Here is a 144179-nt window from a genome sequence, read left to right on the forward strand (position 1 = left end):
GACATAAAGTCTTTGAAGTACTATATAGTTGCAGTAAACTATAGAGGTTAAGGTATTAAAGTTAGACTCTTAGATTATTGTAATGACATGTTTCGTCATTATTAAAAGATTCCTTGTTATGGAGATGGGTTACAAAATAAATTTCAAAATATGATCTCGAATAAGTATGGGACAACAAAGCTAACAAAACTTAGAATTTGAAATTTTGTGTTGAGCTAACGTCATTATAATATGGTGGTAATTTTAATGCTATAGCAGTGTTGCAATAGCGGTTGGTAGGCTGCTATAGCAGGTTGACTGGATCTGAATCTCCTATTTATTTTTAATATTTCTCTTTTCTCATCTTTAATTGTAAAAAAGATAAAGTTTGCTCTAAAGCCCTCCTAGATTTACCTCATGGCATTAGATAAATAGAGAGGTAGGATTCTGCATTTATTGGGTAAAAACCCATGGTTTTTCACCAATTTCATGATAGAATTCACTTTCACATAGCAAGAACTTGCATTCATGCCTTAGTAGCAAATGTTGGGCATTTAGGTAGGCTAATTATAGTTGTGTAATTTAGACCTAGATTAGAAAGCAAAGGTATGATGTAGATTGATGAGATATTGCATGTTTAGGAATTAAGGCATGGTGTTAGGATTAATAAAACTAATAACAACCCAGTTAATTTGATGGGAAAATATAGTTATGTTGTGATATTAAAATTGTTCATGAATTTATATCTTTACATTATTGTTCCTCATCCTTGCATTTTTAATAATGGTGTAGTACCTTAATTTTGGGTTATCCTAATTAAATGTTTACTTTTTAAGGGTGGGAAGTGTTGGTTAATTCAGAAGAATCTATGATAGTAACCAAAGGAATTGAAAAAAAAAATAACGTATCAAAGGTTAGGATGAACAATTGGGAAATGTGGGATACCACCAAATACAATTGTAATTTATAAGGGATGGATTTGATGTAGTTAAAACATTGTTTGTTTATATGTACATGCTAAGTGTTGCCTAGTATTTCTTGTGCCATGCATATCCAAGGAAAGTGAATGATTGTTTGATATTCTAAGTGTTAATCACATGCAATGAACTTATATGTAAAGATTGTTGGTTGTTACAAATATGATTATTATTATATTTATTGTAGTTGTTATTGTTATGATATCTTTCATTATTGTGTGACATACCAATATTTAGAATCTTCATTGGTTGGTATAAGGTTAAAAATCACTTGATGTCGGGCATTTGGTACATCAACAAAAGCTCGTCCCTTATAGGTCTTGGCTAGTAGATGACCATAATACCCTTAGCATGTCAGTAAATTCAAGATTATATGTTTTCTTTGTTATGTTGGTTGCTTGAGTGAATTGGGCATTATTGGTTTTCTTGGTTATATTAGTTCCTTGAGTAAACCGGTCTTTCTTGCTATCTGATATGTTGGTTCCTTATTACCTAGTTGGTTTTATCAAGCTTACTTGTTATTTGATATGTTTGTTCCTTTAGTGAACTAGGCCATTGGTTGGTATAAGGTTAAAAATCACTTGATGTCGGGCATTTGGTACATCAACAAAAGCTCGTCCCTTATAGGTCTTGGCTAGTAGATGACCATAATACCCTTAGCATGTCAGTAAATTCAAGATTATATGTTTTCTTTGTTATGTTGGTTGCTTGAGTGAATTGGGCATTATTGGTTTTCTTGGTTATATTAGTTCCTTGAGTAAACCGGTCTTTCTTGCTATCTGATATGTTGGTTCCTTATTACCTAGTTGGTTTTATCAAGCTTACTTGTTATTTGATATGTTTGTTCCTTTAGTGAACTAGGCTTCTTTAATTATATGATATGTTGGTTCCTTAAATGAACCTGGCATACTTATTACTATGACATCTTGGTCCCTTGAGTGAACCTGGCCTATTTGTTCACTTGTGTATTAGATTCTTCTATGAACTTAGACTTATTATTATGACGATATCCATGGTTTAAAGGGATCCATGCGAGGTTCGGCTTAAGGATACTAAAAGAATAGTTATATTCCATATTGTCTACTTAGTTAGGTTAATGAGACAAGGGGAGGCACATTATTGTAGAGTCACGGTTGTTGTTCGTATTGTGTGCCATGTTGATATTTATTGAATGAATTTTGTATAGTCGGTAGTAAGTGTTGACTTGATCTGCTTCCTATATTACACTTGCTGGATTAAATATAGTAGTGGTAGATAAAGCTTAAGTGTTACAACCAAAGTCTTAATTGGAAATGGTTAAGCATAAATAAACCTCCAGAGTTTGATATTATAGAACTCATAGGTAACTATGGGATTTGATTTGACTTGATGACGTAGTGGGTAGTTGGTGAACAGAATTGAACATAATAATAGGGAAAGCTGCTTAAAATATTAAGGGCAGTAATAACCCAAGGTGTTAAGTATTGTTTAATGAAAACTATATGGCAAAATAACCCTCAAGTGTATGATTATTTTTTGAATATTTATATTATGTTTAAATGATTTAATTCGGATCAACTGATGATGCTTATAGTATTTATTGTTTTGTACTGATACTACTATTTCTATACCTTTTTTGGAGTATAATTCGGTTGTAGGATAAATATGTGTTTCATGCTTGACACGGTAAAGATCTCCACAGGTTCTATTTTTTTTCTATAGTGGAAGTTGTATCTTTTGTTTGTATTATCTCCTAGTATCCTATTTACCTATTTAAACTAGTTTCTTGGAAACTATTTTAGTTATAAATAAATTTTATTAATTGATTGTTACAAATGAAGTATTTTTCTATTTATTATTCACTTCCGCATGTATTTGTAATGGGCGGTAGGTTTTTTATATTTATGTGGATTACAGTAGGTGCCTTCATGATCCGATTAATTGGGTCATGACTGTTGGTATCAGAGACTAGGTTATCATTCTCCCAGTAAAACACAAAATGTTGAATGAAGTCCTATAAATTGGTGTTTTGATATCCACATCTAAGCTTTGTAAAGCTACGAGACATTCTAAGATATGGTTCCTTTTCTTTTTATCCTTTCATCTGGTCTGTGTGCTTTCTTGTATAATTTGAGTCCAATTGGTATGTCTAAATTCCAATACTTATCTTAATAGGGTAAATGAATGTCATTTCACTCAGTTTTAAATAACATAAACATGAGAAAATGGGAACTCGAGAGGGTTCTAATTTGTAATTGGGCATATAGGTTATATAAATGCATGAACAATATCGACTAATGGTTGTCCATGAGGAAAATAAAAGAGACTAAAATGGTATTGTTTAATGATCAAAATTGATGTTTATATTTATATGTATTGGTATTTCTGGAAAGACCACAAATATGTGAACTGTGATTGTTTGAATTTCTATGGAATTCGTGGTTAGTGAAAGGTCATAACTTTTTTTTTTGTTAATTGTTAAAGGAATTATTTTCTATTTTATTAACTTGGAAATTGTATTCTAAATCTAAGCATGATCCAATAATTGGTAAAATGGTAATTGAAATGGTTCATGACTTTGGGAAAACTATTGATTCAAGGCAGTTGAAATTTAGTTGAGGACCTTGGGAAAAAGTGCTATCACTGAATAATAGCAGTATATGTTTTGATAAGAATTTTCTGGATTTGTGATTCTTAATTTGTTTTAATGATGTGATGACAAGTAGTTGTTTATGTAGTTTTTGGTTCGGTCTTGGGAATATATTAAAGGTCATAATATAATTTCATGTTTTAATGTTAGAAATAAGGAAGGGGAATTTATAGAAATAGTAATTTTTTGGGAAGTTGTTGTTGGGTCCACCATAACGTTACTGACCCTCTACGACAATCCCTCTATAGGAAGAATTTTTTTGCTATAACGACATCCATCATTACAGCATGCAAGCCGCTATAAAAGGATGGGCGGGGCAGAACCCCTTCCATATTTTCTCGGGTTTTGTTTTTCATTCCTGGCTTATTTTAATTGTAAAATATGAGAATTAGTGCATTTAACTACAAATATGCCTAACATAGCCATTCAAATCATAGTAGTATGCAAGAATTCTGATTGTAAATGATTGGTAAATTTATCACTTATAACTACCCCCGACTTAAAGCTTTGCTTCTCCTCAAGCAACACTATCTTTTACCATTAGACAATGCGCTTTTATGAGCAAATTAGATGACCCAAATTATCATGTTGACTTAAACTTGATTAATACCATAAATATCTTTTCAAACATGGGCAAGACTATTTTGCACGATACCCCTCAACATAACAGGTAATTTTAAAGGATGCAAAGGACTTCAAAAATCAATCATGAAACAATCACTAATACTCAAGAAATGACTCCTCTTTGATCTCAACTACATTATTCCCCTTTTATCTTATTTATCGGGAGATGAAAAAATCACCCACCTCAACTTGTTTAGAGGCCTCTTCATAAGAAAGAAAATTACATAAGAAGACCTATCAAAATTATAAGAAGAACTAGCACTAGTAATAGCATAACGAAGGGAGGAGGCATTTGGACCATCGCTCCAATATCGTAAATCATCCTCCGTTGATTCTACCTATTCCAAGATATTTTTACACTTTGTTTCAATACTAATATTTTTTGTGCTTCATTCTTCCCTTTTTTTTTTCATAAGTTTGATCAAAATCACAAAAAGCACTAGAAATCAGGTTAGCATAACGGGGTTAGGGGCATTGGGGAAATTGCTTCGATGTACATTTGGACCACCACATAGAGAACAACTATACTCCCTATAAGATTTAGATGGTGTACGCATCTCTCTCCAGGGAGAATATATATAATCTTGCCCAAAGTAGGGTCCACCACAATATGAAAATGGATCATCAAGGTATGACTTCTAACCACCAAACCCAAGTTAATTCCATGATGCCATATTAACAAATGAATAAAAATAAAAACCTATTTAACAAAAAAAACAAATAAAATGACAAATAATTATTTACAAGTTTGAATCAAAGCAAGTAGGCAAAAATTCCAAATCAACTCAATAACACAAATTGTTCCCCAGCAACGGCGAACTTTTTTGATAATGCTTAACTTACACATCAACTTTGAGGGCAAGACAGTTTTTGTCAATATATTTACCCAACTAAGATTTGGGGTTAAATCCATGAGGAACAATGTTAGTGGTGATTGAGTAAGTCCAAAATAATAGTTGCTTACTAAGTTCAAACTTATGATACAAAATGGTTTGGGGGTTTTCAATATTTTCTAGTATGAAAGTAATTCTTGGGCTTCTAAGGGACTAATTCAAAACTAAAAATATTTAGAGTATAATCACATAAAATGGATCTTGAGACTATTTTTCCTAGTGGAAAATTATGAATGGGATCATGATGATTCTGTGCAAATTTGAATCATTGATGATGTTATAGGCTAGGTTTAAGGTCTTTGAGGATAGTTTTTCAACAAAGCTTCAAAGATGTCACTCGTTGACACTTTTGAGTACCTAACCAATGTGTCAATTAAAACCATCTAATACCTCAATAGGGTATCCCTGTTTCTAGGTTGATACCCATGGTATAATCCACCTCCTAATCACCCATATGTCTAAGATAATGAAAAATTGGCAAGACATACCCATAAATTATCTACTATTACTTTGGTTCCCACAACCCTCTTTCAAGCATGAGGTGGGATCCCAAATTACACCCAAAACACTCTTTCAAGGATGGTTTGAGCTTTCAAGAGCCAGGGATTTTCATCCATCAAACCCATTTGGGTATTTGGGGCTTTCACCTAAAATTCCTAACCAATTTACTCAAACAATAGTAGAACCCATTCCACAAACTAGTAAATGCACAAACAAATCAAATCCCACACATATTTACACTCTAATCTAGCATAATCTTAAGAGGTAGATCTAGCACATCATATGGATAATGAAAAAAAATACTAAGATGTCCATCAAAGTTGTTCATAAGAAAATAGAGAGGATAAAATACACTTTAGACTTAAATGAATTTTAAGTAGAAAATACCAAATCTACACTTTAAATCTTCTCTAATTTAATCTTGTCTCAAATTAGTATAAATTTAAGCTACAAGCTCCAAAAATTATAGAAACCTTAAACTAAAGATGGGAGGTAGGGTTGTAGAGTGATGGATTTAATTCCTTGAATATAAGGGTTTTGAGACTTAAATAAGATTTGGGCTCGTCAAGCCAAATGACATTTTTTCCCCAAGGTCATTTTCTTCTCTCATGCGACCAAGAAGGCTCAATTGCGATAGCATCTACTAAGATTTCTAAGAATGGATCGCGATCGCTATTTGTTGACTAACTTTACTAAACGCGATCGTGACCCTAAGCCTACAATCAGGGTAGCTGAGTGCCAGATCCTGCTGTTTCTTTAGCTTGTCCAGCTCTTATACTTCTATTCCTATTTTGATCTTTTTTAGCTTAAGGTTGCCTCTTTTCTTCTCAGTATAAGTATAACTTTAAAATATGGGAATTAGTGTATTTAACCATAAATATGTCTCAATTATACATTAAAATCATAATATTGCGCATGAATGTTGATTGGGAATGAGTGGTAAATTTACTACCATGCGCTTTTATTCCGAAATTAGATGACCCAAATGATCATGATGACTTCAACTTCATTACTACCATAAATATTTCTTCAAACATGGGCTAGACTATTTTTATGACACCCCTCAACATAACACTTAATTTTCAAGAATGTAGAAGAATTCAAAAAGCAATCATGAAACAATCACTAATAGTCAAGAAATGAATCCTCTTTGACCTCAACTACATTATATCCCTTTTACCTCACTTATCGGGAGATGAAAACTTCACCCACCTTAATTTTTTTACATGCCTCTTCACAAGAAAGAAAATTCCACGTATCAGGTTATCAAATATGCAACAAGGAATTTAAGTATGAAACTCTCTCTCTCTCTCTCTCCCTCAAGAACTCTTGATGTTAACAAGTACCATGCCATAGGGTTGACCCTATTTTCAATCGTCACTACAATGAATACATTTGGTTGGAGATCTCAAAGGGCTTTTTGAGCTTGTAATGTAGGTTTGGGGTAGGGTAGGATATTATTTGGGAACAAAGTGACTATACCCTCCTTGAACATCTGCATTATACTTTTTCATCCAACTTGTGACCATGGGCCACTTCTTTTGTTTTCACTCTTTAAGAATGTTCCTACTTTAACTACCTTGGTTCACCTATTATTTGGAAAGCAACTTTATTTAACCTTTTTGCCTTCTGCATTTCATGTTTTTCTTTCCTTTCTTGGGTCCCTTCTTTGTCCTATTAATTTGTTCTAAAAATTTATATCCTAGGATCTAATTTACATTCTCATTTCCCGAAGTTACCTTTTCCAATCTTAACCACCCCAAACTTAGGCTTTTAGCCTCAATTTGCATTTTTAAGTCCAAGAAGGATAGGGTGCAAAAGAGGAAAAAGAATTTAAAGGGTCATGGCTTGAAATGTGTTTGCCAAAGAAAGGTCCAATGGCTCAAATTGGGTGACTAGGAGTAACATCTATGTACGGGTAGGATTTTTAGGCTAAAGTGGACTTTCAATGTTGCAAAGATGGCCTAAGATCATATCCCCAACCAAATAAAATCAAAATTAGGCTTGAGAGACTAATGGAGAAAATTCTAGATGGTAAAAGTACCCATGATAATTAGAAAAATAAGCCCACCACACATTACATACAAACTCGTCAAGGAGGTTCAATTGCCCCTCTCGCTAGAGTCAAAAATTAAGTATCTACTGATGTACTAGCTTTCTGTTAGCACATTTAAGGGTTTTAACTTAGAATAATTGTAGGTTCTTAAGTAACTATTGTTTTTTTTTATTGTTTTCTCTTTTTTACTGCAGCAAAGTCAAGATACAAGAAAACCAATGACAATAGAGCAAATAGACATCAAAGTATAGTGGACAACTTGTCTGATAAATCATCAGCTATATGATAAGTCATCAAAGTCATTGTCATCCTAAGGTAGTGTATGAGAGCCAGACTTTGAAAGTGATGATATCTGCTGATAAGCCATTAACATTAAGATAAGACGTCAGGATTACTATCAGCCTTAGGCAGTGTTAAGAAGCTGAGTTGAAGAAGAGATGACATTCCATGATAAGCCATCAGATCTTTGATAAGCCGTCAGACTCATCATCAGCTGAAGATAGCAGTATATCAAATACAGAGAGGAGTTGACGACATATCTAATAAACCGTGAAACCCCTAATAATTCATCACATGTTGTCGTCACCTGTGTGAGAAAAAGTTGTATCGTATGATTTGCTTCCAAAATTAGTCTAAGTATTTCAGACAAAGTTGAAGGTTTTCTAGGGCATCTTGAACTTCAAGACATTAATCCATTTTCTCTATAGTTTTTGGGGTCTTCACATCAGGAACTTATTCCAAAGACTACTTTACTTCTCTTTGGGCTCTAAACTTGGATTTCAATTTTCAATTCTTTGATTTAGTTATGGGATATTCTTCTTGAATTTGGGAAAAGAATCAATTTCTGACTACATCTTTTGTAAGTTTAATCACTTTGAATTATGAATTCAGTTATTGTTATCGCTTTCTCTTTCATGTGTAACTAAAGCCCACAACTAGGGTTGTGGGATATATGATTACTCTCGTATTGTGTTAATAGTTGGTTAGGGTTCGAGTGATTATGGGAACATCTTGATAATTCTTTTGTATTAATTATTTTTTATTGGTTGCAAATAATAGATCTCGTCTTATGTTGATTTGCTTAAACTGAGAGATAAACTAAAGGTAGTCAATTATCAATGAGGATATGGTAAGGTTAAGTTCCAATCTAATGATTAATGTTGTTACAAGATTGATCAACTCAAAATAAAATTAGTGTGAATAGGAAATTCCTACGTTCGGGAGAATTAGGGAACTCAACATCTAGGTAGGTTGCGAAATACATAGATGAACTGACGATACTGATAATTTGGTGTTTTCCATTGTCACGAGAACCCAATACTACAACTATTATTCAATGGAGGATTACTAATCATAGTGATCACAACTCTAGTTTCTCTATATTATTGATTTGAAATATTGCAGTTTAAGCTTTTAGTTCTACGGAAAATTGAATTGTTAATAACTTTTGTTCAATCATTAACCCCGCCCCCCCCATTTTATATTTTTTGTCTCATTTTTTTGAATTTAAATTGTAGCTATAGTTTAAAATTAGTTTAATTTCCACTCACATTATTCCTCATGGATTCGACCGCGACTCTAAAGTTGGGTAATTATACTGACGACGACCGCCTTTCACTAAATTGGCGTGTAAGTTGAGCGTTATCAAAAATGGCACCATTTCCAAGGAACAATTTGGCATATTGAGTTGGTTTGGAAGTTTATCTTACTTGCTTGAATTCGAACTTGTAAATATTTGTTTTTAGTTTTATTTTATTTCTTGTGTTAGCTAGAATTTTATTTTAGTTTACTTATTACTATGGCATCGTGGAATGAACATGAGTTTGGTGGTTGGAAATCTTATCTTGATGATCCATGTTCATATTGTGTCACGAACCGAATTGGGGCCCTGGCCATGGGAACATTCCCAAACCATGAAGGCCCGAGATGCCCTCTGTCTATCTATCTGGTAATCATGCACATAATTCACATGATAAAAGATAATGCGGAAAGAGAAATCCAATACAAAAACATGGTCAATCTGAATGTGATCATAGTACTAAAAACTGAAATCAAACATATATCTGAATAATAATGTCTGACTCAGCCTGGGAAATCTCTACTATGAACTAATCAAAGTTGTCTGAAAGATGGGACAAGGCCCCCAGTAGACCAAAACCTCACTAATAGTAGTAATATGAAATAATCAGGTCTTGTGAATCATAGAAGGCTCACCACTTCAAACTCCGATCTATGATCTAGAATCGCTACAATTTATCTGGACCCCTAGACTGTGCCTCAGAACCTGGAAGGAAGGAGGGGTCAGCACAATTGTACTGGCACGCAAAGCAATCTAAAATAGAGTAATTGAACATATATATATTTAATACGTGAGAGAAAAATTTCATCAATCATTATGCATAAAACATTTTCTGAAAACACATAGGCATCTTCTGAAAATATGTAACCTATCTGTAAATCTCAAACTCTGATCTGTGTATTTCTTAGTTAGGTGGTATCCCCTACAAGTCTAATATTCCACGGGTGATATGGAATCTGCCATTGACTTGGAGGGGAAGCCTCCAACCCGAGTGTGCTGCAAGGGTTGGTGTTCCTGAATCTGATACGCCACACGACACTTAAGTCAGCTTATAATAATATACCCAGGTCGGTAAACCATGGTTTTAGGCAAAGAGTTATCTGAACTCATGCCTTCTTCGGGGAACCACCTATGCTTTGTTTATGCCCTATTTTAGCCTTTTTTGAACATGCATCATTGTAAAGTTCTAAAACATGCAAATCTGATAAAGTCTGATTTCTGCATTCATCTGGGTGTGTTATAGAATTTTCTGAGTTTGGTATCGTCATACAAAGACTTGCAAGTCATGATTTTTGAGCCATAATACATTAAGATAAATCTTTCATTTAAAGCAAAGCTTAGACCACCCAAAAACATGCAACTGATATAGAAGATTTCGTGTTCCGAAACTCAAGTCAAGATCATGCAAAAACATCATCAAACATATGGTGGTATAGTGCCTTTAGAAAATCATACACTCTTTTATTACATATATTATGAACATTAAACATTCATGCTAAATTCCCTCTTTAGTGATTTAAAACCACCTTTAAGTCATAACAAGAGTTCAAGTATTTCATATTGTGCTTATCAAGAATGCATTGCAAAACAATTCATATGCTATGAAAAATCTGAAAATTCATAATAAGAGGGAATTCACCAAATCTCATGCTCTCAATAAGAATTCATTCTTTAATACATGTTTTCATACGTACATATTCTAAAATCACTTTGGGGAAGGTCAAAAGACCAAAACAATGATGTTAAAACATCTAATACATAAATAGATACATAGTTTCAAAAACCCCATTCTAAAACATGATTTTTCTATGACCATGAGAATTTAGGAAAACCCTGCGTACCTCTATTTGGAAAAATAATAGGTGCTTCTTGAAGCCTGTGGATTGGGGATTCCAAATCTCTAATAGATTTTGAAAACCATGATTGAATCTTGATTTATTTGGGTTTTTGGTTTGAAACCCTTGGGAGTGTTCTTGAGAAATTTCAGATGAATTTGGATGTATTTCAGAGAATTGGGGACTGAATTTCGTGTTTATGGCTGAATAAGGGTGGGAAAAGGAACATTTTTCCCCAAAAAAGGAGTGTTTAAGTCACTTCAAACCATTACATAGGCGCCGCATATGATATCGCCTACGTTTACATAGGCGCCGCCTATGCTATCACCTATGTTTACATAGGCGCCGCCTATGAAATGGCCTATGTTTATATAGGCGCCGCCTATGCTATCGTCTATGTTTACATAGGTGCCATCTATGCTATTGCCTATGTTTACATAGGCGCCGCATATGATATCGCATATGCTTTCAAGTGGCCATGTGCGATTGGTTAGGCGATGGATACTACTTTGAAAGACCATAACTTCTTACTCAAGTACCGGATTTTAGCAAAATTGGTATCGTTGAAAAGATAAATTTAAAACCTATCATTTTACACATAGTAGGCTCTCTAATTTGACATATACAAAAAGTCATGATCGATAGAAATTGACACAAATTATACTGTCCACTTAAACTTAATCGATCAAAGTAGTTTTCAACTCGTCCTTGAGTCAAAAGACCTCTATGGTCTAAATTTAAGCTTCAATAGATTCACATACTACATAAATAATTAACATGCCATATTGGCATAGGATTTATGGCTTCGGGATTATCAACACATCGGAATCATGGTCTATATTGTAGCCCAAAATGTGGGGCCTTACATTATCCCCCTTAGGATCATTCATCCCCGAATGATGATGCGGGATACAGACAGACATGATTTCAAGCATAATAAGGACTAGGAAAGATAATATAGGAATAGTACCTTCTGTCTCATCATCCATCGAAGAAAAAAATTAGGATATCTAATTCTCATGTCATCTTCTGACTCCCAAGTTGCTTCTTCAACTCTTTGATTCCTCCACAATACCTTCACTCAGGCTATCTCTTTGCTCCTCAACTTTCCAACTTGGTGATCTAAAATTTCAACGAGCTCTTCTTCGTTAGACAAGGAATCTGTCACTTTGATATCCTTTACTGGCAATACTAAAGAATGATCTCCAATGTATTTCTTGAACATGGATACATGGAATACCGGATGAACGGAACCTAAACTTACAGGCAATTCTAGCTCATAAGCAACTGCACCAATCTTTCTCAGAATCTGATATGGCCCTATATAGTGAGGGCTCAATTTACCCTTTTTTCCAAAACACATAACTCCTTTCATAGGAGAAACCTTGAGAAACACCCAATCACCAACTTCAAACTCTAATTCTCTTCTCTGAACATCGGCATAGGACTTCTGATGACTCTGAGCAGTCTTGAGTTGTTCTCTAATGATCTTTACTTTCTCCATCGCCTGATGAATAAGATCAGGCCCATACAACTGAGTCTCACCCACTTCATACCATCCTATCAGAGACCTACATCTCCTCCCATACAAAGCCTCAAAAAGAGCCATCTTGATTCTGGCATGGTAACTATTATTATAAGCAAATTCAATCGGTGGCAGGTGATCTACCCAACTACCTTTGAAATTAATGACACATGCCCTCAACATATCCTTGAGGGTCTGAATGGTGTGCTCAGCTTGCCCATCCATCTGAGGGTGGAAAGTTGTGCTCTAATTCACTTGTATACCTAAACCCTTCTGAAAAGATCTCCAAAATTGAGATGAAAACTGCGTACCTCTATCAGATATAATGGACACTGGTGCCCCATGCAACCGAACTATCTCCTTAATGTAAATCTTAGCATAAGCCTCTCCTGAATAATTAGTCCTCGCAGGCAAAAAGTGGGCTAACTTTGTCAATCGATCTGCAATCACCCATATAGAATCATACTGGTTTTAGGATCTTAGAAGTCCTATAATGAAGTCCATGTTTATTATTTCTCACTTCTATAAAGGCAGGGCTATCTCTTGGGAAGTACTACCTGGCCTCATGTGTTCTACCTTCACTTGTTGACAGTTCAAACACTTGGACACAAAATCAGCTACATCACATTTCATGTTATTACACCAATACAAGGTTTTCAGATCATGGTACATCTTAGTAGATCCTGGGTGAACGACATACCTCGAAGTGTGCACCTAATCAAGGATTCTTTCCCGCAGTCTATCAACATTCGGAATGCACAACCTACCCTGAAATCTCAAAATACCATCACCACTAATTTCAAATGACATAACCTTTTGTTGACCTACATCTTTCTTGATTTCCATCAAGATGGGATTTTCAACCTGCTTCTCCTTAACTTCAGCACAAAGGGATGACTTAGCTAACTCATGAACAATCACCCCTCAATCTTCGAAATCTAAGATTCGCACTCCCAGATTTGTAAGGTGGTGAATATCCTTCATCATCTCTTTCTTTCCTTCTTCTACATGAGAATGGCTGTCTATAAACAACTTGCTGAGGTCGTCGGCTACAACGTTTGCCTTGCCTTAATGGTAATGCATTTTTGTATCATAGTCTTTTAGAAGTTCCATCCAGCGCCTCTACCTGAGGTTCAATTCTTTCAGTGAGAAAACATACTGCAGACCCTTGTGGTCAGTGAAGATATCAACATGAACACCGTACAAGTAGTGCCGCCAAATCTTAAGTGCAAACACCATAGCCGCTAAATCTAAATCATGGGTGGGGTAGTTTCGCTCATTCACCTTCAACTGCCTTGATGCATAAGCCACTACCTTACCATGATGCATCAACAAACAACCAAGTCCCACACGGAATGCATCACAGTATACCACAAAGCCATCTATACCCTCGGGAAGGGTTAAAACAGGAGTAGTGGTTAGTTTGTCTTTCAACTTCTCAAAACTATTTTCATACAAATCAGACTATACAAACTTTACCTTTTTCTGAGCCAATTTAGTGAGTGGAGAAGCTATGGAAGAAAAACTCTCTACGAACCTTTTGTAATACCCCGCCAAACCAAAGAAGCTCCGAATATCGATTGGAGTTGTGGGTCTAGGCCATTTTCTCACTGCTTCAACTTTCTGGGGATCCACTCTTATCTCGTCACTGGACACAATATGACCCAAGAAGGCAATAGCATCTAACCAGAATTCACACTTAGAAAATTTGGCATACAGTTGATGATCCTTAAGGGTCTGAAGAATAATTTAGAGGTGATTGACGTTATCCTCTTTACTCTTAGAATAGATCAGGATATCATTAATAAATACAATGATGAACAAGTCAAGAAACTGATGGAATACTCTATTCATATGATCCATAAAGGCTGCAGGGGCGTTAGTCAACCCGAAGGACATGACTAGAAATTTGTAGTGACTATATCAGGTTCAGAAGGCTGTCTTAGTTATGTCTGACTCCCTAACTTTCAACTGATGATAACCCAAATGAAGGTCTATTTTTGAAAAACACTTAGCTCCCTAAAGCTAGTCAAAAAGGTCGTCAATCCTAGGAAGAGGATATTTACTTTTAATCTTGACCTTATTCAGCTGACAGTAGTCTATACACATATGAAGGGAACTATCTTTCTTTCACACGAATAGTACAGGCAAGACCCAAGGAGATACACTAGGGCATATAAAACCCTTATCTAGGAGATCTGCTAAATGTTCTTTCAACTCTTTTAGTTCTGCAGGAGCCATTCTATATGGCGAAATAGAAATAGGATGAGCGTCTGGCAACACATCAATACCAAACTCAATCTCCCTATTAGGTGGTATTCCTGGGAGATCATTTGGAAAGACTTCTCAAAATTCTTTTACTACAGGAATAGATTAAATAGAAAGACTCTCAGCATTGGAGTCCTTAACTCGGATAAGGTGGTACAAGCAACCTTTAGATATGAGTTTGTGGGCTTTGAGATAGGATATAAAGTTCCCTCTGGTGCTAAAGAATGTCCTTCCCACTCTATCTTTATTTCATTCGGGAAAGAAAATGTGACACTTCGAGTCCTAAAATCTAATGTGGCATAGCATGAATGGAGCCAAACCATTCCCAAGATAGTATCAAAAGTAGCCATATCTAACTCTATGAGATCTGCTAACGTATCCCAGCTACCAACAGTCACAACACAACCCCTGTACACCCTCCTAGCAATAATAAAATCCCCCACCCAGGTGGAAACAGCAACGGGTTTAGAAATCACACTAGGCTCAAACCCGAAACCAACAGCCACATAAGGGGTCACATAGGATAAAGTAGACCCTGGATCAAGTAACACATAAACATCACAGGAAAAGATTTGTAACATACCAATAACAATATCTAGGAAAGATTTCACCTCATGCCAGTTAGTCAAAGCATATAACCGGTTGCTACTGTTCCCAGCAGCTGATGTGGCTCCCTTTTGAGGCGGGGGTGGTGCCGAAGAATTTGCCTAAGACTTTGCACCACTAACATTTTTTTCTAGCAGATGGACATTCCCTTTGAAAGCGACCCAGCTAACCACATGAATAACATACTAACAATCTCGGCTAACACATTCCCAGATAATTTTTACCACAAGTCTCACACCATGGAAAAGTACAATGCTACTGAGCCACACTACCCTATGACCGAGTATGCTGAGCTCTGGTTCCATGGTTATCTGAAAACTCTGATATCATTTGTCTTCTGGTGGTCGGGGTACTGGAACGCTGGCAGTAGACTACGCATTACCCCAATTCTTTTTTTTTCTTCTATTTATTTCCCCACTTACCGCCCTGAGGCTGACTATGACTCCGATCGGCTGATCTGGCTCTTTTCGCTTATCTTTCCACCTCTCTAGCTTCAGAGATCTTTTTCTTTTTCTATTCTACCTGCTGCATATGAATGGTCATCCTAGCAAAGTCTAAGTCCTTATTCAACATTGGCCCCTAGAACTCAAGCACCAGGTTATCAGAAAGGCCGGATGCAAATTTCCTTATTCGGGCTCTCATATTACTAGTCAACTTTGGTGCATAGCGGGCTAGTTTATTAAACTTCCAAGTGTACTCCTGGACACTAATACTACCCTACTTCAGATTCATAAACTCTTTTGCTTTAGCCTCCCTCAAATACAGAGAAAAGAATCCATTAGGAAAGCTTCCACAAATTTGCCCCAAACTGTGGGCTCAGCACTCTTACCTTTTGCATCCTCCCAGTCGGTATACCACTGATTCATAACATCGTTAAGCTGATAAGTTGCTAGTTCCACCCCTTCAACCTCATCCATATGAACTACCTTAAAAAAAAATTCCATCTCATCTATGAATTCCTGTGGATCTTCCTCCACCTTGGTGCTAGTGAACTTAGGTGGGTTCATTTTCATGAAATGTCTGACCTTAGTAGCCTCAGACGTAATAGATGCAGACCCAACATCTTTTGATCATTGAGCCTGGTTAGCTACCAACTGTGTCAGTATATGAATAGACCGTCTGAATTATGCATTTGAAATATCTCTTTGAACAGTCGGGGGACAATTGACATCACTCCGCAGAGCTCGAGGTGGATCGGTCAGGACTGGAGGGACTCCTAGAGTAGGTACAAGTTCTAGAGTGTGAGCTCTATTATGGGTCCATATCTCATAGATGGGACGGACTTCATATGCCTGAGCATTCAGATCGATGATACAGCGTGGAAGCATAACTGTGTTTCTGAAATACAAATGATCATTATTAGGGGACAATTCAGACTCTGAACATGTATCATTCTGAATTTCTAAAACATGCAAATCTGATAAAGTCTAATTTCTGTATTCGTCTATGTCTATTATGGAATTTTCTGAGTTTGGTATCATCATACCAAGATTTGAAAGTCATGATTTATGAGTCATAATACATTAAGATAAATCTTTCATTTAAAGCAAAGCTTAGACCACCCAAAAACATGCAACTGATATAGAAGATGTCATATTTCGAAACTCAAGTCAAAATTATGCAAAAGCTTCATCAAACATATGGTGGTCTAGTGCCTTTAGCAAATCATGTACTCTTTTATTACATGCATTATGAACATTAAAAATTCATGCTAAATTCCCTATTTAGTGATTTAAAACCACCTTTAAATCATAACAAGAGTTCAACCATTTCATATAGTGCTTATCAAAAATGCATTGCAAAATAATTCATATGCTATAAAAAATTTGAAAATTCTTAATAAGAGGGAATTCACCAAAAGTCATGTTGTCAATAAGAATTCATTCTTAAATACATGTTTTCATACATACATATTCTCAAATCACTTTGGGGAAGGTCGAAAGACCAAAACAATGATGTTAAAACATCTAATACGTGAATATATACATAGTTTCAAAAACCCCATTCTAAAACATGATTTTTCTATGCCCATGAAAATTTAGAAAAACCACGCGTACCTCTATTTAGAAAAATAATGGGTGCTTCTTGAAGTCTGTGGATTAGAGATTTTGAATCTTTAATCGATTTTGAAAACCCATGGTTGAATCTTAATTTATTTAGGTTTTTAGTTTGAAACCCTCCGAAGTGTTCTTGAGAATTTCTAGATGAATGTGGATGTATTTTGGAGAATTAGGAACTAAATTTCATGTTTATGGGTGAATAAGGGTGGGAAAAGGACCATTTTGCCACAAAAACGGAGTGTTTAAGTCACTTGAAACCATTACATAGGTGCCGCATATGATATCGCCTATGTTTACATAGGCTCCACCTATGCTATTGCCTATATTTACATAGGCGCCACCTATGCTATGGCCTATGTTTACATAGGCGCCGCCTATGCTATCGCCTATGTTTACATAGGCGCCGCCGATGTTTACATAGGCGCCGTATATGATATCGTATATGCTTTCCAGTGGCCATGTCCGATGGGTTAGGCGATGCATACTACTTTGAAAGGCCGTAACTTCTTGTTCGGGTGTCGGATTTTAGCAAAATTGGTATCGTTAGAAAGCTAACTCAAAAAACTATTATTTTACACATAGTAGGCTCTATAATTCGACATATACAAAGAGTAATGGTTGATAGAAGTTGACACAAATTATAATATCCACTTAAACTTAATCGATCGAAGTAGTTTTCAACTTGCCCTTGAGTCAAAGGACCTCTATGGTCTAAATTCAAGATTGAATGGATTCACATACTACACAAATAATTAACATGCCATATTGGCATAGTATTTATGGCTTTAAGATTATCAACACATCGGAATTATGGTCTATATTGTAGCCCAAAATGCGGGGCATTACATATTGTGATGGACCTTACTTTTGGCAAGATTGTAGATATACTCCTCGGAGAGATATGTATGAACCATCTCCATCCTACCGGGAGTATAATTGTTTTTAATGTGGTGGTCAAGATAGACATTGGAGTGATTGCCCAAATGCCCCATCCCCCGATTGAGCTAACATAAATTTTAGTTCTTCTTATGAGTTTGATAGGTCTTATGGTCAAGAAAAGGAAGAACGAAGCACCAAAAAAAGTGGCATTGAATCTATGTTTCAATGAATGTAAGATTTCTAGAAAAAAATGTATGATATCGTATGTGATATACGTCAAGACATGAATCCAATCATTCATAATGGATATAGAGGTCAATCATTCAAAGCATTATTCTATATTATGTTTAGATGATATCTTGTCTGTGGAATCATTTAAAGTAATGAAAGAGTGTGACGATGAGGAGAAAAAACCCTTTATTAATGTTAAGAAACCCTCAGTTCTTTCCCAACCAACCGAACCAACCATAAGGGATAATTCCAAGATTGAGGACATAGAGCAAAAGGCAAAAGAAGAAACTAAGAAAATATCTTATAAATACTCTAGCCCAATTTGGGGTGAAGAGGTTGAAAAGGATGCAACTCCAAAATTAGGGAGAAGATCTCACTCAAATTCCTTTTCAACATTATGCTTGGTGGATGTGATGAAAGTCGAATCACCTAAGCAAATAATGAATTTTGGAAATGAGGAGGAAAATTCCTACATTTTGGAGTTTGTCTTTTTGAAAGGGTATAATACAATCCCACTCTTGAAAGCCAAGAAGCTTAAAGATCAATGTCCATTTAGTGGCTTTTTAAGATTCTCACTGTTGCCAAATGAGCCCACATGAAAGTTCAATAAAAAATTGGGCAAGCGGTTCATGTTTTTGAAGTAGCTTGATAAAACTTTCCTTATCATGATCTCACATTTTCCTAACGCACCTAAAAGATAAAAATATCAAAAGATGGGCCGACAATTCAAATCGTCTAAGTGGAGGGATAAAGGATGAAGCACTTTCAAGGTATCTTGATGAATTCTGAGTAGTCAATATAACCTAGTCGTGCTGCGACATTAAATTAGGCGCTACTTGGGAGGTAACCCAAGGCATTTTATTATTTGTATTTCTATTATGTGATTGACATCAGATCTATGCACCTATGGTGCAACAGGTATGTTTCTAACTCTCTTGTTTTAGTTTGATGCATTGGGGAAAATGCATGATTTTAAGTTGACGGTGAGACTGCTTGTGGGTGTTGATGTTCTCTTGAGGGTTTTTTTGCCGTGCCTCTTTTCCCTAGAGACTTGTTCCTAGTAGATCCGACATGTTTAGGCATATTGTGTTTGTTTTGTGATGTAATGTGGTTAACTGAGGGAAAAATACGTATCTAGGATAGTTGACATATTTTTGTTGATTTTTCTTAGAATGATAAATACCTCTCTAATTGTCTATCTAGTAACTGTGTGATGTGCATCTATATGTGACTACTGTGAATCTTTTTATGGCATTAGTACTAGGGACATGATAATCATTGCTAAAAATTACACGAACCGAATGGGTAGTAGCTTGTGATGTACCTTTGTACCATATATGTGTGAGATACTACCTAATTCCCGTTGTGTGTTGAATCCAGAACTTGCCCAGTTAGTATTGCCTTGGTTGTAGGATAGCGGTTAGGAAAGGATCATAGTCCATTTTTGATATTAGTCCACTTTTAGCCTAAATGACCTTCCAGGTGTGAATATATCCCCTGATCGTAATTTTGAGCCTGAATGCCTATTCTTTCTATTATGCCTATCACCTTCCCATTTGTACACAATGAACTTATTTTGGCCCTGTTCCTCCTTAGGGATTATGCACTTTGACTTATGCAAATCGCCTAAGTTGAGGGTAGCTATCATAGGGGTGCATGATGTAAAGTTAGTATGAAGAAAGGTAGAAAAAGAATAAGAAAAGAAAAATTATGAAAAAGAGAAAATGAAAGATTAAAGAAACGCATCCAGCCTGAATTTTCTCCAATAAAGAAAGGGAGAAATAAGTTAAAGGTTGATAAGTGAACCCCCCCCCCCTAAAAAAATAGAGTAGTGCCAAGAAGGCTTAGTCACTTTAAATATCCTTACGTATCATACCTTCCTAAATCCTACATTACAAGCTGGAGAAAAATCCTATAGTGATCCTAACATAACTGTCTAAAGAAAATAAGGGCAAGCTTATGGTATTTGGCATACATAGACTGGAAATTCTTTCTCAGAGTGAGTGTCTCTTGATCATCCCTGTATTGACATGGTCGAGTTCACATATGAGTGAGGAGGGAATTCTTTATTGTAAGGGCACATTAGTTGCATTGCTAGTTTACAACTTGTTTGAAAGTGTAATTTGTATATAGGCATGGTTATTGTTGCTAATTTGATGCCATATCTTGATTCCTTTGTGTCGCATTTTTTATCTTAATTGATATACATAGTTGGGTTTAGAGTGATTGAATTTGGAGAGTGTAATGTGTTTGGAGCTAAAATTGATGATAAACTGTCATAAGTATCTTATGTTTCTCTGGGTTAAGCGTCGTAGTATGATGTCATGTAGATTCTTGAGGACAAGAAATTGATTTAAGTTGAGGGTTCTGATGTGCTAGCTTTCTGTTAGCACATTTAAAGTTTGTAATTCAGAATAATTGTAGGCTCTTAAGAAACTATTGTTGTTTTTGATTGTTCTCTCTTTGATATTGTGGTAAAGTCAAGATGCAAGAAAACCAATGACAATGAAGTCAATAGAGATAAAATTTGTAGTAAACAGACATCAAAGTATAGTTGACAACTTGTATGATAAGTCATCAGCTCTGTGATAAGTCATCAAAGTCATCATCAGCCTTAGCTAGTTATGGGAGTTACATTTTTGAAGTAACAACATCGGCTGATAAGCCATCAAATTTGTGATAAGTCATCGGGATTATCGTCATCCTTAGGAATTTTTAAAAAGCTAAGTGGAAGAAGTGATGATATTCCGTAATGAGTCATCAGTTCTTTGATAAGCCGTCAGATATTTCGTTAGCTGAAGACAGCAACATATCAAATACAGAGAGGAGTTGACAACATATCTGATAAGCCATCAACCCCCTGATAAGTCGTCACATATTGTCGTCACCTGTGTGAGAAAAAGTTGTATGCCATGATTTGCTTCCAAAAGTAGGCTAAGTATTTAAGGCAAAGTTGAAGGTTTTCTATGGCATCTTGAACTTCACAACATTAATCTATTTTCTCTCTAGTTTTTGGGGGCTTAACATTTGGAACTTATTCCAAAGACTACTTTACATCTCTTTAGGCTCTAAACTTGGATTTCAGTTTTCAATTCTTTGATTTAGTTATGGGATATTATTCTTGAATTTGGGAAGAGAATCAATTTTTGACTACATCTTTTGTAAGTTTAATGACTTTGAATTATTAATTAAGTTATTGTTATCGCTTTCTCTTTCATGTGGAACTAAAACCTATAACTAGGGTTATGGGATCTATGATTACTCCTGTATTGTCTTAATAGTTGGTTAGGGTTCGAGTGATTGTTGGAAGACCTTGATAATTCTTTCGTATTAATAATTTTTTGTTGGTTGTAAGTAATAGATCTTGCCTTATGTTGATTTGCTTAACTGAAAGATAAAATTAAGGTAGTAAATTAGCAACGAGGATTTAGGAAGGTTAAGTTCCCATCGAATGATTAATGTTGTAACAAGATTAATCAACTCGAGATAAAATCAATGTGAATAGAAGGTCCATAAGTTTGAGAGAATTAGAGAACTCAACATCTAAGTAGGTTGAGAAATACTTAGATGAACTAATGATGTAGATAATTTGGTGTTTCCCATAAGTCACGAGAATCCAATACTACAACTATTATTCAATGGAGGATTACTAATCATAGTTATCTCAACTGTAGTTTCTTTATATTATTGATTTGAAATATTATAGTTTAAGCTTTGAGTTCTAAGGCGAATTGAAGTGTTAATAACATTTGTTTAATCCTTAAAAACCCCCTATTTTATCTTTTTGTCTCATTTGTTTGAATTTAACTTGTAGATATAGTTTCAAATTAGTTTAATCGCCACTCATATTGTTTCTCGTGGATTCGACCCCGATTCTAAAGTTGGGTAATTATATTGACGACGACTGCCTTGCACTAGATTGATGTGTAAGTTGAGCGTTATCATCTACCAATTTTAACAAGTCAAAGTTTGGAGTCACAAAAAAGGAAAAAGAATTGTTACAATGTTTCTCACGTCCGTTCCTTTTATTTTTGAAAATTTTTAGATGGAGAGGGTTTTTGCTTTGCATTTGCACCATGCATAATCTGCTAACAACGACAACAACCCAAGTCTTGGTGTCATATTTTAGCTTCATATATGCAAACCAACCATATGGCTACTTATACCTCACCTATGGTATGAGTGCAATCCCAAATCCACAATGCCACAGGTACTCAGAATTTCCTTGTATTTTTGGCTTAAGACCTAATCATGATGAGTTTCCCTTAAGAATGTCATCACTCAATCTATCATAGGAAAGGCTTGCCCAACTTATTTATTACAAGAATTTGAAAACTAAACAATGAAAACAATCAATTCACAAAATTTCAATGCTTTGAATGAACTAAGTTTGAGTATTCCAAACACACACAAAGGTAGGATCGTACCCCCAACTGTAAGTCACTTACTACATAACACATAAGGATAAGAAGGGTTAAAGGTCTCCCTGAAACCAAATTGATAAACATATGGAAGGTTGGACATAGAGGTGTGATCGCAGCCTATTAGGTGCGATCACAGCACCGTGATCATGGTCCTCTGTCCATAATTACGGTAATCGAGGCTATTTGCTCCTCGTTTTTGCCATATTTTTCTACATGGCTGATACACTTCTAAAGCTTGGTTTTTACTCCTTTTAGGCTTTCAATCCTATCTAAAGCACCTATGAAACATCAAATTTATGTGACTTATTCAAAAACATATGGAACAAACATAAAATGATGGGTTGCCTTCCATCAATTGTTTTATTTGACATCGCATCACGATGACACTTTAATCCTCATTTGTGTCTCCACTTAGACGATTTGATCCTTTTGACCAAATTTTGATTATTCCATAGTAGATGCTCTTTAGGAAAAACTGGTGGCATGAAAACACATGTTCTATCATGCCTTTTCAAAGACTTGAACCTTTTACCCAACTTTGCATCGAATTTTTAAGTTGGAACCTTGGGTAAATATCAGAATATCGATAGGCCAGTCGTAGGACATCAAAATTTGAGATCCTTGGCCTTTGAGTTTGGGGCTTTGGTATGCCCTTTTGGTAAGGTAAACTCCATAATAAAGGGAAGTTACTCCTTCTCTCTGAGATTCAACATTTGCTTAGTTGGATTGGTTTTCATCAACTCCACCAAGCACAATGTTGAAAAATAGTTTGAGTGAGGACTTCTTTCTAATTTTGTAGTTGCATCACTCTTGACATCCTCACCTCAAAATGGACTAGTGTCTTTATAATGGACTTGCTTGACATTTCTTTTGACTCTTGTACCATTTTCTCAATTTTGGCATCTTTAACTATATTAGGTACGATAGGTTGAGAAATCACCGAGGATTCTTCAATGTCAAGCTCATTTAGAAGCGTGGGCATGGTTGTAGTATTTTCATGATTGACCTCCATGCCCATGTATTCTATCTTCATGATTTCCTCGTTACATGCCCCCATGGCTTGTTGCATGAGATTTATATTATCCACTATTCCACCCAATCTAAGATAAGCTGAAGCATTGCTTCAATACCAATATATTTGGTGCTTTTTTCTTCCTTTTTATCATCATAAGACCTATAAGAACCATAAGAAGAACTAGCACTTGTGCTAGCATAATGAGGGGAGGAGGCATTTGGACCATCGCTCCAACGTCATAAATCATCTTCCGTTGATACCATCCATTCCAAGATACATTGAAACATTATTTCAGTACTAATATTTTTTATGCTCTATTCTTCCCTTTCTTTCTCATAAGACCTACCAAATCATAAGAAATACTAGAAATTAGGTTAGTATAACGGGGGTGGGGGCATTTGGGCAATTGCTCCAATGTCCATTTCGACCACCACATAGACAACAATAATAATCCCCATAGGTTTAGATGGTTCATACATCTCTCTCTGGGGGCATATCTATATTCTTGCAATAAGTGGGGTCCATCACAATATGGACATGGATCATCAAGGTATGACTTCCAACCACCAAACCCATGTTCATTCCATGATGCCATATTAACAAATAAACAAAAATAAAAACCTATTTCAAAAACCAAAATAAAATCACTAAAAATTATTTACAAGTTTGAATTCAAGAAAGTAGGCTAAAATTTCAAACCAACTCAATATTCTAAATTGTTCCCCGAAAATGCCATCATTTTTGATAATGCTCAACTTACACATAAAATTTGAGTGCAAGTCAGTCGTTGTCAATATATTTACCCAACTAAGAGTCGAGCTCGAATCCACGAGGAAAAATGTTAATGGCAATTGAGTAAGTCCAAAATATTAGTTGCTTACTAAGTTCAAACCTATGATACAAAATAGTTTGGGGGCTTTTTTAATGTTTTCTAGTGTGAAAGTAATTCTTGGGCTTCTGAAGCATGGCAAAATGTCAGTCAAGGATTATGCTTTAAAGTTTCACTAGTTATCTCTGTATGCTTTAGAGTTGGCTTCTAGCAAGAGGGCTAGAATAAGAAAGCTAGCTTTTGGGTGGTTCAAAGACTTGATTTTTGAAAGTAAGGATGCCTTGTTGAACAAGGACATAGACATATCCAGGTCAGTTATATACATATAGTAGTTTGAGAAAGAGAAGAAGAAGCAGGTAGAGATAAGGGAAAGGTAGAGAAAAAAGTATAGACTTTCTGAGCAGGGTGGTGGCCAGAAGTAGAGTACAGGGATAGTGGAAAGTGTACCTAAAAGAAGTGGGGCAAAATAGGGTCTTACTGGATGGCTAGTGCACCCTACCCAAAGCCATAACGTGACATCATTTTTATGTTAGCAATAATTATAGGGCATAAGGTGCCCAATCTAAGGCTAGTGGGGCCCAATAAGCTACATCCTATCCTCTCTGCAAATTTTATGGTCTATTGTATTAGGGCTACTGTGATGAAAGAAAGGAAAAGTGCTTCAACTACGGTCGGTCATCTAGGATACATAAATAGTAATTTTCTATTGGTAAGGTTGTTTATAGGGGCAAACAAGGTTTCTGTTGCCTCTTCTTCAGCTTCGGCATCAAAGGGTACAACATCTAGCTCCAAAACTAGTCACAACTAACTCTATGCTCTCACTACTCATCAGGAGTTTGAGGAAACACTTGATGTCATTACCAGTATGTTGAAACTCTTTTCCCATGATGTGTACTATTTACTTGATTCGGGGTCTACTCTCTCTTGTGTGACCATATTTATGGCTATGTATTTTGGTTTTGGTCTTAAGTGTATGTTGGATCCTTTTTCTATTTCTACCCTAGTCGATAACTCTGTGGTGGCTAAAAGAGTTTATAGGTGTTGTGTGGTATCTATGGGTGGTCAGGAGACCTTAGTAGATTTGTTTGAATTAGACATGGTAGATTTTGATGTTATATTGGGGATGAATTAGTTGCACTCATGCTACGCGTCTTTAGACTATCAAACCTGTATAGTTGTTTTTAAAATCCCTAATGAGTAAGTCATTGAATGGGAGAGCGGTTACCAAGTACCTAATGGAAGGTTCTTATCATATCTTAGAGCTTAGAGACTAATCTCTAAGAGGTGTCTCTATCATTTAGTCTAGGTTAAAGATTCTAACTCGAAGGGTCCTTCTTTACATTCTGTCTCGGTGATGAATGAATTTCCTAAGATGACTTTCCTAGTTTTCCTCCCATTAAAGAGATTGATATTGGGATAGATCTTGTTTCGCACACTCATTCTATTTTATTCTCTCGTATAAAATGGCTTCAGTTGAGTTAAAAGAGCTTATAGAGCAACTATAGAATCTTGTAGACAAGTATCTGTGGGGTGCACCAGTGTTATTCATGCATAAAAAGGATGGTTCCCTTTGGATATGTATTGATTATAATTAATTAAATAAGGTAACGGTAAAGAATAAATATCATCTTCTAAAGATAGATGATTTATTTTAATAGCTTCAGAGTGCTAAGTTTTTCTCCAAGATTAATCTTTGGTTGAGGTATCATCCATTAAATATTAGGGAAGTGAATATCGCTAAAACTACCTTCCATACCTGATAGCCATTTTGAGTTCTTGGTCATGTCTTTTGGGTTGACTAATGCCCCAACAATATTCATGGACTTGATGAATAGAGTCTTTTATCAGTTTCTAGATTTGTTCATTATTGTATTCATAGATAATATGCTAGTGTACTCTAAGAGTGATGTGGATCATGTCGATCACCTTCGTATTATGTTGTAGACCCGGAAGAAGCAGCAGTTGCATGTCAAAATTTTGAAATATAAATTTTTGTTAAACCCTGTCACTTTTCTGGGTCATGTTATTTCTAGTGAAGGGATCATGGTGGATCCATAGAAAGTTGTAGTAGTTAAGAAGTGGCCTAGACCTATGACTCCAACTAATATTTAAAGTTTCTTGGGTTTAGCTTGTTAATATAGAAGGTTTGTTCAAAGTTTCTCTTCTATAGATGTCCCACTGACTAAGTTTACTTAGAAGAAGTTGAAGTTTGTGTTACCTGATACTTGTGAGGGTAGTTTTGAGAAGTTAAAAGATAAGGTAACTTCGGCTCCAATCATGACTTTGCCTATACGCACTGATGGATTTGTGGTATATTGTGATGTGTCTCGTATAGGGCTTGGTTGTATTATCTGATAAGGAAAGGTAAAATCTTATACCACTATATAGTTGAAGGTGAATGAGAAGAACTATCTGAATCATGACTTAGAATTATTAGTTGTGGAATTTGTTTTAAAAATCTAGCTCTACTATTTGTATGGAGTGCATGTGGATGTCTTTACTGATCCTAAGAGCCTGCAATATGTGTTTACTCAAAAAGAGAGGGACCTCAGGTAAAGGATATGGCTTAAGATACTTAAGGATTATGATGCGAGTCTTCACTACCATCCAAATAAATCTAACATGGTTGATGTTTATTTTAGTAGGTTATCCATGGGGAGTCTAGGTTATATGGATGAATGGAATCGGGAGTTAGTGAAAGATTTTCACCATTTGGCTAACCTTGGAGTTTGTCTCTTGGACTCTGAAGATGGTTGTGTTTTTGTGCAAAAGGCAGCACAATCATCTGTTGGTGCAAAAATAAATGAGAAGCAAGTGTTGGATCTTTTATTGATGAAAATCAAGGGTGATATATGTGGGCAAAAGTTTATGGACTTTGAAATTTGTAGTGATGGTACCTTGCGGTACCAAAAGAGGTTATATGTTCCCGACATAGATGGATTGCGAGATTAGATCTTGGCTGAGGCATATGACTTGCATTATGCTATTATCTTGGTTCAATAAAAATGTATCATGACCTTAAAGAGATGTATTAGTGGAATAATATAAAGTGGGATTTGTCTAGTTTTTTGGCTAAGTGCATGGTGTGTCAATAAGTTAGAGTTGAGCACTTGAGGACTGAATAATGGTATCAAGAAATTGAGTTGCCTGTATGGAAGTATAATCAATATAGATTTTGTTACTGATCTTCCTCACTCTCGAAACAGTTTTATTCAATTTGGGTTATGGTTGATAGGATGACTAAGTCTTCTCACTTTTGCCAGTGAGAACTTATTTTTTCGTATAGGTTTACAGAAGGTTTTACCTCTAAGAGATTGTTAAGTTGCATAGGGTGCCTATTTTTATTATCTCGGATCGTGGTGTACAGTTTTCATCACACTTTTGGTGGTTATTCAAGAAAGCTTTGAGGACCAAGGTGAGTCTTAGTAGAGCTTTTCACGCACAGATAGATGGACAAGCAGAAAGAACTATTTAGACATTGGAAGATATGCATAGAACTTGCATGATTAATTATGGTGGTAGTTGGGTTGAGCATTTACCTCTTATAGAGTTTGCATAAAATAACAACTACCACTCTAGCATTTGGACAGCTCTGTTTGAAGCCTTGTATGTAGGAGGTGTAGGTCTCCTACTAGGTGGTTCAAGGTTGGTGAGGTGGAGATATTTGGTGCGGATTTGATTCACCAATCCATGAAAAAGATAAAGGTGATTCAGGATAGTCTTAAATCCTCCCCAAGTTGCCAAAAGTCCTATACATATGTGAGGCATAGGATGTTAGAGTTAGAGGTTAGGGATAGGGTGTTCTTGAAGGTGTCTCTCATGAAGGGGATAATGTAGTTTGGGAAAAAAAAGAAGCTTAGTCCAAGGTATATTGGTCAGTACTTAGTTTTGAGAAAGATTGGCAATGTTGCATATGAATTGGAGTTGCCTTCTTATTTAAGCTCTATTCACTCATGTTCCATGTCTCGATGATAAGAAAGTGTGTGGATGATTTGTCGCAATTATGCCTATCAAGGATATTGGTATTTCAGATTCTCTGTCGTATAAGGAAGTCCGCATTAAAGTCTTGGATTAGCAAGTTCATTGGTTGCAGAAGAAGGACGTAACTTTGGTAAAGGTTTTATGGAGGAACCATAGGGTTGAAGAGTCTTCATAGGAAGCTGAAGAGGACATGAAGTCCAAGTATTCATTCTTCTTTTTTGCTTTTGAAGATCGTGTGTAATGTATGTGATATTCGTAACATCTTTATTTTCAAACTTAATTAAAGGTCAGAGTAGAGGCTTCTGGGGTTTGATCGTGCTAGTCAATTCCTTGTCCCATCATTCAAAAATGATATCCAAGTAGGGGAGAATTAAAAAACCCTGGGTTTTGTCCCTTGGAAATTTCCTAAGCTTTGAGCTCACTATCCTATTGACGACTTAATCGTATGAATTGTATGGTATGGGTAGGGGTCAGGTGACGCCAAATTATGAGGTGTCTAGTAGATGGTGATTGGGTTTTTGTTATGGTAACAACTTAGTGGTACTAGTCATTAGGGTTGGTCATGAGTCGTTAGGACGATTCTTAGTCAAATAAAAAACATAGTGACTTGAATTGGCTTTGAGTATGAGTGGCTTACTAAGAGACATGAGGGTAGGTTACGAATAGTAGGTTTGAGTCGTATGATGTCTAGTGCCATTACCTTGGTTTCTATCTATGATACAACTAGACCATATAAGTTGTATGTCCTGGTAATGATGGAGGATCATAGGGTCGTATGGTAGACTGTTTGTGGTTGTCCAATGCACTATCTTGGTGATGACTCAAAGGTACGAGTTGTATGTTGCGGTCACGAGTCACGGGGTTGACTCATAACCACATGCTGTCATTTACGATTTAAGTCGGGGGAATTCTGGACATTTCTCCCTTTTAAATCCCCTTAATACCACGACTTAAAATAGCTCTTGGTACTTTATTAACACATTATTCCCAATCACTCTCTTAAAAGCTATCTCAAATTCTCTATTCAAGCAAAGGCCAAGGTTTCATCAAGTTAATTAATTATAGGCTTTCAAGAGTGACTCTCTTCGTACTTCTTGGTGTCTAAGGCATGTTACACTTCCCACATTGTTAGTTAACTTAAATCATATGTTTTAAGCATAGTTCATGGGTCATTAATGGTGGTTTTGAAACCCAGGTTGAGGGGTTTGAATGCATATCATTGAACGCCATTTTCTATGGTTTAAATTGTGATTATGTATGTTTTAAATTATGTTTTTGTACATGTGGGTGCATGGGAATGAAGATTTAATTGAGTGGTCATGGTTGAACCGCAAATTTGATGATTTTGGCTTTGATAATGGCATGCCTCAACTTGTTGTTGAAATTGCCTATGAATATAATTTTCTCACAGAGTTTGACTATTCCTTGAATTCTTGCATTGCATAAATGGTAATGGAACTTGAATGGGTTTGGTTTGATTTCAAATGGTTTTAGGAAGGCCTTGGTTGCCATGGTCTATGTTTAATTGGAAATGATGGAGTCAAATCTTGGTTTAATGATTCTTTATGGAAAAAGGGAATAGACTTGCAATATTTAATTTTGGTATGATGATAACATCGGTTAATGCCTAATTAAAAAGACTCCTTAGTAAATGGTTGGGAATGTGTAATTGGTTTTAATATGGTCTTAAATGGGGTTGTAGAAAATTCATGGAAGGTATAGATTCTGGGGGGCCAATATTGGAAACTCATGTTTGCCGATGTGAGGTTTGGTCTTGATGACCTGCGTGCATGGTTCACACTATTGTATATATTTTGTATTTTGGTTGATGTAGGGTTGGGAAATTCCCTCGTCTTCCTTGATACCTCTGGTTCATACGGCTAACACGCAGTGAGGACCTTTCAGCAGGAGAAGCTGAACCCATATAGCCCGTGAGTAGACGTTTAGGATGGTAGAACTATACAGTCCAAGTTAATGTTTTAAATTGCATGCTAAACCTTGTTCCCTATCCAAGAATATTATACTTTTATATATGTTACTACATGTGATTATTTGATTTGGTTTGGAGTGATGGAATTATTTTACCTTTATCCCTGAGTTACATGCTAGCGTTCACTTCGCTAATCATATTTGGGTGTTGTATCCCCACGTGATGCAGGAAACGGCCATACTACTATTTTTCATACTCAGTGACTTAGATTCGAGGACAACATTAAGTCAGATTGAAGTGGTGAGCTTCCATATTCTGAAAGACTATTTCATGCTATGGACATCTTTTCATTATTGTTATTTACTTAGTTTTGGTTTTGTCTATGGTCGGGGGCATGCCCCAGCTAGATATTCGTTGATTCTAGTTAATGGCTTTGTCGAAATACTATGGTCATGGCGGTGTCAGTATTCATGTTAGCATTGGTATTGGTATTGGCATTGGGATTGGTATTTGTTTGATACTTTTTTGTGACTATCTGGTTATGGTTATAGACTTCATCTAATGTCTTTAAATTATTATTGATTTATCTCGTTATATGTCTAGATGTAACCCCCCGAAATCCGATCCCGAGACGTCACACGGTGCTTATGGTCATAAGTGACCCCAAGCTAACCCTTCATCTGGCATAACCCAAAGCAACTGAATAAAATACATAGAATAGAAGGAATAATGCGGAAACAACCCATAACTTAGTCTGACCAAAATTAAAGTAAATTTACACGGTCATAATTCTGCTCATATATACAAATCTAAAACTGAATACACTGACTACTAGTGACTGTTTATGAAGCCTCTACTAGCATTGACCAAAGATAGCTGGGTCATGACTCCCAAATACCCCTACTCAATACGACTGAATACAAAAAATACAATACACTTTAAAATCTGAACAACTCAAGTCCCTGAATCAAAAGACTAATCACCTACCAATCGAGAGCTGCGACCCAGCTGAACATGATATTGCGCTACAAGGTTCAGCACTTTGAAATGTACTGAGTATGTGGGGGTGCATGCAACAATATAAACAGTATAATCAATTTCATGAAAACATGCATACGGACAATGATGACTCACTTGGCTTGAGTTATATCAAATCATACTTTTCGTAATTTCATAATAAACAGTTCATATGATAAAATATCGTAATCCACGTAAATCATTATAAATCATAAATTATGATAAATCATCCTAAATCATAATAAATTATCATATCGTCAAAAATCACCATAGGTAATTATAAATCATCATAAATGACCATAGAAAATAATAAACATCTCAACTCTTTGACTCAAATCTCAGAGTGAATCGATAATTCAAGAAACTTAATCTTATGGACACGGGAGTTTCCTATAACCCACAACCCCACGTGAGCTACGTGGAATACCAACGTTTGAAACCCCTGTTGGCGGGAGAGTCATACTCTTTGCCAGGGAGTACGACCTTAAAACTGCAATAATCACAATCGGTCTCTCTAGCCAATAATATCATCATCAAACAACCCTACGGTGGCACATAGATTTGGGGAAATACCAAATTTCCCTCTCGGTGCTAAGTACTACTCCCCGACAAGCTTAGAACGCGTTAGAAAATCCACCACAACATCACAACGGTCTATCATAAAGATCAAATTAAATCTCTTTCTCATTTATCAAATCATATCAATTTGTGGATTCCTAACTCAACACATTTTAGCTCAAAACATTTTATTCTTCCTCAACATCAACAAGGTGTAAATGCATTGAACCATAACCGACTCGACATTTGAACAAGGATATGAAGACTCAATATGTAATATTTTCAACAATTTAACTCATCAAAACCATCCGGAAAATACCAAGACTCATTGAAACTTCGATATCAATACACCCAATAACTCAAATCGTCATAAGGAAGCTCAAAATTTGACACATGGCTCGAAAATACTTGGAAATACCAATAATTCATTCTTGAACTTAAAACGTGGATACATGTTCAAAATATATCAATTCTTGATAGAAACACCAAGAATCCCAATATTAAATCTCAATTCATAGAACAAAAATAGTCAAATACTCATGTGATTCAAAACTTACAATTCAAATCTTTATAAGTTCATAATCGAATAATTTAGACATAATTAAACTTACAGAACCATATGAATCCATTAAATGATCATAATTGGCAAGCTTGAACAATTTACATATATACATAATCAAAATCTCATGGTAGGATATCTTGGAAATAAATTCATTTGCCAAACTCATAATAATCCATACTAAAAATTAAAGATACGAGCACAAGAACGGAAGAATTATTCTTGTTCAAACCCCACATACCTAAAAATGGAAGATGAATATAAAATTTGGACTCCGGAACTTTATTCACGAAAATAAAGGGTGCTTCTCGAAGCCCTTAACATGATCAACTTGAATCCCAAATCAATTTAAAATTTCTGCGGTTCAATCAAGAGACATAGAAGAATGAAATTTAAAGTAGTAGGGTTGGGGTTTGAGCCTTAGGAAATTTCGGAGAAAAATGAGCTATTGAATGCTCTTAATGGACTTAAATCCATGGTTTACGCGGATGGATTGGAGTGGGAATAACCAAAATACCCTTAAAAATCAAATAATGTCAAATCTGTCCTTTGGTGGACTATTTTGATAGGCTAAAGTAGATCGACCATAACTATTCACGGTTAGATCGAAATAATCAAAACTCATCACTCGAGTGTCCGTTTTGGAAGATCCACATATCGTTGGAAAGCTTATTCGATGCTCTACGCGGAGAAGGGTTGCATATCCAGAAATTCCACACAAAAAAATTATTAATCATGATAAAGAACAGAATTCAACATATTTTCATCCAAGATCTTAACGGACTCTTAGAAAGATAAAAAGGCTTTAACGACTCGACACATTTGGGAACGAAATATTTAACGGGAAAACATGGGGTATCACATAATCTCCCCCTTGGAAACATTCATCCCCGAATATCGCTCGTTGGGTTAGGAAGACAAGGAAAATTGAGGATACGCAATTAAAATAGCTTGATGAACAAGTTTATATTTTTCTAAGCTTTGGAGTACTTTCCTACGCATAAGCTCATGATAATCACGACGAAATAGTTGAGTTTATTACTAAAAGAGTACAATATATATATATATATATATATATATATATATATATATTGAAATAAGGATTTATAACTCGACCCCAATTTTAAGTACAGAGCGTAGGTCGATCAGTCTTATATCAAAATAAAAGTAATAGACCTCATCCAGTACAACTCCTTACTTTCAAGCTTATCAATACGCTTCGCACACCCTTTCTCCGCAATACTATTTTTCCCAAATACCATACTTACTTGATTCAATTCATAATTCTCACAAGGCATTTGTAATCTTGGCTATTCAAATCTAACTAAGCCAAACTCTCTCTCCTCATTTTTAAGCTTAATTTGGAGTCACCAATTACTCCACCTAACACCGTAACGTAGCACCATTACGAATTATAAATTTACACACATCCACATTTTTATAATTTCTCATCTCACAGATAATTCTTATTACCACTCAATCAACTCTAATCCACTTAATACTCACCATTTTCAACCATCATATTCATATCAACAAGTCTTGAAGCTTAGGGAACTATTCATAGGCATATACGCAATTCAACTTATAGCAAGGCCAAGGCTTGCAACTAATATTCTCAGACAGGAGATATATTCACAATACATGAGTGCTATGCAAGATCAATTTACAAGAGCTTTTAGCTTAGACTTCTAAATCAACATAGACACCAAAAATTATCGATAATATAAACTTTAATCTCCGTCCATATATACACACATGATGTTCAAGCCTATCTTTATAATTACGTATACACTCCTAATCAACACCCATAAAACACCTTTTTCAAATTCTACAATCCTTTATTAAGACAACTTCCGGGCACTATTCTTAAGAAAACACTCACTAACTTTTCCAATTAACTAAGCCATACACAAGACTTCACTTCAACAATTTCCCACCTACAAACCTAGATAAACAATCACACAACCACCTTCACAAACACAACACAAAATGCTTCAAATAACTATGACATCCATCAAAAGCCTAGCCTCAATCTTACTACACACTTGCCACCTTAGCTAAAATGAACATGCCACAATCTTTATCAACAAAAACCTACTCACTCTCTCCTATCGTCACCACTGTTCATCCACACTCCCTCGACAAATAAAAAGTCATGAAAGGGTAAGGGATATTGTGTATGACTCGGTGCGGCTATTGAGGCCGGAGAACTAGGGCATCAAATGCATGAAATAAACCAGAATCAAGATTAAAGATTAAGGACACCCAGGACATAAATTGAATCTTATTGGTCGCTAAGGGTGTTGCCGGTGGACTGAACTTGAACATACAATAAAAATTAAGCACATGCATTATGAACCGCGCAACTTGAGTTTGGAGTTTATAGCTTATGGAATGTTGATTTCGCCCGCTAGAAAAATTGGGACTCCATATATCAATAGTTAAGAGAAACATAATTTTCCATTATATGCATGAACATGTATTATGATCGGGGGAATGAAACATAAGGCATGAGAAAATATCGAAGTCATTGAAAAGGCTGGGGTAAAATAGGATCAACACCACTTTTTCTCACCACCAACTTGCAACCCACCGATACACCTACCTGAATCCCACAATCTTAACTTAGTTAAATTTTTTTTCTACTATCTCCCCCTTAGACTTAGGCCAACACTTAGAGTCAATGAACCATACAAACTCTAGTCCATGGCATTCGTTTTACTCCAGGTTCCCCAGATATACCCATACACAAGATCCATAACTTAACCCGCATAACTATATGCACGAGCGCAAAACCCAATCTAAACATAACTCTCAAATTCCTACCAACTTAGACAACTTCAAAATTTATCATACAACAATTTATGCGCTCCGCAGCTTAGATTCTAGCACTTACCATGGATACATCAAACCTTCCCTAAACCATACTAACTTCTTCATGCTTTACTAACATCACATCTTAAGATGACACCCTCGTTAACCTCTAATGCCCAAGTTAACTCACAATTACATCGTATACCACATATCATCATTCATACTTACCCAATCAAGGATAACACTAACCGCTTAACATTTAATAACTTAAAAAAAATCCCCATAACACCTTGAGCATACTACTACCACAACACACAATATCATACTTGATTACAAACAAATAGACTTAAACTCCCGTACATACGGTTCAAACCTTCAAAATCTCCTTCCTATCACTAACGCCGTAGCAATTCAATCATTAAATTTATTTTTCTCATCACCCGCTATACAAACTTAACAACTCACTCTGACTATGATTAACAACAATCTCAACAAACATTTCCATCTATCAAATGCCCCAAACATACTAGTCCACCAAAACCTCATAACGATAATAATCATCCACAATTCCATGGCCAATGCCATAATAATTTATTAACACCGCCTTCCACCATGTTTCTAACCCCCCAGTTCCAACCAATGCAAGAACAACAGAGTAAATAGCTAGCTGCTAGTGAATCAAAATCGGCCTTACACGGCTTCACTGGACTTTGGTTTTGTATTTTGAAAAAGGAAATAAATATCAAAACAATTATGCTAGTGAATCGAAATAAGCCCCACACGGCTTCACTAGACTTTAAGTTTACATCAAAAGATGATAAGAAAATATTTTCAAGAAATAAAAGCCTGGTACACCATAATCAAGGATTTGAGAATATGTGTCTCACTTTACCTCAACTGAATGACTCAAGAGAGATGAGGGTACATCTTGAAATCTATGAAACCTTAGCTAGTAAGCCTAGGAATATAATCAAGAGAGGAAACTGGAAATAGTTAATGACCCTGTCTCAACATTAGTACACAGATAAGAAAAGCATGAAATCACATCATGAATTCTAGAGAGAAATCCAAAAACACTTCTGACATAGGCTTAATGCACAACTTTCAAGAACGTACATATGACACCTCAATTTTTCGAAACTCAAGAGCACTAATTAAATCATTTTTTTAGCTCACTTACATGCCTATAATATCAGAGGAGATTATCTAAGAAAGCACCATCAATAAGGATTTATGCTTGACTATATCCGGTATTTAAGAACAAGGAGAAATGGCCCACTTTATGCAAGATATGAACCCGTATGAATTTAAGGAACCTATCCACAGCACGATCTATGACTTGAAAGAAAGGGAATATTTCCCCAAATGCCTCGTAGCCTCTCAAAGAAAAGTACAGACGTCTACGTACCGATCCGCAACACTCTACTAGACATGGCTTCATAGACACCCTAGGACACTTGAACTATGTGCTTTGATACCAAGCTTGTAATCCTTCAAAATTGGATCCCGAGACGTCACACGGTGCTTAAGGTCACAAGTGACCCCAAGCTAACCCTTCATCTGGCATAACCCAAAGCAACTAAATAAAATACATAAAATAGAAGGAATAATGTGGAAACAACCCATAACTTAGTCTGACCAACATGAAAGTAAATTTACACGGTCACAATTCTTCTCATATATACAAATCTGAAACTGAATACACTGACTACTAGTGACTGTCTATGAAGCCTCTACTAGAATTGACCAAAGATAGCCGGGTCATGACTCCTAACTACCCCTACTCAATACGACTGCATACAGAAAATACAATACACCTTAAAATCTGAACAACTCAAGTCCCTGAATCAAAAGGACTAATCACCTGCCAATCGAGAGCTGCGACCCAGCTGAACATGATATGTGCGCTACAGCTTGTACCTATATTTTCGTAAGAATGTAGCCCAGAAAGTATGTGGATAAGCACTTTGAAATGTACTGAGTATGTGGGGGTGCATCCAACAATATAAATAGTATAATCAATTTCATGAAAACATACATACGGACAATGATGACACACTTGGCTTGAGTTATATCAAATCATACTTTTTGTAATTTCATAATAAACAGTTCATATGATAAAATCTCATAATCCATGTAAATCATTATAAATCATAAATTATGCTAAATCATCATAAATTGTCATACTGTCAAAAATCATCATAGGTAATTATAAATCATCATAAATGACAATAAAACATCATAAACATCTCAAGTCTTTGACTCAAATCTTGGAGTGACTCCGTAATTTAAGAAACTTAATCTTATGGACATGGGAGTTTCCTATAACCGACAATCCCACATGAGCTACATGGAATACCAACATTTGAAACCCCCATTGGCAGGAGCGTCATACTCTTTTCCAGGGAGTACGACCTTAAAACTTCAATAATCACAATCCAGCTCTCTGGCCAATAATATTATCATCAAACAACCCTACGGTGGCACATAGGTTTGGGAAAATACAAAATTTCCCTCTCGGTGCTATGTACTACTCCCCGACAAGATCAAAACGCATTAGGAAATCTACCACAACATCACAAGGGTCTATCATAAAGACCAAATCAAATCCCTTTCTCATTTATCAAATCATATCAATTTGTAGATTCCTAACTCAAACCATTTTAGCTCAAAATGTTTTAATCATCCTCAACATCAACAGGATATCAATGCATTGAACCATAACCAACTCAACATTTGAACAAGGATATGAAAACACAATACATAATATTTTCAACAATTTAACTCATCAACACCATCCGAAAAATACCAAGACTCATTGCAACTTTGATATCAATATATCCAATAACTCAAATCGTCATAAGGAAGCTTAAAATTTGACACATGGCTCGAAAATACTTGGAAATACCAATAATTCATTCTTGAACTTAAAACATGGATACATGTTCAAAATATATCAATTCTTGATAGAAACACCAAGAATCCCAATCTTAAATCACAATTCATAGAACGAAAATAGTCAAATACTCATGTGATTCAAAACTTACAATTCAAATCTTTATAAGTTCATAATCAAATTATTTAGACATAATTCAACTTACAAAACCATATGAATCCATTAAATAATCATAATTGGCAAGCTTGAACAATTTACATATATACATAATCAAAATCTCATGTTAGGATATCCTGGAAATAAATTCATTCACCAAACTCATAATAATCCATAATAAAAATTAAAGATACGAGCACAAGAACGGAAGAATTATTCTTGTTCAAACCCCACATACCTAAAAATGGAAGATGAATATGAAATTTCGACTCTGGAACTTTATTCACGAATATAAAGGGTGCTTCTCGAAGCCCTTAACATGATTAACTCGAATCCCAGATTAATTTGAAATTTCTATGGTTCAATCAAGAGACATAGAAGGATGAAATTTAGAGTATTAGGGTTGGGGTTTGAGCCTTAGGAAATTTTGAACAAAAATGAGCTATTGAATGCTCTTAATGGACTTAAATCCATGCTTTACACGGATGGATTGGAGTGGGAATGACCAAAATACCCTTAAAAATTAAATAATGTCAAATCTGTCTTGTGGTGGACATTTTAATAGGCTAAAGTAGATCGACCATAACTTTTTTCTCTGATGGAAAAATTTGATGAAATCAATTTCATTGGAAAGAGAACTCTCAGAGCTTTCTGTTGATATATAGTAGCTCACCCAAATCATTATGTACAAGGAGTTATGATCATTTGAAATTGACCCTATAATTTACCTAGCCTCAGTATTTTTTCCTGCACATTTACTGTTCACAAATATTCACGGTTAGATCGGAATGATCATAACTCATCGTTCGAGTATCCGTTTTGGATGATCCATATATCGTTGGAAAGATTATTTGAGGCTATACGTGATAAAGGGTCGAATATTAAGAAATTCCACAAAAAAAAATTATTAATCATGATAAAGAATAGAATTCAACACATTTTTATCTGAGATCTTAACGTACTCTTGGAAAGATAAAATGGCTTTAATGACTCGGTACATTTGGGAGAAAAATATTTAATGGGAAAATTCGGGGTATAACATTAGAGTTCATCCAACATGGGATGTATGGTGGTTTATGGAAGGGTATTGGGGGTGGTTTTTGATCCTGGTTGGACTTGACATACTCGACACGACTAGGCCCTGGTTTAGGTCGTTTTAAGATGGAAAATCTCTTGTAATAGATGGATCAACTAAATAAAGATACCAATGAAATTGAATAAATAGAAGGTTAGAAAAACTAACTTACCCAGTCCACCCACCAAACATCCATAATAGTCATGCCCTTGAAATTTTTTGCACCAATTTTATGCATGGAGTAGACCTCTAGGTCCTTTTTTATTTCAATAGTGTGTTCATATTATTCATTTTTTAACTTTCACCAACCTATAAATATTCACTTTTTTAGCTCTCCCTGGTCTACTATGGTCCTTGGAAGTTGGTTAACAATACAAGAAAGAGGCATTGCAATTTTTCTTGATTTAATATATGTTTGTACCTTAAAATGGCTTTTTTCTCCTCTTAAACCTCAATAGAGAGAATGGATGTTAATCTTTCTTGATGGAATGACACCCCTCTTAGATATCAATTTCTTAACAATAATAGTCAGAGCATCAATAGACTTATACAAGTTCTCATGTTTGTCCTTGCATTCTACGCATTTACATACTAAACTTGAGTTATTAGAGGGACTTGGGTGAATCCACTATATCCAATACCAGTATGACCATCATTATTGTCAGCTCTTTTTCAAAAAAAATTCATGAGCATTGATGTGCTATGGAAATACAACACTTTTGAAGCTTAAAAAAAGGAAAAGAAGAGATTTTTAAGGTTATTTTTCTAGATATGATGCTTTTTGGGTATGTTTTGTAGGAAATCATGTTTTTGATTATAAGTTCGTGAAAAATATTAAAAAGACTTGTTTTGGCCATTTTGGATAAATTATGGATATTCGGGATGTTTTCCAACTTGTTTGTGATCAAAGCAAGTTTAAAGATCAAAGAAGAGATGAAAAAATGACTCACGACACTTACCAAGTCAACATGTGGCCACATGTAGGACCTACAGACTGCATATAGGCAAAGAAAGTACCAGAAGTCCAAAATACTGAGAGCTGAACTTGCTGGTTCTTTGCTTCTGATACCTACGGTTTGTACCTACACCCAGTGCCAGAAATACAGGTACTATCTGCACCCGATACCCGACCACAGGTACAGACCACATGTGGACACTGACCTGATTTTCTCCTATTTAGTTCAAGCATTAGGTTTAGGGTTTCCTCATGTACTATAAATACCCTTTATGTGTCTTTTAGTAGGAGTTATTCATATTCACAAACATATTTTGTTTCCAAATCCGATTTTGATCTTGGGATTTTCTTGTTTTATTTTTTGTTCATTAATTCAGTTACGGTTGTACGTTTTATTTCTTCTTATCATTATTATTTTATCTATGTTTTTGAATATGAATGTTATTGATTTCTTCACAAGCATGAGCGGCTAAAACCCATAGCTAGGGTTATGGAAAACATCGCGAATTGATAAAGTAGGGAAAGTGTTTTCATTGTTCTGAACTAATACCCATACATGTATTGCTTTATCTTCATTATAAGAATTTTCTTAATGGGTGCACACATTACGATCCTACATAGATGTTGTTGCTTACACCAAAAGAGAGCAATGACTAGAAAAAAGATAAAGACAACAAAAATTTGGAATTTAACTGGCGATCCACACTTCTGTGTCCTATATTAGTAAGATGGTTAGGTTACATTTAATAAATTGAGACTTAAATGGTAATAGTTAACTGGGGTAAAGATAAGAGTTAGTAACGCGACATACAGTTGGACAGTGTATAGGTGTCCAACTCACTATCTTGGTGACGACTCAAGGGTATAAGTTGTATGTTACGATCATGAGTCACTGGGTCGACTCATGACCACGAGCAGTCTTTTTACATTTAAGTAGGGGGCATTCTGGATATTTCTCTCTTTTAAACCCCTTTAATACCACGACTTAAAACCTCTTGGTACTTTATTAATAGATTATTCGAATCACTCTCTTAAAATCTCTCTCAAATTCTCTGTTGAAGCAAAGGCTAAAGTTTCATCAAGCTAATCAATTATGGGATTTCAAGAGTGATTCTCTTTGTACTTCTTGGTGTCTAAGGCATGTTACAATTCCGACATTGTTAGTTTACTTAAATCATATGTTTTAAGCATTGTTCATGTGTCATTAATGGTGGTTTTGAAACCAAGGTTGAGGGCTTTGAATGCATATCATAGAATGTCATTTTCTATGGTTTAAATTGTGATTATGTATGTTTTAAATTAGGTTTTTGTATATGTGGGTGCATGGGAATGATGATTTAATTGAATGTTCATGGTTGAACCCCAAATTTGATAATTTTTGCTTAGATAATGGCATGCCTCAACTTGTTGATGAAATTGCCTATGAATATAATTTTCTCACATAGTTTGACTTTTTCTAGAATTCTTGCATTGCATAAATGGTAATGGAACTTGAATTGGTTTGATTTGATTTCAAATGGTTTTAGGAATGCCTTGGTTTCCATGGTTTAGGTTTAATAGGAAATCGTGGATCAAATCTTGGTTTAATGGTTCTTTATGGAAAAAGGCAATAGACTTGCAAGATCGAATTTTAGTATGATGATATCATCGGTTAATTCCTTATTAAAAAGAATCCTTAGTAAATGGTTGGGAATGTGTAATTGGTTTTAATATGGGCTTAAATGGGGTTATAGCAAATCTATGGAAGGTATAGATCCTGGGGGGACCAATACTAGAAACTTATGTTTGCCGATGTAAGGTTTTATATTGATGACCTGCGTGCATGGTTCATACTATTTTATATATTTTGTATTTTGGTTGATGTGATGTTGGGGATTTCCCTCTTCTTCTTTAATACCTCCAGTTCGTATGGTAACACTTAGCGGGGCCCTTTTAGCAGAAGGAGCTGAACCCATATAGCCCGTGGGTGGACGTTTTGGATGGTAGAGCTATACAGTCTAAGTTAATTTTTTAAATTGCATGCTAAACCTTGTTCCCTATCCCAGAATGATATATATGTATATTTGTGACTGTATTTGATTATTTGATTTGGTTTTGAATGATAGCATTATTTTACCTTTAGCCTTGAGTTAAATGCTAGCGTTCACTCCGCTAATCGTCTTTAGGTATTGTATCCCCATGTGATGGAGGAACCGTTCATACTACCATTCTTCCTACTCAGTGACTTGAATTCGGGGACAACATTGACTTAGATTGAAGTGTTGAGCTTCCATACTCCAAAAGACTATTTCATGCTATGAACATCTTTTCATTATTGTTATTTACTTAGTTTTAGTTTTGTCTATGGTCGAGGGCATGCCCCAACCAGATATTCTTTGATTCTAGTTAAAGGCTTTATCGAACTACTATGGTCATAGTGGTGTAGGTATTCATGTTAGCATTGGTATTGGGATCGGTATTTTTTTGATACTTTTTTGTGAATGTTTGGTTATGGTTATAGACTTCATCTAATGTCTTTAAATTATTATTGATTTATCTCGTTATATGTTTAGAGTTCATCCGACATGGGATGTAGGGTGGTTAACGGAGGGGTACTGGGGGTGGTTTCCAATCTTTATTGGACTTGACACACCCGACACGACTAGGCCCTGGTTTAGGTCATTTCAAGTTGGATAATATCTTGTAACAGATGGATCAACTAAATAAAGAAACCAATGAAATTGAATAAATAGAAGGTTAGAAAAATTAACATACCCAGTCCACGCACCAAACATCCATACTAGTCATGCCTTTGAAATTTTTTGCACCAAATTTATGCATGGAGCAGACCTCTAGGGCCTATTTTTATTTCAATAGTGTATTCATATTATTTGTCTTTCTAACTTTCACCAACTTGTAAATATTTACTATTTTTAGCTCTCTTTGGTCTACTATGGTCCTTGGAAGTTGCTTAATAATGCAAGAAAAATGCGTTGTAATTTTCCTTGATTTAATATCTGCTAGTACCTTAAAATAACTTTTTCCTCCTCTTAAAACTCAATGGAGTGACTGGATTTTAATCTTTCTTGATGGAATGATACCCCTCTTAGATAACAATTCCTTAACCACAATAGTCAGAGCATCAATAGACTTAATCAAGTTCTCATGTTTGTCCTTGTATTCAATGCATTTACATACTGAACTTGAGCTATTAGAGGGGTATGGGTGAATCCATTATATCCACTGCCAATATGACCATCATCAGTGTCAACTCTTTTTCAAAAAAAATTCATAAGCATTTATGTGCTATAGAAATACATCACTATCGACGCTTAAAAAAAGGAAAAAATGAGAGTTTCTAAGGTTATTTTTCTAGATATGATGATTTTTGGGTATGCTTTGCAGGAAATCATGTTTTTGATTATAAGTTCGTGAAAAAGATTAAAAGAGTGGTTTTAGCCATTTTGGATCAATTATGGATATTCGGGATATTTCCAACTTGTTCGTGATCAAAGCGTGTTTAGAAATCAAACAAGAGCTGAAAAATGACTCCCAGCACTTACCAAGTAAACATGTGGCTGCATGTAGGACCTACAGACCGCATGTAGGCAAAGCAAGTACCAGAAGTCCAAAATACTGAGAGCTGAACTTGCTGGATTTTTCCTCCCAATACCTACGGTTTATACCTGCACCCAATGCTAGAAATGCAGGTACTACCTGTGCCCGGTACCCGACCATGGGTACGGACCCCATGCAAACACCGACTCGATTTTCTCCTAGTTAGTTTGGGAATTTGGTTTATGGTTTCCTCATGTACTATAAATACCCTTTATGTGTCTTTTAGTAGGAGTTATTCGTATTCACAAACATATTTTGTTTCCAAGATCTAATTTTGATCTTGGGATTTTCTTGTATTATTTTTTGTTCATTAATTCAGTTACGGTTGTGGGTTTTATTTTTTCTTATCTTTGTGATTTTATCTATGCTTTTGAATTTTAATGCTATTGATTTCTTCACAAGCATGAGCGGCTAAAACCCATAGCTAGGGTTGCAGAAAATCTCGCGGATTGACGAAGTAGGGAAAGTGTTAGTGTTTTCATTGTTCTGAACTAATACCCATATATTTATTTCTTTATCTTCATTATGAGAATTTTCTTAATGGGTGCACACATTAGGATCCTGCATAGATATTATTGCTTACTCCAAAAGAGGAGCAATGACTAGGAAAAGATAAATATAACAGAATTTTGGAGTTTAATTTGTGATCAACACTTCTGTGTCCTATCTTAGTAAGATGGTTAGGTTTCATCTAATAAATTAAGACTCAAAAGGTAATAGTTAACTGGGGTAAGGATAACAGTTAGTAACGCGACATCCTGAGACTAAAAAGGTAAAGGGTGAAATCCTTCTGCTCATCCATAACACTATAGAAGGTACATAACTTATCGATCTTGCATTCAAAGTATCAGGTTGGTTCAGCAAAGCACGATAAGCATATGCAGTTGAGAAGCCAGTGGGAACAAAATCCTAGTGTTCACCTACACTAATTACGACAAAAGTTAGCGCAGTTACTTTCTCTAGATTACTACACCAAACCCCCTCCCCCATTTACTTTTGTTGTTCTACTCGTTGACTGCAAGTAGTAGGATCTACAAAGCCCCGTGTTCCCTAGGAATTCAAGCCCAACCTTTATTAGGTTACTATATTTTGACATTGACCATATAATCATCTTATAGGAGGTATTGTTTGGATGTCATCGAAATTTTAGTGTCATTGCACGGATCAAGGTGTTATTTTGTGATTTGAAATTATTATAATTTTCAAGTTTTTCCTTTTTGTTCTTAGTTGGGCATACGCCGGTGTATGCCTAGAACATAGAGTAGAGGTAATCCTTTACTCCCACTAAATTCGAATCCAGAGAGGATCCTACAAACACCTGATGAGATGTCTGGCCATAAAAGAGATGGACCTCTTGAAGGGGTTCATGATGTTGTACCGCCTCCTCTTCTTAAAGGATTTCAGGATATCATTGATCGATAGACTAGTACCCTTTCGAGCAACACAATTCAAAATACTAAGAACTATGGTCACGTACGTATTATTACCATAAGGAGTGGTATCACTACTATGGATCCCCCACAACCTGTAGTGGAAGAAATTGATGAAGAGAAACCTGTTGTTGAGTCTGAGAAGGTAACAAGTGATTATTATAAAGTTGATGAAGATAAAGGTAAGGATTTGGTCACTGACCCAGAAATCAGATAGATTTCAAGACTGCCCCCATCTTATCCTTAGAGATTAAGGCAAAAAAAGGAAGGTAAGTTCAAGCAATTTATTAATATGCTTAAAGAATTAATGCCTTTAATAGGGTGGGCTGATAACATACCTCTTCTAGAAGCATTAGAGCAGATGCCTAGATATGTCAGGTTCATGAAATAAATGGTCACAAGGAAGAAGGGAGTAACATTTTTGGATGTTGATGTTATTTACCACTGTAGTGTAGTCACGACTAGGTCTTTGGCACAGAAAAAGGGTGATCCCTGAGCATTCACTAGACCATGCACTATTAGGTCATCTTGATTTGACAGAGCCCTATATGATTTAGGGACCAGTATTAGGTTGATGCCACTAGCCGTATTCAAGAAGTTGTGCTTAAACCCTATGGAACCGACTTCGACAAGGTTATTGATTGTCGATCATACAGTGAAGAAGCCTACGGGAATCTCTTTTGATGTTATTGTAAGGATAGATAATTTCATATTTTTGGCTGACTTTGTCATCCTAGACTACGAGGTTGACACCGAGATGCCCATTATATTGGGAAGAATGTTTGTGGCAACAAGCAAAGCTATGGTTGACATGGAGAAAGCTCAACTGAAATTTTAAGTCAACGGTGAGGAGGCTACATTCAACATCTAAAAGTTAATAAAGCAGCCTACCGACATGAGGGTAGCATCGGTGATTAATTGTATTGATAACCCTGGAGGATATTTCTTATGCGTATTGATGAGTGGTAATTCTACCACTCATTCTTACAAATTATACACACACACTACCATGTTTTGTGTTAGAAAATAAGGCATTATCCGGGTTTAAGTGCACTAACACCTACATTTTGCAGGTATTAAGTGAAGAAGGTAAGCATGTATGGAATAGAGCTAAAAGGGGAGAAAATGGAAGAAAAAAGAGTACAGTTGGACTCCTGAAGTAGTCAGCCTCAGTTACCATGACTACGGTCATCAGACTGCGATGCTGTCAATCCAGGTGGTCAGTAAAGTGCGGTCGCTGAACTTAACCATGGTTGCGTAGCTACAGTCGTGGTAAAATACATGCAATCGAAGATCAATAGGAACTGGCCCAATGACAAAATTGTAAAATGTCATGGACGAATCCCAATCATATATAAGCAAAAACCCTTTCTTATTTGGGGTATTGCTTATCTCATAAGAAAGTTTTGAATTCAAAGCTTGAAACCCTAATTGGGAAAGTGTGTAATCAACTTTGGAAGTTAAAATTTCTTAGTTTCTTGTTGAGGAATGAATTCTTTGATTGACCCATATGGTATATCTCTCTTTACTTTCTTCATGAGTAGCTTAATAATTTAGTCTTGGTATTATGTTGAAATAGGTATGATTGTGTATGGGTATTGTTGTATTTGCATGGATTTTAGTTGTTGAGTATGGATTTCACCATTGGTTGAGCTTATGTGTTGGAATTTTATGGGTGAAAACTATAAATATCCAAATGGGATTGATGGGTGAAATCTCCAAGATCTACAAAACCTTTTTCATCCTCAACAGAGGGATTTAAGTGAATATTAGGTAACCCATAACATCCTAGAAATAGGGATTCTTGGTTGAGGTTTTGAGTGGCTATATAAACTCCACTCTTGTTAGGTGATCGAAAAGGCCAATGGGTGAAATCATTAGGGTTTTGTCAAAAGATTGACCCTAATGATCTTCGACCTAGACTATCGATTAATTAACAACTAAATCTCATGATAAACCAACATTGTCCCACATGCTTCACCTTTAAGGAGACATAATCCTAATATTTCTCCAAACCTTGAATTCAAACCAAAGATAACATTCACTACGTACTTTTTGAAGTTTGTGTAAAGAATTTCCAAACCCCTCCCCCCCATTTAGTTATGCACATTGTTTTCATTAGCATTCCAGTTGACTTATAGTAACTTAAGTACCCATAGGTTGGCATTTTATAGCATTCACTCCTTGAGATTCGACCCCAATTTAATTTGGATTATTTAACAATGACCGCCCCACCCCTCAATTATGGGAGTGAGTTGAGCGTTATCAAAATGGCGTCATTGCCAGAAGTGAAATATAGATTTCACTTGTATGGTGCTATTCTTACTTGGGAATACCCGGAGTGGGATAATTTACCTTATTTGTTGTTTTTGACTATTTTGTAGGAGATCAAAGTGTGAACGAAGCAATGAATGATAATGCAAGTAATTTTGGCCCCATTGATGCCCCACTAGACGATGAGGGCCAATTAAATAAAGCGGGGCAAACAAGCACTATGATGCTACTTGAAATTTTCTATGGAGCTTTTGACCCATTGAACAAAATAGTTGTGGATAATGCGGTGGGTGGATCTATTGTGAAATTACATCATCTTGCGGCTTTCCATTTGATAGGTGAAGTATCCAAACAAAATTGAGGGAGGCACACCCATGATGTCGATGCTCCTAATACCCCTTCTACTACCTCTGTGGTGACTAATGAGCAAAGAAAACGAGAAGAGGAGAAGGAAGAGAACATGGCCACGATGATGACCTAACTTGAGCTTCTAATGAAACATGTTATGGGTGTTCCCGCAAAAGCAGTAAAACCCATAACATCAAAGCCATATGAAAATTATGATGAGGGAAAAAAGTTAGATGAAGAAATTTGGTACTTGGCAAACTACTCGGGAGGTTCCCGCCCGCCTATCAAAGGCAAGGTGAGAACCAAGGTTGGATGGATCATGACCGATATAGAGATTAGAGAGATAGGAAATGTGACTATGAATGTTACATTCCTCTAATGATAGGGATAAGGCCAAAGATTTAAATGTCATTGACCCTGAAAAGTTCAAGACCGAAGATGTTTTGGCCCGAATCTTGAGTAGAGTTGAAGGTATAGAAAAAATGGTCCATGAGCTGAAGGGTGACTTCTCCATACTCTCCCAAATGGTAGTGTCTCACTCTGCGTCCATCAAACAATTGGAGATCCAAGTCGGGCAAATCTCCATGTAACTAAGTGTAAGGGCTATAGGTGAACTTTTGAGTGACACAATCGCTAACCCAAAGAGTGAAGCACAAGTCCTAGCAATTGACACTAGAAGTGGAAAATTATTTGACGATCCCCTTAGAGGAGATGTGAGTGAAAATATTCCCAAGTCTAAGGAAAAGGAGGTGACACCTTAAAGAAGTAAAACAAATGATGAGAAAGAGATAGATGAAAGCGAGGAGGAAGTGGTCAAAGTTGAAAAGCCAAAAAGAAAAACCAAAACCAACCATCCATGTTCCTCCTTCATTACCTCAACAGTTGCATAAAAAGAAAGAGAGTGACAAATTGAGAAAACTTATGACAAAACATAGCAACCTCTTAATAGATAGCCCACTACTCGAGGAAATACAACAGATTTTGGGATATACTAAGTTAATGAAGAAGTTAATGTCCAAGAAAAAGCTCGTTGAGGGTGATACCATTAAAGTTACTCATGGGTGTAGTGCAATCATAGATAGCAAATTTGTGGAAAAGAAAAATGACCCCGGAGCATTCACCATCCCTTACACCATTGGGACTCATGAGTTTGCAAAAGCTCTTTGTGACCTTGGTGCAAGCGTCAACCTAATGTCATATGTCATCTGTAAGAAACTTGTCTTGGACACTCCTACACCGACTCAATAGGACTTTTGATGGCAGATCGATCCATAAAAAGGCCGGTGGGTATATTATTTGATGTCCTCGTAAAGGTGGACAAATTCATTATATTGGATTGTGAGATGGACCAAAAGGTGCCTATCATTCTTGTTCATCCTTTCTTGTCCATTAAGAGAGCCATTGTCGATCTAGAGCTGGGGGATATGAAATTTTTGGTGCAATAAGATGAGGTCTCATTCAAAATTTGCAAGTCAAAGAAGCAAATTGCGGAGATCCAAGTAGTATCCATGGTGGATGTTGAAAATGAGATAGTGAAAGATGAGGGGTTTGAGGACCTGCCATGAAATTGAGAGATGAAAGATGTCGTGACATGATGATAACTAAGGCGCTAGGTGAGAGGCAACCCACAAATGCAATGGGAATGGTTCGTATCCTTTTTGTTACTTTCTTATAGTGTAGATGTTATTTTTTGCATTTGAATAACCCATGCATTTATCGCGCTTTGGATTGCATTGAATGAGTTTTAAAAATGGAAAATGTGCAAGACTACTTTAAAAGTCCTAATAGGGAAAATTCCATGAAATTTGAGTAAAATGCTAAACATGGGAAAATAGGTGAGCAAAAACTGTGCTAAGTTACTACGATCGCAATCGCGGCCCCTAGCTGCCGTCACGGTCATTTCAGTCATTTGACTCCAAGTCTCCTTCATTTCCCTCACACTCCATTTTAAAGATTGTAATTTCAAATCTAAGCTACATTATTGGCCAATTTGTAATCTCTCAAACAGCCTCTGTGCACATCCCTCTTGCATCACAACATCTGTAGGTGGCATGAATCCTTGCTTTTATTTTTGAAATGGGCCATTAAGTGCATGATTAAGAAAGGGCCTAATGTTTTAAATGTTATGCTTTACGTGTTTTCATACTCATTATTGTTGTAGTATTGGTTGCTTGATTGAGATGTGCACACAATTAGGGAAACTTTAGTACCCAATAGTGTGTAAAAAAAGTAGACAAATGTGATATACACACCTTGTATTTGATAAATTGCTCAAATGAAAATTTCAATAGTGGTACTTACTTTTGAAAGGAAGATTCACACACACCAGTAGCATTGTTCACATGACCTTCATTTGCACCCATATTGTAGAACATGCTAGTAGTCTAGAATTAAGGAGAAGTTGAACATGCAGAACTGCCATGGAACCAGCCCCAGGTGTTACGATCGCTATCATAGACCGTGCCTATAGTAGTGCAAACGCGATTCTAATTCAAAATTTTGGCAACTGAGGATAGGTTCCCGTCATGTCAAAAATCCTATACTTCCAATTTTTAGCTAGGAAAACCCAAGTACCTAGTCTAATGAACTTTAATGATCAATCTAGCATAGCTTGCATGATTCAAATGACGTTGAAAGATATAATGTTTGTTTAGTTCTTTCAGGACAACCTCATGGATAATTTTGATCACATCAGGTTCGTGGCACCCGAATGCCACACTCACTACTACAGTGATCTTTCTAAGATAGTTTTTTTTGGAAAGAAAAATTTGTTTGGAGAATGTACCGGAGAAGGTACTAGCTTTTCACAGCAAACTTGAAGCCACAGGGTGAAAGTGCTTTGCCCCGGATCTATGCCTAGCAAATAAACAATGGGTCCATGAATTTTACTCCAATATCAATGAAGTATCTTTCTCAGACCCACTCAATGTGATTGTAAAAATGTGGGGAAAGATAGTGAACATTGGGGCTAAGCAAATCAATGATGTTTATGGGCTCAAGTAGGCAGACATGGGTTAATTCAAAGAGAAGGGAGTGTAAATTGGGGAATTGGTTGGTACAATGACTATGTCCCAAAAAGGAAGTCTCATGGATCAAAACTAAAAGAAACATCTCCATGAATAACTTTACTTTTGAAGCTCAAATATGGTTCCACATAATTTGTAGCTGAGTGTCTACTTACACCTACATGACAGCAGTCCCAAAATTGCATACTCGAATGGTTGCTTTTATTTTAGACGACATCCCTTTGAATATTGGCTAACTCATGGTCAATCAAATAGATCCTTTCAAAAACCAAGGTGGTAGAAATCTCTTTTACCCCTCTTTGGTTACTGATCTTTACAATGGAGAAGGGGTGCAAGAGTATTCTAGTGATACATGGGTGCATGCTAGTGCCTTCATCTACCCATTGAGGATTCGGGGAGAGGGCACACCGAGCAAAAGCAAGAAAATAAAGATCAACTTGGAAGAGCCAACATGTAGAGAACTCAAACTTCATAGGACAACCACCATGGGACCTCTTGAAGATATTTGAGTTAATATTGTAACCATTAAAGAGCTTGGGCCTATCTTGCCTCAAGGGCCGGGAGATCCCTCTACCACCCATCACTCATATATGTCACATGCCAATTATGATGAGTACAAGGAGGACCAAAAGAAACAAAAATATAATATTTATCATCTTGAGGAAGCCTAATCCTCTTTGGAGGCATCACACAAGGACCTCCGAAGTGCATATGAAAATATGATCACTAGGGAGAAAAAGAGGGACAAGTTCTTTACCAAGATGTGAAAAGGGGTGAAGGGTCTATAGAAGGTTCTGAATCCCCGAAGAAGGATTCCTATTTCTTCGGTAGATAGTGATGATGAGGCCACAAGTGAGTGGTCAGATCTTAAGAAGGATGATGATGATGCAGGGTCCGAGAGCAATAGCATCCCTTGATGCAAATTCAGGGAGAATCCTTATGTTTTTCATCCTTAACTATTTATGCAGTAGGGACACTGCTACCTTTTCAATTGGGGGTGTCTCCTTATTTATTTTATTTGGGTATGTATTTATTATTGATATTTTGCATACTTTTAGGCTCTTTTGGATAATTCTTACTTTTTATTTGGGTTCTAATATTCGAGCACTCTGATGGTGCTCACACTTGAATGGAGTAGATTTTGTTCTTGTTGTGTTAATTTATGATTTATTTTTTAACAAGATATGCAAGAGAAGTTTGAGTACGTATGGCATCAATGATTAGGATTTGCATTCACACCCATTGGTGAAATCTTAATAACCACACAGAAGTTCATCCATACTATAGTTTGCAATGTAAGATGATAGCCTGATTTGTTTCGATGAATATCAAATCATGTATGGTTTGGATACAAAAGCAAACACTCCCCCTCCATCTAACAAATTTTGCAAAAAAAAATCCAAGTCATGGATGTGAGCAACTTTATGACAAAATTTACTCTCTTTCTTTGACTCCAAAAGTTAATTATGGAAAAATAGGGGATATTCCACCCTTCCTCAAGCGATGAAAAAATTTAACCCTCCTTGACAATGTTCACATGCCGTGTGTGAGATTTTAATTGTCTACATATCATGTATACTTGTACCATCTAGAACTTTCCCCATTATTCTTTCAAAACTAAATTTTGGTTGTGCTTGGGGGGTAAAATGATCATAGGCCATCTTGTGATATTGGAAACCTACTTTAGCCTAAAATGCCTACCAATACATATGAGTTACCCCTAGTCACCTTCTTTGAGCCTTTGGACTTTTCTTTGCTAACCACATTATAAGTTGTGACCCTTTTATTCATCCTCTCTTGAACCCTATCCTCCTTGAACTTAAGAATGAAAATTGAGACTAAAATCCTAACTTAGGGTAATGGAAAGAGAAATAAAGTGTAGTTGAGCCACAAAGTCATAAAAAGGAAAAGAACCTACAAGCCTAGCAAGTAAGCATTTTGCTTGGAAGGAAAAGATAGTCCATCAAAAGAATGAGTGAATAAAGCTTGATGCATGCATAAGAATTGAAGAAAAGAGCTGAAAATACTTTGAGAAAATCAATTGAGACAAAGTAGGTAAAGCAACAAAAGAAAAAAAAGTGGCCCAATAAGTAAAAAGTGATGACAATTTGATGTAGAAGTTCAAGGAGGGTATTCTCGTATTATTCGAAATTGTTATCCTACCCTACCTTTAGCATACATTAAAATCTCAAAAAGCCCTTTGTGATTTCCAAACAAGAGTGTTCATCATAGTGGCGATTGAAAATACAAGCAAGCATATGGCATGGTACTTGTAACATGGAGAATTTCTTGAGAGAGTGAGTGATTGCACCTAATTTTCCTTGTTTCATAAGTTGTAACTAGGTGTGTGAACCTTTATTTCTTGTTAGGGGGCATGTGAGTTAATTAAGAAGGATCATTTTGTCATCTTACACACATTAATATGAGTGGACGTATGACTTAATTAAATCCAGCTTGTGAGTCACTTCTAGAGTACTAGTAATTATCACATAGTCGCTCCCCATGATCCATTGCATCCTTCGCCACTCCATTTTATGATGAGGGGCACTGTTAATACATTTATATCCATGGGTAAAGCTTTTTGTGGTAACAAACAAGTTGGAGACTTTATGGTCATTCAGAACATAAATAAGGGCACACATAAAAAAGGTCTCTTAGTAAGAGGCAGAGTTGCTTGAGGACAAGCAAATGTCTAAGTTGGGGGTATTGGTAAGTGGTAATTCTACCACTCATTCATACAAATTATAAACACACACTACCATGTTTTGTAATATAAAATGAGGTATTATCCAGCTTTAAGTACACTAATACTCATATTTTGCAAGTATGAAGTGAAAAAGGTTAGCATATATGGGATGGAGCTAAAAAGGGAGAAAATGGGAGCAATAGGAGTGAAACTAAAAACCTGAAACAGTCAGCCTTGGTTATTGTAACCACAGTCCTCAGACCACGATCGCTGTCAATATAGGTAGTTAGCAAAGCATGGTCATAGAATCTAACTGCGGTCCCAGTCAAACACACGCTATCGCGGATCCGCAGGAACTGGCCCAAGGGCATTGTAAAATGTCATGGACGAATAACAAATCATATATAAGAAAAAACCCTTTCTTCTTTGGGGTATTGCTTATCTCATAATATAGTTTTAAATTATAAGCTTGAAACCCTAATTGGGGAAGTGTGTAATAAACTTTTTAGGTTTAAATTTCATAATTTCTTTTTGAGGAATGAATGTTCTGATTGGCCCACATAGTATATCTCTCTTTACTTTCGTTATCAGTAGCTAAATAATTTAGTCTTGGGATTATGTTGAACTAGAGTGTGATTGTGTGTGGGTATTGTTGTGTTTGCATGGATTTTAGTTCTTGAGTATGGATTTCACCATTTCTTGAGCTTATGTGTTAGAATTTGATGGATGAAAACTCCAAATATCCTAATGGGTTTTATGAGTGAAATCTCCAAGATCTAGAAACCCTTTTTCATCCTCAACAGAGGGATTTATGTGAATATTTGGTAACCCATAACATCCTTGAAAGAGAGATATCGGGGGACAAAGCAAAGGTGAGCAATTAAGTCTATGGTTTACTACCCTTTGCAATATTAGAAATAAGTGTTTAGGGAGTTTAAATCATGTCAAGAGAACCATCCTAGAAATAGGGATGCTTGGTTGAGGTTTTGGGTAGTTATATAAACTCCACACTTATTAGGTGCTCAAAAGGGCCAATGGGTGAAATCATTGGGGTTTTGTCAAAAGATTGACCCCAATGATCTTCAACCTAGCCTATCCATTAATTAACAACTAAATCTCATGATAAACCAGCATTTTCCCACATGCTTTACCTCTAAGGAGACATAATCCCAAGATTTCTCCAAACCTTGAATTCAAACCAAAGATAGCATTCAATACGTACTTGTTGAAGTTTGTGTAAAGAATTTTCAAAAAAATCCCCTCATTTACTTTTGTATGTTGTTTCCATTAGCATTCTAGGTAACCTTATAGTAACTTGAGTACCCATAGGTTACAAGTATATAGTATTCACTCCTTGATATTCGACCCCAAATTTGCATTGGGTTACTTGACAACGACCGCATCAACCCTCAATTATGGTATTGAGTCTAGTGTTATCCAATATCTTGATGAATTTTGAATAGTCAAGATATCCGTGTTGTGCCTCAATGTTAAATCAAGTGTTGCATGGGAGGAAACCCATGGGATTATTGGTGAAGTTTGAGTAACAAAAAAAGCCATATCGTGACGCAATGTAAAATCAAGCATTGAGTGGGAGGCAACCCACTATTTTTAGTGTTCACATTTTTGTTGTCTTTCTTTTTTGTAGGTTTTTAGCTCATGGACTTACCCAAAATATTGTAAAAACATTACCAATTCATCGATTTCCAGGTAAGGGGGCTATATGATCAACCCATCATGGTCATAAGTCACACACGATAATTTGAGTAATAAGTTGAAAAGTTGAAATTTTAAGGATGAAAAATGGTAAGTTATGGACTTTGGCATCAAATTTTACTTTTGGGACCTAAAAATTAGGCTGTGGGACCATAAGTATTTGGAAAAATATCGAAAGGCCAAGTCCAGGTTGCAAAAAAGTGGGCCAAAATTTTTGGCCCGGCATCTGTCCAGCACCTGCTGGCAGCTGGTGGTGCTTGCGCCCAAAGCCAGTCTACGAGTGGTGGCTGCAGGTACAAACCGTGGATAGGTCAGATTTTGGTCCCACTTTTTAATTAAATTTTTTGTCCCACAACACTTAAATATAACCTAAAACAACCCCCACCTATATAAAAAACATTTTTATCCTTATTCTAACTAATTTAAATCCTTAAAGCTTCACTTTTCTCTTTGAATTCAAACTTCCCACTTAAAACACAAATAATTGTCACTTATTTGAGATACCAACTTGTTCCAACATGCTAAAAACATTTCCAACTTTGGTTTGCTTGATTTCTTCATTATTCTCTTCCGGTTCTCCATTAAAAAGGTAACTTTCTTGGCAACTAATGGTTAAATATTGATTTATCTATTGTTTAAACAAGTTGATATGTGTATTCCATTGAAAAATATATTAAAACTACCATTCTTGTATGTCGGAGCCTTGAAGTGGCTTAAAAACTTAATGTAGGGCTTTGTTGTGAAGAAAAATCAAAAGTTAAGCCCGAACTGGAAGTTGAACTTAAAAGAATAAAAGTAATACCAATAGTTGAGCATGTTTGTTTGCTTTGAAAGTTGTAATTTATGATAAATGTATGCACATTGGACTTGTTGGGAATTCAAATAGGTCTTCGGGCTGCAAAAATTGAGAAAAATTCAAACTTTTTTAATTTTAAATTTTTCTTCGACTTTTGTTATCCCTAGCTTTTGTTGGAAACTAACAACAGGTTTTTCCGGTACATATGGAACCTAAAGTGGTGAAGAAAACGAAGGCCAGTACTTTAAGAAGACAGGCAGATGCTCCCAAGCCTATTGGTTTAATGGAGGAGTACTTGAGACAGCGTTGTATAAATGATGTAGTTAAGGTGACACATAGAGTCATGAGAGGACAGACTCACCAGGATTATCGATCACCTATAGCCCGGTAAAGGATAAAGTCAGCCAGGATGTCACCACCACATGCTCATCTACCTGACAATGATGATGATGTTGATGGGACAAAGATTGAGTCTACTCCATAATTTGCTGCTCAAGACCCCGAGTCTTAGGAGAGGTCCCAGGATTAATTTGATGAGGTTGAGCATGAGAAGTCATCGACGGAGCCCCAGTCTGAGGAGGTTACCGGTACTCATGTACAACATATAGAGGTACCCCAGTCTGATAAGGGTACCAATCAGCCTTCCCACAATGCATCGATACAATAGAGCCCCTCATCTACACGTACCCCAAAGGCACCTCCCGAGGAGGGACCTCCGAGGTGGTGTACGGAAGGGATGCAAAATATATTTGAGCTTGAGAGTAATTTTTAGGATTTAGGCGGGCCTACGAGGTTTAATTATGAGGAGCACCAAATTGACTTATCAGGCCTATATCGAGTACCACAACTGCGGGCAATATTTGATGGATATTGATGTTGGGCGTATTTATACATCTAAGCACCTTAACTTACCCATGTTTTAGCTAAGTTTCGAGAATAAAATACATAAGTCTTGCACTTTTAGTCTATTTTTAGTTAAGTGAGCTGACCTATGTGATTAGCATGCTTTTTAGGTACTAATGCGGAAGATTTCAGCACTTTGGGGACCTGTGGACAGCAAAGGAAAACTTCACATAAAAAGGAAAGCAGCTTTTGGACTGAATGTGATGTATGGGAAATTTTTCCCGGGCAGACTCAATATTTTTAAATAGTTAAGGATGCAGTAGTAATTTATTAGAGAAGGATGTTATTAAAAGCATTATTGCTGAATTTTTAGGTATAATTCACATTCTGTATTATTTTGAAAAGAAGAATAGCAGCATAGCTTGAGGACAGAGAGAGAGAAACATGTTTCTCTCTTAATTTCGCTAGTCATCTTCATCACCAACATCATTCTAAGTTTTGGTATGATGAATATTTCTATGTTGATTTCTGTTTTTTTCATGAGTAGCTAAGTTTATTTGTTAGGGTTATGGAAACCTTGTAGTATACTCTCTATTGCTATGGGTTTTTGAATTTATGATGTGTTAATCCACTTATATCATTACTCTCTTCATTTTGATTGAATTCTCATGGTTGCAAACATAGGGAATACGCCATTATGGCAATAACTTGTTTGATAGAAAAGTTACTGTTTGGAAAAGAGAGTGTGACGAGAAAATAGGGTTTCCAACCTCTATTTTACACGTTAATGCCCTAGCAGGATTAAATTCTTGGAGAGTTCGTACAATTGGTTGTACACTTTGGATTCGAGAGAACTAAGGTGAATAAATCCTTGATGGTTGAAAAACACTTGGATTTAGAATTAGAATACGTCTCTCTATAAGTGCATGCATGTATAAAATTCGTATTACTCATAGTTAATAGAGAAGTAGAAGCTACAAAGTGGACATAACCCTAACTTGTCATTCTCTGTGATCAAATATTATTACACATATCATCTCATCGTTACACTGATAATATTATTATGAACTTAAACCAAAACCCCCCTTATCTTGGAACCTTTGATCAACAGTCTAATAATAATCGCAATACTTAGTGACCATAGTATTCCCTCTGGGATTCGACACCCAACCCAGTTGGGTTCTATATTTGACAGAGACCGCTTACACTTTCTAACGAGAGTTGTAATTTGGGCGTATCAGATATCAACTACAGTGGATAACTAGGGCACTTAGTTCTTATAGCCCGACTATGGTATGGGAATTTTATGCATCCTAGAGAGCTGCCACAGTCCTTCCTATGTGCCATCATTCGAGATTTATCAGATTTTCTAGGTAGCCATAGCTTGAGCACACACAGGTTAGCGGGGTCAGAGTAAACATACCGACAAAGACTATCTGGAGAGTTATCTTCGACCAAGAGAACATTGCTCCTACATCTACAATTGAGTGAGGCCAAAGTTTAAGGATCGCATATGATCGACATATCATGTGGGAGGTTGAGTACCATTGTGAGAGGGTTGAGATGGCTAGGTGGATAGCTATTTATATTCCCCGTTGGGTAATGCAATCCCATGGATCGAGGGGTAAGCTATGATCAAAAAGTGACTATTGACACTGGAGGCCATGTTTTCGTGGTAATTATTAGATAAAAATTGATCCCCACTACTTCGAATAATACATTGAGATGGGATAGAGCAGAACTGGTTGATTTTGTTGCTATTCTTTGCCATGAGTTGCATGATAGACATTTGGGAAGTTGAGTAATCTACCCTTCCCTTACATGATTCATATACTGTGTGATAAGGCCGGTGAACCTAAGATATGGGGCATAGATGAAAGGGTACCTATGAGGGCGACGACATAAATGAGGAACATAAATGGTCTAGCATGTTCAAGAACTTCTAGGAGATTGAGAAAGCTGGAAGCAGTACCACAGGCCCAGTATGAGAGCCCAGTAGTATCCACAGAGCCTACTAAGGCACATCGAGATAATACGGGTGTTAGTTTTGACATAGAGATAAGGGAGCAGAGAGAGGCTCTAGATTTGAGTATGTAAGGAAAGGGGACGCATGCTACTTCTTCTTCAGTCCCGTCTTTGACCTTAGAGTCGATTGGTGCATCTATAGAATCTACTTTCCCATCCACTAAAGCTCTTGTGATAGGTATGATTACTATATCTAGTGAGTTGTTTTAGAGCTAAGTAGATAGCTAGAGGGCAACAAATACTATAGTGAGGGTTGTTGAGAATAAGATGAATACCCTCTATAAGCAAATGAGATTAGGGTTTAGGACTAGATTTGAGTAGGCACAGGGTCAATGAGAGTCCACACTGAGTACTACACTGTCTGATTTATGTGTTGACTTCTAGACGCGGCTCGATGAGCATGAGAGATTGGTTATAGCTCGATACACAGAGACAACTACACCAGATCAAGCCAAGATAATGGAGGATTTTAATGTATTACGAGCAGAGGTATGCTCTCTCATAGATAGCTTTGTTGTAGCCACTCCCTCAGTTATACCCCACGTGGTCCAGATATCATCTCCATGCATACCGAGATAGTTTGATTTTCTCTCAGAGGGTGATGAGAAGGTATAGTAGTTGGGGCAAAGAGAGGTCTTATAAATGACTTACAAGACCTTGATTTACCATATGACCAGGCCATTAAAAAGATTAGGTATAATTTTTTGGATTTTGTATTTGTTGATAGGTAGAGGTGTGCATCTATAATAATGGGTGCATCATCCAATAGTGCACCACCACCACCACTGCCTCCACTAGTTGATATGCCCCCATCTAAGGGTGGTCTTGATTTAGGCACCTAATGTGTCTCAAGTATGTTCTCAGTTCCATCTATATTACTTTGTTTTAGCACATTAAGGACAGTGCACAATTTTTTGTTAGGGGTGGGCATACCATACTACTATGAGTTTTTGTTGTTGTGCTTTCGATCATGGTATGGTTATAGAACTGGCATGTCTAATATAATTTTGTGTCGTATTGTGTTTTTCGTATTGTGTTTTATTTTTGTGTAATTAGGAGATTTAAGTATTTAGTGCAGTAATCATATTTTAACTGATTTTTGATACCCCTCCAAAAAGTTGTGTTTTAGAACTGTGTTAATGTATATATGTGTGAACACTGTGGATCTTTTTATGGCATTAGGATTAGGTACAAGATAATTATTTTTGAACAAGCATCCCCTATTTTTTTGCAATCGACTTTCAGAGTCAATTTAAGAGAGAAATTTTTGTCACAAAGTTGCTCACGACCATGCCTTCGACTATTATTTTTTCAGATGGAGGGCGGTGTTTGCTTTTATACCCGAACCATGCATAATTATCTAGTCATGGCAATAATCCAAGCTATCTTCTTACACTGCAAACTATAGCATGGTCGAACTTCCATATGGTTACTAAGATTTCACCAATGGGTGCGAATGAGAATCCCAATCATCGATGCCATAGGTACTCAGACTTCCTTTGAATCTATGGCTAGAAACTAAAATCACAAATTAACAAAACAAGAATAAAATCTACTCCATGTAGTTATGGGAACCATCAGAGTGTCTGAATATTACAACCCAAATAATAAGTAAGAATTATCCAAAAAAGCATAAAAGTATGCAGAATATCAATAATACATGCCCAAATCAAATAAATAGGAGACACCCCCAACTGACAAGGTAGCAGTGTCTCCACTGCATAAATAATTAAGGATAAAAGTGATAAGGGTGATCCATAAATTTTTATCAATGACTGTTATCACTCTCTGACCCTGTATCATTACCATCCTTATAAAGATCTGACAACTCAGCCGAGGTCTCATTATCGCTGTCCACCCAAGAAGTTAGAATCCTACTTCGAGGTTTAAGAACCTTCCATAGACCCTTCACCCCTTTCGACATTTGATAAAAAATTCATCCCTCTTTTTTTCCCTATTGATCATCTTTTCATGTGCGCTCCGGAGGTCTCAGTGTGATTTTATCCAAGAGGAGTAGGCTTCCTCAAGCTGATCAAAAATAGCTTTTTGCTTCTTTTGGTCCTCCTTGTACTCATCATAAGCGTCATGTGACACATATGAGTGTAGACTTTCACATTTTCCCTTTTTAAAGCTCATTCAATGCAATCCAAAGTGCCACAAATATATGGATTATTCAAATGTAAAGACAACATCTACATTACAAGAATATAACAAAAAAGGATACAAGCCATTCTTATGGCATTTGTAGGTTTCCTCCTACCTAGCGCCTTATTTATCATCATGGCATGATGTCTTTCTTCTTTTAATCTCACAGCGGGTCCTCAAACCCCTTATCATTCAGTTTCTAATTCTCAACATCCACCAGAGATCCTACTTGGAGCTCTGTGGTTTGTTTCTTTGACTTGCAAATTTTGAACTAGACCTCATCTTCTTGTACCTGAAATTCTATCTCCCCTAGCTCTAAATCTACAATGGCTCTCCAGGTGGCCAATAAAGGGTGACCAATAATGATAGGCACCTCTTTTTCCATCTCACAATCCAACATAACGAAATCCACCGGGAGAATGAATTTTTCCACCTTTATAAGAACATCAAACAATATACCCAACAGCCTTTTATGGACCGACCCACCATCAAAAGTCACATCAAAGTCGGCGTGGGAGTGTCCAATCCATGTTTATTATATAAGACAAAATGCATTAGGTTGATGCTTTCACCAAGGTCACAAAGAGCTTTTGCAAACTCATGAGTCCCAATTGTGCAAGGGATTGTGAACGGTCCAGGTTCATCCTTCTTTTCCACAACTTTGCTATCCATGATAGTGCTACACCCATGAGTGACCGCAATGGTATCAGCCTCAACAAGCTTTTTCTTGGATATTAACTTCTTTATTAACTTAGCATATCTTAGAATCTCATGTATCGCTTTGAGTAGTGGGATATTTATTGCGAGGTTGTTAAGTTTTGTCATAAATTTTTTTAACTTGTCACTCTCTTTCTTTTTAGTCAACCATTGAGGGAACGACGGAGAAACATGGATGATTATCCTTGCTTCCCCTTGCGGTTTTTCAATTTCAACCACTTCCTCATTGCTTTCATCCATTTCTTTCTCATCACTTACCTCTCTTTTGGACATTACCTCTTTTGCCTTGGCTTTGGGCATATTTTCACTCACAACTTCTCTAAAGGGCTCGTCAAGTACTTTTCCACTTTTAGTGACTATTGCTAGGACTTTTTCTTCATTCTTTAGGTTAGCAATTATGTCACCTGAAAGTTCACCTCCAACCCTTGCATTTATTTGTATGGAGATTTTCCCGACTTAGGTCTCCAATTTTTTGATGGATGTTGAGTGAGACACCACCGTTTCAAAGAGCAGGGAGAAGTCACACTTCAATTCACTGACCATTTTGTCCATACCTTCAACTCTACTCAAAATCCTTGTCTACACATCTTCGGTCTTGAACTTTTTAGGATTAATGTTATTTAACTCTTTGGCCTTACCCCTATCATGAGGAGAGATGTAGTGGTCATAGTCATATTTGCTATCTCTCCAATCTCTATCTCGATCATGATCCATCCAACCTTGGTTCCTACCTTGCCTTTAATAGGTGGGGTGGGAACCCCCCAAGTAGTTTATGAAGTACCGAATCTCTTCATCCGACATCTTGCCTCATCATCATCTTCATAAGGCTTTGATGTTATGGTATTTACCACTTTCGCGGGTACACTCATAACATGTTTCGTTAGAAGATCAAGTTGGGTCATCATCTTGGCCATATTCTCTTTCTTATTCTCTTCTCCTTTTGTTTGCTTATTGGCCACCACAGAGGCAGTAGAAGAAGTCTTAGGAGCATCGGCATCACGGGTGTGCCACTCTCGGTCTTCTTTGGATACTTTACCTCTAAATTAAAAAGCCGCATTATCCACATCCGTTTTGTTCAATGGGTTAAGATATCTATAAAAAATTTCAAAGAGCATCTTATCTGGGACCTCATGATTTGGGCATTGGACTAGCTTTCCATTAAAACTCTCCATGCTTCAAATAATAGTTCTCCATTCAATTGTTGAAAGTTGACAATCTCATCCCTCTTTTGAAGCATTTTTTATGGTGGGAAGTATCTATCAAGGAACACTATAGTGAGCTCCTCCCAAGATGTGACTGATCCGAGTGAAAGTGAGCAAAGCCGTAAAACCGCCTTACCTGTTAAGGAAAATGGAAAGAGTCGAATCCGGATGGGTTCTTTTGTAATATGCACTATATTAAAAAGCACACAAAATTTCACAAAGTTTTTTAAATAAAAATTTGGGTCGTCATATGCTTGACCCCCATATAATCCTTTCATTTGCAGCATACGAAGCATAACACTAGTCACATGAAACATACCTTTTCCGTTGGTTGGTGGGATGTGGATAGCACTTGTTTGCCCTTCCTTATTTAATTTGCCCTCATCATCTAGTGGGCATCAACGGGGCCAAAATTACTTGCCTTATCGCTTATTGCTCTGTTCACACTTTGATCAGCTACAAAATAGTTAAAAACAACAAATAAAGTAAATTACCCCACTCTGAGTATTCCAAAGTAAGATTAGCATTGGAAAAGTGAAATCTATATTTCACTCCCCTGCAACGGCGCCATTTTGATAACGCTCAACTTACTCCCACAATTGAGGGGTAAGGCGGTCGTTGAAAGTAAACCAATGTAAATTGGGATCGAATCTCAAGGAGTGAATACTATAGACTTCAAACCTATGGGTGCTCAAGCTACTATAAGGTTACCCAGAATGCTAATGGAAATAACTTGCATAAGTAAATGGGGGGATTTGTTTAACAATTCTTCACATAAACTTTAACAAGTACGTGGTGAATGCTACTTTGGTTTGAATTAAAGTTGTTAATGGAAACAACATGCAAAGTAAATGGGGGGATTTGAATGAAAATTCTTCACACAAACTTCAACAAGTACGTGGTGAATTCTATATTTGGTTTGAATTCACGGTTTGGAGAAATCTTAGGATTATGTCTCTTTAGAGGTGAAGCATGTGGGACAATGTTGTTTTATCACGGGATTTATTTGTTAATTAATGGATAGGCTAGGTCAAAGATCATTGGGGTAAAACTTTTGACAAAAACCTAACGATTTGATCCATTGGCCCTTTTGAGCACCTAAAAATATGGAGTTTATATAGCTATCCAAAACCTCAACCAAGCATCCCTATTTCTAGGATGATGCTTTTGACATGATTTACACTCCCTAAACACTTATTTCTGAGATTGTAAAGGGCAGTAAACCATCGACTTAGTTGTTCACCATTATTTTGTCCCCCAATAACCCTCTTTCAAGGATGTTATGGGTTACCTAATATTCACCTAATTCCCTCTGTCAAGGATGAAAAAGGGTTTCTAGAGCTTGGATCTTTCACCCATCAAACCCATTTAAATATTTAGAGTTTTCATCCATCAAAATATAATACATAAGCTCAAGCAATGGTGTAATCTATACTCAACAACAAAAATCCATGCAAACACCGTAATACCCACACACAATCACACACTAGTTAAACATAATCTCAAGACTAAATTATTTAGCTACTCATGAAGAAAGTAAATGGAGATATACCATATGGGTCAATCAAAGCATTCATTTTTCAACAAGAATCTAAGAAATTTAAGCCTCCAAAGTTTATTACACACGTGCCCAATTAAAGTTTTAAGCGTAGAATTCAAAACTAACTTATGAGATAAGCAATACCCAAAGAAGGAAGCGTTTTCGCTTATATATGCTTTGGGATTCATCCATGACATTTTACAATTCTACCCTTGGGCCAGCTCCTGCTAATCTATAATCATGTATGCTTAACCGCCACCGTGGTTAGGTTCCACGACCTCGCTTTGCGGACCACCTAGATTGACAACGACTGCCGTCTGAGGAGCGTTATCGTGGTAACCAAGGCTGACTGCTTCAGGTTTCCATCTGCACTTCTTTTGCTTCTATTTGCTCCCTTTTTAGCTCCATTCCACATATGCTCACCTTCTTCACTTCATACCTACAAAATGTAGGTGTTAGTGCACTTAAATCCAGATAATGCCTCATTTTCTAATACAAAATATGATAGTGTATGTGTATAATTTGTACGATTGAGTGGTAGAATTACCACTCAACATTCATGTTCAGAATTCAGCCAACTCAGGGCAGGTGGCTGAAGGTTGGATTGGGTAACGGGGGTGGTCTCCAGTCCTGGTCGGACTTGAGACACCTGTTACGATAAGGCCCTAGGGCGGGTTATGTCAAGCATCATAGTTAACTCTTTTTAAAAAAAATCATGAGCATCAATAATATGCTCATCAGCATCTCTGACACCAACAACAACACCACAAACAACAATACCAATATTAACACCAATACCCAAATCTATTGCAGCATCACCAAAAATCTCCACAACATGCTCAGCAAGAACAAGCTAACCTTCCCTAGGTTCTTTTCTATTGATGGTTGTTACTTCAACCAATTCTTTTTTTGTCCATTTCACCTTAGGGTATGATTTTGTGTCAATAATAACTCTTTCTCAATAGGGACAAGCCAAAAATATACAACTTCTTAATAAAAGTAGATATATTATAATCAATTTATAACTTGCAATAGATGAGTAATTTGTTACAGTAGAAAAATGATTTGTTACAACAGATAAGACATCTGATGTAATAAATTACCTATGTATTGCATCAGTTTGTAGTAGATTGGGTAATCTGTTAATAAGTTCAGAGAAATTATACAACGGATGAATAATTTGTTACAATAGGTTATTCATCTGTTGCAACAAGTTACGTATATATTGCAATAGATTATCCATTTATTGCTAAAGTTAAAGTAGATGGGCAATTTGCAAAGATAAGTTACAAAAATGGCGTATCTGTTGCAACAGGTAATTAACTTATTCCAACAGATGAGATACCTGTTACAAAAAATAATACATCTGATGCAATATGTTAACTTGTTAAATTGAGTAAAATTATTCTATTTAATAGAAGACTTATTGCATCATCAAAAGGGTTAAAGAGATCAAAGAGTTTCATCCTTAAGTTGTTCTTGATAGACAACCACCTAAAGATACTTGATGAGAAACTTTTTTTAATTAGTCTTTGACTTACTATCGGAGATGAGAAATGACTTCAAATGCCCAAACTTAAAAATATAAACATGATGAAAATAAAAATTCAGAATAATTATTCAATAACATAAATAAAAGAAACCCTAAAAAATTAGGAGTGAAGGTTATCATGAAATTCTGAGGAAAACCGTATAAGTTGATCATCTTTGAAGATAACTTTTTCAATAAATGCTTGACAGTCATGAAAGCTTTTATATCTCTATAAATTATTATTGAATTCCTCCTTATTTTGAGCAAGCACCAATAATTCAGGTTCTACGACTTTGTTGTTGTCGCTGGCTAATAAAATGAATGCACGAATCAAACTAAACACATTGAATTCTTGTTCTTCTTCAAAAACTTTTAGATTTTGAAACCAAGAATCAACTGTCTGACATTGTAGCTTGATCCAACAATAGCCAGAAACTCATTTATTTTGTATTTTCCTTTATTGATTATGGTGAAGTCTTGGTTAATGTTTTGCCTTTTTTAGATGCTTGGCTGATTTAAGTGTCTGGCTTGCGTTTGTCTTTTTTAAGGGTGTTACTGTGGGAAGAGGTTCAAAAGGAAGATGTATCTCAATCCAGTCACTATGATAAATTCTTTCATGCTAAACCAAACTAGCATGTCGCAGTAGTTTATTTAAATCTCATCCATCTTCTTGTTCTCATCCTTCAAAGTTTCATCATCATTACGCTTATACTTGATCTTATGCTTGAGGAGATCATACGTCATGGTCATTTGATAGTGTACATTATTATCCTCCGGTAGATCAAGAAAGTGTCCAAAACAGTTAAACTTAAAATAATTCTTCAATTTTTCATTCCTCAATATCTTTCTAGAATTATTAAATTTTTTTACCCATGGCAGGTTTCATAACAAAATCACTAGTAAAATCTATAGGGTCATCTATAGGCATCTCCATTTGAAACTTGTCAATACTAAGATTTTGACAAGATCATGTTAGGCTTTCAATCTACGATTGTGATCGATCGATCATACCTCAACATCATCATCAACATTATCACCAGTTCTTTCCTCTTCATCCTCTCTTTTATTTTCCTCTTCAGCATCTTTCCCAGTTTCAGCATCATCTCCTTTCTCACTTTTGTTTTTATTTTTTTCCCTCCTCATCTCATTTATCACTTTCTTTTTCATCTTTATCCTCACCTTCCTCTCCATTTCCTTTATCATTTTCTTCATCATCTTCTTCCTACCATATCTATATTTTTCCTCATTGTTATTTTCATCTTCCTCATTTACAACTTCTTTTTTATCTCCCTCACCTTCCTTTCTTCATTATCTCTAGATTTTTTAACTAATTCTCCTATAATATATTATTCATTTTCTCTTTAACATCTTTAATCTCTTTTTGTATGTACAGATAATAACACTTTATTTCTTTGTGAAAGGGCTTGTTCAACAAGTTCTTTTAATGGTGTTTGTAATTAGCTATTTTACTTGATTTATCAGAACTTGATTCACTTTATTTTTCAGAGAGTCATTTTATCTACAAACAAGATAATAAAAAAATTACAATTGACTTGTGCATCATTAAAAAGAGGGTAACAATATGTTTAGTAAATACAACATAGTATAATAATATTTTCAACAAATGATCCGTCTGTTAAAAGAAATCAAAACAGTTTTGCTACTGTTTTTCTTTATTTCAACAGATGACTCATCTACTGCAACAAACAAGTCATTTATTAGAAGAAAACAAATCAGTAATAGGATCAATTTGATTTTTTTCAACATTTCTTCCAACGAATGACCTATCTATTATAGAAGAAATTAAAATAGTTTTGCTAATGATTTGATTTCTTCCAACAAATGAATCATATGTTGGAAGAAGCTTAATAATAAACCAACAGATGGTATAGTTGTTTTCAATAGATGCTTAATATGTTCCAACAGTTTCTTATTTTTGAAACATATTACATATTTATTGGGCAATATTTTTATCATGCACATATATCAACAAAAACACCACCACCACCACCAATAGCAACAAGAAGTAATCTCACACCAAGAACACCCCTACCAACAACAACACCAAGCTATATCACCACTTGAACAACCCCAATATTTTTATCAATACACCTACAACACCACCAACAACAACAAAACCAACAAAATCAAGAAAATATAAAACACCACCAACAATAACAACACTCAAAATACCAAGAACATATACAGAACAAAAACAACACCAACAAAACAAACAACATCGAAAACACCAACAACACTAACAAACACCAACAACACAAACAAATATCAAATAAAGTGATTCAATACAACAACACAAACAACAAGACACTATTGTCATAAGATATATCTCTGAAAAAAGTCAAAGTTCAAGCTTCACTATTTTTAAAATAATGTTCGAGAACAAGAACAACAACAACAACAACACTCAGCAACAACACCAAAAACTACCAACTGAAGTGATTCAATACAATAACACAAATAACAAGACATAATTATAACAAAAGATATCTCTGAAAAAAGTCAAAATTTAAGTTTCTCTATTTTTACAACAACGTTTGAAAATAAGAAAAACAACAAACATCATATTTTATCAAAAAAGATACCACATTTACATCAAACAACAAATACGATGAATTAGGATTTTTTTTGAATTTCTTATTGATTTTTTAGCATCAAATTTCAAAATTATTAACTCATACTTGAAGAGAATACAATTAAAATTCTTCTTTTTCTTTATTAACTAAAAAGTCCTAGTTTTTGAAAATCAGCAAAAAGAGAAGTTTACCAGCAAAGAGAGAGAAATCGATGGCTTATAAAAGACATAAAGATGAGAAAGTAGAATATAGGGTCTTCAGAGGTTGAAAGTCACCGGAGATATTGATGGTGGTGATCTGTTTGAAGAAAAAAAAGAGTTCTATTAGAGGAAAAGGAGAGAAACGTTTAACTTAAAGTTGAGAGAGAAAGAGAGGATGCATTATTTTTTGAAAAATTGATTTGAAAAATATAATGAGAAATGATTGAAGTCCCTTATTTTATTATAAATTAAATAAGTTATAGATATTTTTGTATTTTAAAATATTAGTCTGATCCATAATTAACTTCATCAAATTTTTAAATCTCTTTCCAAACGTAACTTTGATTAATATCAAAAATCCTTACTAGACCCATTTTGTTCAATTTTCTTCGCAAATATTCCTAATTGCAAGAAGATTTTTTAGAACTAATGTGACAACTAGGGGTGGGCATAAAATACCAAAAACTGAATTACCATACCGAATCAAAAAATTTGATAATTGGTATTCGGTAATTTGGTATTTGGGATGGCATATAGGAGTAAAATTTTAAAATTACGGTATTTGAGTTCGGGATTGGTAAAAAATATTACTACCGTTAGGTACTTGGTATTTTCCAAATATCCAATAATAGTTAAGTGACCCATAGGCCACATACCTAGTCCACACTCCAAAGGCCACATACTTGTGTGAATATTGCTCAAGAAAACTTTAAACTATTAAACATACACATAAAGTAGACTCTCAACTTTACACAGTAGACTTTCTTGCAACTAAAATATGACAACTTTTGAAGAAAATATCATGCTAAGAATAAAAATCAGGGCCCAGAAGGGAACAATAGATAAGAAGTCACAAGATACATAATACCATTGTTGGCTGCACTTGCCTAACTCTAATATTCCTAACATAGGTCGTAATATGGTTTTAACCAAGGGGACTTGGTCAAGCCTTCTTAATCCTTGTTTCACATCTCAACAACAGATGGAAATTATCAAAAAAACTCTGCACTTGGCAGACAACATAACATACATTGCTCTCTATCATATTTATAAGAAGTAATATTATGACTTTGCATCACATTTACATCCAGTTCATTACATTCAGTTTGTGTTACATCCAGTTTGATGTAAATGTTATTCGTGTTACATCCAGTTCTCCCCTTCTTAGAGCTGGATCAAACTACAATAACATAGGTTTTAAGGTATTTCATTAATTGAGCCACACATATCAACTTGTAATAAGACCAAACAAAATTTATTTTTTCTAGTGTAAAACTGTGTATTCAGAGGTGTAAAACTACCAAACAAAATGGAATTTTTCTCAAAAAGTTGGTTGGAAATCACCACTATTATCACCAAATAGGATCACTATAAACATGTCCAACTTTAACATGGTAATACCGAATTCCATTCCAAACCAAAATTTAATTTACCGATTACTGAATCGAAGTTTAATGGTATGGTATTTGGTATCTACTTTAATTTATCGATTATCAAATTATCGAATCCAAATTATGAAAATACTAAACCGAATACCGAACGCCCATCCTAGTGACAACTGCATCCATCGTGCAAGAAAAAAACAGGGAGAAGAAGTTGAAAAGAACATAAAAGAAGAAGAGAAGAGTTCATTGGTGGGTGACCAGAACTCCAAGAAAATGGCATTTGCAGTAGTAGGGGAATTTCAGCCCCCATTTCGCTTTTCCCCATTGTCGCCTTTTAATATCCCAACAAGAACATTTGCTCTCTCTACTTCTTCGCCTGCTCCTAAATCCGTCAACACTCAATACTTTACCCAAAAAAGTAATGAAAATTGTTCTATAATTGCAAAATCTTCTGTTATTTCCCCTCCTATTGTGTCTTCGGACGATAAATGGGTATATGGATGTCTCTTTTTGCAACTGGCACTTTTGGTCTCTGGTAAATATTGTCCTATAACCTATTTGGATCTTATTTTATTGTTCATCGTGTCCCATTGTTAATTATATTACAGCTCAACACCCTTACCCCACCCACCCCCAATTGTTTTTTTTTGGGTGATGCTTATATTGAACTTACCAGGGCCGGCTCTATATAATTAAAAAATAGTCAACTGCCTTAGGCCTCCAAATTTGAGGGCCTCATTTCAACAATAGATTATAGGCTTTTTATAAAAAAAAATATTAAGAACTATTCGTAGAAAACATAAACTTCTTATATAAAAGTAAAAAATTATTAGAAATTTGATGTATTTAAACTTTAAACTACTATGTCTAAAGAAAGATTAAATGCATTAGTTATATTAACAAAAAACATTATCAGAAGAAATCGACTATATAAAAAATACTAACAACTTTGCATCTCTAAATATCTAAAATATAGACTTCATAAGAACATATGTATATATATATATATATACATAAATATATGTATATGTATATATATATACATTTAAAAGTTTAAGGCCTCTATTCAATTTTCGCCTTAGGTCACCGAAGTACTTGAGTCACCCCTGGAACTTACCATATTTGAGGAGTAGAAAGCCACTTGACCGTAGGTAAAGGGTGAATCAGTGGCAAATTTAAAGTTTATGTGTTCCAGCACCACTTTAGGTTAATACTAGAATGATAACCATGTCCACATTCAAATATCTATCAATAATATATAGAGTGAGAATTTTAAACTTAGTTTAAGTACACTATATGGGATTGTTTCTTTCATCTATTACCTATTCTTTAACACAAGGTGAAAAAAAAAGTAAAATAAAGTAAAGCGAAAGTGGTGGCAACAAAAGGTACTGGGTTCTCAGTCAAATATATATACATATCTTGTGGATTGTTTGGTATATATATGTAGAGTTCGAACAAAAGCTACAGTGTTCAAGTGAATTGGTAAGTGCGCCTCTAGCACCACCCCTAACTTGAACCACCTCATCTAGATTGTTTTAACACATATATCCCATTGCCCCTTTTTTGTTTTTGTCAATCTCGCTAAGTAAACATTTGTGGAATTCCAAAGAGTATATGTTTGTTTGACATCTGAAGTATGAGAATGGACTGAACTCTGAAGGTCAGATAAGACTAAAATTGGCAGTATAGTTAGTGCTGCATTGGTTATCACATTAGTGGGACTGACTGCAAGTAACATGGGCATTATTTCTTATGAAGTGCCAGCATACTCAGTTGTGTTGAAATACCTATTGCCACTGACAAACCCACTACTATTGTTCAGAGAAAATTTACGGCATGTGCTACTCTCTACTGGTCCTCTACTTTTAGCTTTCTTGCTCTGATCAGGTCCTTTTTCTTACTAAAAATAGCACTCTTTTCTCTTATCTTCAATATTAGTTTATATCCCCTTTGCCTGAACTGTTGAAATTAATGCAGGCGGTTCGTTGTTTTAGTTCTAGTTGTGAAGGCACTATTTGATGGGACTAAACGTTTCTAGTTTCGGGATTTTATTTCATTAATTTGTTAAGACATTGGCAAACGATCTTCAATTTTCATTAAATACAATATTTTTGAACGAAAGATAATTAGATACTGTCGTCCAATAACTTGATAAAAAATATTAATTTTTTCTTTAACTTCATTATTTGTTGTTTGTCCGAATAAGTAGCATTGCTATACTAGTGAGTATTTCAACCAAGAATATGCATATATCTACCATTTACTTTCTTGGGAGCAAAAGGTCAACCATTAAAACTATATCTTGAGAATTTTCTTAAGATAACGATTCACAATGACAAGCTTTTCATAAAGGCTCTTGCATTTTGATGGTGAGCAGTAGTGACCTATCTTCATTGTGATAGATTGCCATTGGAAGTACTTTGTGATTCTTCTTAATGGACGACGTGTAACATGCCCAATCAATTAAAGATGACTGATGATGCATCATTATCTTTGTTCGAACATGAAAAAACCTAAAAATGCCTTGAGAGAGGTAGAAGCATGTCTGGATTATGTACCTTGCGATATTGAATAACATAATATCAAGTTTATCAATAGAATGATTATGGATTATAGAAATTTAAATACAAAAACTAAGGAAAAAAATAAAGAATACTATAATAAAGCATTTAACCAATTACCATATAATCACCCCCAAGATATGAATATCGATAAAACTAACATAAATAAACTCAAAATAAAAATAAAAATAAAAATATTTAGAGAAGTTAAGAGATATCCACGCACAAATAAAAATAGATCCATTGTATTTATAATAGATCTATTTTACCACACAAATTATCTGCACCCCCTACAATTGGTATCAGAGCCTATGCTGTTAAAAGTTACGGAAGTAGTATATATTTGGATTTATTTGATTGATTTATTAATTATGATTTATTTGATAAAACTAGATTTAGATATTCCCCAAAATGTTATTTGGATAAATAATGTACAAAATTTACCAAAATATAAAGAATTAAAGCAAATAATATCTAAAAAGCGTAAAGAATTAAAAATAAGGATAGAAAGACTACAATATAATATAATTGCCGGAGTTAGTAAAAACTCCATAAATGCACAAAAGGAAGAAATATCAAATTTAGAATCAACAATAGATAGTCTAGAATATACATACCAACATGATCTATTAACAATTAAATAAAAAATGAACAAAGAAGAATTTATAATAGATGAAAAAATATATGAAAACCATGAAGGATTAAAATTAGAAAAAAATGTTAAAAAAAATTATAATGTTAGAAAAAAAAGAATTAAAATTAGAAGATAAATTGACAGCTATGGTAAGAATAGAAAAAGAAAATGAAGAAATAGATAGAAAAAAGGAAATATAAATAATAAAATAACAAACTACAGAAAAATAGAAGAAACTAAAAATAGTAGGATTGTTGAATTAGAAAAAGAACTACAAATGCTAAAAGATTTGTATGAAAAAAGACAGAAAGAAAAAGAAGAAAAAGATAAAGAACAAAAAGTATTAAATAAGATAAATCAATTTAAAGAAAAATTAGAAATAAATACAATAGATGTTGAAGAAACAGATAATTATGATTCAGAAGATAGTGAAACATATACAGAAATCTTAACAAATACAAAAAATTTAGAAATCAATGAAAAACAAGAAGTAATTAATGAAGAAAACATAGAAAATAGAAACACAGAAATAAATACTCTTGATAAAAAAAAAGATGAAAATATAATACTTAGAACATCAGAAATAAGAAAACCCACATATTATAAGAATAAGTTTAAAAGATATAATCTAAAGGATGAATATGACAAATGGACACCAAAACAAATAGTTAATAAAAATTATAACTTTTTAGACTTAGATTGTGTAATAAATATAGAAAAAACAATACAATTATGGATAGGATATATGACAAAATAATTATTAGATAATAATATAAATGTAACAGATGCACCAGAATATATAGAAACAACACTAATAGGAATAGTGAAATTATGGTTTTGAAATCGAACTAAAAATAGTAAAAGGGTATTAAGAACTGACAAACCTACAGAAGAAACATCATCAACAACTACAACTAAACTAACACCTATAGAATTATTAAAAAAATATGAAATAGCTATAAAAGATGAATTTAGCAGCATGACAACAATAGAAGAAGAACAAAATGAAGAGAAAGATATAAATAGGAATTTAATGTTAAAATTAGCAATATGTAATATGTGTTACATAGATGAATATACTTGCACATTTAAAGAATATTATTATAAAGGAACATATAATATAGAAGAAAGTAAAGAAATAAGAAAATTATATTTTAATAAATTACTTGAACCATTTAGTTCAAAAATAATAAAAAGTTGGGATGGAGCAAAAATAGTAGATACTCTAGGAGCAAGAATAAAATTTTTACAACAATGATATAGAAACCTATGTGAAAAATATAGAGAAGAAATAAAAATAGAAAAAACATTAATAAGAAATTTAGCATGTTGCAAAGATAAAATAGCACTTCAATTTGGATGCGAAGGAAGATATTATAAGAAAAGAAAAAGACATAAGAAATATAAGAAATACAAAAATTCAAAATATAAATATAAGGAACCAAGAAAAAAAATATTATGTAAAAAACTATAAACATAAAAGACCATATAGGAAAAAGAAATCTATAAAAGAATGTATTTGTTATAAATGCGGAAGATTAGGACATTTAGCTAGAGATTGTAAATTACCTAAAAACCCCAAAAAAATAAACAAATATCAGAAATAAAAATAGAAAATACAGAATATATGCAGATAGATTATATAATTACGAATTAGAAAGTGAAGATAGTATATATGAAATTTCAGAGAATGAAATAGATAGTGAATTAGATGAATTAAATGACTGAAGAAGATATAAGAATAAACCAAATAACTGAAGAGGATATAAAAATAATAACAAATGAAGAATATTTAAATGAAGAAGGAACAGATCAAAAAATAATATTTGATAGTCATATATTTGATGAAATAAAAGGAAAAGATTTAGATTTAAGTGTAGAAAAAATATTTAAAATACCAATAATAAAAAACATATTTAGTAGAAGAAAAGAAGAATACTAGCTTTCAATGAAAGTGGACAGTATGGGTAATGAAATAGAAAAGCTAAAGACTAATGAAGATAAACTGAAGTCTGTAGCTACAAATCAGCTAACTCAGCAGTGTGCAGAGCTATGTTAATCGGAAGACATTAAAATTCCAGAGAAAAGAAGACGTTGGGACACTCCATAAAACCCATAACGTTTATCAATCTACAATTGTAGGTACAAGCAAAGGAGGTAATGGACAAAGATACCAGAATATGAGCTTAAATAAGACATTTGAAAAACTATTTACACCAAAAATACAAAAAGACCTCTTGAACATACCCCCACAAATTACCACATATCGAGATAGTCTGAACCAAGATAAAAAAGTTTATAACTATACAGCTCAAAAATACATAGAAAATATCTACCGAGTACAAACTTTTCTAAACCTTAACCCCAGAGCTACAGATATCAAAGAACCCAACACAAACTATATAACTCAAAGATTACAAGGTCACAACAAGCTAATTGCACCACCCAAAACCAACTCAAGCTTAATAAAACTTATTTTGATTATAGATTATTAAATACCATATACACCCAAGATGGAGAAGAACTATCAGCTATGGAAGAATTACAAAAAATATTCAACACCTATAAAAGAGTAACCAAAGGAAATCTATTTTATATAAAGTGTTATACTGCACCAGCAGATATATTATACGACGAGATAAAACCAGTTATAAAAGTTGTAAAAATAGGATTAACCAGAGATATGATTATACCAGAAGATATTGTGCAGCAGCCAGAGATACCCAGAATCGAGATACCTGATTTTCATACAAACAAATGACTTATTGGACTAGCTATGATTATTCAAGAACTAGCAAACAATTATACCAATGGAAACCGAATATGGAGCTATTATTCAAGAGACCATCAGATGATTTATTCAAATTCAAAAGAATTACGACAAGCAGATATGAAAGATGTTAGACAATGGATAATGACATTACTTAACCTATAAAAATAATCTACTACAAGAGCAATTAAGAGAGGATTTATTTCAGACAGATTATTGATAAGATATTGCAAGATAATTAGACACAAATATCCAGATCATCAATGTTTGAGATGAAATGGAGAAGATAATATTATCACAAAAGTTTGGCTAGAATAAAATAAAAAATCAAGAAGATAAGCATGCCAGCTGGAAAGAAGATAAAAAAAAGCAGCAGATACGACAAGAAGAAGATATCAGCGAAAATAATAATGGAGATAAAAGACAAGCTGTTAAATTGTGAAAGCGACATGTAACAAAATTTCACAATTTTCTTTGCGTAAATTAATAGAATTGTATAGGTTTTTGACTATTATTAGTCTAGGTTTTAATAAGTTTTTCTCTTTTTAGAAAGCTTTTGTAAAGTATAGCAAATTAGGGTAGGTAGATAATTTTTGAAGCCTTTTTGTAAAGTTTTAGAAACGTGTAAAATGAGGAAGGAAAACTTTTGTAAAGTTTCAGATTATAAATAAAAGGCATCGAAGGCAGAAAGATGAGTAAGCCTTCATGCGTTAAAGTAAAAAAAAACTCTCTCTTGTCTACAACAAATATTTTGATTATTTATTAAAAAACAGGTATATATTTCAATGGAAAAATCTATGGAGGAACAAAGTTTAGAATTATCAAAACTACCTGAACAGGTATATTCATTTCCTATTATGAATAGCTAAATTCATAAATTCCTAACAATCATGATATGATAAAATAAGTTCATGTTAGTTGCTTTATAGTAGAATTATTCAAAAAATAGCATGTTAAGAAGTTTATTAGCAATGTAGAAAAGGAGAAAAATTTCTAAGAACTATGCCATCCTAAAGGTGAAACCGGTAAGGCAAGAAAGCCGTGATAGGGGAGTAACCAAAGTAGAGGCGCTGTTTAAGGGAAAAGTATCCATATTACCATGCTAATAGTGACCGAAAAATATGTTATTTAAGAATTATCTAGTATATAGTAATCTAAAGTGATCATATTTTGTTATGTGCATGATTGAAGGGAATATTTTGAAAATAACAATTCTATGAAAAATGAATAATTATTTATTTGACGAAATGGTAGATAAATTTAAAATACTCATTTTATATGTACTTAAGGATATAAAAATAGTAGATATAAGAAAAACCATATTGAAAAAAATATTTGATAGATATTTTATGACTAGAAAATTATATACCACACCTACCGAACTACTCTTATAAATACTTACATACCAAACCCACATACTAACTATGATAAATTATGTATAATTAGAATCTTGGAAAATAGATATAAAATATATACAATTTCTTAGTGAAAATATAGAAGAATTAATGAGATTAAAACAAACAACTAAAAAAATATTATAATAAAGTATTTAACCAATTTTAAATGATACATAATCTTAAAACATTAATCTTATATATACTTAGAGATATAGAAATTATAGATATTAAGAGAATAATATTAGAAAAAGTTTTAGACTATAAAATTGAAACTATAAATTGGATAAAACAGTTATACCTGGATAATTACCCAGATGGATATTATTCAAATTAAGAAATATTAGAATATATTAGAAAAACTAGAGAAAATCAAGATAATCTAAATGAAGAAATTAATTATAGAAATCGAATTGGAAAAATAATAGAGAATCAAAAAGAAAAATTAATATGGATAGAAGAAACCCTAGAAAGTTTAGGAAAAGGTACATGTGATAGTTTATATAATTTAACAAACTCGCTACGAGAAGAACCACACAAGATAATAAATAACATTGAAAATCTAGAATTAGATATACATTACAGTACAATTAGGATAAATTATTATACAGAAATTTGTAAATCTACAATTACTACAGGATAAAATGATAGACTATGAATATTTAAAATATTGGAGAGAAAATATGAAAGAAATAATATTAGTAGAAAAAAATTTCCCTCTATTCTTCATTTGTTTTCTGGTCATGAATGTATATTTAATCGAACACGATCAGCAGATATGAAAATTAGGTGGGAATAAGATGAAATTTAGGTCAATTAAACATAATAAAGGGAAACTTGGGTGTGAGGTTCACTGTTTTTCCTGGCTTACTCTTTGGTCAATAGCAAATTAGAAATAGTTGGTTTAAATATTTTTAAGCTGGTTGAACTCCCCGTTTGTACATGATATTTGGGCCAAAGAAGGATTTCAGAAGCCGTAGTGACATAAGGACCAACTTAAATCACCAAGAATGAAAGAACTCAGAGTTTGCTATTCTAATTGTAAATTTCTTAACAAGCTTTCTAAAGAATCTATAGATTTATAAAAGCAGTGAGAAACACTTATTTAGGAGATCGGTACAAGTGCATCAACAACAACAAACCCAATGTAATCCCACAAGTGGAGTTTGGGGAGGGTAAGATATATGCAACGATACCCCTTCCTTTATGGGGTTGAAAGGTTGTTTTCGGTTGACCCTTGACAACCCTCCTCCTTTATACTAGCAATGTGAACGAGCTCACATGAGTGGAGTTTAAGAAATCAGTACAAGTGTTCCCTTTAAATTCAGTTTTATTTGGAAAAATTAAGAAATATTTAAGAAACATTTTTACACTGTGACCTATCGTTGCCGAATTTCCTGTCTTATGTTTTAAGCAGGCTATTTGAGAAGAGCTTTTTGATTAAGGACTTTATTGCAAACGGAAATAATCATCACGAAATCCTTTAATATTTTGAAACAAACCTGGACATTTTCAGAATGTTCTTCCTAATTCTAAATTATTCTGTGTAGGATCCATGAGAAATGTTATGCTTATATTTGATATTGCATGCTTGATAACTGAGACAATCACACATACCCACGCAAACATACACAAATTTTCCGAATGTCCTCATAATTCTAAATTTTTTAGTGGGATTCATGTGAAATGTTATGCTTATATTTGATGTTGCATGCAAGATAACTGAGAAAATCACACATGCATTAATTCATGTATATTATGTTAGATATAATACATTGGAATCACTTTCCGTTGGGATGAGAATTCTTGTTTGTGCAAGATTAATACTCTCTACAGAATTACATCATATATAGTTCCACAACTTTGTGCATGGCACAAACTAAAGTACGTATTTCTCATTACAAGCACTTTTGCTGCTTCATTATTATCCGAATAATGTTCTCTCTCTGGTTTTGCAGCCATTAATTATGTTGCTATCTGTGATGCACTTGGTGTGTCTCCATCAGTTATGGCTGCAGGTGTTGCTGCAGATAATGTTATTTATGCAATATATTTTATTTCACTATTTTCGTTGGCCTCCAAAATACCGTCAGAGGCTTCAACATCGAGTGGTGGTAAGTATTATTTAGGACCAAAATAATCAAGTTTCATGTGAAAACCAGCAAAGGTATGAATAAGAAGATAGAAGAGAAATAGGGAAAAGTATCATTTCCACCTCAAACTATACACGAAATTCTAGGTCACACCTAAACTATCATAGTGACCTATTACACACCTAAACTATAAAAATGTGATACTATTACCTCCCGTGATACCTATGCCCAAGTTCAATGAGTGGAGTGTACTCCACTCGCTCTATGGTGGTGTCACGTGTCTAATTTAATTATTTTATTTTATTCAATAAATCTGACCCAACCCATCTATTTTAACCCATTCTAACCCGACCCGACCCAAATAGAAGAAAAAAAAACATAAATTTTGAGTGTATAAAGTCCACCAAAGGAATTCAACATACTTCAATCTCCATATAGCCGGCCGTAAATTTAGTTTACACTAGATCTTCATAAGCTTATTCTCATTTATCACTTTTCTTCCTTCCAAAATACTCCAAATTTCTCAATTTGACTAACCATTAATATTCCAATATCCACCGACAGTTACCAATATCTTCATTGAATTTGTGAAGACTAATTGATCTGATTTTCTAAAAATCTCATTCAAGACTGAATCTTTTTATATTTCCAGGTACAATCTTGAACTTTTTAACCCAAATGGTCTGTTACATACCCCAATTCCTCCGAAAGACCCAAAAATCAAGAATTCAACTTGCCCCTTTTTGAGCAAGAAAATGCCATCCACTGATTATGAACAGTCTCATTCTGTTATCATTGATGCGGTGTTCTTGATTGCCATGGCTAGTGCATCTGGGGTTTTGTTTTATCCTTATGTGAATCTTGTAGTGCATCAACGGCTTGTATTTTTTGGATAAGTGGCTTATATGTTGAAAGATGAAATTTTGCGGTGGAAGGTGCGGGAAGAGGAAGACAAAAGGGAAAGGGAAAGTTTCATTGCCAATTGTAAGGTGTCATTAGAATTTAGTAGCTGCAAGTGCGAATTTGTGGTGGATTTGTAACTTTTGATGTTAACAATGGTATTGTGATTCCGATAATGAAATCTATGGTGGATTCTTAAAATTATTGTGGTGAAGTTTTGAGTTTGATGATGATGGTGTAAATGGTGGTGTTTTAATGGTGATTTTGGGGAAGAAAAAGAAATTAAAGAAGGCGGAACCCATATATTAAAATGAATAAATAAAAAAATTTAATTTTATTAATATTTTTTCAATTGAAAAAAAAAAACTACTTTTATTAACATTTAGTTACCAATTTTTCAAACAAATGATCATCAATTTTGATTTTGAAAGACAAATTTGGAAATTAGGATTCTTAGTTTGGAGGCCCAAATTGGCTTAAATAGGAATTAGGGTTCAATAGATACGTTGAAAATTAAAAGTATTGTATTTTTAATGTTTTTAGCCGTTTATTTTTGTTATTCAAAAGGTTGGACGCGCCTAAAACAAGTGTAAGAAACATGCCTTAGAATGTGTGTCACGGGGAGGTAATAGTTCCACTTTTTTATTGTTTAGGTGTGTAACAGGTCACTACAATAGTTTAGGTGTGACCTAAATTTTTTGTTTCTAGTTTGGGATGGAAATGATGACTTTTTCCAAGAGAAATATAACAAAAAAGACACAATAATTGAACGTAATTCTGTCAGTTCACCTACATTCATGATAGGAGATGAGCAATCAACTGATAGAGTACAAAATATCTAGAGAAGTAACCTCGCGAAATTCACTCAGAAATTCAGAATATAAAGAGCTTCACACAAGTGACACTTAAACATTTGTGTCTTAAAAATTCTCCTCCTAAGAAAAACGCTCAAAACCAATAGGACAACATTGTGGATGCTATCAAGTTAGTAGAATAACTGTCACGTTCCAAATTCACCCTTAGGCGTGACTGGCTCCCACTAACACCATTTTTTGGGAGAACTAATTTTCCCATACAGGCACCCACTAACACCACTTTTTGGGAGAACTGATTTTCCCATACATTCACAATGTCTATTGACACTGAGATAAAAACATATACAACTCTAAATGCATGAAATACCCATTAAATGCATAGTAATTATCCAACCAGTTATCATATAACGATTTATGGAAACAATAATACTTTAAATAATAAACCTCTAACCTAAATTTTACACTAAGATCAAAGAGCATCTAAACAGAGTTACATGAGTTCAACTTTCGGGCATGTAAACCCAACGAAAAGAAACATAATCTAAAAATGATCTCAAGATGAATGAAAGCCTTCACGAATAATGGGAAGGCTCACCTTATCAATGGAAATCACACGTACGAATCATCAACCACTAGTCTCTCCCTTCGCAATGGTATCTGTAGACATATAAGTACGGAATGAGCTATATGTAAATATAACCCAATAAGATCCTCGGACCGCTACTTTAATACCCCTGGAATAAGTGTTAAAAAAATACAAAGCACAACAAAATACATAAATAATATGCACACAATATCTCTTATAAAGTAGTGCTCAATAAGATCCATACGGAAGTTCAAAAAGTCACTCTATATCTCAACTCAATCAACTCTCACGTCTTGTCATAAACGGTAGCAAAGGTGATTAGCCTAGAACCCCAATAAGTCCACAACAACATATATAATGCCCCAAAAGTCTACTACGGCAGCATGTACAAGCCCCTAACATATTCCGGCAACATAAGTAATGCCCCTAACATATTACGACAACTTTGTATGCCCCAAGAGACTATAACGATAGTAAAGAAAATATATTCAATGCCCCAACATCACCTTACATTTCACCTCTAAATAATTCTCAGTACGCTTCACAAAATATATATCTATAGCTAGTCAAAGGCCATAGATTCTATCAAGTTCACGCTTGTCCCAACACATGGACTAGGCAGAAAAATATAATTTTTATAAAGCAAATTTGAAAAGCAAACATCAAATCTTAAAGTCTCTCTTACCTTGCTAATGATAAATTACCCAACTTTGCTATGAGTAGAACACCAACCAACAAGGACCAATAGGATCAATCCAAATAAAATATTAAATAACAATATCAATTATTCTATTTGGGATCAAGTCTCAATATCCTTAACTTTTAAGTTTAGGGCTAAGTCTTAGTATTTCATACCTTAACCCATGAATTATGAGTAAAAAAAAATTAGATGTCACTATTGAAAATTAATAGATGAAAATTCATCCAACATATTAACACCCAAGACCCTAAAATAGTACCCATCTATGTACAACTAAAAAGAACATAATGCCCTAAACTTTTGTTGTATATGATTGAATAAATTGAAAATATGAACAAAAATGTGACTACAACCTTTCTATTCATTAAAATGCTAACTAATCATTACTCCAGTGACTAGAATTTATTTGGACGAATCATTGAGAGAATTCCTAACAATATAAAGAATTCACCACATAACTTTCCCATACATGCTATTGTACTTCCAAAATAATACTCAAATATGTTACTGTAATGTTAATTGATGTCAATACCTATAGTTTTGATAGCCTCCAACAGTGTTTCAAAATCTTTATTTTTGACTTTCAACTCTCCCAAATTTCACCCTAAGTTTCTTGTTTTTCTTTCCAGCAATAAAGGGATTAAAAATCCCTAATAGTCTACTTCTCTGTAACTTAACGTGAAAGTGGCCCACTCCTTTTAAATTCTCTTAATTAATATTAATAATATGGCTAAATTACTCATTTATCTCTCATTAATAAGTATGAGTTATTACAATAAGCCTCTATTTATAGTCATAAACCTTTTCCTACAAGACAAAGGATTAGCCTAATATGGAAAAACTGTGTTTTTTTCCAAAAAGAAATATTCAATTACGGTAAGAAAGTCGAGAAAAATACCCAACAATTCACCCCCTTAGCCTGAATTTCTAGCAAAATAAATTTTCTCCACTTCTTCATATTTTTATTCAACAAGTTGAATATCTAACTCCCAAATGTCATCCATTAAATTTGGACACAGAGAAAACTCTGATAAAATTTCTCAAACAAAAATATTCATTACTATCAAATAGATTGCAGCTAGAACTGAACTCGCAAAGATGAACACCCGTTTTTATCCTCACTCATATACAACTTGTTAGGACCAAAAGTTAGCAAAGCAAACCTCCAAAAGACCATGAATAAGAAGACAAAAGATAAATATAGCAAAGAGACACAATAATTTAACATGATTTCGTCAACTGACCTACATCCACAATATGAGATGAGAAATCCACTATATCAAAGAGAGTACAAAATATCAAGAGAAGTAACCTCACGAAATTTACTCAGAATAAAAGGAGTTTCACATAAGTGACAGTGTAACACTTGTGTCTCACAAATTTCCTCCCTAAACAAAACTCTCAAAGCCCATAGGACTCTCAAGTTAGAAGAATAAGCCTCTATTTATAGTCATGAACCTTTTTCTACAAAAGAAAGAATTAGCTAAATATGAAAAATCTATGTTTCCTTTTTCCTAAAAGGAAAATCCAATTATGGTAGAAAGTCATGACAAAGACCCAATAATTTGGTATCATGATTTTAAATTAGTATTTGGACATGCAATTTGGATCATGATTTCTAATCCCAAATTCTCCAAAAAATAGAATTTGGCATTCTAAGTATTTTTTAGTATCGAATTTGACCCCCTACGTTTATATTTTATAAAAAAGATCCATTATTTTTAATTTTCCAAAATTAGATTCATATTCGTTGTGAAGAGATTGTCTATACAATGTGAAATGAATATATTAAAGAATAACTAATTACTACTATTGTTGACTAAAAAAAGGCAGACCTGTGTACTAAAGCTACCACTATGCGCGGTGTCCACGGAAGGACCCCACCACAAGGGTGTATTATAGCAGCCTTATCTTGCATTTCTATTAGAGGCTATTTCCAAGGCTTGAACCCATGGCCTCCTGGTCACATGGCAGCAACTTGACTAGTGGATCTTTATAAAATTGTGTGTATTTAATAATTTTTAATCACAAATATTTATTTATAATAAGGAACAGAGAGATATGCGATTTATCAAAGTGTTTCCTTAAGACATTCCGATATCTTGTTTATGAATGGTTTACTTAGTTGTAAGATTGTATAAGTATTAATTTTGATCGTGTTCACTATTTATAGGCTTTTCATGTTTATGAGAAAAGTACAACTTAAGAAATCCAAATTGCATGTCTAAACAAAACTTCAATTTAGTTTCTTTCTTATAATCAGCTTAGTTCTGGTAAGAATTCTATGCATTGTAAATCACCATCATTGTAGATCTATTTCATATGAAGGGCAAATTCTGATTTTCTCTTTGAAGTTGTAGTTTATAAAGATATTGGCATGTTTGTATCTTTAGTTGGGTTATCCCTTATGGTATTTGCTGTTTTCATGAGCAAGTTTCAATTGCCCTAAAAATAAGTAAAGTCCAATTTCCAAGTAGTTTACTGTTCTATTTTTTTTTTGCAGATGCTACTCAGGTTATGGAATTAGACCCTAGCAACAAACCTGTGTTGCAGATTGCTATAGTTGTTGTTGTTTTCCTTGCTATTTGTAAAGTTGGCACTTTTTTTAGTCTGGTTTTTGAAATGCAAGGATGTGATCTTCCTACTTTACTGTAATAGTTGTTCTTTCAGTAACATTATTCCTGCATATTTTAGAAACCTTGCAAATGCTGGTGATGCAATTACAACAGTCTTGATGTAGGTAATTGAAATGCCTCAATTTTTTATTTCAAACTTTAAACCATCCAAAAATCATATCTCAGATCATATTTTAGGTGACCAATCAAGTAATAAACAATAGAGCGAGTTTCCATTTCTATTTTACAGTGGATGATATCTAACACCTATCATTTACAATTAGACAGGCAAATTTTGTATACTATTTGAGTTCATAGTTTTATGACTGAGCTTCCTTTTGCTTCAAGTACTAGTTCATAAACCATTTAGCATACTAAATGCGCATCTTGAATTAAGCTATCCTAAATAATTCTATTTTGTGCTCATAAAGTTTTGTAAATACTCCCTATGTCTCCACATTTATTCTTGACATGGGTTAGTTTGTTTTTCCCTCGACATATATTTCTTTCATACTTCTAATTTTTAGACCTTGAGAACTTTGAATATCCCTTTTCTTATTTAAGACAAGTTGCTTCTCTAAAGGGGGATGTTCGGTACATAAGGAAATGTTTTCTACGAAAATATCAAGTGGATTCTTACTTATTATCTTGCGTTTAGTATGCAAGTTAAAAAAACTATCTTATATATCTAACATAAAACTATAAGGATGGGTGGGCTAGGGTGATCGGTGTTGTGGTGGGGATGAAGGAGAAGGGCGGGGGACGGGTGGGGTTGGTGATTGTAATGGTGAGTGGAGATAGTACCGCTTGTATTCCCTAGTTTATTAAGAAAGTCATTTTTCTTATTTAAGGAGTTTGTTTTCCTAAAGAAAATATTTTCTAATTTTTTTTAACCAACTGAACAAGAGAAAACACGAAAAATACCATAAATCTATTGAAATTTTGTTGTACTTATTGTTCTTCTATGAAACAGGGTTTCTTTTCTCTTGTGGGTGCTAGGGGAGTATTTGGAATGTCATCAACACAACACCTAGTATATTTGTGCTTGCTTTTGTTCAAGTAACTATACATCTTATTGTGACTCTAGGGTTGGGAAAGATATTTGGAATGGACCTCAAGATGTTGCTTTTAGCATCTAATGCTAATGTTGGAGGTCCTACGACGGCTTGTAGAATGGCCACTACAAAGGGATGGGCCTCTTTGGTTGTTCCTGCAACTCTTGCTGGCATATTTAGGATTTTTGTTACCATTTTTGGGCATTGGTTTTGGAATATTTTCTCTCAAACACTTGAAATTTGAGGGATTAGCACCACTGTTAAACTACCATATCATTTCTTTTTGGTATAACTATTTGGTATCTGAAATTCACTGTAGATAATTCTAATTTCCACAGCTCCGGACCCCTTTAAAGGAAAAACTTTCCCCATCAGGAATTTCTTAATTTTCAAGTCGTTTTTTATAAAATAATAGGAGAAACTGACAAAATCCCAGAAGTTGTAAAATTTTAAACTTTGCATTAGTAATCTAGATTTAATTGATGAGTGATTTAATACCTTGAAATCTAGAATTGTAGGGTTATAATTTTTTGTAATACATATAGAGCAATAGCGTAGTGAAAACTAGAGATTGGCATACCTCCGACCATTGTTGGATTCATCGGCATTTTCTTTCCACTTTCGATGAGTCTTCTAAGTACTCAGAATATCTAAGTAGATGGTGATTTATGTTAGGAAACGAATTTTGTACTTAGGAACCCAAAATCATATCATCACATTTATACTGTTCTCCCATCAATAATAGTTTACTTAGGTTAGAACCCAAAATCGTATCATCACATTTATGCAGTTCTCCCATCAATAATAGTTTACTTAGGTTAGTGGTTTCTTTTTAGAGAACAGTTAGGGCAGCTTCGGATGAGGGGAACAAGTTACAACAGATCTCGATAAAGAGGACCATTTAAACATGTTCAAAAATTAATGTCAACTTACATTCTCCTACTTGGTCCAAATATGTAGCCCAAGTATAGTTTGAAAGAATCATAATAAAATACATGAATTATGAAAATGATTTCCTCAGATTGAGTAGTATCTTTGATCTTTGGTGGATTTATTCACCTAAATGTTGTTATCTAGCTTTAATTTGCTTAGTTTTGAGGACTTCTTGTGTGTGTAATACGTTAATATTTATATAATTAAGCATCTAATTGTTGAGCTACATGTTTATAATGTTTAAGGTGTATTCAAAATAAGTTTGAAATCAAAATGATCAATTAGAGTTTAGATGAGGAAACTAATATTCTTAGCTTGAGCAATGTGCTATTCTGGTTGTTCTTGTTGGATTCTTTCATGTTGTGAGCTCTAATGCGTGGTGTTTTATGCTATAGGAAGTTTGGTGAGATGATGAACTTAATAAATAGATGACATATAAGCTGAAATTGGAGAGAAAAAACAATCACGAAGCAATGGATGAAAGGCCAAACACATAAAGTACAACCAAATCTGAAAATTTTGGGCTTAGGGGCATGCAACGCTCCTTAGTCACCGCGTTATGGGTGCAACAAGTTTTTGGCATAGTTGTCGGGGACTTATAAATTGGAAACTATCTTAGTTTTAGTTTTGCAATTTTATTTCGTGAGTCCTAATTACTTAATCTTAGTTTTGAATTTGCAGGTTCAGGTTTGAAAAGCTAGTAAGCTAGCAAGGGACAGGGAGTTGGTTGAACCATATCTAAATCTCAGCAACAATTACACCAATTAAGGAGAGAAACAGTACTTCTCTATTAGATACCTCAAATTTAGAAAGAGCAAGATACCCCTGCACCTATGGCTAAAGATCCACCAGCCCGCAGGACAGTGCACGAGTTGTAATCCCATATGCAACTAATGTTACCTCAACAATTCACAAACCGGCACTTGGAGGTAGATTTGAGTTGAAACAACACATAGTACAACTCTTGTATAGTAGCGGGCAATTCACGGGCTTATCACATGAGGATTCATAAGTTCACTTGTAAAATTTCTTGGAGATCAATGACATATTCATCCCCACCAGATTCTCTACGGATCATGTGAGACTAACGCTCTCCCCCTTCTTACTTTTGAGGGAAGAAAAAAAGTGATTGAAGGCAAAACTGACAATTTCCGTCACTACATGGGATGATCTAGCTAAGAAGTTCCTTATCTGTTTCTTCCCATCCGACAAGACTGCAAGGCTACATAGTGAAATCTTGAGTTTTAAGTATATGTTGGATAAAAACCTATATCATCCATGGGAGAGGTTCAAATTGCTTCTCAAGGACTATCCACATCACCAACAGTCTAATGAGGTATTAGCTCAAACTTTTGTATAAACTCTTCAGCATAATACAAAGATTTTGGTAAATATAGCTGCAAGTGGTTAAACGTTGGAGAAAAGCTATGATGAGTTGTGTACCTTGTTGAACCATATTGCACAAGGTAATCCTGACTAGCATGGTGACATCTCCAGGGGTGCAATGAAAAATCCTGTAGGCATGATTAAAGTTGATAGTGTCACAATGTTAGTTGCCCAATTATCATCTCTTCAGAATCAGATGATGGCACAGTTTAGCAAATTGGGTGTGAATTAATATCAGGCTTAGGTGAATGTAGTTTAGCAGGCTCTTTCTTTGTGTGAGATTTGTGGGAACAATGCTCACTTCGCAGACTTATGTAGAACAAATTTAGAGTCTATAAACTTTGTGGGCAATACACAGAAGCCAAATTATGGTAATGCCTACAACCACAAGTGGCAGTGTCAGCCTAATTATGCATGGGGGAATATATAGACTCAACAGTTTCAATAGCAACAAAACACACAGGCCAATAATATTGAAGAAACATTGAAGAAGATATCATCTAATCAAGAGCAAATGACTATTGAAATAAAAATTAATAGCTTGTTCAAAAGAATTTGGAGACACGATTTGGGCAGCTAGCTTAAGTGAAGAATACCAGGTCCCAAGGTGCATTTCCCAGTGGCATAGAAAATCTAAAATAGGTTATGTCAATCACCTTGAGGAGTGGTAGAGATCTTATTGATAGACCTCCTAAGAAAAATAAGGAGGTACAAGCAGAGCTAGTCTATCATCTGATAGAGAAGAAGTAAGATGAAATTAAGAATGCTGAAAATTTTGGCAAAGTTGGGTACCCGAAGACAAAGGCAACCGAGCATGTATATTAAATACCACCACCAAAATTCCCTCAAAGGCTTAAAAAGTACAAGTAGGATATATGTTAAGAAGTTCTTTGACACGCTTAGAGAACTTCACATTAATCTTTCTTTGTTAGATGTTTTGTGGGGTATGTTTAAGTATGCTAAGAACTTAAATAATATGGTTACTAATAAGATAAAGCTATAGTTTATTTAAATGGTGGCACTTACTGAGGAGTGCAGTTCAGTGGTAATAAGGAAGATGCACAAGAAACTGAAGGACCCAAGGAGTTTCACCCTATCCAATACAAATTGGTGATAATGATGTGGTCCATGGCTTAGGGAGTTAGGGGAAACTTGATGCCCCTATTAGTGTTCAATACTCTTTGTTTGGGTAAGACGATGTCATGCTCTATGGTGCTCTAAATGGCAGACAGAACCAGAGTTTAGCTCAAAGGAATCATTGAGGACATGCTCATTAAGGTCGGTAAGTTTATTATCCATCCCGACTTTATTGTTCTTGATTATGATGCAGATGATAGAATGTCAATAATATTGGGATGTTCATTCTTAGAGATGGGATGATCACTGATTGGTGTTAGAGAGGACACTCACAAGATGAGATTGGATGTTGAAGAGGTGGTCTATAAAGTATACAAACCACTCAATCCACATTCATTTTATAAATATTTATGCATGATCACAATAATAAAAGTGGATAAATGTGTGTAACTCATCGAGTTTTTGGGTCCTTAAAAATTTTTAAAATTTTATCCTCACTGTCCTGACTATGACTCTCTTGACAAGTTGTTGGTCCAAATCAAGAAGTGTGCGGATGATTTCTAATCTGATTATGAGTGGCTCACTATGAGTCGCAAGGACTTATTACAAGTCATTGGGTACAAATTGCAGGGTATCCAGTGTATACCCCAATTGGCTGTTGGGTTAACTACAACTGTACCCTATGAGTGGTAGGGTCTTATTAGGAGTCATATAGGTTGATTTGTAGGGTCAATAGATTATGAGTACCCCAGAGACTATCTTGGGTACTACTTATGGTGATGAGTTGTAATGAGTCAATATGAGTTGTATAGTGATCTGTAGTCATTAACGACTAAATTTTAGTTTTTAAATTGAGGGCACTTTGAACAATTCCCTTCTCAACTAATTAAAACCCCACATTTATGAAGAACTTAGGAGGGGTTATTTCTCATGCATAACATACTAAAAAATTTTCAAAGCTCTCTTGAATTCTCTCATGTAGTCATACTTAGGATTTCCAAGAAGTAGGTCATCTAAGGGCTCAAGGGTTGAATTCTTTACATAAAAATTGATATTTTAGGCATGTTTCTCTTCCCTAATTACTAATTTTCTAAAAGCATAAGTTTTAAAATGTTCTTCATATGGTATGGAGATTGGTTTTGAAAATATGGGTTGAGGGTTTTGAATAACTATTGTTTATGTGATGTTTCATGTTTTTCCTTGCATTGGTTATGTTTATATGGTGATTTTAAAAATTAAATTGATGCATGGGAATGATGAATGAACTAAGGATTGTAATTTCCCAAACTGGTGACTTTTGAAGTGGTTATGACCTCAACCTCATATTGTGAATTGGTTTTGAATATGAAAAGTATGCATATTGAACTACTCTCGAAATATTGCATAATGTGAAAAGTTAATGAAGTACAATTATTTTGAATTGAACCTTATGGAGTTGTGTAATTCTCCAAGCTAATATGAAATTGAACCAAAAGGGGTTTTGAATTTTCCCAAGTAATGATAATTGGTTTGGCATGTTGATGTTACATTGCAAGTGTAGTTGGTATGACGATACCAATAATGTATGCCTAAATGTATATCATGATTTATAAATTATAATGTATATGCTAATTATTTTAATTGGGATTTAATGAAGGTTGTGCAGCTGAGTTATGAAAGTAGAGGTCTTGAAGGACCAATACTGGAAATCGCGATTGCCGACGTGGGGGACTCTATGACCAAGTGATTTGAGTACCTCTTATTAATATCATTTGTTTGGGTGGTTCGAGTCCCCCATATCATATTATATGATTTGGTGCTTGTGTTACCTTGATATTCCAGAAGGTTCGAGTTCCCTATAGTGCATATGCATACCCTCTGGATTGTGCGGCCACACGTACTGGAGCCCTATCGGCTGGGGGAGAGTTGAGTCCATATAGCTTGTGGGTGCTTTTTTATGTTATGACGGTTGAGCTATACAATCCAAGCTGAATTTTTAAAGTGCATATTAAGCCTCGTCCCCTATCCCAATACATGAGGTATATTTATGTATTTACCTATAATTATGTGCATTAGATTTTGAAGTGTTGAGTATGGCATTGTTTTTCTCCCTTATCACTGAGCTTTATGCTAGTGTTCACACCACTAACCATCTTCGAACATTGTATCCCCATGCGATGCAGAGTTCGAAGGCAAATCTACTTTTTCTGCATAAAATTTGGTGGCTCTGCTCAATTCATCAATTTGTTGTGGTGAGATGGTGAGCTTTCATACTTTGGAAAACTTAAAAATTTCATCAGTTCTTATCCTAGATTATATTTGGGAGTTTCATTATCATTAACATTATCAGTCAAAGTTGGGGACTTGTCCTGACCAAGACTGGTTTTGATTCTTTTATTAGAAGTCTTTTTTGGATTACTAAGGACTTGGGTAATATTGGTTGATTAATTTGGCCGATCGATGGTCATCGGTTACAGACATACCCTTTTTTCTTTGAACTTATCTTGTTATATATTTTGAATTCACTCGACATTGGGGATATTGTGTTTGGTTTGGATAGGTGTAGGGGGATCTCCGATCCACATGTGAACTGAGATACTCATCACGGTCAGGTCCTGATTTGAGTTGTGACAAAGATGGTATCAGATCCTAGGTTTAGTGTCATTGGGTATCCAACAAAGTCGTATCAAGTAGAGTCTTATTTATGGGTGTGTAGCGCATCACACTTATATGGGAGAGGCTATGAGATATTTAGGAATATTTTTCTTTCTTGTTGTTCTATTTCAAGCTATAGAGTTTTATGTCTTGAATCTCATCTAATTCCCATATATTCGTTTTTTAGATCATATCTCCCAAAAGATCTGATATTCATGGAAACTCTTCTTTCTCATTTGAGGAAAATGTGGATGGAGTTCATCCTATATTAGGAGTTCAAACCCAATCTAGGGTCACTGCTTCTAATTGCCTTAATGGAGCTTCACTGGTTCCCCCTATCATTTATTAGGTTGGCATGTCTAGTGCTGAGTTTCACTAGTCAATTCATTTGTTTACCCAGTTGGTGGCCTCCTAAACTGAGCGTGTTGCTTTTATTGCTTCATCTTCCGAGGCCACTAGAGTTTGCCAAATAATAAGGTTGAGTCCTCCTATACTTACTAGTTCTAAAGTTGAGAAAGATCCTCAAAATTTTATTGATGAGATGAATAAGATCTTCTATGTGATGCATGTTACTAATGTAAAGGGTGTAGAGTTTTCATCTTATCAATTAAAGGATGTAGCATACCAATGTAATGAGGACTTAGAGCTTCTTAGGGGCGATGATGCTGAGTTCGCTTTGTGGGAGGACTTCTCCAGTACTTTTCTTGATCGCTTCTTTCTTCATGGCCTGAGGAGGCAAAGGCTGAGAAATTTATGAATTTAAAGCAAGGCAGGATAACTGTAAAGGACTATGTCTTGAAGTTTCATTAGTTGTCGCGTTATGCTCCTGAATTGGTGTCTAGCATAAGGGCTAGAATGAGGAAGTTTACATCTGGGTTGTCCTCTGAGTTGGTCTTAGATACAAGACTGTCTTGTTGAACAAGGATATGGATATATCTAGACTTATGATGTATATGTAATAAGTGGAAGAGAAGAAAAAGAACCAAGAAAAGATGAGTAATAGGAAAAATAAGAAGTTTTGCTATTCAAATTAGGGTGGAGGTTAAAAACAGAGTGGTAGAGATGGTGGAAAATGATCTACAAAGAAGTGTATCAATTTTAGTTCCTATTATATTGCTAGTGCTCTTTATCCAAAGCAGTTGGGTGATCGTTATTCTTAGTATAATAGAGCATTTAGAGCACCAGGAGCCCAACCTTAGACTAGTGGGGCTCAGTCATCTCCTTTGTATCCTCCTTATGGATTCTGTGATTAGGTGCACCATGATATTTATGAATAGGGGAGGAATAAGTGCTTTAAATGTGGTTAGATTGGTCATATTCATAGGGATTGTCCTTCTAGGAATTCTTTTGGGCCAAATAATATTCCTGTTGCTACCTCATCAGCTCTTGTACTCAAAGGTACTACTTTCACTCCTGGCTTCAATACTAGTCAAAATTATCTGTCTTATCTTGCCACCTGCCAGGATTATGAGGCGTCCCCTGATGTTGTTACTGGTACGGTCAAAATCTTCTTTTGTGACGTATATTATTTACTTAATTTTGAATTTACTCTCTCTTATTTAATATTTTATGTGGCTATCCATTTTGATTTTGATCCTGAATATATTTTGTACCCCTTCTCTATGTCCACCTCGGTAGGTGACTCTATTATGGCTAGACGGGTTTATTGAAGTTGTATGATATTGGTCTATGGTAGGTCCCTTAGCGAATCTAATAGAGTTGGACATATTAGACTTTGATGTAACTTTGGGGATGAATTGGTTGCATTCATGTTATGTATTTCTTGATTATCAAACTCGAAGAGTCAGTTTCCATTTTCTAAATAAGTTGGTGGGAAGGTAGTTCCTTAGTACTTAAGTGAAGGTCTATTTCATATTTTAGAGCCCAAAAATTGGTTTTTAAAGGCTAGCTGTATCACTTAGCACATGTTACGGATTCTAATCCGAAGGTCCTTCCTTGGTCCCTGTGGTTTGTGAATTTTTTTAAGTATTTTCTGATGATCTTCCTGGTATTCCTCCCGATAGGGATATTGATTTTGAGATTGATCTTCTTTTGAACACTCATCCTATTTCTATCCCTCCTAAAAGAATGGCCCCGACTGAGTTGAAAAAACTTAAGGAGTAGTTGAAAGATTTTCTTTACAAGGGTTACATCCGCCCTAGTGTGTCTTCGTAGAGTGCTTAAGTTTTCTGTGTGTAAGAAGGATGTTTCTGTTTGGATGTGTATTGATTACTACCAATTGAATAAAGTAACTGTGAATAATAAGTATCCCCTTGTAATACCCTGAACTTTCTTTAAAGTCTAATTTAGTCTCCAGAAGAATTTGGGATAACCTTCTAAGTGATTAATGTTTAAATCAGATAGAAGACTGATGTGGAAGAAGAGTAGAGGGGAGGATGCAGCTCCTATGACTTGGGAAATATTTCAAGTTGCGTTCTTAGATAAGTTTTTCCCACTTGAGATGACGGAAGCTAATGTAGAAGAGTTCATAAACCTGAGGCAAGGCTCCATGACAGTGAAGGAGTATTGCCTTAAGTTCAATCAGTTGTCTAAGTATGTCCCTGAGCAGATAGCTGACCCTAGGTCAAGCATGAGTAAGTTTGTAACCGGTGTGTCGTGGTTGGTGGTTAAGGAGTGTAGGACTACTATGCTCAACAGGGACATGGACCTTTCTAGGTTGATAATGCACGCTCAACAGATTGAGGAAGAGAAATCTAAGGAAAGAGAGAGAGTGAATAAGAAATCCAGAACAGGTAGTTTTAATTTTTCTCAGCCAGGGTCACAGGGTGGTAACTATTCTCAGGATAGTCAGAAGTTTTTAGTCCCAGCTCCATCCTCAACTAGTGCACCAGTACCAAAGTTAGGGGAATAACATTCATGATGGGGCTCCAGGCTCCAAAACCCAAGGTCACTTAAGAAATGATCGTACCTATCCACTTTGTGGAGAGTGTGGTAAGAATCACCTAGGTGCGTACAGAGCAGGTAGTGATGTATGTTTTGGATGTGGTAAGCCAGGTCACAGGTTGTGAAAGTGTAAAGTAATGGCTCAAAGGGGTAGAGATTTGCATCAGTAGGGCGCCACTTCCAGTACCACTAGTGGTCAGCATCAGAACAGATTTTATGTACTCGAGACTCACCATGATTAGGGTAGTTTCCCTAATATATATTTGGGTGCGTTATAAGCCCTTCATTTTTATGATATGTATTATGAGATCCTTTGCTCCAATTTGAGCTTAAGTTTTCAGAATGAGTTAGTTAGTTAAGCCAGCAAGTTAGTTCAGCAGTTAGACAGTCTGGTTTATATAGTTTGTTTTCTCATCTTTCCATCTAGTCATGCTATCAGAAATCTCAGGAATGTAACTATTCCAACATATAAAGTCCCAGTAGTTTCAAGATCAACTCAGTTCATGAGTCATGCATTAGTTTCAGGTCCCAAATATTTAGTTATGATCCAATTCGTAGGTGCCTTGTGCATGGCCTCAGTTTTCCAAGTATCCCAGTAAAGTAAGCGTTCTTAGAGGGACATAGTGTCCCAAGGGGGAGATACTCTCTAATTCCCCAATACTTTCATGTCCTTAACCCCATTTAGTTTTATGCTTAGATTTTCGTTACAAATATAGCATCAGTTAGCATTGCATATTCAGCAATGCATTCAAGATTCATCTCAGTCAGATATTCATGCATTAGACATCCCTGTTCAGTAGAAGAAGCTCAGCTTATCAGTAATTTCAGTCAAGCTCTCATGAGAACAACTCAGTCTAATATCCATGTATTAGATATGCATGTTCAGTATGAAATTTTAGTATATCAGAAGCTCTAGTCATATAATTATGTTTCAAATGTTCACATCCCTTAAGTATGTTCAATTTATCATAAATCCTAGCTTAGTCAATCCCATTCGAGGATGAATGTTCCAAGAGGGAGATATTATAATACCCCAAACTTTCTTTAAAGTCTAATTTAGTCTCCAGAAGAATTAAGGATGACTTCCTAAGTGAATAATGTTTAAATCAGATAGAATTTCCCTAATTTTGACTTTTTATCATGTGGGAAATTGAATTAGAATTCAATGATACCAATTTCATCAAAATATGATATCAAGGTAAAATGTTATGGACATTTTACAGAGAACTGTCCGAACTGCCCAAGAGTGATGGGCAAGCCGACAGACCACCACACTTATGATGGACCATCGCAACTCAAGTTGAAAACCCATTGACTGGCCAAGTACGAAGGTCAGGCTGATGGGCCGTCGAGCTAGAGATGGACCATCGCCCAAGCTGTCTCAATTGAGGTAGTAACTCTACTTTCTGGGCAACGTGCTATGGGCAAGATGACGGACCTTCGAGCCTGCGATGGACCGTCACTCAAGTCGTCACAGACTTTCATTCAGCAAATTAAAGTCATTTTTAAAAGGATATTTGGGTCTTTTTCCACCCTTTTTAGCACATATTTATATCAGATCAAGGCTCATAACTCCTCATTCATCCATAATATCAAAATTAGGGTTTCTTTCAAGATCAAAACCCAAGAAGAAAATTCAAACCCTTCTTCAACAAAACTCAAGAATCAAGCATCACCATTCAAGAACCTTCAAGAAAAGTTAATCTCCTTTAAGATTCAAGCTTTTTAGGTATGTTAGATGTTGATTCTTGGGTTCCTTCTACCCAAAATGTTCAAGAATCCTTTTTAAATTATAAAGATTGTATATTTATGAGTTTTTATCATTTATGTGAGTTGAATTTCATGTTCATGTTATTGTTAGGTTTTGATTCATGTTCTAGATTATAAATTTTATAGTTTCGTCCTAGTATATGATGATTTGCATAATTTTCATGATAAACCCTTCAAGTTGTATGTTGATTTATATAACCATGTTAATTAGATGTACAAATTATTATATAACCAAAGCATGGTCTCCATATGTTTGATAAAAGGTCTATGTGAAGAAGATAGTGCCATTATAGCATATTAATATTAAATCCCCTTTTTTGTAAAAGTTAATGCATGCTAAGTGTTTATTGAAAGGTCTTAGTGAATGAATTATGATATGTTAGTATGCATGCCTGTTCATGTACAAGTTTATGACTTTCAAGTGCTTAATGAACTGCCTCATTGATTGTATTGTGAGTTGTTGACCTTTGTTAAGTATTCAAGAATTGTCATGTCCTATTTATTTTTATGCTATCGAGTCCTGGGGGTATTTAATACCCAACAATTTAGCTGAATGTCTAGAGCCAGTGTCAGTTTTCAAGATACTCTCAGTCATGCCATGATTAGTAGAACTCAGTCAGTTTCAGAACTTAGAAAGACTCAGTAATCTCAGTAACAGTCTATTCCAACTCAGTATGTGGTTCAGACCTCAATAGTATTTAAGAATTCAATTCAGAACTTAGTAGCATTCAATTCGATAAAAGAATTCAGTAGTATTCTATCATTCAACGAAACTAAGCAGATTCAGTTCATCTTAGTTAATTAGTATGATCAGTAAGAAATTCAGTTCAGTCCATTCCAGTCTAAGAATTAGTTCAGAGTCTATTCAGTTAGGAGTAGGATTCAGCATTGAGCGAGGGCAGGGATGATGGCTTCCCCGTTAGAAAGGCAAAATCATTAGTAGCACTCCCTGTACAACAGAACTACGTAGCCAGTGTAGGATGAGTAGTCACCCATTAGATTAAGGCTTGGCTACCTCCCAGGAGTCACCCATTAGATTAGGCTTGACTTTTTATTTAGGATCACCCGTTAGACAGGCTTGATCATAAAAGTGTCGTTACCCGTGGCACGGTACTGACACCCTTCCAATTGGGGTTACAGGTTGGACCCCATTAGTTCAAATTCGGGGTATGTCGATTAGATTATTACCTTCTACAGTCTTAGTTTCAGATTCAGTCTCAGTTATAGAACTCAGTTTAGTTGTACAAAAATCAGGACTGACAGATACAGTCACTCAGCTTTGTAAAAAACTTAGATAGTTCCAGTAGATTCAGCTATCACCGTTAGATAGGCTAGATCTCTAATTTCAGTCAATCATATTTGTTATCAGTAGATTCAGCGATCACCCATTAGATAGGCTTGATCTCAGGTTTAACCAATCCTTTTTATTTTAAATATATACAAAGATCACCTACTAGATAGGCTTGATCTTAGATTCAGTCAATAAGTATCAGTATCAAAAAATTCAAGGATCACCCTCTAGATAGGCTTGATCTCAGATTTTAGTATCAGTAAACTTAGATAGCAGTTATCAGTAAACCCAGTTATTAGTAATCTAGTTATTAGAACTCATTATTCAGTGTTACTATGATGCATATATCCTCATTCAGTTTATTCATGTTATTCAGTCAACTATAGTTCATGCATATAAGCCTTTGCATTTAGCCTTACTTCATCTTGCATACTAGTACATTCTTACGTACTGATGCATAATTTTCTATGCTATGGTGTTTTACACCATAGGTTCAGAAGCATGAGATCCAGAGCACCCTTAGCAGTTCAGATTCAGTCAGTAGCAGTAGACTTAACAGTGATTCCTTATCATTCGAGGATGTTCTATTATTTTATTATATCTCTAGATTCAGTATATTAGTAGATGGAGTTAGTTGGGGGATTGTCCCATCAACTCCACAGTTCAATCAGTTTAGAGGCTTACAGACTAGATATTCAGACAGTCGCTTTAGTATTTTGATACTTTATTCAGTTGTATTTTAGTTTTTGAACCTTATGGAAAGTTTTCTCTAGTTGTTTTCTGTATTTTTATAGTATATTATGCAGCGCTTAGTTACAGGTACCAAAAAATAATTATCTTGCGGTCCTTTGGGATCATAAGCACCGTGTAGCTTTCGGGGTTCAGAATTTGGGGCGTTACACCCTTTCCAAGGATTGATGATATGTTTTGTTAGATTCATGGTGCTAAGTTCTTTTCTAAGATTGATCTTTGATCGAGTTTCCATCAGTTGAAGATTAAGGAGGTGAATATTCGTAAGATAGCTTTTCAAACATGATATGGTCATTTTGATTTTTTTGTGATGTGCTTTGGTTTGACTAATGCCGCGACAATATTTATGGATTTTATGAATTAGGCTTTTCATTAGTTCTTGAAATTATTTGTGATTATATTTATTGATGATATTTTGGTGTATTTAAAGAGTGAGGTAAATTATGTCGATCACCTCCACCTTGTATTACAAAACCTTAAGAAGTAGCAGTTATATGCTAAATTATCTAAGTTTGAGTTCTGGTTAAATATTGTGACTTATCTGGGTTATGTTTTTTCTAGTGAAGGGGTCATGGTAGATCCACAGAAGGTTGTGATGGTTAAGAAGTGACCTAGACCCACGACTCCATCCAATATTTAGAGCTTCTTGGGTTTAGCCATCTATTATAGAATGTCTGTAGAGAGTTTTTCTCCTATTGCTGCCCCATTGACTAGGTTGACTTAAAAGAAGGTAAAATTCTTATAGTCAGCTAATTGTGGGTGTAGTTATGAGAAGATGAAGGATAATTTGACTTCGATTTTGGTCTTGACTATACCTGAGAGAACTGATGGTTTTGTTGTCTATTATGATGCGTCCCAAGTGGGATTGGGTTATGTGTTGATACGACATGGAAAGGTAGTTGGTTATGCCTCTAGATAATTAAAAGTCCATAAGAAGAATTACCCGATTTGTGATTTAGAATTGTTAGCTGTGGTATTTTCATTAAAGATATGGTAGAATTATTTATGTGGGGTCTATGCTGATATTTATTCTAATCATAAAAGCCTACAATATGTGTTCACTCAGAAGGAGATAAATATTAGGAATATAATGGCTTGAGTTGCTCAAGGACTATGCCATGAGTGTTCATTATCATGCAAATAAAGCTGACATGGTTGTTGATACTCTTATCAAGTTGTCCAAGAGAAGCTTATCTCATGTGGATGAAGAGAAGTGAGATTTTTGTGCAAGATATACACCATTTGTCTAATCTTGGAGTTTTTCTTTTCGACTTCAAAAATGGTGGTGTGATTTTTCTAGAGGTTGGAAGTCATCTCTTGGTTCTAAGTAAATGAGAAACATATGTTAGATCCTATCTTGATGCAAATTAAGAATGATGTTGGTAGGCAGAAGATGATGATTTTTTAGATCGATGGTGATGGTTTCTTGAGGTATCAAGGTAGATTATATGTTTCCAATATTTATTGATTGCGAGGAAGAATTTTAGCCAAAGCTCATGAGTCGTATTATACTATTCATCCCAGTTCAACAAATATGTATCATGTTCTTAAGGAAATTTATTAATGGAATAATATAAAGCGGGAGGTGGCCAATTTTATGTCTAAATGTATAGTTTGTCAGCAAGTAAAGGTGGAGCACTTGAGACTCGATGGATTGACTCAAGAGAGCTGCCTACATGGAAATATGAGATAATTAATATTAATTTTGTTATCGGTCTTCCACGATCTCGCCAACAATATGATTCAATTTGGGTCATCATAGATAGGATGATTAAGTCTTCTTACTTCTTGCCAGTGAGAACTAATTTCTCTTCCAAGTATTATGCCAAGTTATTCATTGAGAAGACCGTGAATTTTTATGGTACTTCAGTTTTAATATTATATGATTAGGGTACTCAGTTTTCATCTCACTTTTGGAGGTCGTTTGAGAAATGTTTAGGGACTAAGATAACTCTTAGTACCACTTTCCACCTACAGATAGATGGGTAAGCATAAAGGATAATTTATGATTTGGAAGATATACTTTTGGTTTGTGTTTTTTATTTTGGTGGTAGTTGGATTGACCACTTGCCTCTCATATAATTTTCCTATAGCAACAGTTATCATTGTAGAATTAGTATGGCTCCATTTGAGACCTTATATAGTAGGAGATGTAGGCCTCTTATTGGGTGGTTTGAGGTTGGTAAAAATAAGTTATTTGGCCCCAATTTGGTTCAACAAGCCATGAAAAAGGTGAAGGTGATTCGATATATAATTAAGGTCGTCCAAAGTCACCAAAAGTCCTACATAAATATAAGGTGGAGGGAGTTAGAGTTCAATGTTGGTGATTAAGTGTTCTTAAAGGTGTCTTCCATGAAAAGAGTGATATTGTTTGGTAAGAAGGGGAAGCTTATTCCCCGTTATATTGTTCTGTACTTGGTCTTGAAAAGGGTTTAAAATGTTGTGTATAAATTAGATTCCTTCTAGTTTGAGCTATATTCATCCGGTGTTTCACGTTTCAATATTGAGAAAGTGAATGGGTGATTCTTCAATGGTTATTCCTTTGGAGGAGGTGGGTATTTTAGATTCCTTGTATTATGAAGAATTCTTGATTAAGATTTTGGATCAACAAGTCTGTCGGTTGCAGACCAAGGATGTGATATTGGTAAAGGTTCTTTTGGAGGAACCAAAAAGTCGAGGAAGCTACTTGGGAAACTGAGGAGGACATAAAATCCAAGTATCCATTTTTGTTTCCCATTCTAGATAATCATGCTTTAGGTAATATATTTCTTAATATCTCTATTTCTTGTCTTTGTTAAAGGTAGGTGTGGTTGTGTTTGGAGTGAAATCATGATAATAAATGCCTTGTCTTGTCATTCAAGGATGAATGATCCTAAGGGGGAGTATGTAATGCTCTGGGTTTTTGGATCGTAAAATTTTTTGAAATTTTATCCTCACTGTCCTGACTATGACTCCCCTGATGAGTCGTCGAGAGTCTTAATAAGTTATTGGACCAAATCATAACAAATTTAGTAAGTGTGTGCCGAAATTCTACTTAGAGTATGAGTGGATCACTATGAGTTGTAAGGACTTCTTACAAGTTGTTAGGTGCAAATTGTAGGGTGTCCAATGTATACCCGAATTAGTTGTTGGGTTGACTACAATTGGACCCTATGAGTGGTGGGGTCCTATTATGAGTCATATAGGTTAAGTTGTAGGGTTAGCAGATTGGGAGTGCTCCAAAACCAATCTTGGGTATGACTTATGGTGACGAGTTTAATGAGTCTGTACGAGTCATATAGTGACCCGCAGTCACTAACGACTAAATTTCAGTTTTTAAATAAAGGGCACTTTGGGCAATTCCCTTCTCACCCACTTAAAACCCCACGTTCATAAAATACGTAAGAGGGGTTATTTCTCATTCATAATGTACTAAAACACTTCCAAATCTCTCTTGAATTCTCTCAAGCATTCATACTTAGGGTTTTCAAGAAGTAGGTTATCCAAGGTTTCAAGGGTTGAATTCTTTTCATAAAAATTGGTATTTACGGCATATTACTCTTCCCTTATTATTAATATGCTAAAAACATAAGTTTTAACATGTTGTTCATATGGTATAAAGGTTAGTTTAGAAAACATGGGTTGAGGATTTTTAATAAATGGTGTTTATGTGATGTTTCATGTTTGTCCTTGCATGGGTTATGTTTATATAGTGGTTTTAAAAATCAAATTTATGCAATGAAATGATGAATGAACTAGGGATTCTGATTTCCCAAACTTATGACTTTTGAATGGTTATGACCTCAATCCCACATTGTGAAATTAGTTCTGACTATGAAAAGTATGCATATTGAACTACTCTGGAACTATTGCATAATGTGAAAAGTTAATGAAGTATAATAATTTTGAATTGAACCTTATGGGTTGTGTTATTTCCCAAGCTAATGTGAAATTGAACGAAAGGGGGTTGTGAATTACCCCAAGTGATGCTAATTGGTTTGACATATTGATGTTACCTTGCAAGTGTAGTTAGTATAATGATACAAACAATGTATTTCTAAATGTATATCATGGTTCAATATATGATAATGTATGTGCTAATTATTCTAATTAGTCTTTAATAAGGGTTGCGTAGCTGAGTCATGAAAGAGGAAGTCTTGAAGGACCAGTACTGGAAATTGCAGTTGCTGGCTAGGGGGTCTATATGACCGGTTGGTTCGAGTCCCCCTTATTAATATCATTTGATTAGGTTGTTCGAGTCCCCACATCATATTATATAATTCGGTGCTTGTGTTACCTTGATAGTTCAGGAGGTTTGAGTCCCCCATAGTGCATATGTATACCCTCTGGTTCAGGAGGCCACACGCACTAGGGCCCTGCCAGCAGGGGGAGAGGTTGGCCAATATATCCTATGGGTTTTTTTTTATGTTATGATGGCTGAGCTACACAATACAGACTAACGTTTTAAAGTACATCCCCTATCTCAGCACGTGAGGTATATTTATGTATTTGCATGTGATTATGTACATTGGATTTTGATTATTTTGAAGTGGTAAGTATCGCATTATTTTTCTATTTTATCCTTGAGTTTTATCCTAGTGTTGACACCACTAACCGTCTCCAAACGCTGTATCCCCATGCGATGCAGGGTCTAAAAGTAAGTCAACTTTTTTTGTGTGTAGTTAGGTGGATCAGCTCGGTTCGTTGGTTCATTGTGGTAAAGTGGTGGACTTTCATACTTTTGAAGACTTAGACAATTCATTAATTTTTATCATATATTAGAGTTGGGAGTTTCATTATCATTAACATTATCATTTTCATTATCATCTGTCAAGAGTCGAGGACATATTTTGACTAAGATTGGTTTTGATTATTTTATTAGAAGACTTTGCTATATTACTGTGGAGTTGGGTGTTATTGGTCAATTGTTTTGGATGGTCGATGGTTATTGGTTATATACATACCCTTTATTCTTTGAACTTATCTTATTATATATCCTGAATTCATCTGACATTGGGGATATTCTATTTGATTTGGTTAGGTATAGTGGTGATCTCTAGTCCACGTGGGACTTGAGATACTTGTCACGGCTCTACCCTAGTTTGGGTTGTGACAGTACGTGGTGGTGAATCCTAAATCACCAATGACATCCCTGAACAGTCTCATAAAGTTACCCAAGCCACCAATTATGCCCGAAAGGGTGAAGCCAAAAGTGAAGCCTGAAAAGGCTATTGTTGACAAAAATACAGACCTTGAGAGTACACACTTAAAAGGTAAAAAATGAGTGAGAAAATGGCCTCCAAGCATGAGGAAGAGGATGAATAAAAATGATTGATGTAGTGATATAGGTCATGCCGTGATACTAAATCAAGCATTGCTTGGGAGGCAACCCAAGTTAAGGTAGGTATTTTCTTTTTATTTCATGTCTTTGTTTTTATTGAGTCACAAGTTGAAGTAAAGTATGAATACCGGATATTCGAGCTAAGATGCATGGAAAAGACTGGGTGTGGGGTTCATCTGAACTCATTTATGTTTAAAAGATGCTATTAGTTAGGCCTAAAGGTCTTAAAGAGTATTTCTATTGCTACTTTTGAGTATACTTTGAGGATAAAGTATGTTTTTAAGTGTCGGATGGGGAAAACTTCCATGGTTTCGGGTGAAGTGTTGCTATAGGATTTTATTTCTTAGTTGTTTTCTAGTTTTGGGTAAATTTGAAAAAATTACAAAAAGGTTTTCTCTTAGTTTTTAGTTCTAGTAGTTGATTTTAGTCCAGTACGTGCACACTTTACCCACCCCTTGGTTGTTCTTCTTTATTCTTTTCCAAGGGGCATCCTTTGAACCCAGTGTCCTTTTTGTGTTTAGGAGTAAAATTTATATTTTTGTATTAGAAATAAGTGAGATGTTCTTGCTAATTGCTATGTGTGATTACATGTTGCAAGTGGTTTCGAATGTGAAAGCATTTTGACTGTATTGAATGACTACTTTTGAGAATCCTACTTTTGAGAATCCTAGGTTCATTTATATGACTCTTATGCATTATTGGCTTAATTAGAAAGTTATTCTATTGCTTGGTTAAGAATCATTAATGGTACTACTTGATTTGAGCATGTGTCATTTGTTATGTGAGGTTTTGTTGTATTTTTTGTTGCACTTTGATGTCTAAAACTTGCTTGATATGTGTACAAAGCAAAATTAAGAGTGAGTTTAGGAGATGATATAGGCATTTCTTTGATATCCATGTTTCATACCATATTTTATCTACTCCTGTTCATAATCTTAGTTAGCTCTGATGAGGCTTAGCCTATTTCTTTGGTAGCCTCATATGTAGCCTATTCTCCTTCTTCGATTGAATAATTTGATCTGAAGCTCCTAAACGCTTTAGTTGAAAAATTAATATGGTTAAGGAGTGTGAAAAGTAAGAAGGAAAAAAGGAAAAGTGAAGCTCCAAAAATAGTAGCTATTTGTGTTGAAAAGTTGATGTGTGAGGCCCGGCGTCATATAAAGAAAAGAAAGAAACTTATACAAAATTGAATCATGTGTAATAGAGAATACTCCCCACTTTGTATAGATGAACAAGCTTAAAGAGATGGAGAAAAACAAAAGAGATGTGTGAAGGTAGAGGTAGTGGAAAATTAGTTATTAAGAAAAGAGTCTAGCATGTAATGTGTTTTATTAAAGCGCTTAGGGAAAATTGTCACTATTACTTGCCAAAATTGTTCCTACTCATCCCTTAGACTACATTGCAACCTTTAAGGACCTATTTGATCTTAATCTTTAATATTTTGATATTAGTAGAGTACTACATTAGGGGAAAGCCTATGGTTCATCTTATGTGATATGTGAATTCTTTATGTGAGTGAGTTTAATTTGATTCTTATGCCCATTTCGGTGATAAATTACATATCTGTGAGTGAGTATAGGCAACTCTCTTATGGTGAGGGCACATGTTTGATGATAGTTAGGTGACTTATATATAATATCTTTTATGAATGAGTTTCCCAACTTGGTGGGTCAATTCTTAAGGTTAGGATGTTTTGAAGTAGTGTTCATGAGCTTTCAAATGTATGTGACATGCTTATTGTAAAACTTGCGAGTTGTGTAGTCATTGTAGTGCTAGCTTACATGTCTTTCGTGTTGTAATATTATGTGAGTTCTACTTTGATTATAGAGCTTAAGGTAAAGAGTTGTTCAAGGATGAACAAGGCTTTAAGTGTGGGGTGATGATCTTTAGATGGATTTATGCACCTAAGTGTTGTTATCTAGCCTTAATTAGCTAAGTTTTAAGGACTTCTTATGTGCGTAATGAGTTAATATTTATATAATTAATCATCTAAGTGTTGAACTACATGTTTATAATGTTTAAGGTGTGTTCGAAACAAGTTTGGAATCAAAATGATCAATTGTAGTTTAGATGAGGAACCTAGTATTCTTAGCTTGAGCTATGTGCTACGTTAGTTGTTTTTGTTGGATTCTTTCTTGTTTTGATCTCTAATGCATGGTTTTTTTTATGATATGGAAATCCTGGTGAGATGATGGACTTTATAAATGGATAATATAGGATCTGGAATTGAAAAGGAAAAGAAACCATGAAGCAAGGGATTAAAGGCCAAACACATTGAGTAAAGTACAAACAAATCTTGAAATTTTGGGCTTAGGGGCATGCCACACTACTTAGACACCGCGTTAAGAGCATGCCACGCCCTTAGTCTCAAACCAAAATGTTGTTTTCAGTGTGCCTCCATGATTTCAACATGCCATGTTTCCTAGGTACCGCGATAGAGGCGTGTCACAGAGGCAAGTTCAAATTGGCCAACTTGTTCCTAGTATAAATAGAACACTCCCAACTTTTTTGTAAACAACATGGATAACTTGTGGGGCTTGGAATATATTGGATGAGGCTTCAATTAGGGTTTTTATTCCTTTACTTTAGTTTTATTTTGTATTATTTACATGGATATTATGATTCTTTGTAAGTCCATGATAGGCTAAACACCAACATCTAGGGTTAAGGACAATAAAATGAGCACTTAAGCTTGTTAATTGAGTTGGTTGATATTATTATCATTGTTTGTTGTTCATATATTTGTGTTATTAACCATTCTATGAATACTCGATCCTTACGATAAATGCATAATTGTATAGTGAACCCGGAAGAAGGAACAACAGAATAGAACGTGGGATGTATGTAATAGGATCCGAATTATTTAATGAATTGAAGTTATAATTTATGTTTAAGATAGTAATTTACATAATTCATCCTATTTGGTTCATATACGGTAATAAATACAAATGCGTTTAACTTAGTTCTTGCATTCTTGCTCAACGATATAGTTGTAAGGCTAAGTTAGATAGTTGATTAAAGGTTTGGAAGTCCATAATCATGTTATCAATCCCTTGAATTACCAACCAAGACAATTAATTAAACCAACATGATTATATAGCTAAGTAGGATTGTCCGTAGTGCCTGAACCCTAGGTTTCTCCCCATTATTGTGTAAGTCCTTCACATTATAGTATTATTAAGTTTATTTTTAGTTTTCAACTTTCAAATACTCTTGATTACTTTAGCACTTGTTTAATCTTCGTAGTGAATCTGGAATTGGATAGTTTTGAGCACAAGTCTCTTTGGGATCAATACGTGGTATTTAAAGGTCATTTTACTACTTGGTGTAATACGTAAACTTGTATGTATGCTTGGATGTAACAATCTTTCATGTATCAAAATATGTCATGTTTCTAAGTCTTAGCCCTTACTACTTAATGAATAGTCTCAGTGTTTATTCTATGTCCATATTATAGGGAAATTTCTCAAAATAAAATTGAATGTGCACACTGTTATAAATACGAAATATATCATATTAATAGAGTTTCATCAACATTCGTTGTTACAGTAAAAATTTACAAAGTGGAACTAAGTCCCATTTTGACTATATAATCTTTAAATTTTGGTGACGACATGCCTTTAGTTTAAGGATCAGCTAACATCACTTCAATATTAATATGTTCAAAGACTGCTTTCTTATCTTTAGTAGTTGTCATATGGCTAGATACTTGATGTCGATTTTCTTGTTTATACGACCATTTTTGTTATTCTTAGACAAAAAGACAACAACTGGATTGTCACAATATAACTTTAATAGCTTAGAGATAGAGTAAAAATTCTTAGCCTAGATACGAAACTCTTTAACTATACCCTAATTGAGGTAGCCTCAAAATAAAAAACGAACTCATCCTACATAAAGAAAGTAGTAATTAGAGTTGTTTTGGTAGTCCTCCAAAATATAGCTCCACCAACTGACATAAAATGTATCTAGAAGTTGATTATCGTGAATCCATATAGCTAGTAACATCTGAATCAGAGTAGCCAATGACTTCCAAGTCATCTAATCGTTTATACATAAACATGTAGTCTTTGGTCCCTAAAGATGTCTAAAGACTTTTTTGGCAGCTCTCTATTGGTCAAGACCTGGATTACTCTGATATTTTCTTAAAATTACAACATCAAATGCTATGTCAGGTCTTGTACAAACCTGAGCATACATCAAGTTGTAAACAGCTGAAGTGTATAAAATGTCTTTCATTTATTCCCTCTCAAGATTGTTCTTCAGCATTGATTCAAGTTGAACTTGTAACCCTTCATAGTACGAGATACACTTAGTGAACAATCTTCCATTTGAAAACTCTCTCAAATTTTATTGATATAGGCTTCTTGAGATAGACCTAAGATACCTTGATGTTTATGCCAATGAATCTTAATGGCAGTGACATTAGATGCATCACCCATATCTTTCATATCAAAATTTTTAGAGAAATTATTTCACTTCATGTATCATTCCCTTATATCTGGACGCAAGCAAGATAATATCCACATATAGAACTAGGAAACATATTTTACTCCTAATAACCTTCTATATACATATCGATACATAATGTTCTCAACAATTTGAATCAAGATATAACATTATCAAATTTCAAATACCATTAGTGGAAGGCTTGTTTTAGTCCATATATGGATTTCCTTAACATACATACTAGGTTCTCACCATCACTAGAATAGAAACCTTCAGGTTGTTTCATATAAACATCTTCCTCTGGATTAGCAAATGCGGTTTACACATCCATCTGTTGCAATTCTAAGTCAAAATGGACTATAAATGCTAATTGAATGCATAAGAGATCCTTTTTAGACATAGGAGAAAAGATCTTTGTGTAGTCAATTCCTTCCTTTTGAGTGAATTCTTTATCAATAGTCTTGCTTTATATTTTACAATGTTATTTTGTGAGACCTTTTTAGTTTTAAAAAATCATCTACGTCTAATGGATTTTACACTCCTAGGCAACTTGACAAGATCCCAGACTTTATCATTCTCATGGAATTCATATCTTCTTTCATGGCATTGTACTATAATTTCAACTCTTTGCAATTCATGGCTTGTGAAAAAGATGCATGATCATTTTCAACTCCAATGTCAAATTTATGTCAAGTACACAATAAAGTCACTAGAAATTGTTGATTTTCTTTCTACAGTGCACCAATATTTTCTTGGTAATCATGTTGAATATTTTCAAAACCATATGGAATCTCATTTATTGGTTGTGCAATAGCTGGTTGTACTTAAGGGATGTTGTGTACAACAATCAATCTTTGACTTGAAGTGAAAGGTCAATCCCTAAAAAAAGTTGTATTCTATAATTGATCACTCTCACTAATTAAGTCATTTTAAAGTAATTTTGCACTTAATGATTCCATAATCCTAGTGTTGTTAGATGGATAATAGAATGTGTATCCTTTAGATCTTTTAGCATATCCAATAAAATATCCATGAATGGTCCTAGGATCCAGTTTCTTTTCTTGTGCATTGTAGAGTTTTACTTCAGACAGGCATTACGATACGTAAATATGTGTTGAACTCAATTTTCAATATCTGAAAAACTCAAGTGGTGTCTTTGGGACAACCTTGATTGGAACTCGATTTAAATCAACCTAAATCCTTTGTTAAATTCTTATTTTTTTCTCTTATAATTCCTTAACTTTAGGTGATAATCTGAGCCTAAATTTTTAATCTATTTGTGCTCAAATTTCAAGCACATATCCCTTATTCTTTGAGGGGCCTCATGATGAATTCTATTTTGAGATTTCATTAACAGGCCCCATTGACCTATTTTTGACATGATTTTAGGTTTGGGGTTATATATTGCAATATGGATATCATTTTAATTTTACTAATTTGTAGATTATGATTTTGATAGTGTGATGATTTTTTAGGATCATGAGGCAAAGACGAGCGATTCGTGGATGGTTTAGGAATGTAGTTTGGCATTGGGGTAGGCTTCTATCTACTTATCTCTATGAGATTGTGTATTGTATATTTTGCATGTTAGGCGGGGATTATAGGTTATGTTTATACTTAGATATATCATTACTTGACCTATTTAAGAGTTTTATAATAGAAATGCAACCCGAACCTTGCCTAAAATATTTGATATGGTTGTAGGGCTTCATTTCACTTGATTATAGACTTCTTTAGATATTGATTGACTTGGAGGCTTCCTTATTACAAATCTTACCATATTGATTAGTATATTGGATGATGTTTCCCCATTTAGACCTTTTGTGTAACTTTATGCCCCCGTTTATCTTAGTTTCTTATATTCTTAGTACTTTTATCTTGTTAAGGTATATTGTTAGGCCTGAGGCCATGGTTACGATACCAGTTGGACACTAGGTTAGTACTCTATCCCTTGAAAGGATGTGGTTAAGTTCATAGCTACCTAGATTCTTATACTTGTATTATTTGGATACAATTGATAGTATGCATAAAGTTAGGCACATTTATACCTATTTAGTGGTACGATTTCAATCTAAAACTTAATTTTACTATTATTTTTCTAAAATGGGACTTATACCTACTTAACTTTAAAATTTATTATTGGTATGAAAGGTATACCACCTTTATTATGGAATTATGAATTTTTTAAAATAAATATATTACTTTTGAATTATATCGATTCTCATTTTGATCCTTTATTGATCCACTATTTTATTACTATTTACTCATTTTGGTCAAGGGATATTTCAACTCTTAAGACATTATTATATCGAGATTTCAACTCTTAAGACATTATTATATCGAGATTTCAACTCTTAAGACATTATTATATCAATTTAGTCCCATATTTGATCTCAGCAATGGTTTTACTAATACACACTCATTCAGTTTTGGTTCAAGTTTGGCATTCCTTATGATAGTATATATATATATATATATATATATATATCTTAGATACTAGATGGAGTAGATTTGTAACGATGGTTATTGGAAGTCCTAGTTTGGGACCAAATAGTGTATACATATATTTGAGACTTCTATAAGACTATTCGTCCAATGAGCCATGGTACTTGAGAAGGATGGTCGTCGTGGGTCCTGCCTTTGTGAGCTTCTAAAATGGAGAAGGTGTATACACTTGGTATGGTTGACACCTAGTTGATATGGTGTTATTGGTTTATGTTGCATCCATTCATTATATGCATTGCCTATCACCAGTACAATTATTTGATAATTGTATCTACCGGTCATATATGGGCTACATAGGTACAGTTTATGGTTATTTTTTTGAGTTTATGCATGTACCTTCTGTGCTAGTTTGAGATTGGTTAGGTTATTGTTCGCCCGGGGTAGCCGGTTAGATTATTATTGTTTGGTTATTTCATATGGTTTGAGGAAAGTTGATTATGAATTGGTACTCAGGATTGTTGGTATATTTTTTAATCCTTTTTCTCATTAATTTGGAAAGCTTTATCATTGTTAGATCACATTCTGACCCTAGAGGTATTAGCTTAGCTCCCTCAGAGTAGTACTTTTATATTTGGTTATCCGTATAGCACGGTTTGATATATATATATATATATATATATATTATATATATATATATGTATATATATATCCTCTTCTGCCTACTCTTTGTATATTATTTCCTTCTTTTCTACTACTATTATATTTGGTTATCCGTATAGCGCGGTTCGATATATATATATATATATATATATATATCCTTTTTTGCCTACTCTTTGTATATTATTTCCTTCTTTCCTACTACTATTGTATATAGTAGATCTGTTTGTTCATTATACCATCATCTATGGATTAGATACAAATGAGGTCGTGCTTCGTCCCTGATTACTGAGTATTTGATAGTTTACCCTTACTTTTTCATTAGAATTATTGTATTTTGTTGTCGGACTAGTTTTCTATAGTTTATATTACCGTGTTACATATTATTTGTACTTACATTTTCTTTGGAGCTCAGTCGGTCGATGCCTACTGAGTACCAAGTATTTTGTACAAATATTATACTTCTGCAGCCTGCAGATCATATTACAAGTTCTCATTATTGATATATGTATCATGTAGAGCAGCCATGGATCGAAGATTTAGGGTGAGCTCCTGACGTATGGAGTGTTCCTTCTCTCTCTCTTATTGTTAGATTGGTATCTATTTTTGTATTTCAAAGAAAACATGTGTATATATTTCTTTTGTATTCTATTTGTACACTTGTTGTATTAGAACCTCTTCTAATAACTTCACCAAGTTTTGGGGATATATTTACTTTCTTTCCTTCTTCCTTATTGTTATTTAGTTTTACGTCCGCCTTTATTATAAGCCCTATACTAGTTGTTGTGAATTTTGGGTTGGCTTACCTACTGGTGGTTTGTGGAAGGTGTCTTCATGACTTGAGAAATTGGGTCGTGACAACTATGGGTTGCTATAGCGGGATGAAAAGACTAGAAACTCAAGCTCATTTTTAATATTTTCACTCTTCTTCACTTGTATAAAGTGAGAGGTTTGCTCTAAGAACTCCTAGGGTTTCCTCATGGCCTTAGAGTAATGGATAGGAGGGATTTTGCTCGAATGGGCTAAAATTCATGATTTTCTACCATATTCCATGTTAGAATTCACTAGCACAGCGTCAAAAACTTGCATTCATGTCTCTATATCAGTTGCTTAGGATCCAGGTAAACTAAGTTTTCCTGAGTAGTTTAGACCTGGATTAGAAAGTATAATCATGATGTAGATTTATGGGAGATTTCATGCTTTGTCCTTCGGGCATGGTGTTGGGATGGATAAAAAGAATGAAAAACTTGGTTTTTTGGGTAGTAATTTTATAGTATTTGTGATATTGAAATTTTTAAGTAATTAATGTAATTGATTTTGTTGTTGTTCATCCTTGCATGAAAAAAAATAGTGTTGTACTCAGAAATTGGGTTTAGCCTAGTAAATGCCTAAATTAGAGGTAGTTAGTGTTGGTGGATTTTAAAAAATCTATGATGGTAACCAGAGAAACGAAAAATTTGTAAGGTATCAATGTTAGGATAAATAGTTGGGTTGTATTATGGTACAGACTCAATAAATTTCCTCACGACGGCCAAATCTACCTCCATCTAGCTGCTAGAATTCAGGGTTGGGAGGAAGGGGCATCATCATCATCATTGTTGTCCTCTTCTATGACTCAGCTACTCTTAGAATTATCCACCTTCCTTTTCTTTTTCTTTCCCTTGGACTCGACCACATTCACCTTAAGGGGGGTTGAAGTGAATATTTATCTCCAGCTTTGTGTCACCATCCTCCTTAGGCACCCTATCATTTCTACATAGTGCAGAGACCATACTAGGAAGGTAGAGGCCTTCTTGATGCCTCGATAGAACTTCTACTCAATCACTATCTGTGTCTCCACTTTCAACAATATACTCTGTTAGCACATGCCACCACCAGAGTTTGAGGTAGGTCACAAAGAAAGTGTTTCCTAATGGATAAATCATTTGGGACACTAGGTTCAACCACTTTCTAGCATTGATTATGAAGTACGTGCTCCTATTCCCCTCAGTAAAGGGCCAAAAAATCTGGTCCCATCCTCCTCAACTATCAGGATGGACCACAACTACTTCATATCCATTTCTTGGGCTTTATTTAGGTACCCAACATTAGATATATTTGATGTCTGGAGCACCTTATTGATTGTACCAATATACATAGGGACATCCACTTGCCTAATATGGATGGTGGGGTCAAGGTCATCCCAAAGCAAAATAGGGAGTATGGTACTGAAATCCCTAACTATAATGCCCCGAGTTTGTACCCCAGATGCTATACGGTGCTCATAATCCCGAAGGACCACAAGCTAACCCATGACTCGTACCTACTGTAGTAACTAAATAATAATACTATAAAAATACAGAAATTAGGTAGAAACTGGCCATAAGGTTCAATGCTGTAAATAAATACTGAATACGGTATATCAATACCAAAACTAAATATCTGTCTAAAAAATTCTCTAGTCTAAATAAGCCTCTTACTATCCGAATAAGGATTTGATGGGACAAGTCTCCAACTAACTCTAAACTACTGAAATGCTGATGTAATAACCACGTCCTTGGACTATGAGTACTCACCATTAGCTCTGGCTACTGAATATCTGAACTGCTAAATATAATCAAGAGCCCGTGTATCTGAACCTATGATATAAGACATCATAGTGCAAAAAAAAGTATGCATTAGTACTTTGAATGTACTGGTATACAAAGTGAGGTAGGATGAAATGCATGGGTTCATATGCATGAACAATTTTGACTGAATGACATGAGTATAACTGAATGAGAGTACATGTATGTACGTATAAACTGTGACTGATATCGTGATAGCACTAATACAGAGTTCTGAATACTTATTAACTAATATTTGAGTTTACTGATACAATATTACTGATAACTGAATGACTGTATCTAACAGTCCTGATTCTGTGGAACTATGTTGAGTTCCGTACTGAACTGAGTGACTATAACTGACAGTCTTGATTCCATAGAATTGAACTGATTTCTATTTTAAAGATTGAAACTAAGACTGTAGGAGGTAATCATCTAAACGACATACCCCTCTCTGAACTGATTGGGGTCCAACCTGTAACCCCAGCTGGAAGGGTGTAGTACCATGCCACGAGTAAAGACAAACTGAGTCACCCTCATCTGGTAGGTGCTCTGAGTAAGAATGGTGGTACCCTCAACTGGCAAGTTAAAACACCTCATCAACCCTCAACTTGCAAGTTGATGTCTCAACCTATGCTGGCTACGTAGTTCTAGAATGCAAGGACTGCTTCTAAGGATCACACCATCCACTGATAAGTGAGGCCCCATCCTTGGGTTCACCCGGTGCTGAATCCTACTCCCAATTGAATAGACCCTAGACTAAATTCTAAACCATTCTAGGCTGGACTGAACTGTTACTAATCGTAATATATAACTGAACTGAACTGAGTTCACTAGGTTCCATGGACGGACGGAATACTACTGAATTCTGTTAACTAACTGAGTACTACTAAGCTTTTCGTAGTTTTGTAACTGACTGAATTCTACTGATCGTGACATGACTGATACTATTCGTGACTAAACATGGATCTAGGTAAATCGCTAAATTATCGAGTATTGAATACCCACAGGACTCGATAGCATAAATTATAAGGCATAGCACAATCTTGAAACATGATAGCTAATTACTTGATCATCATTCCTTCATTGGGACATTCTAGCAAACACTTGCATAACATAACTTGAATACATGCTAACATGATATAATTTCATTATTCAACTCACATGAGCAATTCAACAAACCCTAGGAGGACATAGTATGTGCGCATAATATAAATCAACATGCGAGCATCATAATTTCAAATACCAAATTCATAATTTGGAGGGTTTTAGCATGAATTAACATAGTACAACACAAAAACAACAACAAACCCAGTGCATTCCCCTATAGTGGGGTCTGAGAAGGGTAAGATGTTTGCAGTCCATATCACTACCTCCGGAGAAGTAGAAAGACTATTTCCGATAGACCCCCGGTTCAAGACAAGAAATAATAATCAGATCCATAATAAAGCATGGACTAGGATGACATGACATAAATACGACATCCATAAGGAATAGTACACAAAAACTAGTAAACAAGTTCGTAATAAAGCATGAAGCAAGGTAGCATAACAAGAAAAGTACACCCACCAAGTAATACCCTACCCTGATGACCCAAACTGGCACTAGCCTTCTATCCTAATTCGAGTCCTCCAGATATTCCTATCTAGGGTCATGTCCTCCGTAAGCAGTAACTACTCCATGTCCTTCCTAATTAACTCTCACCAGTATTTCTTCGGTCTACCCCTACCCCGCCTAAAACAATCCAAGTCAGCCTCTCACACCTATGAACCGGGCCATCCGTGCCCCTCCTCATCACGTGTCCAAACAATCTCAGTCGGACTTCCCACATCTTGTCCTCCACCTAAGCCACTCCAACCTTGTCTTGAATAAACTCATTACGAGCTCTATCGCTCCTAGTAAGCCCACACATCCAATGCAACATCTGCATTTCCGCCACCTTCAGTTTTTGAATGTGGGTGTTCTTTACTAGCCAACACTCTGCTCCATACAACATGACCGGACTGACTGCCACCCTGTAGAATTTTTCTTTAAGTTTAAGTGGAAACTTTTTATCACACAACACCCCCAAGGCAAGCTTTCACTTCATCCATCCTGCCCCAATACGGTGGGAGACATCCTCGTCAATCTTACCATGCCCCTGAATCATAGACCCGAGATACTTAAAACTATCCGTCTTACACACCACCTAGGAGTCCAACCTTACTACCACCTCGTTCTCCTGGATCGAGTAATTAAACTTGCATTCTAAATATTTTGTCTTACTCCTACTCAACTTGAACCCTTTAGACTCAAGAGTCTGTCTCCACACCTCTAATTTATCATTCACACCCCGTCACATCTCATCAATCAAAACTACATTATCTATGAAAAGCATACTCCAAGGTACCTCTCCTTGAATCACCGCGTTAACACATCCATCACCACAGCAAACAAAAATGGACTAAGAGTAGATCCCTGATGCAACCCTATCAGGATAGAGCAATGCTCTGAATCTTCTACCGCTGTCCTCACCTGGGTGTTAGCTCCATCATACATGTCCTTGATTTCTCTGGTATACGCCACAGGGACCCCACTTACCTCTAAGCATCTCCAAAGAACCTCCCTATGGACTTTGTCATACGTCTTCTCCAAGTCAATAAATACTATATGTAGATCCTTTTTTCTTTCCCTATACTATTCTATCAGTCTCTGCACTAGGTAAATAGCCTCTATCGTCAAGTGCCTGGGCATAAAAAAAATTGGTTGTCCGAAATAGACACTATCCTCCTCAACCTCAACTCAACCACTCTCTCTCAAATCTTCATAGTGTGACTCAATAACTTAATACCCCTATAGTTGTTGTAACACTAAATGCCACCCTCATTCTTATAAAGAGGGATCATAGTACTCCATCTCCAAGCCTCGGGCATTTTCACCATCTTGAAAATGTCGTTAAATAATTCAGTTAACTACCTTAGACCAGTCTCGCCTGAAAGCTTCCAAAAATCAACAGGAATCTTATCAGGCCCCGTTGCCTTATCCCTTTCGCATCCTGCAAACAGCCTCTCTGACCTCCTTCACTTTAAAACATCTACAATAACTAAAATCACGACACTCCTCTAAGTGCTCCAGCTCCCCTAACTCAATAACTTTATCCCCTTCATCATTTAAGAGCCTATGAAAATACGGTTGCCATCTTTTCTTAATGTCACCGTCCTCCACCAACACTCTACCATCCTTCCCCTTAATGTACTTTATCTGGTCGAGGTCACGACTCTTCCTCTCCTTAGCCTTAGCAAGCCTAAACAACCTTTTTTCTCTTCTAACCCCATATACAAGCTCTAAAACATTGTCATCTTAGCATTCATAACAGCTAACTTAGACTCCGTCCAAGCTAACTTGTTCTCCTCCCTATCAACCCGATTTTCCACTTCATCCTTACTCTCAACCAACTTAGTATACGCCCCCTTATTAGTCTCCACTTTATTCTTAAATTCTTTATTCCACCACCAATCCCCCCGATAATGACCAGCCCAGCCCCTGGAAACCCCCAATACTTTCCTAGCAGTCTCTTTCATGCACCTAGCCACCTTATCCTACATACCATCTACGTCCCCCATACACTCCTAACCCCCATACCTAACACTTTCTCTCTTATCTTCTGTGTATTCACTGGTGATAATCCGCCTCACATAATTCTAGGTCGACCCTCCTCACCTCTTCTCTTTTTTATCCTTTTTTATACACAAGTCCATCACCAAGAACCTAGGCTGGGTCAAAAGATTCTCACTCAAAATGACCTTACAGTCCTTACAAAACACCTTATCCTCTTTCCTAAGCAGCAAAACGTCAATTTAGGTCTTGGCTATCGCACTTCAGAAGGTGATCAGGTGATCGTCCTTCTTCAGAAAGCTTGAATTCACTACCACCAGCCCAAAGGACCTCGCAAAATCCAACAGAGTGACTCTCTCCTCATTTCTATCCCTAAAATGAAAACCACCATGCACATCACCAAAGCCTCCTGATAATGCCCTGATGTGCCTATTAAAATCCCCTGCTACCACAATCTTTTTCAAGCTAGGCACGCCTCTTACCACCTCATCCAAAGCCTCCCAAAACCGCATCTTTTCTTCCCTATCTAAGACCACCAGTGGAGCATAAACATATAGACATTTAAGGTACACCTCTCAATGACTAATTTAATAGTCATCAACCTACCACTGATCCTCTTAACCTCCACTACCTGCCCTCTAAACTCTTCATCAACTAAGATCTCAACTCTATTTCTATGGTTATCGCTTCCAGAGTACCAAAGCTTGCAACCAGCCATATCCCTAGCCTTAGACCCTACCCACTTAGTCTCCTGGACACACGCAATATTAATCCTACTCTTTCGAATAATCTTCACAAGCTTTATGGACTTACCCTGGAGAGTCCCTATATTCCAAGACCCAACCCTCAGCCTGTCAACTCTAGCAATATGTCTTCCTCTACCACCCCTAACGCCAAACCTTGCCCCTACTCCCACACTAGCCCTTCCCTCCTCTCCTACCCCTAAAAATAGCCCCCAACCCAACCTCCTTGGATATAAACCTATCCTATCATCAACGCCCACAGCCACTACTCCAAGAAAATGCAATGAAAGAAAGAAATAAAGAAAAAAAACAATGAAAGTAACAAAGAAACAATAGAAAGTACAAGGTACGTGTAAAGCAGAGGGAATAATCTAGAAAAAAGTCAATCCAACAAGTTAAAAATAAGTCAAGAGATGGAATAATCAAGAAAAAATAGATGGCAATGGTTAGAAGTCAATAAATTAGCTAACTGATGTAGAAAATTTTGCCGGAAAATTCTCACCAAAGCTTCATCGGAGCATCGCTAGAATCAGATCTGGTAATCTGTGCATGTCAGAATGCTAAACTGGTTGAGCCAGCGGTGACCTTATCCCATTATGCTGATGATAGTAATAGAAAATGCAAGAAGAGCGAAGAGAGAGATGGGGAGAGGGATAGGGGAAGAGAGAGAAAACCAACCAAGAAAGAAAGAGGATATGTGCACTTACTTGCCGCCGATGTTCCTGTACCGGTGCCAGCACCAGAGTACCAACGTCGTGTCAATGGTGATGCTATAGACGTTAGTACAGTTGAGAAGCTGAGAAAGAGACGTTAGCAGAAAAGACACCATTTCTATCATCAATATAATAAAGCACCACTTCTGATGTAACATAAGCAAAATTAAATAATTTTTAATAGGGAAATCACATCCTTCCTATAAACTAAATAATAAACGCACCTCTTACGACATAACACGAACGAAAAAAGCAACATTTTTCAATGGGACAATAAGACTTATTCCCTAACATAGAACAACACATATAATAAATAATTTCATATGCATTTCACAATTGAATCATGAACTAGAAACCCCATTAACATGGTAGTCATGAACAAATTCAAATTCAACCGTGAAATTCATCAAACTCATTAACTTGTAGTAAAAAAAAAGGTGCTTAAACTCCAAGGGTGGAAGAAACCCTTGGATGAATACTTGACATACCTTGGTTGCTAAATTCTTGAAAAATGAGGGTGAAACTTTAAGCGTTGAGTTTGAAAGTAGATCTTCTAGGGTTTTTGTTCTTGCGTAATTTCTGACTAGAGAATGAATTTTGCCTCTAAAGGGGCTTAATTTCATATTTTGGGGATGATAACTGTTGGTAAAAGACCCAAATACCTCTGAGGAAAGAAGCTTTTAATTACTAAAAATTGAATTATCGATGCATAGACCGACGAATCGCGTCATGGGGTCAACGCTATGGCCAATGGGCCGCGTTGATTCCGCATTGGTTCACTAGAATTTGCATTGGGGAGCTGGAGGAAAATATTTATTGACGCGATAGACGATCCGGTGCATCGAGAACGTGTCGATCCACTAGTTTGGACTTCCAAACATGCCTCAATCAAAGTTTGAAAAATCCAAAACTTAATCGAGGATACCTACTGACACTCTTGATCATGATTTAACCGAAAGATTGACATTTTAAGGTCATAGAGGTCGTGAAATTGAGTTTTCAACTTACAAAGGCTAAAATGACACTAAGTCTGATTACTTAGCTAAAAGTTTGTAAGTGTGGGACCCCTTAACAAGCTTGAAAGGACTGAATTAAGCTTAGGATTTTGTGGGGTCTCACAATATCTTCCCCTTAGGAACATTCATCCTCAAATGAGACTGGCTAAGCTGAGAATATTGATAGATGGAATTTGGCTACAAGATAAGTACAACTGAAGCATGATTTCATGATTGAAATTATTGATAAACTAAAATTTCATACTGAACATGCATATCTGATGCATGAGTACATAGTTAAACCTGATTCATAAATACATGACTGGGATTGCTAATAAGCTGAGTTTCTCATGCTAAACATGCATATTTGATACATCAAGTCACAATTGAATATGCAATGGTAATTGGTACCAAATCTATAAAAGAAAATCTGAGCATGGAATTGTGTTTGTTTAAGGAAAAACTCTTACCTTGGGCTGAGTTTGAGTTTGCGGAGAAGAGGTAAGGATACTTGGTCGGCATTCTAATTTTGATTCCCAAGTAGCTCCCTCAACGGACTGATTCCACCAAAGAACTTTGCCTAGAGAGACTTCTTTGTTCCTCAGTCTACAAATCTGAAAATTAAGGATTTTGACTAGAATCTCTTCGTAAGAGAGGTTGTTCTAAATATCTGTGCCCTCTATAGGGACTACGGTTGCTGAGTCACATACAAATTTCTTAAGCAAGGAGACATGGAACACTGGATACACTAAAGCTAAGTTTAAAGGTAACTTAAGCTTATAAACTATCTTTCCAAAATAGCTGAGAATTTGGTAAGGACCGACATATCAGGGACTGAGCTTTCCTTTCTTGACAAACCTCTTCACTCCTTTCATAAGAGAGATTTTCAAATACACATAATAACTAATCTCTAATTAAGATCCTTTCTCCGTACATCTGCATATGATTTTTGTCAGCTCTAAGGTATCTTAAGACTTTCCCTGATCAATTAAACCTTCTCTAAGGTGTCAAACACCAAGTCAGGCCCTACCACTGCGATCTCACCCATTTCAAACCAATAAATGGGAGATATACATCTCCTCTGATAGAGTGCCTCAAATGGAGCCATCTGAATACTAGAATAATTGGTGTTGTTATATGCAATCTCAATCAAAGGCAAGTGGTCATCCTAACTACCTTTAAAGTCTATCGAACACGCTCACAGTATATCCTCTAAAGTCTGAATAGTCCTTTCTGCTTAACCATCTGTCTGAGGGTGAAAGGCTGTACTGAGGTGGACTTAGTCTGAATAGTCCTTTCTGCTTAACCATCTGTCTGAGGGTGAAAGGCTGTACTGAGGTGGACTTAGGTACCAAGACCCTTTTAGAAGGCTTTCCAGAAATAACAGGTAAACTGGGTACCTCTATCTGAGAGTATGGACAATGGAACACCATACAGTCTGACTAACTCTTTGACATAGAGCTTGGTATAGTCCTTGGCTGAATAAGAGGTATAGACTGGTAGAAAATGAGCTGATTTGGTCATCCTGTCTATAATGACCCAAACCTAATCGTGCTAATGACTAGTGCGAGATAAACCCATCACAAAATCCATGTTCACCTCTTCCCACTTCAAAGTGGGAATACTGAACCCTTGCATAAACCCACTAGGCTTCTGATGCTTAATTTTAACCTACTGACATATTGAGGACTTAGCCACAAATTCTTTAATGTCTCTCTTCATCCCACTCCACCAATAGATCTCCCATAAATCATGGTACATCTTAGTGGCCCCTGGATGAATAGAGTAGCGCTCACCATGTACTTCTGCTAGAATTCACTACCTCAAGTCATCTACACCTGGCACACATAGCCGACCCAAGCAATGCAGTACACCATCTCTCCCTTATGAGAAAACCTCTATCTTCTGATCCCTGACTGATTCTTTCAACTTGACTAAACTGAGATACGTATCTTACTTTTCCTTTACGTCAGAAACTAGGAATGATTCTGTACTCTACACCTGTACACTACTCTACACCTGTACACTACTTTCTAATGAATTGACTAAGCAAACACCTAGTCGGGCGAGCTGATGAACCTCCTGAGCTAACTTCTTCTTACCATCATCCACATGAGCAACACTCCCCGTAGACATCCTATGAAAAGTATCAGCCACTACATTGGCCTTACCTGGATGATACAGGATGCTCATGTTGTAGTCCTTTAAAAACTCTAACCACCTTCTCTGATAGAGGTTTAGATCTTTCTGAGAGAATACATACTGCAGGCTTTTATGGTCTGTGATCACATCAACGTGCACTTCATACAAATAGTGCCTCTAAATCTTTAAGGTAAATACTACTACTGCTAACTCAAGATCATGAATTGGATAGTTCTTTTAATGGGGCTTCGGCTGCCTAGAGAAATAGGCTATAACCTTACCTCTATGCATAAGGATATAATGCAAACTTACTCTGGATGTATCACAATACACAACAAAGCCGTCTGAACCATCTGGCAAGGTAAGAACTGGGGCTGAGGTGAGTCGATTCTTCAACTCCTGAAAACTCTTCTCGTAAGAATCTGACCACTAAAAGTTGACTTTCTTCTGAGCCAATCTAGACAAAGGGGATGTAATAGATGAAAATCCCTCAATAAATCATCGGTAATAGCCAGTCAAGCCTAAGAAACTCCAAATATCTGATAAAGAGGTGGGTTTGGGATAGTTTCTCACTACTTTAGTCTTTTGGGGATCAACTCTGAAGCCATCACCAAAAATGATATGGTCGAGGAAAGCTACTGACCTTAGCCAAAATTCACACTTACTGAATTTAGCAAATAGCTGATGGTTTCTGAGAGTCTACAATACTATTCTGAGATAGTCTGCATGATCATGCTCACTACAGAAGTAAACAAGGATATCATCTATTAAGACTATGATAAACAGATCCAAGTACTGCTTGTACACACAGTTCATCAAGTCCATGAAAGATTTTAGGGCATTGGTAAGACCAAAGGACATAAATAAGAATTTGTAGTGACCATACCAAGTTCTGAAAGTTTTCTTCAGAATGTCACATTCTCTGACTCTGAGCTGATGATAGCCTGATCTGAGGTCTATTTTAAAAAAGTAACTGGCACCCTAAAGTTGGTCAAACAAGTCATCAATTCTGGGAAGTGGATACTTATTCTTGGTCGTGACTTTATATAAGTGACGGTAGTCAATACATATTCTGAGAAAACCTTCTTTCTTATGCATGAATAGAACTAGTGCACCCCACGGGGATATACTTGGTCTAATGAATACCTTATCTAGGAGATCCTTCAACTGTTCTTTTAATTCTTTGAGTTCTTCTGGATCCATTCTATATGGCAAAATAGAGATAGGCTGAGTATCTGGAAGAAGTTTTTTTTCGAAGTCGATTTCCATTTCGGAAGGAATTTTGAGAAGATATTTAGGAAACACGTCTGGGAATTCACATGTAACTAATACTAACTCAAGAGTGGGGTTTGTAATCTAGAGTCCTGGACCGAACTGATATGATAGACACATCCCTTTGATATTATTTTCTTTGCCCTAAGGTTGGAAATAAGCTGACCCCTAAGTGCTAAAGTAATATCCCTCTACTCTAAGAAGGGCTTATTCGGGAACTAAAATTAGACAATTCTATTTATACAGTAGACTAAGGCATAGCAGGAATGAAGCCAATCCATGCCAAGAATGACATCAAAATTAGTCATCTCTAATTTGACTAAGTCTACTGAAGTGACTTTCTAAGTATCAAAACCAGATAGTTCTTGTATACCCACTAGGCTATGATAGATTTACCCACTGGGATAGAGACTGAGAAAGTCTCTGCTAGAATTTTAGGACTAACTCCAAAGTCAACAGCTATATAGGGAGTAACAAAGGATAAAGATGCTCCTAGATCTAGCAAAGCATAAATATGTAAATGATAAACCTATAATGTACTAGTGACCACATAAGGAGAACTTTCTTGATCCTTTTGGAACTAAAGAGCATAAAGTCTATTTGGGCGTTGCCCACTGGTGGCACTGGATGCATCACCCTGCTGATTCGGGCGATCGAATTGAGCTGGGAGACGATTATGCTGACCCTAGGAACCTAACTGGGGAAAATTAATGACTCTATGACCTAGCTTTCCACACCCAAAATACACATCACTATCATCTCTGCAGACACCCTGGTGGTTTCTGCCATATTTCTAGCAAAGAGGATTAGTTTGGGCGCTGCTGAATCTACCCTGAGGGTTTTGGCCTAGCGTCTTATCTCTGTTGCCATCTCTGAATTTTGACATTGGAGTACTGGCTGATAATGGAGTTGGAACTAAGGATTTTAGGCTGAACTGAGAATGATTTCCACCATCTGACCTAGGTTGAGCGAAATTAAAATTCCCTATTCTCACTCTTTTGTTCTCCCTCTCCTTCTCCCTATTCTTAGCCTCCTCTATGTATTGAGCGTGGACCATGAGCCTGGATATGTCCATCTTCTTAATCAACATTGTTGTTCTACACTCCTTGACCACAGTGCTAAAAACCCCATACACAAACTTACTCATCCTAGACTTGCTATCTGCCAGCACATGAGGAGCGTATCTAGCTAATTGAGTAAAATTGAGAGAATACTCTTTCACTGTCATGTTACCCTGCTTCAGATTAATAAATTCTAGAACCTTAACCTCCTTCAACTTCAACAAGAAGAACCAATCCAGAAAAGCAGTGAAAAACTCCTCCCGCTCTATGGGCCTTGCATCTGCGGCCCTGTAATGCCCTCTACTATTTAAACCATGAGTGATCCACATCTTGCAACTGATATACAGCTAACTCAACACTCTAACTAGCTGTCACCCCCATAATATCTGTTACTTTCTGCTCCTGATCAAGAAATTCATGAGGGCCCTCATCTGACTTAGACCAAGAAAAAGATAGAGGGTTCATTTGGGTGAAGTCTTGAATCTTGCCTGCAGCAGTATTGATAACTAGATTGGCTAGAATGGTATCTGGGAATTCATTATAGGCTGACACTGAATGAGCTAGGGTGGTAAAAGCTACTTTAAATTCAGCGTGGGAGACATGTTCATCTAGGGGATCTGGCTGGACAGGCTAGGGTGTTAGCTGGTCTCTTGTTCCACTTCCCTTAATCCTCTTTAGAGGCATATTCTATAAACGAAAAAGAAACTTAGATTAGATAGGGAGTTTAACTGGAGCTCATTCTCACTCGCACGACATGAATACTGAAAGAAGGGAAACTTTTCCTAAAACATCTCGTAGCCTCCTGGCCATAAGTGTGGTCCGCTATATACTCATGTATAAGACTCTACTAAATGTGGCTTCTATACTTCATAGGACTCTATTGAATCTTAGGCTTTGATACCAAGTTTGTAACGCCCTGAGTCAGTACCCCGGATGCTACACGGTGCTCATAACTTTAAAGGACCATAAGCTAACCCATGACTAGTACCTGCTGTAGTAACTGAATAATAATACTGTAAAAATGCAGAAATTAGGTGAAAACTGGCCATAAGGTTTAATGATGTAAATAAATATTGAATATGATATATCAATACCAGAACTGAATATCTGTCTGAAAAATACTCTAGTCTAAATAAGCCTCTAACTATCTAAATAAGGAGTTGATAGGACAAGTCCCCAACTAATATTAAACTACTGAAATAAACTAAAATACTGAAGTAATAACCACGTCCTCGAACTATGAGGACTCACCACTAACTCTGGCTACTGAATATCTAAACTGGTAAATATGATCGAGAGCCCGTGCATCTGAACCTATGATATAAGACATCAAAGCGCAAAAGAAAAGTATACGTCAGTACTTTGAATATACTGGTATGTAAAGTGAGGTTGGCTAATATGCATGGGTTCATATGTATGAACAATACTGACTGAATGACTTGAGTATAACTGAATAACAGTACATGCATAAACGCATAAGCTGTGATAGAGATCGTGATAACACTGATACAAATTTTTAAATACTGATTAACTGATATTTAAATTTATTAATACTATATTACTGATAACTGAATGACTGTATCTGACAGTCCTGATTCTGTGGAACGGTATTGAGTTCCATACTGAACTAAGTAACTGTATCTGACAGTCCTGATTCCATAGAACTGAACAGATTTCTATTCTGAAGACTAAAATTGAGACTAAAGGAGGTAATCATCTAACCAATATACCACTCTCTGAACTGATTAGGGTCCAACCAGTAGCCCTAACTGGAAAGGTGTCAGTACCATACCACGAGTAAAGACAAACCGAGTCACCCACATCTGGTAGGTGCTCTAAGTGAGAATGGTGGTACCCTCAACTGGCAGGTTACAATACTTCATCAACCCTCAACTGGAAAGTTGATGTCTCAACCTATGCTAGCTACATAGGTTTGGAATGCAAGGACTGCTTCTAAGGATCACACCCTCCACTAGTAGGTGAGTCCCCATCCTTGGGTTCACTCAGTGCTGAATCCTACTCCCAACTGAATAGACCCTGGACTGAATTCTAAACTATTCTAGGATGGACTGAACTATTATTGATCATACTATATAATTGAACTAAATTGAGTTCACTGGGTTCCGTGGACTGAAGGAACACTACTGAATTCTGTTAACTGACTGAGTACTAATTAACTTTCTTGAGTTTTGTAATTGACTGGATTCTACTGATCGTGACATGACTGATACTATTCGTGACTAACCATGGCTCTAGGTAAATGGCTAAATTGTTGGGTATTGAATAACCCCAGGTCTCGATATCATAAATTATAAGACATACAACAATCTTGAAATATGATAGCTAATTACTTGATCATCATTCCTTCATTGGGACATTCTAGCAAACACTTGCATGACATGAACTTGAATACATGCTAACATGATATAATTTCACTATTTAACTCAAATGAGCAATTCAACAAACAGTTGGAGGACATAGTATGTGCACATAATACTAAACAACATGCGAGCATCATAATTTCAAATACCAAATTCACAATTTGGAGGGTTTTAGCATGAATTAACATAGTACAACACATATAACAAATAATTTCATATGCATCTCGCAATTGTATCATGAACTAGAAACCCCATTAAAATGGTAGCCATGAAAACATTCAAATTCAACTATGAAATTCATCAAACTCATTAACTTGTAGTAAAAAAAGGTGCTTGAACTCTAAGGGTGGAAGGAAACCCTTGGATGAACACTTGACATACCTTGGTTGCTAAATTCTTGAAGAATGATGGTGAAATCTTAAGCCTTAAGTTTGAAATTTGATCTCCTAGGGTTTTTGTTCTTGAGTAATTTCTGAATAAAGGATGAATTTTGGCTCTAAAGGGGCTTAATTTTATGTTTTGGGGATGATAGCCATGGGTAAAAGACCCAAATACCCCTAAAGAAAGAAACTTTTAATTACTAAAAACCAAATTAGCGATGCATAGACCGATGCATCACGTTGATGGGGTCAACACAATGGCCAAAGCACAGCATCGAGTCCATGTCGGTTAACTAGAATTTGCACTGGGGAGCTGAAGAAAAATATTCATCGACGCGATAGATGACACGGCGCGTCGAGATCATATCAATCCACTGGTTTGGAATTCCAAACGTGCCTAGAATGAAGTCCAAAAAATTCAAAATTTGTCTAAGGACACCTACTGACAGTCCTGATCATGATTCAACCTAAAGATTGACATTTTAAGGTCTAGAGGTCGTGAAATAGAGTTTCCAACTTATGAAGGCTAAAATGACACTAAGTTTGAGTACTTATCTAAAATTTTCTAAGTCTGGGACCCCTTAACAAGCTTTAAAGTGTAGAGTTAAGCTTAGAATTTTGTGGGATCTTACACTGACCCAGTCCGAGACCCCAGATAGAAGAGACTCTAGCAATGGTACCAGCCAAACTCCTAGAGCCATTTGTAGAATTCAGGAACCTTAGTTGTCACTCCCTTTATCACAAAGGCCTACTTATAGGAGAATTTTGTCCTTTGATACTCTAAAAATATCTCCCAATAATTTTCATCAAGAAATCTCTCAAAGGTTGGGCATTTTTCTTAATTTTCAGCCAATAGGGAAAGAAATCTCCACAATAATGTAAGCAAATAAGTTAGAACTTATATAAGTATCAAGAAATCAAATTTCAGCAAAAATACAAAGTTTTGGTTTGACTGGGATGCTACTTCCTTACAACCTCCTACTATAGCATGCATCACCCCGTTATCAGAGGACCACTATAGCAAGAATTTTTCCTCTCTAGCGGGATCGCTATAGTAGGATGAGGCTGCTGTAGCGGTATTCATCATCCCAAGAACTCAAGAGGTGCAACAATAGTGCCTCTTGACGAAAAATCTCATTTTTGGCATTCTGACCACAATCTGTGTTTTTAAAGTACCCTAGCACTAGTTCAAAAATTTTAGCATAGGAACTCGTAAAACATACCAAATTCATCAAAACCAAACCAACAACAACTGTTCATATTCGTTATTAGTTTGGACCTATTTTGCCCAAGAACCTCATAACTCTTAAGCCCAAAATGCTACAGAAGGGTTGTAAATGTAAATAAAGCATCTAGCTTCAACATTTTGACAAAGTCAATCTCAATTTCAGAATTTAAAAAACAACCCCAAAACCTATTCTGTTCCTACAAATTCAAGCATAAAAAGTGCCAAAATTCTAGTAATAAAGTAAAGAGGTGAAGTATATTGATAATTATCTTATTTTCAATGATGAGAGAAAAGTGATCGGGGAGGGAAGGGGATTTTTTGAGTGAAAAAAAGGGAGAAATCAATAATAAACTCATTTCTCACTTCTTTAAATTATTAGCTCCCTTTATATTGGCCGTCTTTGTTATAGCAACACTGTTATGGTAGGAATATTCCCACTATAGGGAGATATAGACTCTCACAATGTGGAAATTTTTTTCCATAATATTTTTGAAATTTTCATAATTTGATAACTTAACGAGGCTCCAAATATCTAGGGTGCTCAGAACATGTTTTGTTCCAATTAGTCTCATACGACTCAAACATAAAAGAGATTTCTTGATAAAGCCAGGCAGTAATAAAATATGGTTTGAAAGTTAGTGCAACAAGGAAATAAAAATTCGGTGTTTCACTTAAGTTTGTGAATGTGTTATCATTGAGAAAGTGTTAAGGTTCAATCTAAAGTCATACTTTTCTCTCCTTGTTATGATTGTTTAGGAATAAATGAGGGGTTAATTAGTATCTATTGTAAGGTCCTGTTCTATTGTTTTTAAAAGAAACATTATGAGTATGGGTTATAGGAAATTTTGAAAATACAAACTCAAACTAGTATGGAGCGATGTAGTGATATGTCATGGAAACACGATGCTTTTAATGCTTTAAATAATGAAATTATTCTTGAACTTAGGTCATTTTAGCGGATATGATGTGTTTTTCTGATTGTTGCAAGTGAAACAGGTCAATATAAGTGTTGGACTAAAACTGGATGAAAAAACCTAGAAAGACCAAATTACAGAAGGTACGAGCCTCCTCACGAGTTGTCAACACCTTATATGACTTGAAGGTTGACTCATATGCATAATAGAAACCAAGGGCAGGAAGAAAAACCAAGTGTAGAGATGATACGACTGGGAGTAAGAGCCGTAAGATAAGGGTACGGATGTATCATGAAGTTATGCATAGAGCAGAACCTGAGAAGGTAAATCAAAGTTGAAGTCTTATGAGAATACGAGTGGAAAGTTTGAATATGACTCGTATAGACAAGTCGTAAGTAGACCAGTATCCAAAGAGTGAAAGAAAAAAGTCCCAGGTGGATAGGAGTGAAAGACATGAGTCTTATGGTCAAGGTACGACTCGTGAGCATAAGTCATAGGAAGAACAGAAAGTTAAAGCCTGAAATATAAGACAGTTGAGTGGATACGAGAGGTATAGTATGACTCGTAAGAAGACGGTATGAGTGGACGACCGAGTCGTACCCTGTGCCGACATAACTTTTTCTTTTCTATTTTTATTAGAATTTTTGAGTATTTTTGAGATACTATAATACCCTAGGATTTATCTTTTATTATGTTACGTAATTTGACATTTTCTTACTACTTTTACATACTTTGCGATTACTCTTGAGATTTTGGGTTTTTATTCAATCAAAGATTTCAGATTTTATTTATCTTTTTCTTATGCAATTAATTACATGTCTTCTTAATTGACAATCATAGGTTTTTACATAAATATGAGCAGCTAATCTCCTTGACTAGGGTTGTGGGAACCCTAGCAGATTAGCTATATAAAGGAAGTGGGATATTCATTTATTCTAGGTTTTATGCATGTATTTCAATACTCTTCACAATAAGTGACCTCAGAGCTACTATAGAAGCTTGGGGATAGTCTGTATTTACAAACATCCTTACAAAGGAATTTGTGATTAGGAGAAGGGGATTAAGATAGTAATTTGATATTCACTTCCATGTTATTGTTATTCCATCATCTCATCTAATAACTTGAGACTCAAAAGGTGAAAGTGAACTGAAGTCATTGACAAGGAGCAACAAGGGGACGACCTAAGACTCAAAAGGTAAAGGGTGAGATCTACCAACACGTTCACAAGATGGTTAGTGATACATATCTTATCGACTTTATATGCAGAGCTATAGAATAGGTGGATTAAAAATGAGAAATTTACGGAGTTGATAAGAAAGGGGGAACACAAAACTAGGGTTCATCTTCTATTGTTTACAACTCAATGCATTCAAGATTCGGTTACTAGTGATTGATAATTCCAAATTCCCCCCATTTACTTTCTGCACTACTCATGAATTACATCAAGTTAAGAGATAGTTCAACATCTTCTCTATGGGATCGATCCCAACCTATAATGATTACTATGTCATTGATCGCAGCATATTTCTTTTGGAGGTTAGTTTCAGATGATATCAAATTTTGGCATTGTTGTCAAGGAAAACGATTTGAGTTGTTAATTGAATTAGCAAAGTTCACGGGCTTTATTTTCTATTTTTTATTTGGCATACTCCGGTGTATGTCAAACATTAGGAGAAGAGGCAATCCCTTACTCCCTTTTGATCCAGAAAGAATTCTTCAAACAACTAGAAAAATGTCAGGACAAATTCATGATGGAGTTAAAGACCCTCCACCTATTGATCCTAATGTGGCACTCCTGCGTGCTCCAGTTGATCCACAGTATGTTATAGATTTATAGACACAATAACTAATAATTATTGTTAAGGAAGAGAGAAGAGCAGTCTAAGAGGATTGATTACCTGAAAAGGTTGGGTTAGCTCAGCAAGGAGGACTGACCAGGCCTAGACAGGTAGCTGAGCAATAGAGTTCAGAGAGGCAGAGATACTTTGATTCCTACATATCAACACTTACACCCATACTATGATGAATAAGATATGGGTTATGTTGAACCTGCTAAGACAGGATTCGTCATTTCTCCTACTTTACCACCCAACGTGAAGTTTGATATTACAAGCTCCATGATCCAATTATTGAACTTGAAGGGTGTGCTTTTGGGATCAAATACTAATGATGGGAACATGCTTCTTTCTAATTTTACTAGGATCTGCATATCATTTACTATTCTGAGGGTGGATCAGGAAGCTTTGAGATTAAAGATGTTCCCATTTTCATTGATAGGTGAAGCATCACTATGGTTAGGGGAACTTTAAAGAGATTAAATCACTACTTGGCATGAGTTTCGTAAACAATTTCTGAATAGATTTTTCCTTCCGACAAAAATGTTTTAGTTGAAAGATAAAATTTATAACTTCAGACAATTACCTGTAGAACTTAATATGAAGCATGGTTTAGATTTAAGAAGAATCTGAGCATGGTACCTAATCACAGAATTAAAGGATCAATTTGTTAGAAAACTTCTATAAAATATTAAATGGCAATTCGAGAGCAATGGCAGATACATTTTTGGGAGGTTCATTCATGCGTCTTTGATGGGATGTTATGCATGATATACTGGATGATATTTTAGTGACTAATAGAGGTTTGTATACTAGAGATACAGAACATGGTACAGGTACATATGTTAATGGAGCGGCTAATGGTTATTGAGATGGTCATGATGTGGTAACACAAGAGGTTGTACAACTTTGTACAACTATTGGGTGGCTTAAAAAAGTCCACAACAATGAGTGATGAGAAAGTGAGTGCAGTTATGGCATAAGATCTACCTTTATAACTTTAGAGATTGATCTGAAGAGGAAATGAAGTATCTTGATCATAGGTTAGTAGATTTTTAAGCCTAAGGGCAAGGGGATCAAGGTCAAAACTATTATAATGACAAATACATAGATAGAAGTAGAGACAGAGATGATGATTGGCAGTGAAAAGATGACTACAAGGAGAAGAGTGACAAGTATGTTCCACTAGGTAGATGTGATCCAGAATCTAGAATAGAAGCATTATTTTCAAAGTTAGTCAAGAGGCAAGAAAGTTAAGAGAATTTTCTTAAGGATATCAAGGCAAACCTATAGGGCTAAACCAAAAAATTTAGTCATATGCTACAGCAATCAAGTAGTTGGAGCAATAATTTTGTCATATATCAACCACAGTGAATCAAAGAAATCCTGACACTCTCCCAAGTAACACGTTGGCTAATCCAAAGAATGATGGTCACTGTTATGCCATAACCACTCAAAGTGGTAAATCCACCATAGACCTACTTATACCCGTTACGGACGATCAAAAGAATAATGATGATCCTATTAATGTAGAAAGCAGTAGCAAGCATAATAAAAGAAAAGAGAAGGTTAAGGAGCCTGTGTTGAAGATCATTTTGAAAACTCTCCCTCCTTTTTCTCAGAGGCTAAAAAAAAAAGATGGTAAGTATTAGAAGTTTTTGTCAATGCTAAAAGTGATGTCAGTCAACATCCCACTTGTAGAGGCATTGGAGAAAATACCAAGATATGCAAAATTCATGAAAAATCTAATCACCACTGGTGCCACTGTTGCTGACCCAGTCCCAACAATTGATGGGACTCATGATGATGTTGATGGGACTCAACCTGAGGGCCCATATACTGATGATGTATGAGCTAGTTCCTTGAGTGCCCAGGTATGTTCCCAATACCTTGTACTTAAATTTTTTAGATGCACTGGGACAATGCATAAGCTTTAAGTTGGGGTAGGGGTGTATCAAAGGTCTCCACAAGCTATACTTACCATGTTTCAAAGCTCGTGGCCATAATCTAAAAATTTTGAAAAACTAGCATGTTTTGTGTTTTTATTTTGTCTTGTTTTTGTGTATTGTGTGCTGGTAATAGCTGATATAGAAGGAGAATTTGTATCTGTGGTAGTTGAGTGTTTTTAATGATTATACTTGAATTGTCTAACTTTTTAAAAAAATTATGATGAAAATTTAAGACCCCTCCTAAATTTTTGGGTATTTTTGTGTAAACTGTGTGATCGTGTATATAGGTGAGATGATTATGAGTACGATAATGGAATTAGGATTAGGAATAGAACAACTAGGGCAAACAATTACATAACTTGATAAGCAGTACCTAACAGTATAACCCTGTGCCAGTGTGCATGAGGTATTACTGAGTTTCTGGTGTATCTGAATCTAGAACTTGCCCGATTTATTTTACCTAGGTCTAGGATAGTCGAGAAGGAGATGATCATAGGCCATTTTTGTTTTAAGTCAACTTGAGCCTAAATTCCCAAACTAAATGAACGAATCCCTTTGATCCAAATATTTGAGCCTTGTTTGATCAATTTCTTGTTTACACCTATTTCACCTGCACATTTGTATAATTAACCTGTATTGGCCCTGGTCCTTCTTTGATACTGTGCACCTCAATTTAGGCAAATTTTCAAGTTGAGGGTGGCTACTATAGGGTTGCATAGGAAAAACAAGTGTGAAGAAAGACGTGTGAAAGGAAAAAAATGAATGAAAAAGGATAGATGCGGTACAAATAAAAGAAAATAAAAGAAAAAGAAAAAGAGAAGATAAAGAAAGTGAGAAAGAAAACCACACCTGGTTCAACATGAAATATGCTTCAAATAAAAAGGGATACATAAGGGTGAAAATAAAAGAGAAGAAAAGCGGAAAATGAGTGGACCCCTAATAATTACATAGTGTCAAGGAGCCTTAGCCACTAAAAATTCTCAAAAAGATACCATACCAGCCCCTAACCTACATTACAAGCCGAATAAAATCCTTTAGTGATCCTACCTCGACTGCCTTAAAATTTAGGAAGAGAGCATATTGACATGTGCCTATCGTATTTTATACACACCGGTGATACTTTTTTGTGAGTGAAAGTGTTCTTTGTAATATCCCTGTATATAATTAATGGTTCCATATTGAGTGAAATAGGGATTTCTTTTATTGTGAGCGCACATGGGATACATTGTTAGGTTACGAGACTATTCGGCGAATATGATTTGTATATGCCAAGTTGCCTATTACTAATGTAATACCATCATTGGATGTCTTTTGGTCATTCCATTTACCAAATCATATACATAGTTGTTTCTTGAAAAGTCGAAATTAGGAAGGGGAATAAAATGGTTGAAAATGAATTGAAAAGTCTCTGCCATAGGTATCTTTGAATCTTTCTGTTTAATCATTATTTTGTTTTGTGATATTCTATGATTTTTGTTTTGTCTGAGGACACGCAAACTTCTAAGTTGAGTATATTGATGTGTCATTGAAACACAACACTTTCGGTGCTTAAAACCATGAAATTATGCTTGAACATAGGTCATTTTAGAGGATATGGTACGTTTTTATGGTTATTACAGGTAAAATAGGACAATATAAGTGTTGGAATGTAACTAGAAGAAAAAGACCTAAAAAGACGAAATTAAAAAAGGTACGAGTCTCCTAATGAGTCGTCAACATCTCATACGATTCGGATGCAAACTTGTAAGCACAACAAAAAGCAAGGCTAGGAATAAAATCCAAGTATAGAGGAGATACGACTAAGAGTACGCCATAAGATGAGGGTACGAGCTGTATCATGAAGTCATACATAAAGCAGGACCCAAGAAAATAAATCAAAGTTGAAGTCTCAAGAGAATACGAGTCAGAAGTCTTAATACAAATTGTATGGAAAAACCATAAGCATAGCATTATACAAAGAGTGAAAGAAAGAAGTCTTAGGTGGATATGAGTGAAAGCCACGAGTCGTATGGTCAAGGTACGACTCTTGAGCATAAGTCGTAAGAAGAATATAAATTTAAAGCCTGGAAGATTAGAGACACTGGAGGGGATATGAGAGACATAGTATGACTCGTAAGAAGACTGTACGAGTTAGGAGTGAGTCATTGATACACCGAAATTACACCTCTCTTATGAGAGAATAAGCGGTCGCTATCAAATATAGAACCCAACTGGGTTGGGTGTCGAATCCCACAGGGAATACCGTGTTCACTAAGTATTGTGATTATTATTAGACTGTTGATCTAAGGTTTAGAAATAAAGAAGGTTTGGAAATATTAACAGTGTTCTTTTGTATTTATTTTACACAATAGTCTAGCTAATGAGAGTAAATGTAGATGTAATTTCAGTGAGAATGAATTAACTAGAGTTTTGCTCACCAAGATGTTCAAACAATTAGGTTTGTGAGTTTGTGTTGTATCTAATTTCAAGAATTATTGAATTTTAAGGATTACCCACATGTATCTCAACCTAATGAGTATTTCACCCTTTTCTTCTCTCGAACTTAAAGGATTCATGCATTATTCAATACACTCTTATAAGGGTTAATCCTGTTAAGGAATCAACCCGTTAACCCAAAGGGTAAACCTATGGAGTTCATGTGAATCACTTCTTTTCCAAACATCCACTTTCTTGTCATACAAGTGGAGTTTGTGGGCTCACTTCTCAAGTTTGCAACCAACAGATGTCATTAAGATGAACAAAGATTCTTGTAAATTCGATTGATGTTAGAAATCAAACCCATTCACAACCCCAAAATAGTTCTCTACATCAAGGCTCCCATAACCCTAGTTATGGGAGTTTAGATACTCATCTCCATATAAGAAGTCAAAGTTATATTGATGTTCATAAATAACTTCACAAGAATACTTACAAAAGTCACAATATTGTTCTTCTCAATCTTTGATGGAAAATATGAAAACTAATAATCAAATCTCAATTTCTAGATTCAAATCCCAATGAAAAATAGTACAAAGCTCTCACTAGGGGAGAAAATATAAATTGGAAACCAAATATAATATGCAGAATTAACCCTAATACTTGGTATTTATATGGTTGTAGAAATGTGGTTTTAAAATTCAAACTTAGGTTCTCCGCATTATGGTGGACGGGTCAAGCGACGGTTTGTCGCAAGTCCGATGGTCCATCGCCTACACCATCACTGGGTGTCCAGTGACTCCATGTTTTAATTCTTAGTGATGGGTAGTGTGACGGCCCATTGCACGATCGAAGGTTTATTGCCTGGACTATCGTAGGACTTCCAGTGATGATGCATTCTGTTTTATGGCGACGGTTCAAATCAACAGTTCAGCGTAGGGCCGACGATCCATTGCCTAGGCCATCGCTGGATGTCCAGAGTCTATGCCTTCTTCTTTTTGTTGAAGGTTTATACCGATAGATTATCTCAAGTTCAACGGTATCGCAAGGTCGACGGTCCATCGCCTAAGCTGTCACTGCTCATTTTACCTTTGTTTTGCTTAGATTGTACAAGTTAACCTTCACACTCAGTCCTTATCCTGAAAGCACTAAAATACCATGTTAAATACAACAATGGTTGCTTGAAAACACACAATTATCCTTAGGAAAAGGCCTAAAATGTTCTACCAAAAACTGGAACATCAACACCCTTAACTTAAGGCAATTGCTTGTCCTCAAGCAACACAACACTAGGATACATATATGAACAACATCATGATGGGCATTTAACAGTAAAACCAACACAATCATACAATCATTCCACTACCCATTTGGTTATGCTATCTCAACACACATGGATCTACTACTAGCATTAACTACTAATCAGCACATTCATAGCTACAGACATAACACCCCAAAGAACTAAATAGAATAGATATAACTCAATATGCCCTTACATCCAAAGAAGTCCACCTCACATAACACAGTTAAATCATGGACAAAACTAAGATCTCTCTCTCAGAAAAGAAGTTACCAACACAGTGTACACCTATAAGCTTGCCTTTATTAACTAATTATCTCTCATGATTGACTCGCTAAGATCAAATAGGACTTACTAAGGGTTTTAATGAGGTTTTAGGTTCGGTGAAGGTTATTCATTTGGGTAGGTGACTTAGAGTACAAGAATTAACTATTTTTTACCCTTTTTGGTAGCTACTTACAAGAATTAAAGACCCTTTTATTCATTTTGCAGTTGTCCATCAGCGCTCCTATCATAACCCTTTTTTATCAGAATATAGCATCAGCGACCCTCAACTTATGTTGATGTAGTAGGTTGAGGTTCATAATATCCATTTAGATTGCTAACTAGACCAGGGCCAGATGCTAACCTTCAAATTAATTTTAACTCAACCTCCTAGGCTGCCAACAATCCAGCAGTAGCCACTCTCAACTTAGTCAATTTGCCTAAGTTAAAGTGCACAATATCCATAATTGGACCAGGGCCAAAGCTAAGTTCTTAACACCTTCTAGAGAGTGAATCAAAATTATTTGGATAGAGAAAACACTAACACAGCTTAACAGGTTCAATAAAGAAAACAAAATATTTTTTGTGGGTCAATCATTTGGCTAAGTGGACTAACAACACAAGAAAGCCTACTATTTTTTCTTATTGAGTCAAAACATATGACAACATCTAATGAACCAGACAAGTTCTAGGTGTAAAACTTATATTAGAACTACACAAATACTCACCTACACAGGCACTAAGTTAGCTTTTATCCTACTAATTCTTGGGATTCAGATCACATAGTTATGCTTTGCTTCATTACTATCTTCTAATGCCATTATCAGAATCACACATAGTTGCACAACACTTTACCACTTGGTAGGAGGAATTAATTATACAAAAATGAAAAACATACTTTTGTTGGTGATATCTAAAAATTAATTATACACTTTTTCCACAATCAGTTCTCATCCACAAATGTACAATAAGGTGCTAACGGGAATGGAACTTTTATTTCATGCAACAATATTACTAACAGAACATGAAAATAAAAATAGAGAAAAAAATGAAACTTAATACACCCCCATGGTGTACATCCCATCCCTATATAAAAAGAATACTTTGTCCTCAATGCATATAACTTTAGGTACATTAGAGGGAAAAATACTTATGGTGCCTCTTATTTATCTGAGGCATCTGTGAAGTATGGTGAGGTGGGTATGTCCTCACCCAGTGCTATGTTGACTCCCATGGTGGTGGGAGTACTCACAATCTCTCCCTCTGGAATTGGAGGTACCTCATCTCTAGCCGGATCTATAGGTTGCCTCCTAGCTGGGGCAGAACTGGTAGACACTCCAACTGCTTCATCTTTTGCTCTTTTTCTTCTTGTCTCCTCATCTATCCTTGACCTCTTCCTTTCATTTCTCATATCATGCTCAAGTTTCTACTCAGGTGACATGGCTTCTAGCCTCTTTCTCTTAGTATCTTTCTTTGCAGCTTTCTCATTCTTTTTATCTGGTTTGGCTGCTTTCTTACCTTTATCCTTGATTGGTCACCCCATTAAGTCAACGAGCCCGTCGTCTTCATCACTTACAATCTAAACCAGATCAAATATGGTCTACTGAGGTTATTGATTTATCTTGTCCACATTAGCCTGGAATTTTATCACTTTCTAAATCAATTTTGCAAAATTCGAAATGGACAGGTTATCCAGCTTCTTGTTGATACACTCATTCATACTGTCTATTTGAAGCTGGATGTTCTTGAAAGGCTGGTTTTTCTTTTCCACAATTCTCTCAACAAAGGGTTTAAAATCTGCCTCTCATATAGCCAATTGTTTTTCACTTCTTTTATGTACTTATACATACTTTGCAAAATTTTCCTGGTTCATTCTGTATTCTGAGTATTGAGGTAGATGTCGAATCCATAGTTCCACCGATGGGCATTGAAGCTGAACCTGTAGAAATAAAAGGAGGTACGTACGTAGCAAGTGGTAATGGCATACCTGAAGGACCCTCTGTTGATTTAGGAATTAGCGCTGACTGTGTTTGCTGAACTGGAGGCCTATTGACTCGCATATGAAACTTTGAGTCATCCCTCGTCTTTTCAATATCATACTTATGTATCGCCTAAATCTCATTGTCAACTCCGCTAATCAAAGGTACCTTCTTGCTTGCATAATTTTGTTATAAGGCATGGGAATGGTAGCACAGTCTGAGTCTTGTGGGTGCGAAAGAATAATTCATTAGAAATAATGTGGCCAAAATCCACTATTAGTCCCTCAATCAAGGCAGCTACAATCACGACTCTAGTGAGTTCCAAGCGGTTATCACCACTTGTTGGCATCAGTCTTAGACTCACAATCGCCCACCAGAACTTGGCCCTAAAATTTAGGGACGACTTAGATATATTTTTGCGGGGATTATGTAGCCAAGAAGGCTCTCCTTCATCTATCAGTATTCTGGCAAACCACGACTTTTGCTGTGTGCATATGAATAGTTGATGCTCTAATTCTAGGATTGCCCCCGGTATCTGATATTCCAGCCCAAACAAGAATCTATTTAGCATGCGCTCCAAAATATCTATATCAGCTCCACGAACAGGAACATTATCCCGCTTGTTCATATCATCCATTGATGCACCTGGAGGACAATTTTTCTCAACTAATTCCAAGTAATTGGCAAAAAATTCATGGACCAGATTCGGTTGATAGGTCACCAGCGGCCTACTCATCTATGCCAGTTCGAACTCGTTGAATCGGTACTCAAGCTTTGGGTATTCGTGAAAGGTCATGGTCATAATTTGATGCTCTTCAAAAATAGCCCTTTTTATGGCTACCCTGTCTATTGGTGCTAGCCCATTGTAGAAATGCTCTCGGGCGCCCTCAATCTTCCACCGTAAAACTTCCCACACTTGTGGATCCTTATGCCGAACCAAATTTGGGTTTGCTTGTTTTGGACTTTCTTTTTGGATGGGGTTAGATACTTCAACCCACTCCTTAATCATAATTGAGTTGGAGCTACTGCTACTACTTTCACCCTCCTCTTCAAACTTAGAGGATGAAGAGATGACTTGACGATTGCATTGGGTGTTGCATGCCGGGGCATCCATATTTTGAACCCTTGTTTGCCTCCTTGGATTCTACCTATACCCCTGTTAGTTGGTAATTTTCTTTCCATGATACCTAGAAATGAAATTTTTATTAGTTCACAACTTAAACTAGAGGACAAAATAAAATTTGGACCAGCGATGGTCCGTCTATCCTATGATGGTCCGTCGGTCCTACGACGGTCCGTTGACTTAAACTGTCGGGGTCATTCTAGTAGCTTAAATTTTGGGGGATTGGCGATGGTTCAGGAAATGGTTCGTTGAGTATCCGATGGTCATTTGCGTTGACCGTTGCCTGCCATTTTCATTTTCAGGCTTTCTTTTGACATTGTGTAAAACACTTTGCAAACTTTTAATTCAAGAACAATTATTCATGGTATTTTCACCGATAATCCACTACTCATTTTATTTTTCTTGATCCATGGACTACTCAGACTTCACCCATGATTTTGTCAGGTTTTAACTTATTTCAGACCCACACATAAGAACCTCAAGATCAGAGAAAATTAATTCACCGTTACAACATTCACATGTTTTCTTGATTCTTAGTGTTGATTAACATAGAGAGTAAATAAAAGTTCATACCTTTGCATTGCTGCTCTTAGTTCTACCCTTGACTTGTACTCTAAACACAGGACACAGTATGACACATTATTTTTGTAGAGGACTTTTGTTATTTGTTACTGAAATAATAATGAGGGGATAAAGTTTAAATAGAAGAGGGAAAAGGGAAGTGGAAAGTTTTCAGAGAGAATGAAAGGTTTCAGGTGCATTGAATGGTTTGGGGGTTACTCAAATGCTTCAATTTAGCTATTTAAAATCACTTGGGTTGGATAAGAATGAAAAATTTAGCTATTTAAATTGATTTGACCTGACCCGCTGAAGTAGGGTTAAATGCGATGGTTAGTACGATGGTCCATTGGTCAAATCCGTCATCCCAATCCAGTGAACCTACCTTGTGACACATTAGCGACGGTTCATGCAACGGTCTGTCAACTATGCGATGGACCGTCAGTTAACCCATCACTACTTTTCTAGTTTCCTGCATTCTGGACATTATTGCAATGGTTACCACGATGGTATGTCGAGATCGCGATGGTCCATCGGGTGATCCGTTGGCCACCTGAAACTCCTTCAGCTTCAGTTTTCCCTGCACTGTTGAACCTTCACACTTCCACAAACCCTTCATCTTGCACAAATCAACAAAACAAATAACAAAATAACTTAAATAAATGCAATTACAACAACACAATGTGGGTTTCCTTACACTAGCGCCTGATTTAACGTCGCAGCACGACTTAGTTATCTCAATTACTTAGACTTCATCGAGATAGAAAGTAGCAATACTTTTTATCGAGTCTTTTAGATTGATATAAAGTTTGACTCATTGCCCGTTGACTTTGAAGACACTTCCATCTTCATTTACAAGTTCAATTACTCCAGATGAGTAGACTTGACTAACTTTAAATGGGCCTGACCATTTGGACTTAAGTTTACCTGGGAACAGTTTGAGTCTGGAGTTGAATAAATGCACCAAGTCACCATTTTGAAATTCCATATTTTCAATTCTGCGATCATGGTATTTCTTCATTTGTTCCTTGTACAGGTCAGCTCTCTCATAAGCTCCAAGATGGAACTCATCCATCTCATTAAGCTGCCCCAGTCTCATATTTGCTGCCTCATTCCAGTTCATATTAAGATGTTTCAGCGCCTACAGTGCTTTATGATCTAGCTCAATTGGCAAATGCATGCTTTGACATAAACCAATTGGTATGTCGATATACCAATAGGTGTGTTGAAAGTTGTTCGATATGCCCATAACATCATCCAACTTCCTAGAACAATCCTTCCTATTAGCATTCACAGTCTTAGAAAGGATAACCTTGATTTCCCGATTGGAGATTTCCACTTGCCCACTTTTTGCGGGTGATATGGCGTAGCTACCTTATTCTTCTTAACTTCATATTTTTCCAATGCATCTCGGAACATATTTTTGAAAAAGTGTGATCCTCCATCGCTTATGATGGTACGTAGTACCCCAAAGTGAGAGAAGATGTTTCTCCTCAAGAATGCAATGATTCGCTTCCCTTCACTATCTGCTAGAGCCACAACCTTGACCCATTTTGACACGTAGTCAATAGCAACTAGTATTTATTTCATCCCAAATGAGCTCATGAAGGGCCCCATAAATTTGATGCCTCAGAATCAAAAATTTCAACCCCTAACATCTTTGACATTGGCATCTCATAGAACTTTGAGATAGACCCTTTCCTTTGACATTGGTTACATTTCTTTACGAACTCATAAGCATCCTTAAACAAAGTGGGACAATAATAACCACTTTGAAGCACTTTTCTGGCAGTACGATCACCAGCACGATGACCTCCAATTGGGGAAGCATGAGTCGCTTCCAGTACACTTAACATCTCCACTTCTGGAATGCATCTTCTAATAATGCCATCTGCACACCACCAAAAAAGATACGACTCATCCAAGAAATAGTGTTTCACATCATGGAGAAACTTTTTCCTCTGATGGAAGGAAAGATTCTCTGGCCTTAGCTCACTTACCACGTAGTTCGCAAAGTCAGCATACCAAGGTACTTTTTAAAGCACTGCAGCCAATACTCGCCTACAAGTCTGGATAGGTGATCAGCCACCTGATTCTCA

General features: G+C 35.6%; 1 non-coding gene and 1 pseudogene across 1 annotated transcript; both read left to right on the plus strand.

Moving 5' to 3' along the window:
- The first annotated feature begins 63579 nt into the window (after positions 1–63579).
- Positions 63580–63690, plus strand: LOC124898273. The gene has a single exon (XR_007055248.1). It is a non-coding gene; the product is annotated as a small nucleolar RNA R71 (small nucleolar RNA).
- A 7489-nt stretch (positions 63691–71179) lies between these two features.
- LOC124897955 lies at positions 71180–120384 on the plus strand (annotated as a pseudogene).
- Positions 120385–144179: the final 23795 nt, after the last annotated feature.

This window comes from Capsicum annuum, chromosome 4 (assembly GCF_002878395.1).
Source record: "Capsicum annuum cultivar UCD-10X-F1 chromosome 4, UCD10Xv1.1, whole genome shotgun sequence".
In the NCBI taxonomy this organism is placed as follows: Eukaryota; Viridiplantae; Streptophyta; class Magnoliopsida; order Solanales; family Solanaceae; genus Capsicum; species Capsicum annuum.